This window comes from Phodopus roborovskii, unplaced genomic scaffold (genome assembly GCF_943737965.1).
Source record: "Phodopus roborovskii unplaced genomic scaffold, PHOROB, whole genome shotgun sequence".
Lineage (NCBI taxonomy): Eukaryota > Metazoa > Chordata > Mammalia > Rodentia > Cricetidae > Phodopus > Phodopus roborovskii.
In genome coordinates, this window is record NW_026126434.1 from 28,811,994 (window position 1) to 28,914,710 (window position 102,717).

Genomic DNA, 102,717 nt, shown 5'->3' on the forward strand with positions numbered 1-102,717 from the left:
GGGAGGTTTCTTGACTCTTCATAAGTGTCAAAAAACCGCAGGGCTCTTTTAAGAAGCCCTGCTAACAATTCAATGATGGTTACAAATAGCTGGCAGTGGCAGTAACCACATCTTCAAGCCAGCAGCATGCTGCTGGATGGCAGTGTAGACCAAGGCAGTGAGTTCAGCTCTCAGTTCTGGCAGTAAACATACTCCCCACCATATTGGATAGACAGTGGCTAAAACAGCTGAGGCTTTCATTTTAGCAATGCTGTTGTTTACCAGATAAAAGACTTGTGGCCAGAAAAAAAGATAAAGCTTTACAGTAAAGCCAGATTCAGATAAAGAAAAACCTCTAAAGGTTTAAAAATATACATAGGCTCAGGAGAGAAAAAAAAAAAACAAGATAAAGTGTTTTTCTTTTCTTTCTTTAAAGAAAGGAAGGAAGGAAGGAAGGAAAGTAGGAAGAAAGGAAGGAAGGAAAGAAGAAAGAAAGAGTAGCTGGGTATGGTGGCACATGCTTTTAACTCCAGCACTCAGGAGGCAGAGGCAAGCAAATCTCTGTGATTTCAGTATGAACCTGGTGTACAGAGTGAATTCCAGGGCAGCCAAAGTTACAAAGAAACCCTGTCCCAAAAAAATTAAAAAAAAAAAAAGGAGTAAAAGAAATAGAGTAATAAAAAGCCACCTAAAGATGGGAAATACACAGAGTCAGGATACTGTATGCTACTGTGTTGTTCTGGAATTGCTCAATTGCTAAGGAAGAAATAACAATTGCTAAAATACACTTGATTATTAATGCTGCTAAATTAATCCAATTTATATATTTTAAAAATGCTTTGACTTCAAAATTTATGTCTAAGGACAGGTTACTAGGGTAAAGAATTTCTATTTTTTGTTTCCACAGAAAATGAAAAGCTGTGAATTCCTTCCAGATTAACATGGTTTGATCAAGCAAGACCCCCTGAAACAGTATCTCAGGTCATTCAACATTCAAAACAGCTGGGACAAGACAGCCTTGCAGACCACTACAGCCAGAATTTCTTTGTCTTCTTATGATTCCCATGGTATTACAGCGTCCCCAACCAGCAGCAAGCAGTTTGGAAATAATGATTCCGAAATATTGTTTATAAATGTTTGTTTTCATCCAAATGGGGTTGGTTATAAATGGTTAATAACCACAACTGATCTCTTTTTAAAGGTAAAAAGGGGGTTATGGTATAGAATGAATACTTTGCTTTGGAATGGATTTTCATTTATTGGTACAAATTTAAGGTCTATTTTGTGATATGTATATTTCGCCTCTTGTTTAGGTATTGTGTTTGCATAGCTCATTTAAACAATGTAATGTATAATTTAGTACAGACTGTAAATAGTTACCTATAATAGTCAAAGCTTACAGTTATGTTAGTTAGGATTTCTAGATATACAGAGATATATTTGAGATAGATAAATATTCTTCAAACCTTTCAAAGACCTACAAAATATGGCATTTAAAATGGTTTAGGGTTTTTCTTGACAGTGAGATATAACTGCTCCTGGCAACACCATTTGCATCATAAAGGAAGATGGACATCAAAGAAACTCATTATGGAGTTTACTCCCAATATGGCAAGACCAACTATTTGGCAAGAAACTACTCTTGTCTGGACTGTTTGACTTTATGCTGTATAAACTGGACATGCAGGACGCACAGAAAAGTGACTGCTGGAACAAGATAGACATTGCTACAGGGTTCCTGCTTCATGGAAGAGTCTGCCAGACAGTCTATAGGACACAGAGAAAAGTGACTGACAAACTGCCAATACAGGTGTACAGTTTAAAGTTTCCTGCTTTGCTGGAGAGTCTGCCAGATACACTATGGCCTACAGACTGAAGATGGAACATTACAGAAGAACTTCAGGTGACTGACCAGGTAGTGAGATGTCTCTGTCAACTCTAGAGTTTATATATTATCCTTCTGTGGTCTGTGATGAAGTTGAAGACAGTTATGGTAGTTTTCCTTAGTTAGGAAAACTTTAGACTCACAAAAATAGGATGGATGACAGAATATTTTCTTTAATTCCTAATAATGTTAATGGACTAAATATTGTTAACTATAGTTCTTATTGGTAACTGTTTTATTACATATTCTACTATGTTAAAGTTAAAACCCTTCTTTTTATTTTAGACAGAAAAGATGAGATAATGGGAGATGTCATTCTGTAAATATGTTTCTTATTGGTTAATGAATAAAGTACTATTGCCCTACAAGAAAGCAAGATAGGTGGGACTAGGAAACAAGGAGGATTCTGGGAGATGTAGTGGGGAAGGGGGGAGTCAAGATGTAGGCCATGAGAGAAGAGGTCCAGATCATCTCTGGTAAGATAAGACCACATGGAAATACTTAGGTTGATAGAAATGGGTTAATATATTTAAGACAGAGCTAGCCAATAAGAAGCTCTAGCCATTGACCAACAGCTTTATAACTAATAGAGTGTCTGTGTTATTTGGGGCTGACTTGGCTGTGGGACCAGACTGAGGGGGAAAGATAATCCTAACACCTCAGGCCTCCCTGTCCTTGTGCTGAGGAAGGTGACCCTAGAAGAGCTATACAGGGAGAGGGCCCAGAGTGTACACAGGCAGCACCCCACCTGGGCCCACACAGCAGGGCTGAGTTGACTTGTTTCCATGAGCCTGTGTGTGCAAGCTCCGAATTACCAGCTGAGAGCTGCAGGGTGTGCTCTGAGTGCTAGGTGCTCAGCTCCAAGGCGTTTTACCAGGCTGCAGAGGCCCTAGGGTCTTCTCAAAAGTAAGCTGCCTGCTAATTGCTTTCTGTGGATATAAACAAAATCCCAAATTGGAAGACTGAGAGAAAATAGAGCAGGAGAATCTCTCTCCTTAAAATGGCAATTCTTCTGTAGTTTTATGCATTCTTTCTCCCATTCCATCCATTATTTAATACATTTTTATGATACATGGAAGCAATTGGCCTGATTCAAAATTAAAACTGGGGAAGACACACATGTGGACCTGACAGTGGCGTTTTCCCCACTCATATCCTTCAGGGAAGGATAGACTTGATAAACACTCAGACCTGATTCTAAGTGGAGTCTCCCAATTAGCTGATTTAACGACTTCCTTGCTGTTGCTGCTCTGCAATTAAGAGTTCTGCTTCTCTTGCATCTATTACAAAGATACTGAGGAAAGCAGAGAGGCAAGAGACATTTTAAAAACTATTTCTCCGGGCACTGGTGGTCCGGCTTTAATCCCAGCACTCGGGATCTCTGTGAGTTGAGTCCAGCCTGGTCTACAGAGTGAGTTCCAGGACAACCTCCAAAGCTACACAGACAAACCCTGTCTTGAAACACCAAAAGGAAAAAAAAAATTTATTTCTATGGATATATTTTGCCTGCGTATATATTTGTGCACCACGTGTGTATCTGGTACCAGAGTGGCCAGAAGAGGGCTGAGTTACATACAGTTGTGAGCCACCATGTGAGCAGAATGAAACCTGAAACCTCGGGAAGAATAGCTCTTAACCACTGGGCCACCTCACCAGACTGATTAAAAAAAAAAAAAAAAAAAAAAAAAAAAAAAAAGATTTAAAAAATGTATTTGTATTTAATGTGCACTGATGTTTTATCACCATGTGTGTCTGTGTGAGGGTGTCAGATCCCCTGAAACTGGAGTTATAGACAGTTGTGAGCTGCCATGTGGGTGCTGGGAATTGAACCTGGGTCCTCTGGAAGAAAAGCCAATGCTCTTACCACTGAGCCATCTCTGCAACTCTTGGGAACTTTGTAGTTTTGTTTTTTAAGACAGGGTTTTGGGGCTGGAGAGATGGCTCAGGGAGAGATAGCTGCTCTTCCAGAGATCATGAGTTCAGTTCCCAGCAACTACATCGTGGCTCACAACCATCTGTAATGAGATCTGGTACCCTCTTCTGGCCTGCAGGCATACATGGAGATAGAATACTGCATATACAATATATAATCTTAAAAAAATGATAGGGTCTCACCATGTAGTCCTGCCTGTCCTGGAATTCACTCTGTAGAGCAGGCTGGCCTCATGCTCACATTGATCCACCACGCCCAGCCTACTGAGAGTCCTTCACTTGTCTTACCTTGAATCTCACTGGTCCCTGACAAGGTTTGATGGCTTACACCTGAAGCCTCTGTGTTTGTGTTTCTTATATAACTTTGGCCTTGCTTGTCTTACTGCCAATTCCTTTCCATATGATTTTGTTTCTTTACAAACTTGACACATACTTTCATAGAAATGAATTTAACAGAACCTCAAAATTGCCTAGGAAGGTCTATCTCAAGGCAGTCAACATGAGCTCCCAACCTGAAATAAAGCACATGAAGGCACATGCCTTTAATCCTAGCACTCAGAAGGCAGTCAGGTGGATTTATTTTAACATGAGGCTAGCCTGGTCTACAGAGTGAGTTCCAGGGTAACCAGAGCTACATAGTGAAACTTTATGGTGAGGGGAGAGAAAGTACACAAGGAATTAATCCCCTATGAGTTAGAGTCACTTCAGAGTCACAAGCTACAAGAGAGGCTGGGCATGGAGACTGCACCTGTGGTCCTAGCACTCAGTTCTAGGTCATCCAGCTACAGAACAAACGTGAGTCAGGCCTGGGCCACGTGCTGCCTGCTGAGGAGAGGAGTGGAGGGTAAAGGAGCCATTCCAAAACTGTGTGCAGTGTAAGCAGGGAGAGCAGAGAGGGCATGAGAGGCAAGAGGGAAAGCACTACTCACAATTCATGCAATGACTATTTCTGGCATGGACTTGACCAGGCCCTATGCTTGATTCTTAGAACAAATGAGAGTAAGGAAGAGGCTGTGGCTGAAGATCTCCCTGAACAGATCTGGGATAAGGATTCTTTCTCAGTGTCAGGAAATAAGTCCTAAGATAGACCAAATCCTCTTTGGATACAACAGACAAACTTAATTCAAGGGTTTGGGGTGGGGCTTCTAAAAATCAGAAAGAAAACTCAGGTTTCCCACAGAGCAGCGATGCCCAGACAGATGGCAAACTTCTCAGTAACTATAGAAATCAGAGACAAGGACACACTGTCTTCATGTCTTCTGCAAGTGATGGTGTCCAGATATCAGAACATGCTAGGACATGCTTACCACTGAACTATATCCCTAGCCCTTTACAGGGAAGTATCTGACAACTCATACCACCCCAAACTAAGGAGACATTTGAGATCCAGTATAACGAGAACAAATCCCCAGCCAAACCCTAGTTAGACAATTGTAAAATAAAAGCATGGATCTAGAATGTGGTATTGTGATAAGGAGTTATTTTTAGTAATATAATATTGCAGTTAAATAAATATTCTTTAAAAAATTCTATTAATAGCTGGGCAGTGGTGGCACACACCTTTAATCCCAGCACTCGGGAGGCAGAGGCAGATGGATCTCTGTGAGTTCAAGACCAGCCTGGTCTACAGAGTGAGTTCCAGGACAGTCAGAGCTACAGAGAAACCACCACCATCCAGCTGTAAGGTGCCTCTTGAAAGGCCCACCTTACAATTGGACCCCTGCAATCATACCTGGCCTATGATAGGGGGCAGATGTCCCCTCCCCCAGGAACTATTAGGGATTGGTAAGCAGTTGTTTCATTTGAACTTTAATTCACAGGCCAGCCAATGGCACCACTTGTCCATCTGGAGTGTCACACTTTGTCAGCTTTTGGAGGATGAGGCACCAGCTCCCCTTCCCCATTCCCCTGCTAAAAGAAGATGCTCAACTTGCCTCCCTTAGTCCTTCCTTCCACAGCCATTCACTCACTTTATCACCCACGGGTGAACCATGGTGACCACAGCCTCCACAAGTCCCTTCTCATCTCTGATTTATCTTCAGCAGCCAGGCTTAAACTGGGCAAACACTATCACTCTGCTAAGTCCTGGTTCTCATACCATGGTTTTGTAAACATTTTTAAAAAGATTTATTTATTTATTAGGTATACAACATTCTGCCTCTATGCATGCCTGCACCGTAGGAGAGGGCACCAGATCTCATTACAGAGGGTTGTGAGCCACCATGTGGTTGCTGGGAATTGAACTCATGGCCTCTGGAAGAGCAGCCAGAGCTCTCAACCTCCAACATCTCTCCAGCCCGTAAACATTTTTTTGTTGTTGTTGTTTTGTTTTTTTAAATCTGGGTTACACATCTGCAACCACAACTCTCAGAAAGGTAGGAATGAGATTTCCACTTCAAGACCAGCCCGGGAGATTATGTCTCAAAAAAAAAAAAAAAAAAAAAAAAAAAAAAAAAAGAAGAATAAACACTGTGCTGTTCTTTGTGGTACATGCCTATAACTGTAGTACTAGGGGGGATGAAGCAGGAAGATCTTGGACAAGTTCAAAGACAGTCTGGGCTTCAGGGTAAGACCTTGTCTTAGGAAAAAAAATCATTTTTTAAACTATGATCCATAATGGTTATATTTTCAAAATTCTTTATTTCTATTGTTTTGTGTGCATGTGTATAACGTGTTGTGCTTACCTATGTATGTGCATAGAAGCCAGAGGCTGACACTAGGTGTCTTCCTCTAGGGCTCTCCACCTTAATATTTTTTTCTTCAAAAGGAAACTTAAAAATTTATTGATGCATATGTTTGTGTGTGCACCTACACAACATTGTATCACTTGGAAGTCAGAAGACAACTCAATTTTCTGCTGCCTCCTTGTGGATCGGGGAACCAAACAAACTCAGGTCATGAGACCTGTTTGTAAGCACTCCTACCTGCTGAGCCCTCCAATCAGAGACTCATGTTGAACCTGGAACTCACTCATCAATAGATGGTCAGGCTAGTGAGCCCTGGGAATCCTGTTTGCACCTTCCCAGTACTAGGATTAAAGGCCATGAGCAGCTTTTTGATTGCTAGGGATCTGAACTCAGGTCCTCACACACACAGCACTTTACCCACTAAGATTCTTTCCTGTGCTTATTTGTTTTTGAGACAGGTTCTTATTATGCAGCCCTCATTGGCCTGGATTTGCTATGAAGGTTGAGCTGGCTTATAACTTCCAGAGGTCCTCCCTCTCCTGCCTGAGTGCTGAGATAGATCAAAGGTGTGCAGCATCATGGCCAGCCACTAAAATTCTTTTAAATCCATCATGGCCAGCCACTAAAATTCTTTTAAATCCATCCTTTCCCCTCTTGCAAAGTACTTTTGTGTGTCAAGCTGAGCTGCCTGTCCTTAGTTTCAGCTTTGCTGGTTGACTCAACATGTTCCCTCCTGCTCTAGCCATTTTCTGTGCATCAGTTAGCTCTTAAGACTTCATTATATTCAATGTGGATATTTTTGGTTAAGACTAACTCATATGCGGTGGTGGCATTTTTCTGTAAGTGGAACATAATGTCTGCTTGTCTTTTTGTTATGTGTCAGCCACTGATGTTCAATCCCTTCATCCATTCATTCACTGGGGGATTCTTTTTTTTTATTTAATCCACCTAATTAAGTTTACCATTTTTATCCATTTTCTGTGTAGTTTTGACATTAGGCATGCTCACACTGCTGTGATATTACTACCATCCATCCACCTCCAGAACACTGTCCTCTGCCCAAACAGAAGCCACACATCTAGGAGCCAACAGCCCTCTAGTTTAAATAACCTCCACAGTTCTCCCGAATAAGTGGAGCGTCACTACGTCAGCTGCAGAAAAAAATCACCTGTGCTTCTGCATCATGAAGTGTTACAATTCCCTTCACATCTGTGACAACTTGGTAGGACTGACTGGGCATCACCTGGGAAACAAACGTACCAACTGTCTGAGGCTTTCCTTGGAGGTCCCTGACGTGCGAGAGCACCCCTGGTATGGGTGGCATCATTCTGTAGGCTGAAGTTCTGGGCTGAATGAAACAGAGAGAGCATGAGAAGTCACAGAACCATCAATCTGACTGCAATGCAAAGTCCAGCCACCTCATGAGGCCCCCAGTACAATGGACTGTTTCTCCCCAAACTGTAAGCCAAAAATCAACCTGTAGGAGGCTTCTTGCCAGGTATTTGGTTCCAGCAAAAGGACTACACCATTTGAGGCTGGGTATAAGCCAGAAGTGCCACACACTGGAAGTGGAGGTGGAGGGTTGGGAGTTCAAGGCCATCACTGGCTTGCTAAGCAGTGAGTTTGAGATCAGCTGGGACTCCAGGATCTGTCTCAGACAAACAAACCAACAAAGGCTGGCTAATTTCCACAATGTATATATGTCACAGTCATGTGCCACATAAATGCTTCGTCAACACAGGTACATTCCACAAACCTTTAAGGTTTGCATAAGCACTCTGCAATGCTCAGATAACAGCAAGATAACCATTGACACGTTTCCTTTAGTGTGTCCTCACTGAAGTAATGCATCCTGACATTGGAATGAAGGCACAATGCAGTGTGACTATGACCAACACTCCTGGGAACACAGGGAAAAAAGTACCTGTTGTACCACAGGTTGAGTTCAGTAAGATGGCTCAGTAGGCAAAGGTGCTTGCTGCTGAGGTTGACAACCTGAGTTTGGGCTCTAGAACTGCTACAGCAGAAGGAGAGAGCACATGCTGTTCTGACCTCCTTGTGTAATTAAAAAAAAAAAAAAAAAGATTAAAAAAGAAAATAGAAGCTGAATATTCTGACTTCCCTTACCACACAGGGCCAGAGGACTTTAGTGGTGCTGTAGCTTCATTCTGACTTGAGTGCAGAGCAGAGGCTAGAATGTTTCTGGACATGGCTCTTGTGAAGACTGTCACCTGGACGAAGTGTACGGTACCACGGTGTTCAGTTACACCTGACCCAGATATTACCCTGAGTCTTGAGGGTGTGGCTAACAATACAGTCAGCTGGCTTTACATACATATCATCCCCATGAAAGGGGTTATCCTGGTCTAGATAGCCAAAGGCCTTAAGAGCAAAGTGATTTCATGGAAAAGGGAGAATTCTGCTTCAAGTTGACATAAGCATCCTGCCTGCCTACCCTGCACACTGCAGGCATGCCCTTGCCACAACTTCTAGGCTCTGAGGACAGGCATACATATATCCCACTGGCTCTCTTCCTCCACAGAAACTTAACTGATGTAACTGATTATCAAATACCAGTGGCTTTAGAATTAGCCTTTGCTACAGATATGGTAATGTTTCTTGATGGCTTTAATCTAAAATTGTAAGGCGAGAGAGTGCTTATATAGAAAATTTACATTGCAAAGCTGTTTGGATCACAGGTGCCTCTTATTAATTAAAATCTTCATGGCATGCAAATGTGTGGTCAAGGTGTTCTAGCTAGAGTGTAATTATGAACCTGAGAGTCTGATTGAAATTTATTTTATTTTGTGGTCCTCAGGTCAAACTCAACCTTTGTACTTGCTAGGCGAGCATCTGCTACTAACTTACGTCCCCAGTCCTCTCCTGAGTTTATTTTCAGCTCAGTGCCACAAGAACAAGAATCAGCTGAGTCTGTCTGTAGCTCAGCGTGAGATTCTGGATTCAACTCCAACACCAAACAACACAACCACCAGAATGAGCCGTGTGGCCATGTGCCATACGATCTCAACACTAAGCCAGTAGAGAGAAGAGGGCAAGCATTAGGAAGCCCCTGTACAAACCACATTCAAGACCTCTCTAGTCCAAAACCAACATCTCCCAAAACCAACATCTCCCAGTAACAGGTTGTCACCTCAAGGTCTATGCCCAGGGACTCTTGCCCCATGAGCTCTGAGAGGGCTTGTTCTTCCAAAGACAGGTCTCCTTAGTCCCGTCCTTTCACTCCGGGCACCACTTCCCACTCTTCTATAAACTCATTTTAGTAAGGTCACCAGGAGCCAACTTCCTGTGCTTGCAACCCAAGGAACCAAGACCACAAAGCTATAGCTACGTATCTAATGTATGTCAAGTGGGTGGACAGGACCACAGTCAATCCCAGACACCTTCACTGCTTTCTTTTTCATCTCTTTTGAGAGTTTGATAAATCCAAGGTGGAGTTTACCTGCTAAGCCACAAAAATATTTTCCCCCTTTTTAAATTGTGCACACACGTGCTATGGCATAAGTTTGAGGACTAGAAGAAATTGATTCTCTCCTTCCACCATGTGAGTTAAGTGAAGCAAACTCAGGTTATTAGGCTTCTCAGTAGGCATCTACTGAACCCTTCTGTTAGCCTGACACTTGGCTTTCTCCCTGTGGCTGCTGAGATCTGAACTCAAGTTTCATGTCTGGGCAGCAAGTGCTCTGACTCACTGAGGCACTTTCCCAGTGAAGGGAAACCAGGGGTGAGCACAATGCTCTGTTCTAAGTATTTGTAGAATAAATCAAAGTACCATCGGACACTACGCATAAGATGTCAAAACAAAACATAATTTAACATTATGTGACCCAAACCCTTTCAAATAGTGGCATGGCAGTATGTGCTTGTCATCCCAGTATTCAGAGGCTGAGGTAGGAGGGTGGTGAGTCTGAGGGCGGTTTGTGCTAGATAGTAAGATGATGTCTCAAACAAATCGAGCCGGAGAACAAAGCAGTAGCGGCACAGATTCTGAAACATCACATGACTTACCTGAGATGACTTACCTGAAGTCCAGGAGAGCATTCTGAGATGTATCTGTTGGGCCATCCTATCTTCTTTTGTCAACATCACTGCTGCAAAGGAACACACTCATTGCTGTGGCCCTGCTCTCACAGCTCTTCCACGTAAATCATTCAGTCCAGTCTACTTTCAGGTTAGATTTCAGGGAAGACTTTATTAAGTAATGAATGAAGTAACTTTAAATCTCCCTCCACCTCTACAAAGATGTTTCTATCAAGTGTGGGTGGGATGGAAAAGGAGGCAGTATGGTCCCACTGTAGAATTCTGCAGTATCCACCATGTGTGGTCTCCACCCTGAGTCCTGATCAGGGAAATTTGTTCAGAGAGCAATAGTGCTACCCTGAGAGCATTTTAGGTCCGTTGCCATCTCCTGAGTTCATTGGTCACATCTGTCATTGTGATCATAAGCAAGTTGTCAGTGGTACTCTACAGTAGACAAGAGCAAAGGCTGTTGAGAGAATACCTTTTTAGGGGGCTTTGGAATTACATATGAAATGCTCTATATGTTAAAGTGCTCAAGTACTTTTTTTCTTTTTAAAAAGACCAGGTCTCACTGTGTACCTGACTGGCCTAGAATTTGTTATGCAGGATTACTATGCTACCCAGGTTGGTCTAGAGTTTACAGAGATCTGCCTACCTCTGCCTCTCTAGTGTTGGGATTAAATGTGATGAGCAACTACACTTGTTGCATGCTCAAGTACATTTTTTTTTCCCAAACAGGGTTTCTCTGTGTAGCCTTAGGGCCTGTCCTAGAATTCACTCTGTAGACCAGGCTGGCCTTGAACTCAGAGATCCACCTGCCTCTGCCTCCCAAGTGCTGGGATTAAAGGTGTGCACCAACAACACGGCTGGGCTCAACTACATTTTTAAAAGGATATTTTGGAAGATGTCTACTGGTAAGAAAGCAAAGTTCAACCTAAAAGGCCTCTAGAAAGAAACAGCAAACAGAAGTGCACTGCTGAGTGTGGGGAGGACATTTAGAGTTCGGCAATCACTTGAGCTCTGGATCAAACACATTCCTAGTTGGAAACCAGCTCCCTTACCTCCTGGTGAAGGTGAAGTAAGTTACCAGTTCATTTTGTCCCAACTCTGCTCTCACTAACCTAATCCAAAGTCAATGGTTTCCTCACTGGCTGCCAATATAAAAAGGGCCATTTAGGTGATCAAAATCATGACTTTCCTAGAGTCTGCTTAACAAATAGTTGAACTGAGAAACCTGAACTTCCACGTACACCAGGGTGAGGCCCATAGCCAAGAGTAAGGGGCTCATAACACATATGATCTCTTGGAATGACTACACGATCCAGGACTGAGGTGGTGAAGGGTAAGAATCCATGAGTAGCAGTGGCTATCTTATCCTACAAGTTAGTACAGAGCATAGCAGTCATTTGTAAGTCCAGTGGGCAGTGGCCCAGCCCTGGCCCTTGCACAAGTCCCGGTGTCGAAGGTAAAAGGCATGGACGCGAAACCGACGTCCACAGTGCGGACAGGCATGCAGAGCTCTAGCGTGGGTCTTCATGTGTTCTGTCAGATGGTGCTTCAACTTGAAGCGTTTATTACAGACCCCACATCCAAAAGGGCGCAGGCTGAAGGTCAACATGATGTGTCGATCTCGTTTTGGCTTTACTGCAAACCGTTTTCCACACAAGCAACCAAAGCATTTCCCATCTGCAGGGGGTGTCCCTCCCAGCTTCACAGGCCCATGCACAGCTTGCCCTGATCCTCCAGGTCCCCCGCCCCCTGACAGGATTTCATTCCCGTGAAGATCCACTGGCTTCCAGGATGGATCTCCTGCCCCAGATGCTTCCCCTCCTCCCGATGACAGCAAATATCTTAGTTCCCCATTTCCCTCAGAGTCCCCTTCAGAGAGTGCTTTGGTCTTCTCCTTTGTTCCTCCAGACTGATTCCCACTTCCTGAAGACTCCTCCTTAGACTCAAGGGCATCCTGATTGACATACAAGACTTGGGAAGCTCGCAGAGGAGGGGCAAGAGGCTCAGGGGTTGAATTCCCATCCTCCGGAGGCTTGCTGGGAAGAGCAGATGTAGGCAGTGGGTGGGATGAACAAACTTGGGAAAACCCTCCAGATATTCTCTGAGGCTGAGGAGACTGGAAGAGCGGGGCTACTGACCCCTGCTCATCCTCCTCTTCCTTCACCTGAATCTGTAATACTTCTTCTACTTCGCTCCCCTCTCCTCCAATGGGGCTCTCAGTAGAAACAGAGTTCTCTGTAGAAGCAGAGGACTGCGCTGCGTTCTGGAAAGGGGAGGATCGGATGCACCAGCCTCCTGGAGAGGTTGTGGAAAGAACTGTGTGGTAGGAGGCTCCTCCCCCAGCCGAATTTCCACCACCTGATGTCTCTAGTTCTCGAAGAATTTCCGAGCACTGATCTACCACTTGCCACATCTGCAGGCCACTGGCTACAAGGAGATGGGCAGGGAGGGCATCCAGCGGCAGGCGGAGGCGCCCTGAGTAAATGAGCTGAAGCAGTCCCTCGAAGGCATCCGCCTCAATGACACTCGGCAAAGTGAGTCGGGGTGCATCCCCCAAAAGCAGCTTGTCATGGAAGTAAGGAGAGGCGGCGGCTAACACCGCTTTGTGAGCCCTAAGTTCCCTGCCCTGAACCAGAAGGGACACATCACAGAACTTGCCCTCCAGCCTGTGGCGGTTCAGGGATTCCAGCAGCGAGGAGCTATGATGAGGGAACTCAATGTGGATCGTCCGATGGGCTGGGTTGCACCTCGGGGAAGAGGGTGTGGGGGGCAAAGTCGAAGCATCCATGGCCACCTCAGAAAGAAGTCCCAGGGAGTCAGGACCAGTAGGACTCTCTTCGGGACGAAGGCTGCAGAGGAAAGAGACTGGGGTCACCCAAGTTCGGGATAGGAAACCTGTTTCAAGCGGCTCCCCACCGATCTGACGAGCTTCCAGTGACAGTTTCTGCGCATTAGTTCCGCCCACCCAGAAAACCGACACAACACCAACCAGGGTGTTTACTTCCAGGCCCCGCGGGAACCGGGGAGGGGACTGTGCCCCACCTCGCCGGCTCGGGCCGCCCTCAGCTGCTGCTCGCCCCGCCTCACCGTGCTCACTCACACAGGCCGGCTCCGCCAGCTCCCGCCACGCGCCTTCCCACCGGCACGCCCCCACCGCACGCGAGACGGCCTCGCAAGTGTTCGGCCTCCGCTGCTCCTGGCCGGCCGGAAGCTACCGCCTGTTCACCGGACGCCCCTGCACCAGGCGCGGGGTGGGGCCAGGCCTGAAGCCAATGGGAGGACGGCAACCTACAAGCTCTATTCTCATTGGTTGTGCGGCCAGAGGGGCGGGGCCGTGAGCCGGGGGCGGGCCGAGCGTTGTCGGGGGAGCGGCGGAGGTCGATTTCCGCGGTGAGCTCTAGCAGTACGGGTCTTCCCTCCCGCCGCGCGAGGTAGGTGCTGCTGTGCTCAGTGTGCACGCGCGGCAAGCAGACCGGAAGTGTGAGCGTACACTCGCTAAGGACCGCGATTCTTCCCTGCATCCTGCAGAGGAACGTCCTCACGGTGGAACCTATACTCAGGGAGTTTTGCAGAGACGGTACGCTTCGGCCCATTCGCAGCCTCGCGCCTTCGGGTTGGGTCCTGCGGCGGGTGGAGAGCGGGAGTGGGCATTTGGCCAGGAAGACGCCGCGGTATTTAGCGTTCCATGCATTACTGGGTGAGACAGTGTAAGTACTGCTTGCAGGCTGACAGCTTTCTCCCCAGAAGTAGTTAGAGCCTTCAGGTGGTTCCAGCGACTTCAGACTAAAGTCAGCCCAGTGCAGGGCGAGGTGGTGTTTGCCTTTAATGCCAGCACTCGGGAGGTGGAGGCAGGAGGAGTTCGAGGCCAGCCTGGTCTACAGAGTTCTAGGACAGGCAGACACAGAGAAACCCTGTCTCGAAAAACCAAAACTAAATAAAGGTCAGTCCAGCGATAAAAGAACAATCTCCGTTTATTAAACATGAGTTTTGTTTCACCACACACTCCAGAAAAAAAGGAAATGGGGCGGGAGTGGGAGAAGGGGGGGGCGACGGGTCTGGGAGCAGGGGCGGTAAGGAGAACGAGTAAACAAACAAAAACGAGTAAGAAGAGCGGCTCCCTACTCTTAAGGTGGTGGGTGGGGAGAGGAGTGAGGGGCGGGGCTAGGAGCCAGGAAGCTCTGTACAGAGGGGTTGCCTCCCAGCCCCTACCCCGGTTATGTACAGTACAAACCCCAGATAATTACAACAGCCAAAGAGGAGGAAGGAGGTACGAGGGTAGGGCCTGAAGTGGGGTAAGCAGAAGAAAGGGCAAGGGATAAAATTTCACATATTTACAACATTTATATAAGTATAAATTTGGCCCCGGCTGGGTGGATGTGTAGAGGGATAAGACTGAAGGAGAGCTGTCCATACAAAAGGTCGAGTCTGGAGTCTGGGAGGAATTCTCAATACCAAACGCAAGAAGGGGTGAGGAGACAAGGCTGGATAGGGGACAGCAGTCAGAGAAGAGGGGGGTACCCAGGAGGGATTTCTCCCCTTCCATGGCCTACCCACCCCAAACCCCATCCATCCTACCTCCCCTGTCCCGCCAGAGAGCTATGTACAGAGAAACACCGAAAAATCATGGAGCTGGCGGGAGGGAGGGAGACTGGGTGAGGGGGGAGGGTGAGAGGGAAGCCCAGCCCTGTCCTACCTCCCCCAGGGGACAGAGTCATGGAAGGGGGCCTCCAAACACCCATCCTCCAACACAGGTCCTCCCACTCTGGGGGAGAGAGACATGGCTTTTCCTAGAGTAAGTTCCCCCCTCCCCATGGGAGTACAGACAAAAGAGGGAAGGGGCAGGGGGCTGGCTGTGTGTCAGGGTAGAGCAGATCAGCTAGTCTGTCCTCTACAACCCAATACACATGGCCTCCTAAACCCTAACGCCTCATCCGAACCTCAGTTCCACCCCACCCAACACACTGGGGGAGGGGGGGGCATAAGCCCCCTCACCCCGCTCTGGGACCAGCCAAGAGCAGATCAGGTGTGGGAAGAAGGGGAGGCAACTCCCATTCCCCCCTTGCCGCCCCCTCCCTGCCCCCGGTGGCCCCCTCCACCCCATCTGGGTTCTGGGTGGGGAGAGTAAATGTTAAGAGTGGGAAGAGGAGAAGGGGTTTGTGCGTGGTGAGCCCCCCCCAGACTCTGCTCCTGAGAAATCAAGGGGTAATAGGGCCCCCTCACCCGGGGTCCCCTCCCCATAACAAGGGGGACAGGGGAGGCCAAAATGGGATGGTGGAGGGGAGTTAAGATTGTCAGCTCTGGTTACTGCTAAAAAATCACCCTGAAGTTGAAAGTTTGGAGGTGCCACATCCCCAGTGTGGGGGTGAGGGTCTGTCCCCCAGTGCTCAGGGGAACTATGAGGCAGAGGGTGGGGATAGCACCCCGGAGTGAAGGGGTCTGTGGGGTAGGTGGTGTCCTGGGGGCGAAAGAGGGCAGCTAAGGGTCCCACTCTCCATCCTGGAAAAGGTGCAGTGGAGGAGGCAGACCCAGCCTCAAGGAGGCATTAAAGGAGGCAACCCTGCTGTCCCTCGGTGACATGATGGTCCAGTCCTGGTGGTTGGTGATGTTCCGGGGTGGGGTGCACAAGGAGGGAGGTCTGTGATGCTGGGTGGGCTAGTGGTCTGCGGTGTTTCGGAACTCGCCGTTCTCTGTGATCTGCAGCCGGGGTGGGGGGGGTGGGGCTGGGGGGGCCAGGCCGTTCCAAGGTGGGGCCAGTGTCACACGCGGGTTTGTTGGACCCAGGGGGGGAAGCTGCCTCTCCTGCAAGACACCAAAGAGGAGAGCGCGGACTTATTGAGACGCTTCGCGGGGGCAGGGATGCCAGCCCCAAGCCATGGTCTCACCCACAACCAGCCCTCTCTACAGCCATGTCTACACCTCTCCTGCTTTGTTTCTCACATCCAGGGGTTCTGGGGGATCAGAGAGATAACTCACACCAGAAAACCAGCTCAAAAGCAACTAGCTCTCACTTTGCCTCTGACAGAACTCCCACTTCTGGAACTGTGTACCCTCCCTCAGCCCCTCTCCATGGAGCCTCCTCCCAGCACCCTCCACCCCAGGCAGACTTCCCACCGAAGAACCAGGAGAGGCAGTACAGTAAAACCTCATTAATCTGAACCCCTACAGATCTGGAAGTTTGTTCATAATCTGAACAAAACCAGGGCTTGAGTTTCCATTATCTGTGAAGAAAAGGTGTGCTAAGCACCAGTGGGAATGTGTCTTTGGGAGGGACTTAACCTACCCCAGCAAGCTATGGTCCCTGGAAGCCTAGTTTAGAGTTCTACTTACTGTGATTTGAAGACAGGCATTTCACTAAATAGACACTGTCACTCAGTTTTGTCAGTTATTCAGAGTGGACCTCTCAAATATAGCATCCCACAATAGAGAGTTCAACTGTGCTGGAAATAGGGAGGGGGTCGAGGAAGTGATGTGGAGGGACATCTTGTAGGAAGGCTCCCCTCTTGATTGGTAGGAGTGACTGAAAGATTTAGACCAGTGGTTCTCAACCTTCCTAACACTGTAACACTTTAATACAGTTCCTTGTGTTGTAATGACCCCTCCAACCATAAAATTATTTCTGTTGCTACTTCATAACTGTAATTTTGCTACCATTATGAATGTTAAGTATCTGATATGTGACCCCTTTCCCAGTTGAGAACCACTGGTTTGGAGACATTGTGCCCAGGCTCCATTCCTTTCCACCCCTCCTCCTGTTCACAGCATCTCCCTCCCCAGGGTTCCAGCTTGAGCAGCAGACCCTATGGCACTCCTGTACCTATTTTCTGAACCTACTATAGCTCCGGAACCAACTTCCTGGTTCCTTCCCTCAGTCCAACCTTCTGTGCCTCTGGGGGGGGGGGAGGGGGAAGAGACCACCTGAGTCCCCACACTTCTGGACACTTACTTGGCTTTTAAAACTCTAGCCCCAAACCAATTTTTATTTTATTAGCTGGACCAAAGCCTACAAATGGTTTGGAACAAATATACAAACTACTGTCTGAGCTACAAGTAGGGCAACATGTAGGTACCTATATCTGACCCTGTCTCCAAAGAACACAAGGAATGAAGACTCCCAAGGTTAGCTTTCCCTCCATACCAGAACCAAAGACTCACCTGTTACATGGCAACCCAAAATATAGCCTTAGTCAAAGCTGCCCTCTTGGCTATCTGGGTATCTCACAGCCAGTCAGTGGGAGAGGGGATTATATGTAGTAGGATCCCTAAGTTCATGCAGCAATAAGAGAACAAGGGAAGGAACCCTCAGATTGCCTCCACTCCGCTTGTCTGCTCATGACGACATACGGGCATGCCCCATACGCCCTCATGGACCCAAATTTAGAAACTGTATAAATTAGGGTGCCATTATTCATTTTACAAAAGAATTCTCTGCTGGAGTCCTTTAAATGATGAACTTCCCTGGTGTCTTTCAGCATTTGTTTACAGATCACTAACTACTTTGACAGAGAGGCAGGGCAGGCAGAGTTAAAATTACTGTATGAGGATCCATTGCCCACCACAAATCAGCCCCATAAATATGTGTCTCAGAGCTGAGGTGTGCCCGAGAGCTTCCTGTTTACTGGGTTTTAGGTAGGATTTTGTGTCCTAAATGCTACTGGGTGGTAAATGAGTGGTATTAGCAACTCAGGAACTTGAGCTCTGACAAGAGAGGTTCTTTCACATGTTGTTCCTAGTGTCTAGTGTCCCTGCCTGGGACTAGAGATGGCTACTGAGCCCTTGAATAGTCTAGGAAGCTGCTTCTCACTTCTAAGTCACAGACCACATGAAAAGGCCCAGCCTGACATCTGTCCAAGATACCTTCTCTTGCTTGTCACATGCCACTCTGTTCACCTGTCAGCACACCTCAACAGCTTCTTTTTCAAGATCCCTTAGTGTCATCCTGAATTAACTGCCCACTTCCAACTTCCACCTAGTAGTACCTAAGGAAGCTTCAGGTCCCTTCGGCCTCACAAGTGCAAAAAAGATCAAAGGGGGAGAGAGCAGGTGGGTTAGAACTAGGGAATTAAGAGAGGCCCCCAACCTACCTGCTGGAGCCAACATAGCCCCCTAGCCTGGCCCCACACAATATCCCTCCATCCTGTTACACCCACACCCCAACTCCTAAGTACGTTCTGGTGAAATGGGGGGTGACAGACAGACACTGGATAGGTAGAGGAAAGGGAGGATGGCATCAGGAGGTGGCTGGTAGGGCCAGCTTGGAGAGAGCCGGGGAAACTAAATGTGCTTGATCTTTGTAAGGGTCCAGTTTGGTACTGCTAAAGCGTCAAAGGGTGTGGCATGTCTGCAGGTGTGCTCTGGCTGTACCTTGGGCAGGGGCCTTTCTGTGCAGGAGGTGTCAGGAGGGTGTAGTGGGCAGCAGTGAGAAGGGAAAGGCTGCAGAGAGTTGGAAGGGGTAAAGGCTGCAGAGAGTTGGAAGGGGTGGGTTTCACCACCAACCTGTAGTGGTCCGGAGTCACCTCCCCCAGTGTCCTCCGCCTGTGGGTCAAAGCGGAACCAGGAGAATTACCTGATGAGCTGCAGGGGGAGAGAGTGGGGTCATGGGGTCAGGAGGCTTGGAGGTGGGGGGCAGGGAGTCCTAGTGGTCATAGCAGAGGGAGGAGGAGTGTGGACAAGAAAGAGCAGGGGCATGGGTGCAGAGGGCCTAGAAGCTGGCCGGTGAACAGAGACGGTGGTGACTGAGCTAGATAGCAGGTTCAGGGAACACTAGAGGTCAAAGGCAAGCTGAATTTGAACTATGGGAAGAGGCCTCTGGGAGAGGCCTTAGGATCTGAAGAGCCAAGGACAAGAAACTATGTAGGACCTACCAGAGTCAGAATGGCAGTCAAGAGACCCCTGAGTCTCTAGGTACCCGGAGCTGAAGAAGCTACAGCTTAGATTATCTATGCTCCGTTCTATTCAGTAGAAACTTCAGCCTTCCTGGCTCAAGAAGAGCTGAGGAAGCAGACAAGCCTGGGCTAGTGAGAGGTGCAAGTTCAAGGGCACTGGGGATAGGAGCTGAGAGGCTGAGACTCTAGTGGAAGGTCCTGAGATGCAGACAAGAGTCAGAAGACAGGACAGGAAAGCATAGGAGTGGCAGAGAAAGGCAGACAATGGGATGCACGTGGATCACTGCAGGCTGCAAAGAGGAAGCAGCCAGTAGACAAACAGGACCATGGGAGACAGATGGTGGTGGGGCCAGGGTGGCTGGTGTGGTGAGAGCACGGAGACAGTGGGATGGATGGGGATGGGACACGGAGAAGATAAATGACATTGTAATTTCCACCTGAGCGTCGAGCAGCCTCTTCTTGGGTTCAGGCAGCGGCTCAGCCATGGCGGGGTGGTCCCGACGCAGCTCCTCCTCCACCAGCATCAGCCTGAAGGGACGGGCTTCAGTGGGGTTAGTGGCGGGCACGGGCTCAGAGCCCACCTGTAGTACTCTTGACCCTGGGGAACACTTGCAACTCTGAAAAAGCCTTGGACATTTTCTCCTCCTTGCAGAATTGTTCCTGATGCAATAGATGCTCTGTCACCCAGGAATCTTGCTTTCCACTTCCTCCTAGGGGTCCTCATGCCTGTCACACCTGCCTTCTGAAGAACTTTTAAAGACCTGTTTCTACTTACTTATTCATTTATTCATTTATTGGTTTTTCAGGACAGTCTCACTGTGTAGATAAGGCTGACCTTGGAGATCTGCCTGCTTCTGCCTCACCAGTGATAGAATTAAAGGCATGTGCCACCACACCCAGCTTATTCTACTGTTGTTGTTGTTATTATTATTATTTTATTTTATTTTATTTTTGGGGGTTTACAAGACAGGATTTTTCTGTGTAGCCCTAGCTATTCTGGAACTCACTTTGTAGACCAGGCTAGTCTCAAATCTCACAGAGATCCATCTGCTTCTGTGCTGGGATTAAAGTTGTGTGCCACCACTGCCTGACCTATTTCTATTATTTTTAACTATGTGTATCTGTGTGGGGGTGTGTGCAAAAGAATGCAAGTTTCCTGGAGCTGGAGTTATAGGTAGTCATGAGCCAACTGATGTGGGTGCTAGGAATTTAACTCAGATCCTTTGGAAGAGCCAGATTTCCTCTTGACCATTTGAGGCATTTCTCCAACCCAAAAAAAGTTGTTTTAATTTCACCCTATTTTTTTCTTTCAGACAGAATCTCACAGTGTAGCCAAGCAAGCCTAGAACGCACTATGTAGCTGAGGTTATACTCCTGCCACCGCCTCTATGTAGCCCTGGGTGTCCTAGACACCTCTGTGTAGACCAGGCTGACATCACACTAGAGATCTATCCCAGAGCTTTGATTAAAAGTGTGCAAAACTGGGCCAGGTGGTGGTAGTGCACGCCTTTAGTTCCAGTACTTGGGAGGCAGAGGCAGGTAGATCTCTGTGAGTCCAAGACCAGCTCCAGTCTACAAGAGTTAGTTCCAGGACAGCCTCCAAAGCCACAGAGAAACCCTGTCTCAAAAAAAAAAAAAAAAAAGAAGAAGAAGAAGAAAAAGTGTGCACAACTGTGCCCAACTAGATTTCTGTCTCAAAGTCTCCTGTCAGCCAGGTATCCTTAGCTCTCAGCTATCCCTCCTGGAGGTCCTGTGTGGCACATGATCTAATTTCTGTGCCCCAGGCCATAGTAATTAACCACTGTTCCTCAAGTGTCCTATCTTGTAAGATATCAGTTGGAGCAGTAGCTTCAAATGTTTGAGTAGAGAAACTATTTTCTTAGTTTCACTCAAAAACAGCATTTACAGCAGATCAGAGCAGGGCTGGCTCTGGCTATAGTGGCCCTTGTTGAGGCAGTTCCTTGGGAGCAGTGACAAGCTAAAAGCCCATTTCTCATGGAAGGCCTTCCCATGGCTGCAGAAGGGACATAGGAATGGTTAAGGGCTCCTGTGACTTGGGACTGGGGCTTAGCTTTGTGATGAACTCACAGGCGGCATTAAGAAAAACTGATAGGGAGTCCAGACAGTGATGTTAGACAGTAGCTGATATACTTCCCCTGGGCTTCAGAAGTTGGTGTATAAGCAGTGCTGGGGCTTGATAAGGGGTCATTCAATGCCTTGAGCAAGCTTTTCCCATCTCCCTCTCCCTCCAGCCTCAACCCTTCCTGCACCTCCCCGGGCCGCCCCTCACCTGCCAATGATGCTCTTGATCTGGGAGTCCTTCTCCACCTGCTGCTGCCTCAGGCGCTTCTCGCTCTGCTCTAGGCGGGCTTGATACTGCATCAGGATCTTGCTGGTCTGTTCTTCCTGAGACAGCAGCCTTCGCTCATATTCCTCCAGCTTCCGGTTGGACATGTGTAGCCTCTCCTTCAGCGAGTGAATCTCCTCCTCGTACTCCTTCACCTGCCCGCCGGGCACATGACCCCGCACTGTGAGAGGGGTGCCCTGCCCTGGCTTTTCCAGCCTATTCCCATCCCTGTCTGTTGAGTCATAGCATGACACAAAAGAAGTACCCAATCCTTTCTCTGCCTGTTGAACATACTTGATCTGCTTTAAGAAAGCCCTGATTACTGACTGAGGCTTCCTCGATATGGAGCAAGGTCAAAGTCCCACATCTTAGAAGTGTGCATGCCCTCACACATGCATGGGGAATAGAGGGCCCCATAGGGCACCCTGACAAGACTGCAACACTCCATGAGAAGCATTATCTTGAAATTAAAGACAAAGGGACCGTAGTTCCAAACCATGATTGAGTACATAATGGGGGGGATGACACTGGGTAAGGTAGGGGCAGGGACTGTCTCATGTGACTCCCTTCTTAGGCCTATCCTGCAGACAAGAGATCAAGGGGACCCCAGGATGAGAATATGACTATTAATGTGAATCTGGGATCAGTTACTTCATTTCCCTGTTGCTTAATATAGTTGTCACATGTAATTCTTTTATTTATTTTTTTTTTTTTCAGTGCTAGGGATCAAACCAGAAGCCTCACAACTAAGCTCTATTCCCAGCTTACACACATAGGTATTTAAAAGTTAAATAAGTCTAAAATTTTAGTTGCTGGATTGCAACAGTATATACGTGTCATATAGGTAGCCATAGCTGCAGGCAGTGTATGCTCCCAGCTTATTTTCACTCCTGATAGCTCTGGTGTCTAGTGCTAGGCTGGAGCCTTCTTCAACAAGGATTTCTCATCTGAAGCATGGACAAGAAAGGCAATCTGAGAAGCTTTTACCATCCTGTGAAGGTTCATACCTAAGCAACTCCATTCTAGACAGACACGAGAGGAATTCATGGCTTATGATGTTTGCCTTGGGCATGAATGTTTAACCCTCTAGTAAAACTTGCTGATACCTAGGGGCCTCATGCATTCTAGGCAAACATTCTACCACAAACTATATTCCATAGCTTTCTTTTGACTTTTTATTTTAAAACAGGGTGTCATTAAGTTGCCCAGGCTGGCCTTGAACTTGATATTTCCTGCCTTAGCCTCATGAAACAGTTTACAGGTCTGTGCTACAAAGCCTAGTTTGGGTTTGCCCTAATCCTGAAGCCATTCTTTTTCTTATAGCCTAAATAGAACAGTTCTCTCCAATCTACAGTGTATATAACCCACAAATAGAGTTGGATCAGGTTTAAATAGGTTTAAACTACCTATCTTTCCTTTTTACCCAACTATTTGAGCATGGATGTTTTTCCCCTGGAAGGACTAAGGGCCTTCCCTGGAATGAAAAAGGAGGAACAGCAGAGGGCAAGCCAGCGTACCCTGTCCAGCCGGCTCTCATCCATTGATTTTGAGTACTCCTTGAGCTTATACTCTTCCCGCTCGATGTGTGCACTTTCGATGTCAGCTGACAGGTGGGGCATATTGGAGACCCAGGCGACCGTCCGCTCTGAGGCGGGCATTGTGGGGTTCAACGTGGACGGAGTCTGGGAATGCTAAGACAAGCAAGGTGGGGCAAACAGCAGAGAGGTGGGAAAAGGAGGGTGTGTTCAGAGTAAAGAAAACAGAAATGGAACCCCAGCCTGAGCCCTTCTCCCCTCTGATCACTAGGGAAGTAACTGCTCCTGCCTCCCTTGGGAGTGAGTGCTGAGGGTAAGGGTCTTAACTATTCATATATACATCCTTGGTACCTGAACAGCTCGTGGGATATTACTGAAGGCCCTCTTCTTATATTTGTGAGTTTTCTAGTTTGCTTTTTGGGGTTTTGAGACAGGGTTTCTTTGTGTAGCTTTTGGAGGCTGTCCTGGAACTCTAGACCAAGCTGTTCTCAAACTCTCAGAGATCCACCTGCCTCTGCCTCCCAAGTGCTGTGATTAAAGGCGAGTGCCACCACTGCCTGGCCAAGTTTTTTTGTTTAGAGACAGAATATCACTATCTACCCCTGTCTGGCCTCAAACTTGCAATCATCTTGTCTTTTGAATGGTGAGAATACAGGCCAAATGTCACATATTTGTTTTATAAACTTAATAAACAAAGGAGGTAAGAATATTGTAACACCAGACTACACTGCTCCAACCCCCACTTCTTGCCCCCATGTCCTTCCCTCCCTACCCCTACCCCCACCTACCTGCTTGGTGATGGAGGGCTTGAGCCCCCCACCCCCTCCGCCACCGCTGCCCCCGCTGCCCCCAATGCTGCCCTCTTTGCTGAGGCTCTGTTGCCGTGGGCGGGCAGGACCATAACTTGGCTCCGGGGACTGCAGTAGGTTCCCGCTGGATGGCCGGGGTTTCTGGGCAGCACTCACTGTCAACTGTTGAGATTTGCCCCTCTGCAAGGGAGGTGGCTGGCCTCCACCACCCCCACCACTGCCCCCACCACTGCCCCCACCACCAGGCCCTGAGGGAGCTGGCCTCTGGGGACCGATGGTGATCTGGGGAGGGGATAGCATGTGTTGAAGGTTGTCCTGAAGTGAGAGCTGCCGACGGGTGAAATCAGTACCAGAGGGTCCAAACTCATCACTGTAGCTGTGGCTGTGAAGGATGGAGGCAGCAGGGGGCTTAGGGACCCCTGAAGAGAGGTCCTCGCTCTTGCTATAACCATGGAATGGGGCAAAGGTGTCCCCTGGGGGCTCTCCACCTCGATGGTGGTGATGGTGGTGGTGGTGGTGATGTGAGGAAGGTGGGCCATGACCACTGCCCCCTCCATGGCCCCCTGGGGGCCCTGGCCCATCAGCAGCCATGTGGAAGAGAGGGTTCTGGAAGGAAAGGGGAATGCGAAGTTGCTGGGCAGGGACACCATCCGTGGTGACGCCCATCTGGCTGAGGCGCATACCAGCTGCTGTGATGGAAGAGCCACTCCCTTGAGAGAGGCGCCCGGCAGGTGCAGGCCGCAGCCCTAAGGCTGCTGTCAGTGAGGCCTGGCTTGAGTGCAACAGGTCCCCGACAGCTGCCAGGTTGGAAACACTACTACTGTTAAGGCGGCCCCCAGGCCCATCACCCTGAAGGTCCAGCATGGATACGCTCTTGTTGACACTTAGCATCTTCTGCTCTGGCTCTGTGATGTCTGAGCTGCTTGTGCAATATGCTGGGGATGACCTGGCCAGTGGTGGCCGGCTCACATAGAACAGGTCTTTACCCCCACCGGGAGGTGGTGGTGGTGGCTTTTCCTTGGTTGGGGAGGGGAGGCGAGCCATGTCCATAGAGCTGTTGAAAGGGAAGGAGGACATACAGGCAGAAGTAAGGGGCCAGGACTGCTGGCATCTGAGCCTGTGATCTGGTTAAAAGTGGGACCCAAGGGAAGGGCTGAGTGCTGGTGGTGGCAGCCCTAAAGATGCAGGCAGGGAGGATGGGAGGGAAGGTGGAGAAGGGAAAGGACAAGGCCTAGGAAGGTTTAAGGCCTGGAAAAGGAGGTGGGGGCAGCAGAGAGGAATGAGGGCAAGTCTGGGCAGGTATGGAGGAGATGAGGTGCACTGAGGAGAGGAGCTGAGGTGGGCAGAGGCCGGTGCAGCAGGACAGGAAGGTGGGGAGGACAGAGCCCTCACCTGTTGAGGCCTCGAGCCATGAACGACTGAAGGTCGATGGAGCTGGAGAGAGATGCAAAGGGGCAAGCACAGACAGAAGAAGGAGAGGTGGACAGACGATGGGAGGAGTGGTAGGACAGGTGGTGTCACAGATGAAGACATGGGTGAGGGATGGCAGAGTAATCACAAGATGAAGGACGGGAGCTGAGGCCCCGCCCGCCCCATCAAACTGGATGCCATGCTCCAGGGCCACTCAGTTCCAGCTGCCATTTCACAGTCTAAATTCAGGGTCACAGGGAGCTCTCTGGGTGAGGTGGTAGGCTGGGGGCGGGGGTTTATTAGGTCACTTAGAGACACCTGAGTGTCTTGCAGACAAGTGTAGACTGGCAGAGGGATAAGCTCCAGCTGCATCAGAGTCCCTTGGCTTCGACTGCCTCAGCACTTCTGGGCTCTACATTTCTCCCTCTCTGGCTCTAACAAGCTCTCAGCCTCCTGCTGCCTGTACCCTTACCATTGTCCCTAAAAACTTGGAGTTTTTTCCCTTCTGAGGCCCAGCAAGAAGCATCCAGGAATCATCAGGTTCCCAGAGCACAGCTCACCTATTGAGGTCCCGCATCATGTAGCCCTGCATCTCGGCTGATGGCCCCCGCAGCACCACAGGCTGAGGCCGAGTACGTTCACTCTGGCGGCTCGGCTGCCTTTGGATGTTAGGGTTCCTCAGGGCTGTGCTGATGTCATTGAGGAGCCGGGGCAGTGGGCCCAGCTTCAGGAGGGCTTCCTGGAAGGACAAGGCTGTCACCGGATGAGTGAATGCCCAGTTCTAAAAGGGCCTCAGAGGGCAGGCAGAGGCTGTGTGAGGTGCACTGGATGTGGTGGTGTCGTCTCCAGGAATAGGAGGATGAGAATAGTTCTGTGCAGAGGTAAGTACTGGGGGGCAGGACAGAGGAGACATACACTAACCTTGCTGAGCTGGGGAAGCACCTCCCAGAGCAGGGCATGGAGTGTGGAGAGCTCTCGGCCCAAGTCTATGTAGCCCTCAAAACTGCTGCTGTTGGTCAGTGTGTCCAGGTTGGATATCTCATACAAGAACTGCTGCATGGAACCCCACTCCAGCTCCAGAAACTCATTCATGAAGCCTAGGAAGTCCTCCTTTGAGGTAAACCTGCTCAAGGGACAGATGCTCTGGTGACTCAAAGAACCCTTCCAGAAGCCCATAGCTCATTCCCACCCTTCCTGAAGTTTCCCTCACTTGGAAAAGTTGGCCAGGTTCTGAATGACCTTGGCGATGAGGGTGAGGGTACGTGAGGTCTGCTCATCTGGGTACTCCTGCATAAGCCCGAATAGACTGGGCGACATAATGGCTGGGCAGAGGAAGCGCAGGAAGAGCGAGGCGCTGATCAGCCTGTCGGCAATGTCCTCCCGGCCCCGCTCTGCGCAGCGCAACCGCCAAGATGCAAACACCTCCTTCAGCTCCCTCGGGAACACGCTGGGGGGAAGGGGTGGGGAGACAGAGAGAGAGAGAGAGAAAGAGAGACCGGGACTGAGCCCCAGAGACCCTCAGCTTCCAGGGAACATGCTGAGGGGGTGGCAGGAGGTGAGGGTGTGGAGACAGGTGAGAGAGACTGGGAGGGAGGGACTGCAGGAGAAAGACAGGAGGCTACTGAAGAAGAGGGACCACAGTAGAGAGGGGACAGTCTGCAGAGAGAAATGGAGAGGGAAAAAGGGCGAGGAGAGAGACACATGGGAGAGAGACGGGGGGGGGTGTGTGAGAGAGACAAGGAGAGGAGGAGAAGAAAAACAGACACCGGGGAAGAGACAGAGATGGGAGAGAGATGGAGGGTCACTTGAGGTACAGGGAGCTCGGACCCCCCAACTCTTCTGGATTCCAGGGAAATGGGAATGGACGTGCCCCAGGCATGATCCCCAGTCCCTGGAATGGCTCAGCTCACTCTTCCCCGCCTCCCAGTGCCACTTCAATGTCCCACTGACACCTTAAACTTGACTGTGTAAAACTGAGCTTACTGTCGCCCCCACACTGCCAGCTGGCTCCTCCTCTTGACTTCCCTGGTTCTGTCAATGAGGCTATGGGTCTCCCAAGCACTAGTCCCGTGGCCTCTTGAGTCACCCTGACTCTCCACACAAGCCCTCAGACAATCCCTGCTCCTCCTTCCTGTGGGGACCCTAAGCAGTCCACCCTGATTCACTTCTGACCCATCAGCCACAGGCACCAATGATGGATGTCTTTCTTTCCCTTCCCATATGGCTCACTTGATGCAGGGGCCAGTCTTAATCATGCTATTTCTGGTATCCACAGGATACCCCAAGACATTCTGATGACTGTAGACTACTGAATCCAAGGCTTCCCAGGTCCTCACTCTACTCCCTAAACACACCTTTTTCCTATTACCTCCCCTACAGCCACACACTTCCCTAAGCCTTTCCAGTTACCGGCCACCTCCTTGGGAAATGTCATCTACCTACTGTGTGCAAATGCCAATCTTCAAAGCCCAGCCCTGGGCACCTTTTATTAATTTCATCATAGCTTTGTCATCTCTGACTTGATTCTGCACAAGGGACCCTCCCTGAACACACATCACAGTGGCTCTGTGGCTTTTTGTATATCTTATGTCCCTTACTCATTTTCACTGGAGGCCCCGTGAGGTCGGGGACCAGGCCTCCTTCACCCTGTCTGCTCTATAACACCCCAGAATCTTTTTCCCATACTTATGTTCAGTCCTCTGAGGATGGACAGATGGATGAACAGATGAACACACAACTGCCCAACCCTGACCCCCCAGCCCAGCGTTCCCAGTCTCACCAATGGGAGTTGACCACCTTGCACAGGGCCAACTCACAGCACATCCGCAGGTTGGCCTGGTGCTCTGCCAGACTGGACGCTGTGCACTTGATGGGGTCTACTTCACAATTCTCCTCAGATTCATACAGAGCGCGGATGAACTCCCCTGGGAGAGGGGGTATAACAGGGAGCGGTCACACTTTCCAAGATCAGGGACAGGGGGCTCCCTGGGTTGGAGGAATGGCAGAATCAGATGGATGGAGGCTGGGGTCCTGGGGCTCTAAGGAAGAGTGGCTGTGGGGTCTGGGGTGGCCAGGTTTAGGGGTACTAGGGTAGGCATAAGGAGGTTTAGGAACAAGGCCTGAAGGTGGGCCATACCAATGGCATCCTTGAGGTATTTCTGACCAATCAGTCTCATATACTCTTCTATGGCTTTAGTGGCGAGCGTGTTCTCACGGAATATGAGGTGTTCCCGTTCCATGAACCGGTCTACCTCTGACATGGCCATGTCTGAAAGGAAGTCCTGGGGTCCAGGAAAGTCCCACAGTCAGCCTCTGCAGACCCCAAACTCATGGGCCTATTCTATCTTCACTGTCCCCAGACTAGCGCCCATTCTCAAGTCACCTTTCCCAAGGGCACAGTGCTCACCTTGGCCTTGCCTGTACTCTGCAGTATGTGAACCAGTGCGCTGGCAACCTCCTCCTTGCCCTTGACATTCAAGGCAGGCTCCAGTACTGCACACAGCATCCGATAGTGGTTGGTTACATACTCTGCAAACTCCTTATACAGCTCCATGGGCAGGATGCTCATTGTCTGGTAACGGGCTTTCAACCTCACAGCAGGGCAACCACCTTTCCCTTTGCCCCCCGAGCCACCCCCTGAGCCCCCTCCTCCTCCTGAGCCCATACCCCCAGAGCCCCCACTGCCCGTTGGCAAGGTCACAGGGTACCATTGCTCTGTAAAGTGGCGCCCAGCCAGCGTGGCCACCGGTACAGTCACCAGGCCAACATAGCCTGCCTTGTCCTTCTTTCGCTTTTTGTCTGAGTCACGGTACAGATGCAGCCGCAGGGCCCGGACAGCTGGCAGGTTGTTAAACTCAAAGTGCTCGCCCCAAAAGACAGTGTCTCCTGAAGCCGAGCGGGGCTTGGAGGTGGTACGTGCATACAGCATGTCATCCAGGCATAGCTCGCAGTAATACCGCTTCTTGGGGGGCAGCTCTCGAGCCTCTATGATCCATAGTTTCAGCACATTATCTACCCGGCGGCTGTTGTCCTGCCATGAGGAAGTAGTTAGGGCAGACAGAATGGAAAAGTCAAATATACCGGAAGAGAAACAGTGAGCAAGTGGGGTTGAAATAGAGCTGTAAGGCAAGAGTTCTGGTCCTCAATCATGTTCACCCCCCAAGATTCTATTTTGCCCTGCTTTGTGGTTCCTGAGATAGTCTCTCTAGATAGCTCAGGCTGGCCTCAAATAAGCATATGTACCTGAGTTCTTGTCTCTTTAGAAACAGAATGTGACTTTATTAGGATATAGGATCCTGGCAGATCCTGGCAATTAAGATGAGGGCATACTTGATAAATGTGACTGGTGACTTTATCACATGGAGAGGGCGGTGTAAAGATGAAGGGACTGAACTATCAGCCACAGAACGGACACAGACATGCTTATACCTGGACTTTAGCCCTCTAGCTTCCTGAACTGTGAGAGCATAGTTTCAGCTGGCCCTGTTCATGGTGACTTCACAGAAGCCCTGGAAGCTAACATAGAAGGGTAGCTCATACACAACAGAATTAATTAATGTTGGGAAATGCTCAAGTAACAAGTCAAAAACAAGAGGCCAAGGAGGTGGTTTACTTGGTAAAGGTTATTGCTGCCAAGCCTGATCACATGATCTTGAGCCCCAGGACCCACAACATAGTGGAAGGAGAGAAACAGCTTCAGAAAGTTGTACTATGGCATCCACGTGTGCATTGTGGCCACGCACACGCGCACACACACTATATATAAATAAATATATCTTTCATTTTATTTGTTTTTGGTTTTTTGAAACAGGATTTCTCTCCATAGCTCTGGCTGTTTTGGAACTCATTCTGTAGATCAGACTGGCCTCAAACTCAGAGGTCCACCTGCTTCTGTGCTAGGAATTAAAGGTGTATGCTACAACACTCAGCAATAGCAAAGTAAAGTAGACCTCAAAGATGGGGATGAGAAGTCCAGCAGAAACATCAGAAATTATAAAACAAAATAATACTTGAATATATATAGGACTTGACAATTGGCCTGAGAAGGGGCAAGCTCCTGGTGAGGATCATGGGAGATTGCGATATGTTGAAAGCAATGTGGTATTTTGACCCTGTGTGGCTCAGCTTGTATCTAGCATTTTAAGTGGGATTCCTTAATAAAGGTACTGGGAGACAGGAGGAAGAGGGCCACAACTGTGAGCTTGCTACAAACTGTAGTCAGAGACCAGGTAATAGGTTGGTAGCTTTTGCTCAGGGAACAAAAGTCTTGGGTTGGAGCACAAATGTCAAGGGGACCTTGAGGTCACTGAGTCCAAACATAATTGCACAGACTATAGGGAGAAGCAAAGTTCACACACACTGTCAGTGGGGCTGGGTGACCACCTGTTAGGTATGAGTGAGGCCTTCTATCTGTAGGGAAACTGGGTTGGAGGACTCGAAGGGCCCCACTGGCTCTCCTAGGTCTAGGGCTTTCACGGTAGGGAAGCAGAACATGATGTAAGGTAGGAGTACAGGAAGAAAGGGAAATAAATGGAGGTTCAGAATTATGAGAATCACCCCTGGCTGTGCAGTCCAGATCCCCTCCTCCTAAACCCCTGCCCTTTAGCCTACTAGCCCCCCAGTCTCCTGTTTGCACTTTTTTCCCAGTACCTTGTTGGGTTTCACAGCCCGCTGCAGATTCTCAATCCATTTGTCCCTTTCGGCTGCAGACCGACAGGCAAAACACTTTGTCCCAGATGATGTCGTTACCTGGAGAGAGTATGACTTGAGATGGGTCTGGAGACCCACCACCATGTCTTCCTTCCTGGTCCCAAGTTGGTTTCTTTCACATCCCCACATGTGGCATTCCAGGCCCCTCTGCCCCAGCCTCTGCCATCCCTGCCCATTGTTCTCTTCAGGCCATGAGAGCCACACCTCAAAGCAGAACTCCTGGCCCAGGATGGAGCTGTGCACCGGCTTGATGATGGAGTCCTCATCTAAGTTGAGCTCCAAGGCCTCAGCAGCACTGCTAGGACTCAGCAAAGACTCATGGGAGTGTGATTCCTTAAAGCTCTGCATCAACCGGGCCCTGGGAGGAGAGGGGGTGCAGAGAGAGATCAGGGAAGGAAAGAGGGAAGGTCTCTCCTCACCCAGGACTCCCTGCCAGAGGTTCTGGAAGGAAGGCAGCCTTAGAAAGAAGGCCTCAGGCATTCACACACACTCAGAAGGAAGCCCAGACTCCCTGGGAAGGACATGGGAGGTACATGGGAAACCAAAGCCTTTCAGACACTTCTCTACTTCAACTCATACTCAAGGAGTTGGGATACCTAGAAACAACAGAATTGCTGGGCATAATGGCCCAGACCTTTAACCACACACTCAGGAGACAGAGGCAGGTAGATCCCTGTTACATTGGAGGCCAGCCTGAACTACTAGCAAGTCCAGGCTAGCCAGGGCTGCATAGTGTGATCTTGTTTTAAAGAAAGAAACAAAGTCAGGCATGGGGGCACGCACCCTCAATCCCAGCACTCAGGCAGAGGCAGGTGGATCTTTGAGTTTGAGGCCAGCTTGGTCTACAGAGTGAGTTCCAGGACAGCCAGGGCCACACAGAGAAACCCTTCTCAAAAAAAAAAAAAAAAGAAAGAAAAAAGAAAAAAAAAGAAACAGGCAAACTATGACAGAATAAAACAAACAACAAAAGCAGAAAGGAAAAAAAAAATGTCCTGGACATGTCTAAGTGACTCCAAAAACCAGAAACTCAATATAGAAAGAGAAAAAGGAAGTAAAGAATTGAGACCAGAGAAAATACAGTATTGTCTGGTTTGGACCTGACACACAGATTCAAGCTATGAATGAACGGTTTTTAGCATAACCAGGGGAAGGAGAGAAAAGCAAGAGAGAAGGATGTGGGCAGAATGGAGCAGAATAAAGATCAGAGACAGAGAGCAGATTTGGGGAAAGGAGGCACAGCAAAAGCAGGTGGGGTGAGCCCCAGCGCGAGAGGAGCCCGAGCGCGAGAGAGGAGCGCAGAGGGCAGAGGCCAGGGTGGCAGTGCACAGAACACAAACCGGCCAGAGAGGCCAGGATGAGGGACAAAGGGCAGCCAGGCAGGGTGGAGATGGTAGGGGACGGAGAGTAGAGAGCATGGGGAGACAGGAGGAAGAGCGCAGCGCTGGTGTGGGAGCCTCCATGAAGTTATTTATAGCAGCCCCGTCATCACAGGCTCTGGCTGCCGTCAGCACCACGCTCCCCCGGCCCCCCCACCCCCGCGGCCAGGAATACCATGCCCTTACTCCCCCCCCCCACCAGCCCTAAATCCAGCACTGGTTATTTGAAAGGGGGCAGGGCAAGGTGTGACTCACCTGATCCCAACCTTCCTACCCGCCTAATCCCTGGGACAGCCAGACACCATGGGAAAAGGGCAGACTCTCTCCAGGGAGTGACTGGACTAAGGGGAAACCCAGAGAAGGACACAGGCAAGAAGCCAGGTCTCCTTCCTCAGCCCATGGATTAACCCCAGCCTTTGCCCCCATTCTGTCACCTGCGTACCAGACCAACTCCCTTCCTGCTGTTCTAGTACTTCCCTCCAGCAACTACTGGGGTTTCTGAGACCTCACCCAGCGACACCAGCTGCCCCTCACCCATTTCCAACCTGCTGCTCTTAATCCCCACCCTTCCCTCACCCCCCACCTAGGTTCTGCTGACCCCTTCTCACCACCCGTAGACCTTGTCACTACTCTGTCCTTTCCTGCCCTCAACAGGAGCCCACCTTTCCTTCCCCCCTAATTTCCCTGCTTGGCTTCACCTTCACCTCTTTCCCTTAGGTCCTCCCCATCACCTCCTCTTTCCAGCTCCTCTCTGATGTCTCTGCACCCCAACCAACATGAGCCCTGCAGCCTTTGTTCTTAGGGAGCCCCCATGCCATTCAGCACCCCCTCCACCTCAGGCCTGTACCTACCGGTCATGGTCAGCGCTTCGGAATCGAGGCAGGATCTGTCGAAAGCTGCTGGTCCGGTCAAGTTTGGGTTGTGACTTCGTCCGTTTGATAGAGCTTTTTAGCCTCCGGCTCAGGAAGCCTTGCTGGGGAGCAGATGAGGATAGGGGTGATTGGGGCAGTGCAGAGTAGATACCCCCCAGCAGGCAGAGGATCCCTGGGAGAACATGGAGTGGGGGAAGGGGATAGGAGCCCTGACATCAGTTTGTCTTCCTTGCTCCCACGGGTGCTGTATGATGCGAGCAAATACACAAACACACACACTAGCTTGGAAAAGGTGGGAGGACTGGTCTAAGTAGGGGGCAGAGCCAAGAAGGGGTAAACCAAAGACGTGGGGATACATGCACACTCTTCCTCGGTCTTCTTTTCAGATCCTGGGCCTCCATCTGGGGCTGGAAGGGATGGGGCTCAGCTGAGCCATATCGGGTAGGTACTTCATTCACTCACCGAAGGCCGGAAGGGCGCAGCGGGGGCGGCCTCCATGCTGTACTGCTTCCCCCCAGGGACACTCTTCCTCCTCGAGCGACCCAAGTGGTATTCTAGAGGAGAGGAAAAGGCCCGAAGGAAGTTGGGGAAGAGATTGGGGCACTGTAAGTCCCCATTTCTATCCTGGGTCAGTACATTCGCCACCTCCCTCAGTCCCTCAGCTTTGGCCTCACCTACCCCCCGGAAAGCAGCAAGAAGAGCAGCGGCGGCGGAGAGGCTGGCGGTGGGAGGGAGGGGGCAAGGAACCTGAGCCGGAGCCCCCTGATGGGGTCGGGGTGGGAGGCCGTAAGCCCATGACTGGGACTGACAGTCAGCAGAGGGGCATAGCCAGGAGGGTCAGTAAAACCTCCATAATGAGGAATCCCCACGACCCAGGGAGGCTCGGCCCCCCGCCCCCCACCCAAGAGAAGGGGCTTGCTTGGGAGTTGGTGGGTTAAAGGTCATTGCCCATAGATGGGCTTTCCTCTTTTCTCCGCTGGGCACATCCTCCACCTGCCCCACACCTCCCAGAGCCCCCGTCTGTCTGGAGGTCCAGGGCCGCCTCCCATGACCCCCTCCTAGGACTGGAGGGGGGTAGGTCTCAGAAAAGACCTGTGCTGAGTAGAGGGGAACAGAAAATCCGAGGAAGGGGCGGGTGAAAGTAGGGGAAAGAAGCCGGTTCCACGTGCACTGCAGCGCTAGTGAAGGGTTGAGAAGAAGAGAAGAATGCGGGGAGTGGGGAGGATGGGCAGTGGGGTTCTGGGGACTCCCAAGTAAAGGCTGGTGAGGAGGAGGGGGGAGGTGAATGCGGATGCAGCTTAGCCTGCCAAGAGTCTAGAGGAAAAAACGGGAGCTCAGAGGAAGGAAGCCGAAGGTCTGCTGCAAGGGAATTTGGAGGGGCTAAGGGGTTGAAGGAGAATGAAAGTGGGGGATGCCAGGCTCCGGCTCCAGCTCCAGAATGGCTGCCCAGGCCTGGGCTCCCCCCTCAGCCCCACAGTCACCACTGCAGCCAATGGGGGGGCCGGTGCTGCATCAGGGGCGGGGCCACCATCTCCATGGCAACAAGAAGCTACAGGCTGGGGGGGGGGCCGGAAGAACTGTCTGTTAACCCACTAGGTTCCAGAATGGAACAGTGAAAACCACACTACATATTCATTCCTGCTTCTAGATTGCACTTTGCCTCAGAGCCAGCCCTTCCCTGCTCCTTTCAAAAGCAAACTCAGGTTTGCACACACAAGTCTGGATCCTGAGACAAGAGAACCCTCTCAGTCTCCCAGGAACATGTGTAGAGCACGAAAACACACACTAAACAGTGGGAATCCTTGTATATCACAGCTGCAATATGAGAAATAACAGGGAACTATGTGCTTCAGAGACATACAGACAGCCTTGAGCATGGGGGCACTAGGGATCCACACTGAGACCCCAGGCCCGTATACCCCACATGCTTAGACATATGTGAGCACTGCAACAGGGGTATACATACTCAGACATCCACATGAGAACCGCTGGTGTGAGATATCATGTGGGTAATACACTACATAAATGGACATGTAGCTCTATGACAATTCATGCCCCAGAGACAGGAGTATGTCAGTTAAAGCCCAGAGACACATGCTTAAGTATACTGTTCCCATGTGTCATCCCTGTACCATGTATACACCATGATCTCAGATGAAGGAAGCACCATGCCCCTCCCTAAGCACTCACAATTTATGCTAACAGAAGCACCACATTCACTGTCTTTGGACAGCCCCCTCCCCAGCTTTCTTCTAGCTCTTCCATGACTCTAACCACCAGCATCTGTGATGGCTAACAGAAAAACAGAACAAACAAAACAAAAAATGAGGCGCCTTCTGTCACACAGTAAGAATGCACCATCGGAGTCCCAGTCTATCTCCTTCATCCATTCTTCCGCATTCCTCAGGTATGGCTGCCTTTACTCTCATTCCAGGGAACCCAGATCAGCCATAATTTTTACACACAAGCATCTCTAATAAAGGCATAAAAGCTGTAAATTTAAATCCACTGAAATTTTCTTTTGGAACTAAAAGCATTCACTGAGGGGGAAAGAATCTCCTAATTGCTTAGTTCCTGGAAGTAACACACATGATACTAGGAACTCAGAAATAAGTCACAGGTGCATAGAGGTCACACATATGTGCTCACAAGGACTCTAACACAAGGAAGAGAAGAATGGCAGAAACACAGAACATCCTGTTATTAGTGCTGCCTGCAGTGACATGTACATAGACTAGCACACAACCATGTACACACAGCAAACCTGAAAAGCATACATTGTCATGGCAGGTCTCCATGTCCCATCCCAGCATGATATATACACTCATGCACACACATAACAGCCACCTACACAGACCTGTAACACAGGCATTGTGCACACACCCACACAGTACACACCCTGTATACATACACAATTGCAAGCAAGCAAGCAAGCGCTTGAGCATACACACACACACACACACACACACACACACACACACACACAATGGCTCTCCACCCCTCCAATGTCTCTAATTTTGCCATTACCCACAAACATTTCTCCTACCCTCCGATCCCCCAATCCCTACCCTTCCCTGTAGTCTTTCCTCTGCACATTCAGCTGACAGCTCTAAAAGGGAGCTAGGGAGAAAGATAGTCAGAGAAATTTGAGGAGAGGGGCTGGAGAGGGAACAGAGAAATGGGGGGGGGGAGGGCATGCTCTGCAGTCTCCGTGGTGACAGGCCTCACTGGGAACCAGCTTCTATGGCTGGATGGACTCCTGCAATCCAACCAAGCCTGACCCTCCAGACCTGTACCAGCCTAGGCCCTCCTGCATCCATGTCTCTCCATCCGCCCTGCCAGACTGCTTCACAGAAAGGCCTGGCTCCTCATCTGCCTCCCCACTTCCCCACACCCCAGCGTCCTCTTTCCTCTCTTGTGAGTCCAGCTCAGCTCTCTGTTCCCATCCTCAAGCCCTTTATTCCTGCTTCCTGGCTCTTTGCTCTCCTTTCTGAGGACTCTCTTCGACTCTCTTCCCTACTTTCCCTCTTCACTCCACTCCTTCCCTTCAAGCTTTTCTGTCCCCATCTAGGGACCAGGTAGAGGCTCACAACTGCCTACCCCAAAGGTGTTTCATGTAGTCACACTACAAGGAACCACTCACACATTGTCCCCACCACTGGCACGACACCCACATCCAGACACACCCTGAACACCCATGCCGGGACTGACACAGATACTCAGGCCAGTGTTTGAATACACATGCAAAGACACACACTTGCCACCAGGGACACTGAAAATTCTGCTCATTTGACCAGCCACACATTCCTACACACCAGCTTTAACCAGGGACATGCACGCTCAGGGTCAGAGGTGACATGAATCAGTATGGCCAGAAACTGCCCCATAATCCAGTAGCTAGCCACACAGGCCCTCATGCTGTTAACTGGCAGAGGCAGGGCAAGACAGAACATACTTGCACAGTGCTGGTTACACGTGTGCAAAGAGAATTGGGCCCCATGTACACATGGCACCAACACACAGGGACACAAGTACTGTCACAATCACACACACACACACACATACACACACGCATGCAAACACCAGGGCTTTTCCAGCAGGGCTCTAAGACCCCCTCATACCTGCCACCCCCACGAGTGCTCACAACCCTGCTGACCCCACAAAGATGCCAAGACCCCCCCTCCCGACCTCTGCTGCCCCCTCCAGTTACCATAACTCCCCCCACTGGGAAGATGCAGCGAGAACATGCGGAGGGAGCAGCTGCTGCTGCCGCCGCTGCCGCCGCCACCGCGGCCTCCCCAGCCCCCTTCGGTGCCCACGCACACGCGCGCCCCCGCCCCACGCGCGCCCCCGCCCCACGCGCGCGGCCCCCACGCGCGCGCCTCGCCTGCCCGGCCCCGCCCTTACCTCGCACCGCCTCCCGGGGGTCGAGGGTGTCCCAGGTGGGGGAGGGGCCCGCTCTGCGCGGAGGAGGGGCGAGTGCGGAGGGAGAGGGGGCGGCGGCCCGGATCGCGCCGCCCGACGCGGTGGGGCGGCGACGGGGCCCGGGACGGCCTGGATGGCCGAGCGGTGACAGCCGCGGGAACGGCTCCCTCCACCGCCGCTCCCGCCGCTGCCGCCGTTGCCCGGGCCCCGCCGCCGTTGCTAGGCGACCGCTGCTGCCGTGGCCGCCTCTGTCACGAGCCCCGTCGCCCGGAGACAGCGCGAGAGAGACGGGGGAGGGGGACAGAGGGACCCCCAAAACCAACTAGGCCTCCCATCACCGCCTCCTGAACTAGACCCCCACCCCCAAAAAAGAGAGAGAGAAGCCCTTGAAGAGAGCGAGGGTTTGCAGCTCCACCCAGCAGAGGAGGAGCCCTGGATTCCAATGCCCTCAAAGGTCCGGCGACCTCTCCAGGGCTGGAGCGTCCACCGCCTCTGCAAACACCTTTGCAAACCAGAGCCCCCAAGGCCCCAAAGGTCTTTATGTCCCCTGCACAGCCTCCATGCCCTCTATTCTATTTCCCTCTGAAGATCCCAAACGTTCACCAGCCATTAACTTCTACTAAACCCTGGCCCCCAAATGTGTGTGTGTGAACCAGTGTGTCCCATTCTCTACTAAAGCCCAGCACAGTAACCTCTACAACTCCACCGGCCGCCTTAACTCCACCCAAAACACAGGAGACCCTCAACTAAAGAAAGGCCTTAGCACTCTAAGGAGACATTACTGTGTGGGCAGGACACACAACAAACACGCTCTGTAAGCATGTTACCGTTCTGGTGCACCCAGGTACACATTGCACACACACACAAATTATGCACTAGACACGGACACAGCAAACAGACATCATCCATTCTCTATACACTCCCCACCACCAACTCCTGGCTTGTCTTGGAGTGCTACCTACACCCCTGTTGTCAGTTTTCATGACAGTGACATGCATCCCTGAGCACTGGTCCAGGGTCCCAAAGCTGGTCCTCAAGGGCAGTATGGCCTAGACCTATCAGAAGGCAGCGGGCTGGAGCCAGTGGATAACACAGGCCACTGGTTCTCTAAGGAAGGGACTGGAAGCCTGGATCCCTGGACAGGAAAAGATGGTGGGATAAAGGGGTCGCCTGGGGTTGGATGGGAGTCATGGAAGGGAAATGCTGAAGAAAGGGGCAGTGGCAAGGGGGTTTCCGGGGACTGAGGGCGGCTCTCTGCACCTTGGCTGCAGATCCCTGTTCTCTGCCTTCATCTCCCCTCACTGTTCCCATGGAAACCTTTTAAGCGAACTTCTCAGAGGAAGACAAAAATCTTTTTTTAAATGACTAAAGAGGGGGGTGGGGGGCAGAAGGGAGGAGGAAGGGGAAGAGACAGATGGAGAGAGGGAGAGACCGTGAGGAGATGGGGGTCTGACAGAGTTCCAACCCAGAGCGGTAGGGAGGGACGCGGGGATCAAGAGGGGAGTGGAAAAATGAGAATGGGGAGAAACAAGAAAGCAGGGGCGATACAACTGCAGGAAACAGAAACAAGTGAGGAAGAGGGAATGGCCACAGGCCTGAAGGTCCGGAAGACGGGAGTTAGAGGGTGGTACGCAGGTCTGGTGGAGGGCGGGGACTAGGTCATTCTCTCCAAGTTTTCAGACCGAGGATGCAAGGACCATGGCCAGGAACACAGACGGGAGACTAAAGATCTAAGGAGACTATTTTTACAAGCACCAGGAAACAGTCAAACTTCGCTGCTGGAGAGGAAATGGGGAGCGAAGCAGCGTAGGGATACGCGGGGGCCGCTCACCAACAGCCCCGGTACCCCGCGCAGCCCGGACGAGGGCGCCCTGTCCTCGGTATCGGGATCACGGCAGCTCTCCGCCCCCGCCCGCTCCCAGCGACTGTCCGGGGCACGAGCCTGCTCGGCCGCCGTACCATGCTCGCCGTGGGGCCGCCCCTCCACCGGCACGGAGACCGTGCGTCTCAGCAGTTTGTTGCGGCTGGACTCGCTCCTCCGGTCGCGGATCAGAAGGGGGTGTATCTAGGGGATTGGGGAGTGTGTCAGACCCCAAGGGCCTGCCCCGCCCCTCCTCTCCACTTTCATGGAAGGCGGGACCCTTGCCAGCCCGCCTGCCCCTTCCGCCCCTGCCCACCTCACTTGGCCCTGGTAAGGGGACTTCTCATTCCCTGTTCTCCCTTTTGAACACAGTCAGGAGAACTCTCCCAACCCCACTCAGAGCTTCCCGCAACTCCACAGGAGTTAGCTACCTCCTGATTTTGGTTTCCCCTTGACCTTCAGTTCGTCCATTCTCCCTGCCTCCCTTCCACCCTACCTTCCTCACCCCCTTCTCTCCCTCAAGCTTGTCACAGCTGCATTTATAATCAGTTCCACAGCTTGTCTCCCTCCCACAGCCCGGCTTGCGGCCAGACTGGGACCCAACCTCCCCTCCTCCCAGAGGGCCTGGTCACCTCCCCCTTTCATCTCCTTTACCCTCTACCTGCATCTGAGTCCCCCAGCCCTACCTTTCCCTGGGCCTCACCTCAACTCCCCCCCCCCCCGGGAGTCGTCATCCTGACTTCCACCCCTACCAGAAGCGAGACTCCCACGAGGCCCAGCCCCACCATCCACCCAGTTCCAGCTCCCCAGGGCCTCATTATTCCAGCTCCATCTCTGCCTTCCCGCTCCCACCTTCCTACCACACAGGCTATTCCTGCGGCCTCGGACGGCTAGTGGGTCCTCTGCCTCCGTGTCTGATTCTGTCATTTTCCTTCCTGTACCAGTCCCCACCCGTGCTGTTCTCCTTTTCCCAGCCCATCCAACGGGGTTCAAGGAGGCTGATGGCCAGTGCCAAATCACTCACCTGTCTTCCGCTACCCCAAACTTAGATTTACCAGGCCACCTCACCTGCCCTCAAGGCCCCACTTCAGCCCATTAGCCAAGTCCAATTACAGTCCCAAAAGATTTTAGGCACAACTCTCATCACCTCTTCCAGGCTACCCTACCACTCTAAAAATGGCTCCCCAAGTCACTCATGTCTGACTCACACCTGAGGGCCTCCCCTTCAAATCTGGACCCTTCCTCTCTAATGAACAATCTACCATGGACCCTGTTCCTCCTTTGGAACTCATACTCCTCTGACTCAGATCTTAAGTGGCCACTCCTCTGTCCAGTCCACTTCATTCCTCAGTCCTGGCCCTACCCAAGTCCTATTCCTGTACACAACTCCCCATACTCCAGCTGCCTGCCTCCTCAGGCCTCTCCTTTTTGCATCTCTCCTTTTGAAACCTAAATAGCCCTAAGTATATGTAAATCCTGATCTCAAGCACACACACACACACACACACACCATCTTTGCTCCCATTCACACGAAGATCTGGTGACCTCTGTCATCTGTCTGTTCCTTCAGCCCCTCCCACTCTGCCCCCCCTTTTCTGGGGGCCACTCAGTCTTGATCTGTCCTGGGCAGCATGTTGAAGAACTAGGAGTGGCAGGAGATGGGGAAGCTCTTTAATTCCCCTCCCCTACTTTAACCTATCCCACAATAAGGATGGGGTGATGCTCAGACCCATCCCATAGCTCCCCCACAAAGCTGCCAATGGCATCAAAGACCTGCTAGCAAAGGCTAAAGAATGGCTACCCTCTTCATCACATCCTGATCACACCTCAGTGGCCACGCTCCTCCTATCTCTCCTTGGGACGCTTTCCCTTTCACTGACAAGGGCTCTCCACCCTTTTCCACTTTTCCCAACCTCCTGGCCCCCCGCTCACCTCATCCTCATCCAGCATGAGCAGCTGGTTCCCCGAGATGATGCAGAACCGAGGGTTCCAACCAGGACGGTCGTACGGGGAATGAACGTATTGGGTTCGGTGCATAGGGGGTCCCCGTACATCTGGGGGACAGAGACACACAAAAAGTAAGGGAGGGCCACAGAAACCTAAAGTGGAGAGAAGAGTCTGCAAGTGGGAGAAGGGAGTGCCTGCCAGCCACCTGCCTGAAGAGATCTATTGGGCATCAAGTGCCTGGCAACTTTATAGGATCTGAAGATGAGCCTTTACATTGAGGAGTCCATCATGGGAGGCTCCAGGAAACAGACGAGGATGGTTTCAAGAGTGAGAACTAGTCTCATGACAGAGAGGGACTTTACTGGAGGCAGGAGAAGATGAAAATGCTGCTCATTCACTTGTATAGGAGGAGTGGGGGAACAGACTTATTGAAACTGACAAAAGATACAGAGAGGTCAGAGGGAGGCATTAATAATCCATGTATGATAGATGTGGTCCCCATATTTAGAAGAATAACAGCTACCAGCTCGTGGGAAAGAAGATGGGTTTTTAAAGAACATTTGGGTCATGAGAGTCTGAGTGCTTGATGACCTCCCCTTTCCTATTCTCCATTCTCTCCCCTCCTTTTGTACCCTGCTCCTCCTTTGGGGGAAGTTTCCAGGAAGAAGACAGCTTTTCTTAGCCAGATCCTAAGAAGGATCCTGGTGGGAGAAGGTTGGAAATATACTGTCAGGATAACCACAGACCAGATCGGCCTTTGTCTGTAACATGCTCTGCAATCAAGAGTCAACCCTACCCTCCCTAATCTTCATGGTGAGGAGGGAAGCCAGCCCCACAGAATGAGACCTCACTGGGCACAGTAAGAGACTTAAGAAAAGAGCAAGTAAACAGATTCCTGATGACAGAGGAGCATCCCAAGATGAGATGTGAAGACAGACAATTTTCCAGGAAAAAAAAAAAAAAATGGGACCAACAGCTGTGCATGCTCAGGTGCCTGAGGGTTTTCCTCTCCACCCCACCCCCAATCTCTGCTGTCTTGCCAGTACCATTGCCACATACCATTCATAGGGACACAGTGAAGGGCCTTAAGGGGTGACATCAGAGTGCTAAAACTAGGCTAAAGATATTGGTTAGAGAATGTTCATAGGAAGAAAAGTCCAATGCTGTCACCTTTGTGGGATAATTAATTTGGCACATTATAGGAGAAAGGCCTTTGGGCTTTATTCCAGTGCCTTGAGTGACCTCTGAAAAACCCCATCCCTTATTGGTTATGGTAATACCTCTAATTTACCCAACCTGCACGTCAGAGAGAAAGATGGACCACTGAGATGGACGTATCTAAAAGTCACAATGCTTTCAAAATTTCACTGTCTTGGTGCTTTCTTGGAGACTCTACCAATATTCTCTAGATACAAAGATCACTGACAGGGCTGGGGGTTATAGCTCAGTGGCAAAGAACACTAGAATTCAAAGCCCCAGCACTATAACCTCAGTCACCCATCACTTAGACCACAGATACTGAAGGCAACAAGCCTATTGCACCTCAACACATGGTGCACCCAAAGGAAAAATCTGTTGCTACATATAACCATAACCGAACACAGGAGCTGCTCCAGACTGCAGCTGGGACAAGCAGGGTAGATCTCAGGGGACAGGAAAGGGACACAGAGAACCTTAGCTTAGGAACAACTCTACACACACACACACACACACACACACACAGAGAGAGAGAGAGAGAGAGAGAGAGAGAGAGAGAGAGAGAGAGTCTAGACTTAAAGATAATGACCCTGGGAGGCAAAGGAACATGGCAGAGGAAGGGGAAATGTATGTGAAATTTTTACTGGAATGAGAAGTTCCACAAGGGTTCAAGACAGGGATTCCTTAGAGTCCCTGATCCAACCATCAAAAACCTGTGTTTTGGTACCCCCCAAATCTCCATCACCCCAGGAAGCAGAGGGGATGGAAAAAAAGAGGAATGGCGATGAAGGCTGGGCAATAAAAGGAAAATAAGTAGGCACAGACTGTGGTGAAGAGATGGGATGTGGGGTAAGAAACACAAGATGGGTTGAGGGACACGTAACGGGGTAGATCTAAAAGAAAAGGAAAGAAAGATGATGGTAAATGCCTAGGGACAAGGGAACAGACCAGAAGGTTTCAACCAGCAAACACGGGGCAGAGGGAATGAGGAAGACCTATCGGGCAGAAACATGGGGGCCAGGAATAGTAATGGTGTAATAGGTAGTTATTAGAAGAGAGGGAGAGAGAATAGATATTAGATAGGGGACTAGTACAGGGGAAGGACAGAAGGGGGACTCATATAAGAAACGGACATCATATGGGGGGAAAGATATAAGTGATGGACAGCAGAGGAAGGGAGGGGGAATGGAAATAAGAGGTGGGGTGGGGGAAGGGGTCAAAGTGATTAAGTGAGATGAGACCCCAGGGGTTCCATTTCACTTATCAAGAAACCTAATGAGGCTCAGTCACTGGTGGGATTTTAACCTAGCCCTCATTCCCACCACTTAATCTTGCATCTCCCCCAACCCAACCAAAAAACCACTTGGTCCTCCCCCTTCTCTGGCATCCCCTCCCCCAACCCTTTCTCCCTCCTCTCTTCCCTCCATCTGGACCCCCACCCCCCCACTGCCACCCTCTTTCTCCATCTGGCCCCTTCCCTCCCTCCATCCTCTTCTCTTTTCCTACCCCTACTATACTGAGCCCCTCACCAAATTCCCTCCCCATCTTCCTGGTCTCTCTTTCCACCCGTTTTCATTTTCCCCTTCTCCCCTCTCCTAAGACCGTGCCTTTATTTCCTTGATATTTTCCTCCTCACTCTATTCCCAAACTAGACTCAATCCTCCCTTCTCACGCCTTTCTGACGCTCCGCTCCTTCCCCTCCATCATCTACCCTGAAGCCCCCTTCAAGGCCTGTGTCCCGGCCCCTCCATCCCTTACATACCCTAAGCCTCTAACCTCCAATCCCTCCTTTCCCACTGTTCGCACCTCTGCCGTCTCAGCCCTCCCCTCTCCCTCCATTTCAGCCGCTCCCTCCCCTCGGTGGCCCTGGCTCTCCCCCGCCCCCTGCCCCTCCCCCTCTTGCCCCCCCATCTGGCCCTACCCCTACCCCTACCACCACCGTACCTCTGAAGGGGGCATAGGACATCGCGGGGATGCTCCCCCGATGGATGGAGGCTCGAGACCTGCTCATCAGGCCTGAGGGGGAGGGGGCGGGGGGACGGGGGGAGAAAAAAAAGAGAGAAAGAGGGGGAGAGAGAGGGGGAGAAGGAGGAGGTGGAGGAGGAGGAGAGAGGAGGAGAGAGGAGCGGAGAGGAGCAGAGAGGAGGAGAGAGGAGGAGGAGGAGAATAAGAGCCAACGGCAGCAGCGGCAGCAGAGAGAGAGGGGGGCGGGGGAAGCGAGCTAGTGAAGAGAGAGCGGGAGGAGGAGGGAGAGACTCTGCAGCCCCCACCCCTACTCGGGGAGACCCGGAACAAGAGAGCGCGAGAGACCCCTGACTCATACACACCAGAGACAGCAGTCCTGAAGAAGTTGACCCCAGACCCAGAGACAGACCCCAGACCCAGAGAAAGGTATCTCACCTCTCACTCCACACTCAACAAATTAATCTCACAGGCCCAAATCTAGAAGGAAAGAGACCCTGACCTCAAAAGAAGAAAAAATAAAAGCCCCCCCCCTCCGTAAAAAGGAGCCATCGATCAGAATCTGAGAACCCATTCTCAAGAAGGTTCTCCAGACCCACATTAGTCTCAGACTTCAGACCCTGGATCGGTAGTTTGGGGGACTCAAAACAGAAACCTAGACTAAAAGAAAGAGATGAAACCATACTAGAAAGAGCCCCAGGCTAGAATTAGATCTTAGGACCTAGCTAGGGATGAGAAACCCCAATTCATATCTCAGAGAAAACAAACTGCAAACTTGGGGGTGAGAGGGCATTCAGGGGATCCAAAGATGGAGAAAGGGGGCCACAAGAGATTGAAATTCATTAAATCTGAGAAAAATTAGTGGGCGATCACTGGACTCAATTCCCTGAAACAACTCCAAAGATAACTAAGACCCCATAAAAATCCCAAATATTGGACTCCCTGCCTACACATACACAAGGATCTCTGAGACAGAGAGAGACCACCCCTAACTCAAGAGGGAAACGTGACAGCCTGAACTTCAGCCTGGGGAAATCCCAGCCACCCACGCCAGGGACCCCAGACTGGGGACTAATACAGGGGTAACATTTGAGTGGCAGAGCGTCCCCCCTCCCTTCTCTGACTTCTCACTGGCCCCCCACTCCATTTTTGGGTCACTGGATGTGTTTGGGCCCCAGGGAGGTTATGTAGGGCAGGTCCTTCCTGGTTCCTAGGGGCGGGGGATGGATGAGAGTAAGGAGCCCCAAGACTGAGAGGTGAGCCAGTGCTGGAGACAAGAATCAGCGGGGGGCGGGGAGGGGAAGGGACAGTCTGCAAACTGTCATTTCTTCTTTGCTCTCATTGGCCAGTCTGCCCTAAGCCTTGGGCACCTTCCATCTCTCTAGCCCATTTACAGGTGTCACTCCTCACCCAGCCATGGCCGAGCCATGTCTGAGCCGGCCTGGCCACTGCCCCCTACCCGGGGACAGCTGGCTTCTAGGCCCGGTGCTAACGCAGGGGAGGGGAGGTGGCGGCGCTGTCGACACCCACCCAGAGCTGTCTGCTCAGGCCCTGTCGCGGGCACGGGGAGGAGGGGACTGTTACTAGGCACATTCCGGGGCTCAGGGCGACAACCCGGCCCCGGCCTGACGCAGCCTGGGCGCCCGTCGCCAGGTCCCGCATCACGTGGCCCGCCAGGCTGGCCGGCGATTGGCCTGCGCCCGCCGCTCCTGAGGAGGCGCCGCGTGAGAGGACGGGAGCCGTCACGTGATGGCGGCCTCCGCAGCGGCGTCCCCGCCCCCTCCCAGCCAGCCACGGGTTAGGGCTTCACGGAAATGGGCGCACCACTTCCGCACCCGTCCTCAGTTCTAGCTGCCGATTGGCCAGAGGGACCTCCGTCCCGCCCCTTCAGGAGCAGGGCCGGGATTGGCCAGATCCGGAGGCCCTAGGAAGGCCAGGCCGCTGCCGTCACGTGGCTGCCGCCTAGGTAAGAGCCGGCTGCCTCCTCCGGGGCTCCGGGTCCTTCCCCAGTGCAGCGCGCGGGCCGCCTTAGATCCGTCTCCCTTATTCCACCAGCTTGGGCTGCATGAGCTGGGGGCGGGCACCAGTCGTCCTGCTCGGCGGAGGGGTGAGTCTGGCCCCGCCCCTTCCGGTCTCCAAGTTTCACGGGGCTTCAGCACCCCGGACCTCCCGGGGAGCGGGAGGGCCGAAGAGGTGTTTCAGGTTTAAGTTCTAGGGGCTTTCCTTCCTGGTGCAGAAAAGGCAGGGCAGAGGCTGGGTGTCTGCCCCAGCCGAGGCGCCCCGAGGTGCATTTTCTTGGGGCAGTTGTGGGGACGCTGAACCCGCCCCCTACTCCCAGGCCACGCTGCTCTTGTCGTTTCTCTGGATGCCCGCGCTCCTGCCGGTGGCTTCCCGCCTTCTGTTGCTGCCCCGAGCCTTGCTGTCCATGGCTTCTGGAAGCCCTCCGACCCAGCACTCTTCGGCCTCTGGCTCCGGCTACGTTCCAGGATCTGTTTCTGCAGCCTTTGTCACTTGTCCCAACGAAAAAGTCGCCAAGGAGATCGCCAGGTGGGGGCCTCGGCAAAATGACCAACAGGGGAGAGCTGGGGCTAGGGGAAGGGTGCTGCCTCTGCAGGTGGCGCTGGCAGCCTGTCTCTGGGCTGCCAGCACACCTCCAGGACGGGCGCCCTCTCAATGGGCTCTCCATTCACCCTCAGGGCGGTGGTAGAGAAGCGCCTAGCAGCCTGCGTCAACCTCATCCCGCAGATCTCTTCCATGTAAGTCCTCAGACAGAAACTTAATTTAACTGGAGGGGCTGAAAGCTTTTTCGGGGGGGGGGGGATCTTTCCTTCCTAAGACATTGTTCCCTCCTTTCTCTGATCTCTTCAGCTATGAATGGAAAGGAAAGATCGAGGAAGACAGTGAGGTGCTGATGGTGAGAAAATACCCCTCCTGTCTGGCTCCTTGAATAACTCTTGGCCCTCACCTGACATCAGTTCCACCCCTTGATTGAACGATGTCTTGTCTTTGCCCTTTAGATGATTAAAACCCAAAGCTCCCTGGTCCCTGCGCTGACAGAGTTCGTTCGGTAAGAGCTTTAAGGTTTTCTTTTGTGGTGACGCTGGGGAACGAATCAGGGCCTCGAGCATTTCAGGCAAACACCGAGTGATATCCTCAGTTCATTAAAAGAGCTCTGAGACGGACACTGTGGGGTGGACCTTGCTGGGGCAGTCCAGGACTGTTGTCTGAGGGGGTGTGCCCTTGGATGACTGAATAACCCCGGCCCTGTCACCTCCGCAGATCTGTGCACCCTTATGAAGTTGCCGAGGTGATTGCATTGCCTGTTGAGCAGGGAAATGCCCCATACCTGCATTGGGTGCACCAGGCCACAGCATCAGTTTCACATTCTGGCACAGCCCCCTCCTCTGCTTAATGCCCTCTGGTTCCAGGTGATGATGACTGAGCCCCAATAAATCCTCTTCTCTCCGTTATTCCCTTGTGACATAGATGTGGTTGGTGAAGACCCTTATATTCTGTTCATCTTAAAGAATGACCGATGTGTACTAGGTTTGTTTACTTCTCTTTATTACAGTCATACAGAGTCTGGAATCCTGAACCACCACCCCCATCTCTATACCCAGGGGTTAATAGTTTTTAAAAACATTTTAAAAGCTGTAACAAAATAACATCAAAGGAAATGAGAAGGATGAGGGGTCAGGGGTCATGATGGGGCAGAGAAGAGGACTTCCCCACTCCCCTGGATTTCAGCCTGGGCAGTAGGGAGAACTACTCCCTATCTCTCCAGGTACATCCCAGCTGTAGGTGAGGTCAGAGGTCAGGGCATGAAAGTGCCAGTGTGTGAATGGGGAGGTGGGCAGAAGAAGGCTGTCAGAAGATGCCCCCTCCTCCCCACTCAACTAGGTACTGCACAGAGCCATCAGGCCGCACCCTCCGAGCAAGGACCCTGACAGGTTCCCCTCGGGACAGGTAGCCAACCCCACCTCGGACTCCTCCCCCGGTCCCTGGAGACAGACTACGGCACAAGGGAGAAGGGGGCACCGAGTGTCTGGAAAGGCCGGGAATGGGGGCTGGGACTGAGGAAGATGAGGCGGCCACTGAGTGGGGAGAACTTTTAGGGATGTCTGTGGGGAAGCCAATGTGAAATTCCAGGGGTGACCTGCAAGAGAAGACAACAGTAAGACCAGACAGGCCCAGCATGGGTGGCTGGTGCCTGTAATCTCAGCACTGGAGGCAGAAGGGCTGCCATGAGTTTGAAGTCAGTCTGGGCTACAGAGACCCTGTCTCACATGTTAGGGAGACCACATGTGGATCAGAGGAAAGGAAAACCAGTCTGAGAGACCCTAGGAGCCTAAGGCCACAAGGGAAAGGAGGGAACTGGTGTTTCTAGGGATGGACTCACCTGTCTAGGGGTTCACTGTCCCCAGAGGTCCCTGCAGTGCTAGCAGAAGGGTGGAAGGAAGCAAACATCCGGATGGGGCTGCTAAGGTGGGGGAACAGGCAAGTCAGGACCTGAAGACAGAAGCATGCCTTCCCCACAGGGGCAGAGTTCGAACACTACCTCCAGTGCACTGCACTCCCAGGAGGAAGAGGGAGAGAGCTGCAGGTGACAATGTCTGAAGAGTGGATCAGGCACTGACCTGGGCAGACAGCGGGCATCTGTGGGCCGGAAGTTGTAGCCGCTGCTGCCCTGATAGCTCTGGTTAGGGCTGGGGGGTGGTGGGGACACTGAGGCCTGTAAGAAATATCAGAGGGACTGTGATGATCCTAAATCCTTTCCCTCGCCCACCAGTTTGCCCAATAAGTCTCCCCTGCCCTGTACCTGCAGCGCCCTCTGCAGACGAGCCCGCTCCCTCTGTTCGCGGGACCCATGCCGACTGTGCACTGCTGTGGGCGGCCCCAGCTCTTCCACTTTCCCTTTCTGCCTCCTCAGGGGTTCCGGCTCCGACCTCCGTCGTTTCCCCAGGGGACGTGAGACCCCTCCCCCAGGGCCCTGCCCTGAAGGGAAGCTGTAAGAGGCCTCCTTATCCCCCCAGCCCCCTCCCAGGCACCCCAAGACCCCCCATATCTACACATGTTCCCTCCAAACTGATCCTTGAGGATTCTCCCCATCCTCCCTGGGCCAGTGACCTGGTGGGAACTCCATCTCCAGTGAGAGGTTCCACAGGAGGCGGGGTCCGCGCATGGAGACCAAAAAGACATTTCCTCTTTTTAATCTCCCTCCCTGAAATGAAACTAGGACAAGGAAAGAATCAGCAGGTCCAGGGGACTGCAGCAAAGTCCCCTCCCTCATCGGGACCCGCATGGTCCCAGACTCCCTTTTCTGGCTCACCGGTCCTTGTGGCTGTTAAGGGCAGCAAGGAGCTGGGAAGAGCGTTCTCCCTTAGGGGTGTCTGAAAGCTGGAGGAAGAGGGCAAATGGGTCGGAGAGCAGTCATTCCTCTCCGTGTACCACCTCAGCTCCCAAACTTTAGCTCCCCCCCCCATACCTCTCCCAAGAGCAGGCTGTCCCAGTTCTCAGAGGCGAAGGGGAGGATCTCTCGGTCGAAATCGAAGTATTTCTTCTTGCAGCAGACACTGAGATGGTAGAGGACAAGGTGGGCCACGTCCACCCTGGAGAGACAGGAAGGCGGCAGCAGCAGGAGTCAGGATTGGTTAGGGTCAAACTTCGGGCAACAGAAAAGAGGGCACACACAATCCATCTCACCAGCGAAGCTGTAACCTCCTGACCTTCTCGGGGCCGCCCCGGCACACACAGCATTCAAATTCATAGAATCTGGAGTGAGGAGAGAGAGCACACCTCTTTCAATTCTACAGGTGGTGGAGGGCTAAGGCTGGGTGGGCATGGGCGGGGCCATCTCCGGGCTCACCTGTCTCCGTAGAGGAGGGGCTTGCTCAGACACTGGGTGCAGGCCTCGTGGAACCACTGCAGGCAGCTCCGGCACTGCAGCATTTTCAGGTTCCACCTCAGGGGAACACAGCCTTCTTGAAGCCACCCTAGACCCTCACCCGCCTCCCATCACCACGGGGCTCGCCTCAGCCTGCTCCTTTCCCTTGGTTCCAGGGTCTACCACCACAGCGCCCACCGCATAACGTGCACCCCCATCACTCACTCCCCGGGGCCTCCACAGTAACAGTAGCTCTGCTGTCGGTTGCTCAGGTGCCCAGCGTCCCAGTCCAGCCCCTTTAGTCCATATGGCAGACAGAGTTTCATGCCCAGCATGGCCCGGGCATAGGGACCCTTCTTCAGGGCACCTCCCCTCTGCAGAGGGACAGGTGGGAACCTCAGAAACGCCAGGACAAGAGATGTCATGGGAGACTCCCACATGAAGGGGCAGAGGTGCCTTTACCTTGGTGGCAATCGCAAAGATGCACTGGCGGCAGACCCAGGATGTGCCCTCTCCTTCCCCAGGGACTGGGGCCCTGGGAACGTGACAGTCCTGGTGATAAGCTGAACAAGGACAATGTTGAGAGTAGACCACTGTGTGCATACCTGCATGGGCTTGGCACTTGCACACTGCAGCCTTCCCTTGTGCTTTTAAGTCCTGACCATGGTCCTACTGGGTGTGTGTGTGTGTGTGTGTGTGTGTGTGTGTGTGTGTGTGTGTATTAGCTTTACTTTGCAAGTGAGTAAACAGGCAGTTGAGAACCTTGTCCAGGGAAGCATGGTTAGAAAAGGATGTATAAGGGGCTGTAGCAATGGCTCAGAAATTAAGAGCACTGGCTGCTCTTCCAGGGGTCCTGAGTTCAATTCCCAGCAAATACATGGTGGCTCACAACCATGTGTAATGAGATCTGGTGCCCTCTTCTGGCCTGCAGAAATGCATGCAGACAGAACACTGTATATATAATAAATAAGCCTTTAAAAAGATGTATGTAAGCTACCCTCAACCCTGCATGGCTTATGTCACTTTCATCCTATGGTTCCCTCTCCTGTACCGAGATGAGGTGACAAGGTGAAGACTGGAGAGGACAAAAGACACAGGACCCTTGCTAGGAAGGCTACTGGTAATCCAAAAGACCCAAGCTGTACCATGAGTACCCTGCCCTCTTCTCTCACCATGGCGACACTTTTCACAGCTGATCAGCCGGTTCCCAGGGACCACAGTCTCAGAGCGACAGACACAACAGAGGAGCTCCTCCCCGGGGAGGGCAGCTGTGAAGGACACAGTGTCCATCCGGAGCTTACTTCAAGCCAGTGTCACCCACCCCCTCCAGCGTTTGCAGTTATGAAGGATCTTACCTGGGCTGATGTCCTTCCATAGAACCAGAAACTGGGAATCATCCTCAAACTGGACTAGACACACCTCCCGAGCACTGTCCACCTGCAATAAGGGAACAAAGATTATAAAGTGGGAGCAGCAATCAGGAGGAGATACATGATGAGAGACCAGAGTTGGCTCTTACCTTTTTTGTTGTTGTTGTTGTATTGTTTTGTTTTAGTTTTAGTTTTTTGAGACAGGGTTTCTCTGTATTGCTTTGGAGGTTGTCCTGGGACTTGCCCTGTTGACCAGGCTGGTCTGGAACTCACAGAGAACCACCTGCCTCTGCCTCCCAAGGGCTAGGATTAAAGGCGTGTGACACCACCACCCGGCCGGCTCTTACCTTTTTGATGGTACCTAAATACAGCAGCCCATCTGTCCATCTAGCCAGCACATCTTGACCCTCCCAAAGTCGAGGTCTGGGGCCTGAGGTGGGAGCAGGGGAAGCTGGATCCCAAAAAGAAGGTGCACCCAAACGGCTCAGCCGGGGGAGCTGCGCCATTGCATCCTGGGAGGGGCTAATGAGAAATAGGATGGAAGAGTTTATGGATATTAAAAAAGCTTTACTGCTTTTTTTTCTGCCAAGGATAAGGGACTATCTCCGAGCCCAGTCTCTTAATCCTTTCGACACCTAAGGAGGTGGGTCACCCTGGTCAGCTTCTTGACTCTACTCCTTTCCTTACTGTCCCCAGCTCCCAGGGTCCTCAGGGAAAAGGACGTTTGCAGAACCAAGGTTACCATTCAGTTTCACCTTTCCCAGCTGTTTAGAGGTATCCTAACTGGGACGCTCTGTTGCCCAGAGATATTTTGGGAGCGTCTCTGGTGATGTTTCCCTGAGTAGAGACAGCCGCCTCCCCAGGCCTGTGTGTCTCTTTTAGAACCGCTGTCCTGGTGCCAGGTTATGTTAGGTCACCCTCGAATTTGAGGTGGCTTGCCCCAGGATTAGATTAACTTCCCCGAGTGCCCCAGGAGGGGGGCGTGTCCCTGTCCAGGTCTCTACTCCCCTACACTGCCAGTCTGAGGAGGGACTCGAGTGATCCCAGCCCAGATCCTAAGCTGGTACCAAGAGGCTCTCCTGACCCTTCCTGTGCATCGACCCCCAGCTCCCTGCCCCCGCTCGTAGCCTCCCGCCTTCTTACCAGTGACAGGTGGGACAGCTGGGAGCCAGGTAGGGGCAGACCCAAGAGACCTGGGTGAGCCCCCAGTGCGGGAAGAGTGCGTGTGAACGCCGAGGGGCGGGCAGGAGGAGGCCAGGGGGTCCCCGGGCCCAGCCCCTCCGTCCTAGCGGCTCTGGGGCGTATGACGCAGCAGCCAAAGCAGCGGCAGCGGCGGGAGGAGTCGGCCGAGGGAGGGAGGAGAGTAGTGGGTGGGGAGCACCAGGGGGAGGAGAAGCCGGAGGGGCGGACAGGCAGCACCTCCCTCACCTCCGGCAGGCCCGGAGGGCACTGCAGGGTTGGGGGCGCGGCCTGTCGGGGAGGACGAGGAAATCCTTGCAACCCCCTTTTCGAGTGGGAGGCTCGCTCCAAGAGCAGCAGGAAATAACCCTCTTGGCAAGCAGCCTGCAGGTCAGGGCTGAGCCCCGCCCCATGCCACATCCGTTAGCTGTCCCGCCCCCGTGGCCACTCCAAGCTCCGCCTCCGCACACGGCACCGCCCTCCTCATTCACACTTCCTGTAGCCCCGCCCTCCCGCGCACGCGCGGCCCCGCCTGGGCGCTGCACCTGGGCAGACAGCCACACCTCCCGCCTCGAGAGCCCTGATGTGGCCGTGCTCCTCCTGGGCGGGGAAGGACAACCGGGCTAGTACACAGGCGGTGACGTGTCTGCGGCCAGCCAATGGGCAGCGGGCGGCAGGAACCGGTAGTTCAAACCGGTGGGCAGGCAAAAGGAGAGAATATGGAGTGCCCTGGCAGCACTCACACCAGACAAGGACAATCCTAAGAAACTGGTGACCCTGGGGTGGGCAGCTATGTAAGGATAAAGAGGCAACAGGATATCAAAGTGAAAGCCGAACAGAAAAGCAAAACACTTCTACATGCTTACGCATGTTTGTTTACAACACCTACAGGTACTAATGAAAGACCAAAAAAGTAGCGTTAATGATGGACTGACCTGGAAACCAATATCTGTTCCTTGGAATTTGCTAGCTTCCTCTCACAAGGCCCTGAGATAAGAAGAATTCACACTGCCCCTCCTTTCTGCCCTTCCTTTCCTGTGAGTCAACAGGTGGTAAATAGGGTCCTTAGGAAACAAAGAGATAGCTGTAACTCTGGTCTGCCCAGACAAGATTAATTAGCACACCCTGAGGCCCTAAGGTCTGCTGACCCTAATAGCAGACCATCCGGCCTCCAAGGGTCACGTACTCAATGGACAGAGGGTCCCATCCCCTCCCTAAGCTAGTGGGTTTGCCTTTAAAAACACCTGGGCCCAGGGGAGGGGGCTTCTCTCTGGAGGAGCCCGTATGCGCAAACGTTTCCTGTTCATTAAAGCCTCTTGCGTTTTGCAGCAACTGGACTGGACATTGAGTTCTTGGGGTATTGACCGAACCTGGAAGACTCCTCATTCTGAGGGTCTTACACTAATAAGACCTTTATTTAAGGGCTGGACTGCTTTTGCACAGGGCCAGGGATCTGTTCCCAGGACCCATAGTGCCGCTCACAGCCATCCAAAACAGTTCCAGAGGACCTGAAGCCCTCTTCTGAATTCAAGAAGCACTAGACATACACATGGTACACAAGTATACACACCCAAGGAAAACAATTATACGTAATAAAATATCTAAGACTAAGAAAAATGTTTTAAATCTACAACAAAATTTCTTTATTTGATAGTTGGGTACAAATGATGTCCACCCAATAAAAGTATCTCTCAACTCCCACCCCCACCCAGTACACAAACACCAAAACACACAGAGACGCAGGCACACTCGGGTGTACAGGAACCAGGCTTCTGGCTCCATCTTCATTTCTTATTAGCCTGAGCAGTACCGATAACACACTGGTTCACCTGTGGACCAATAGGATTATACAAGATCAGCATCTGCAGGGTAGCTAGAACAATGTGCCCATCCATCTCCCCCAGCTCCAATGCTGGGACACCTTCTGAAATGTTGAAATAAGGGATATTGAAAGTACAGATTAGCCTGGTCCCCCTAAGCCTGGAGGAGAGAAGGTCAGCAGTCTAGAGATGAAGCCCTATAGTGTTGGCTAGTTTTTATGTCAGCTTGACACAGACAAACTCTCATTTAAAAAGAGGGAAGCTCACCTGAAGAAATGTCCTATCAGATTGGTTTGTGGGCAAGCCACTGGGCTTTTTCTTAATTAGTGATTGATGTAGGAGGACCCACAACCCTATTGTGGGTGGAACCACCCCAGGCAGGTGGGTCTTGAGGTGTATAAGAAAGCAGGCTTGCCAAGTACTGGGCATAGTCTTAACACTTGACAGGCAGGCAGGAAGATGAGTTTAAGGCTACCTGACACTGTCTGAAACTAAAAATGAGATGATGGCGTAGTGTAGATGGTATAGGAGATGGGGCTTGGTGCCAGGGCACTTGCCTATCAGGTATTAGGCTCTGGGTCACATCTCTAATGCCACCAAAAAAGGAAAAAAAAAAAAGTTAAGCAAACAATAACAAAGGCAGATTTAGACAGTGAAGCTCCTGTCTATTATTAAATAGGCCAAGAATGTGAACTAGAATTACAAATCTAGACTACCAGACACCAAACTCTGAGGGAAGAGTGAGCAACTGCCAATCTGAATATGATGCCTTAACAGGACAAGACATTCTTCTTCAGAACACCACCACCAAGGAGGAGAGACCATTTCACATTATAGTAAACAAGTATTTCTACCAAACAGAGCCATTTTCCTACAAGTGACATGACTGGCCCTGCTAGGATCCTAATTTGAACAAACCTAACATAGCAAAGACATTTCTGAGATAGCTGGGAGAAACTTAAGTGGACATCAAAGTCACATCCGGCCTGGTGGCACACGCTTACAATCCCAGCACTTAGGAGGTGTAAGCACATCAGCTCAAGATCAGCCTTGGCTCAACACCAGTTTTACTGACATGAAATGCTGACTTAACACCCTTCGTGCCCCCACGGAGTGCTACATTAATACATAAAAATAGTTCAGGTAGCTAAGGTACTTGCCACCAAATCTGATGACAGGAACACTGAAGTTTGACCTCTAGGGTCCACTTGGAAGGAGAGGACCAATTCCTACAAGTTTCTCCTCCGGCCCCTGCCCCACCCCCACACACAGTCATTTTTTTAAATTTTAAGATGATTTTATGTGTAGGTATGTGTAGGAATGTTTTGCCTCCATCACATCCATGCCTGCAAAGGGTGTAGCAGCCCCTGAAACTAGAGTTAGGGATGGCTGTGAGCCAACACTTGAGTGCTGGGAACTGAACTGAGGACCTCTGCAAGAACAGCAAGTGCTCTTAACCACCTGTAACCACTTTAAAGCTGTCTTTTTTGTTTGTTTATTTTCTGTGACTGGCTTTCTCTGTGTAGCCCCAGTTGTCCTGGAACTCACTCTGTAGACCAGGCTGGCCTTGAACTCAAAGATCCTCCTGCCTTTGCCTCCAGAGTACTAGGACAAAAGGCATGCACCACGTGTGGCTAAACCTGCTTTATTATCTTTGAGAAATCAGGCTGGTCATACAGCTCAGAGAAGGTCATTTACTGTGACAGGATTCAACACCAAAATAAAGACAGGTGATAGACAGGCCACGCAACTGACAGAAGCTACCTCACAGAGAACGTCATGCAGGTGCTGTCATTATGACAGAAGGCAGACCCAGTCATGATGAGATCCCAAATACAGTCAGAACTCATCAGAGGAAAAGGGGAAACCAGGGGGAAGACAGTAATGAGACCCAGACCTGCCCATCCCTAGGTGGGTGAGCACACAGGCACTGCCTAGCTGTATACATCTCCTTTATTCTGGAAACTCCATTTCAAGGAGCATTTCTCTAGACATATCTAACTGGAAAATACACAAAATATGCACAAGATCAATGTGGTCTGGTTTATAATCAGAGCAAAGTAGAAACAGGGCAACTTCCAACAGTTGGAACTGGTATATAAATTTTGGTGGAGTCCTCCACAAACATAAAAACGATGTGACAGCCCCAGTGCCTGTGGGAATAATCCTGGGGGCTGTTTTGAAGAGCAAAGTAAATAAGGGACAGAAGTACACATGTATAACAGCAAAGGAATCGGAACACGGACATAGCTTGTTCTGGCAATATAGTCCAGACTATGTGGTCGTGTCTCCTAAAAATACTAATTTAAAAGCTAGTAGATAAAAATGGAATCAGTGTGCAGTACCCAAGATGCCTAGCAAGTTCGAATTCCTTTTGGATAGGTGTGCCACAGCCTAGAAAACAGTAGTCATAATGGAGACAGACTGTGGATACTGTGGGGTTTGAATGACAATGGCCCCCAGAGTCTCATACATTTGAGTATTTGGTCCCCAGTTGGTGGAACTGTCTGGGGAAGGTTAGGAGGTGTAGCCCTGTCAGAGAAGTGTATTGCGGGGTGGGGGGCTTTGAGATCTCAAAAGTTCCCTGTCTCTCTGTCCTCAATGTGAGCTCAGCTACTGTCCCAACCCCATGCTACTTGTCCACCACTGCCATAGTCCACTGCTATAAATAAAGGTCATAGACTCTAACCTCTAAAACGGTGTGCCACCAATAAACTCTCTTGTGCTACAAGTTCCTTGGTCACAGTGTCTTGTCACAAGAGTAGGAAAATAAGACAGCAGAGTAGCAGTTGTACCTTGGAAGCAAAACGTAGTGAATTGAGAGACTCGGAGACATTCTCTTCCAGAGGGGAAATATTCACAAACATGAGCCTGTGGAAAGAGAAGGGCCCAAGCCAGCATCAGTGTCTGCCAAGGCTGAGCACACACAGCTAAGACTGCAGCTCCTGCAGCCCCTTCCTTCCATCAGCTCCTTCCACTCACATCTTGGCACTACCACCCAGCGAGTTCTGCAGCAGGTAGGTAAGCTTGCTGTTTCGGTAAGGCACGTGGGACTCCTAAAGGGTAAGGGGCACAGGCAGTTAGGACAGGGCAGAGTTCTCCACAGCTCATGCCAACTGGCCCCCTTGCCTTCCCTGCCCATACACCCATCCCTACCTTATTGCTCAGGGCCATTATGACCAGTCCCAGTGTAGACAGACTGCTGTTAATGGACTGTGTTTCCCGAAGACGATCACGTTCCCCGGGGCCTAAAGTTAAACCAGGGTCTAGGCGCTCACTCCCAGCCAGGTCCACAAGGTTAAGGGGAGCCACACACTGCAGGCCCCGAGCAGCATGCTCTCCAGAAATCTGTAGCTGGAACACACTGTGACTGCGTGATGATCTCTCATTCTGGGCAGTTCGGGCCACAGCCCTGTTCTGGTGGGCCAAATGGAGCAGAGTCTCCACCTGGGGAAGGGATTAAGAAGGGGTAGAAGGAGTCAAAAGCTAGGATGTGTCGATGAAGCATGGCAGTGAGTGAGTCCACCCCTGCCCTCTTGGAGAAAAGCACAGAGTAGCAGAACCAGTGTGTATATAATATACATTTAGAGAGAACAGCCAGTCTTATCACAAAAGCCTATCCATCTAATCTATAATCTCAACTACCCGGGAGGCTGAAGCAAAAGAATCCAAAATTCAAGAACTCCTTGAAACACAGAGGGAGTTCTGAGAAGCTTAACAAGACCATGTCTCAAAATAAAAACAGACCAGGGGTGGTGGTTTAAGCCCATAATTCCCCACTACTCAGGAGGCTGAGACAGGAGGATTACCTTGAGGAGTTCAATCAAAGTCAGCCTGGGCTACAGTGCAAGATTCTCAAAAGGGCAAGGTGTTGGTGGCGCACACCTTTAATCCCAGCACTTGGGAGGCAGAGGCAGGTGGATCTCTGAGTTCAAGGCCAGCCTGGTCTATAAAGAAAGTTCCAGGACAGCCAGGGCTACACAGAGAAACCCTGTCTCAAAAAGCAACAACAACAAAAGAATCTCAAAAGTAGTAAAAGTGCAACCCAAGCAGCCTCACTGCCTGAAGACCAAGAGGGCAACCCCGAGGGCCCTGAGTGGGAACAGTCAGTCAGGAGTCACCATGGCTAATATGAACTAGCAATGGGGCAAACCCGAGGGCCTGAGTGGGAACAGTCAGTCAGGAGTCACCATGGCTAATATGAACTTCGCACAAAATGAGGCCTGAGATAGACCTGGAAAAGTCTGGTGACAATCACCCCTTCAGTGATTGTCCTTATGAAAACAAACCTGCCTTGCAGCCTTCCAGCTGAGTCCAGTGATGCCCACCCCCAGAACCCACCATCACCCCTCAGGGTGCTTTTGTCTTCACCACTCTGCCCACTTCTCTCCCTCTTCCCCCTCACCTCTCTCTCACAGGAAACAGGAACATAACGTGCATTGGTGACAGTAAGCTCCTCACTGCCTGGTCCTGCCCGACGAATCTCACACTCGCCCCCTTGACCCTTCCGGGTCCCAGTAGCTAGTAGGTCTCGGACGGTCTCATTGTAGATCTCTACGTAACTTGCCACAAAACTGTATGTCCAGCCCTGGCCACTCATCTCCTGGGCCACGGAGAATAAATGCCGCATGGCCCGAGGGATCAGCCCCTCTAATTGGGGGTCTCCCCCAGGCCCACCCTCCATAGTGAAGGTCTTGCCACTGCCTGTCTGTCCATAGGCAAAGATACACACAGGGTAGCCATCCAGTGCTGACTGGACAAGCATGGAGATCTCCTCAAACACTTCCTCCTGTTTGCTTCCTGGTGGGAACACCCGATCAAAGGAGAAATCATGGCGGGTAGTGGGTGCAGGTGCCCCGGTCAAGGTGGAACGCCGATCATCAGACCGTGAGAGGCTAAGGCGAGTTGGGAGATCAGAGGGTCCAGCAGGGCCATGGGGAAATAGGAGGAAGCCAGGGGATGGAGCAGGTTCCCCTGCAAGGACAGGGCGCACCCGGCAGAATACCCGAATATTGCCCTTAAGTTCCTGCAATTGGTTGTGGAGTCGACGGCGCTCCATCTCTAGCCCATGGAGCCGGTCTCCTTGCTCAGCCAGTAAGGTCACCTGGGCTGTAGTCTTCTGCCGCAGACATACCACCTCTGCTTCACTGCTTGATAGAGCTGCTTCTGAGGCCTGTAACCTCCTCTGCCCAGAGCAGAGGGACAGGAGGTGGGGTGCAAACAGTAATTAGAACAAGGCTTGTGCCAAAATGGGGTAGGTCTCTAGTCATGAACTTCATGGTCCACTAAAGAGGTAAGAAAGCTGGGCAATGGTGACACACACCTTTAGCCCCAGCACTCAGGAGGCAGGGGCAGGCAGATCTCTGAGTTGCTAGCTAGCCTGGTCTACAGAGCTGGTTCGAAGACAGCCAAGGTTACACAAAGAAACCCTGTCTTGAAAAACCATAAAAGAAAGCAGAAAAAAAAAAAAAAAATGGGTGTAGGGCTCCTGGGACTATGGAGATTGCTCAGTGAATAAAAGCACTTGATAAGAAAACAGGAGGCCCTGAGTTAAAAAATCCCAGCAGCCATGTAAAGCTGGGCATGGCTACATGTTACCTATAATCCCAGTGTTGGTTGGGGAGCAGAATGGGAAGGTGTGGGACCCTGCTGGCTAGCCCAGCCAGAACAGTGAGCTCTAGGTTCAGTGACCCCCCCCCTTTGCCTGCTGCCACATGAGAGGAGGGAAGGAGAGTAAGGGAGAAAGGAATGAACTCTAGGGGCTGGAGAGAAGTTAAGAGCACTGGCTGCTCTTGCTGAGGTCTTGAGTTCAATTCTCAGCATTCACATGGTGGCTCACAACTGTATGTCATGCGATCTGGTGCCCTCTTCTAGAGTGCAGGCAGACGTGTAGACAGAGCGTTCTATGCATAGTCAATAAATAAATTTTTAAAGAAAATAAAATTCTAGCACAAGGATAAGGAGTTTGAAGGGAATATCCAAGATGCTGTCCAAAGTGACACTGGAGTGGACTAAGGGAAGGGGGGACATAAGTTATTAAGGACAGTAGTGTCATCTAACAGGCGCTCACCAGAGTCCACAGACATGGAAAGAGGGAGAAATGTGGGAGGTATGAACAGAGGAAGAAAAAGGGCAAAGCAGGTAGTGTCACGAGTTGCTCAGAGCCAGTGGGTACACAGACAGACACCCTGCTGAAGACATAAGGCCTCTGCTTGGGAGGGAGGGAGGGAGCACTGTGAGACTCTGGCCCTTACCTCCTGCTCCTCCAGTCGGGTGGCCAGTGCCTTTTTGTCCTCCTGCAATCCCAGCTGTTCTTTCTGGAGCTCCTGAATCAGGCCTTCCTTGGCACCCAGACATTTCTCCAGCTCCAAGACACGGGCACACAGAGTCTCCAGTTTCTGTTGGCCCTCCTCTGCCTGGGTGCGCACACTGGCCAGCTCCCCTTCCAGGGCGTTGCGCTCTGTCCCCAGGGCCTCAGCCTGCTCCTGGGCTTTTTTAAGTTGCTCCTGCAGCCCTCGGTTCTCCTGGTCCAGCCTCTGAGTCTTCTCCCGATAACGTTTCAGATCTTCAGTGAGGTCACACACCTGACCCTTTAAGTCCCAGGCAGGGCGTTTACCAGGCCTCTTCCCTGCCACCACAGGAGCAGTCGATGCTGGCACGGATCAGGAGGCACAGGTCAGGAGCCCACCTTCTACCCTCCAGCCTCCATACCTCATGCTACCTCTGCCTCTCTCCTCTCTACACAGGAAGGCAGCGGATGCTTTCTGGGCCCTCATCACCTCCCCTCTTCCCACCCCAGCCTCGCACCCATGTTTGTATGTCACCTACTGACAGGCTTCTGGGTCGGAGCAGCAGGAACTGGCTTCTGGTTCTTCAGCACTAGAGGGTCAAGAGTCGACACAGAATTATAGGTTGACACAGAGGGACACACCTGCAACCCCCTGCCCTTGGGAGGCCAAGGCTAGAGAATTGCCAGTTCAAGGCCAACCTGAGCTGTAGTGACACACAAATCACAAAGTCTGAGCAGTTAAAGAGCACTTGCTGCTCTCAGCAGGGCGTTGATGGTGCACGCCTTTAGTCCCAGCACTTGGGAGGCAGAGGCAGGCAGAACTCTGTGAGTTCAAGGCCAGCCTGGTCTACAGATTGAGTTCCAAAACAATAACAACAACAACAACAACAAAAAGGTGCACTTGTTGCTTTCACAGAGGAGCCGGGTCGGGTCCCAGCAGCCTCATCAGGGACTCACAACCACCTATGACTCTAGCTCTTTCGGACTCAATGCCATGCCTCCCTCTGTGCACCCAGGGGCTGTGGTGTGACTTAGTGGCAGAGCACTCGCCTAACATGCCAGGCTCTGGACTGGATCCCCAACAGCCCTTCCCACCGAAAAGAGCTGTAGGACCAGAGCTCTTTGTCACCTTTCTCCCTCCCATGAACCAAATCCCTGGTCAGCCCAGTTTACACACTATTACCTGAACCAAGGCCAGTGCAACCACGAGGTCCTCCTGTCTTCTTAGCGCCTTTCTGAGCTGTCCAAGTAAGGGAGGAAAAGGTACAGCACCCATGCTTAACATGTTCTGACACATATTTTAAAGGGTCAGAAAAGACAATACACTGTAACGAGTACGGTTTTTCCGCCTGCCGCCGCCTGGTCTTGTCCTGCCGCCGCCTCGTCCTATAAGTCTCTGGAGAGCTCCTAATGGCCTTTCTAGGACCAGAGGCAACTCACTATGCCAAAATTCAGTAAGTAAAAAGAGCAAGTAGGTAGAGCTGTGCATGTAGTACCTGCTACTACCTGTTCACCAAGTAAAAAGTTATTGACTCAAAGCAGATAAAATCTGAAAGAAAAAGGAGTGAGCAGTACACCTACACCTCCCTGCCCCCTTGGTGTGGCCCACCCCTAGAACCCACCTGCAGTCGGGCCCTGTGTCTGTGACACTGTGCTGACGAGTGGTCCTCTGGGGCGAGATGTGTCAATTTTGGTCACTGCACCCAGGCCTCGTGTCCGTTTCTGGGGACAGACAAGGATGGGGCTCCAGAGTGGCCTGTCCTTGTCCCTCCCTCTCCTCTCTTTCTTACCCTTGCTCTCCAAACACATCTCACCTTTGCAGGCTCTAAGGTATCCTCCATCTGGTCTGGGCCCCTCTTGAGCCTGCTTCCAGGAAGCAGGGGCAGTCGGGAGGAGGCCTTGACCAGGGTTGTCTTCAGCTCAAAGTTCCTCTTCACTTCCAACAAAGGGGGCCTCTGTTAGAAAAAAGAGGCACTTAAAGCAGGACCAAGCTGGGCACCTGGAAGGCAGAGGCAGGCAGATCGCTGAGTTCAAGGCCAGCCTGGTCTACAGAGTGAGTTCCAGGACAGCCAAGGCTAGGCAGAGGAACTATCTCAAAAAACAGAACAACAAAAGTCCACAAACTCCCCTCTTTGCAGCTCCCCGGACCTTAATTTTCAATATTGACTCTCAACAAGCTTTACATGAGAATCATTTATGCCAAAAGTGGGCACCGTGTACCAGGTAAACAGCACAAATAGATGGAGAGAGAGCATGACAGAGGAGTGGGAACTACCTCTATCTAAGAGGGAAGCCATACCCCTGCTGTCTTTTAGGGTTGAACTCAAGCAAACAGAAACATATTCTGAAAACAACAATTCTAACACTTCTAACACACAGGACCGCTTTGAAGCCAACAGACCTTTCTAGTTAAAGCTAGGATCATACAAGAGCAGGCTGTTTACAGGGTGCCATTTTAAATGCTTGCCTCTAGGCTCCATTATTAACTAATTCTGCAAATGGGGAGGCAGACACCACCAGGTGGAATGCCTATCTGAGATCACACCTGTGCAGTCTGTGCACCATGTACACACAATACTAGTGGAGAGAGGCCAACAAGAGGTTGTCAGACTGTTGTTGCCCTCCATTTGGATTCACAACTCAGGTCCTCTGCAAGCCCGAGGTGTGCTAAGCCACTTCATTGCCCCCCCCCCAGCTTGCTTTCTTATATATCCCTACCCCACATGCCTCAGGATAGTGCCACCCATAGCACAAGGTCCTCTCACATCAATGTAAATCACAACAGTTCCCTAGCTGAAGTTCTCTCTTCTCAAGTGACTCCATTTGTGTCAAGTTGACAAGAAAAACTAAGCAGTACACTATGGGAGTCAGTTCTTCTCCCACCACACAGCTCCTATGGACCCAATTCAGGCTGCCAGGCTTGGCAGCAAGTGCCCTACATCTCACCAGCCCTTTCAGCTACTTCCAGGTGCAGTCTTGAGGATGAGTTGGTTTCATGAGCATGACTCAAGGACAAGCAGCCCAGTAAAGAAGCAAAAAGGGGCACATGCAATAACAGTAACGTCCCATGCAGATCAGCACATGGGGTACAGCAGGAATGGAGGAGACAGCAGATGAGAGGGAAGGAAGGAGCTGCTGGTGGTGCTGTAATGAGCAGTCTGAACACTCTGAGGATTCTGAGGCAGGAGAATACAACTACGTTGGTTTTGGAGAACTGAACTGTGAGCCACACATGGCAGCACACACTAATCCTAGCACTCAGGTGATTCAATAAGGTCACAAGTTTTAAGGCTGGCCTGGTTGGACTGTAAGCAAGATCTTGTGGGGGGGGGGGAACTGTGAGCATTTGAAAATGAATGCAGGTAGAAGAGAGATGAGTAATGTCATATACAGAGACTACATTATTCATCCATAAGGACTTGGCAAACATCTGCTTTGCTGCAGACATGGCGCTAGGCCAAGAGTGATGAACACCAAGTCCTTGCCTTCTCAAAGCTTATTTTCTAGGGTAACTGCCAAACTGAAGTTCTGTAAAATGAACTAAACCATAGAAAACAACCGATTTTCTCTAGAATATAAACGACTCTTACCATGTTGAGTGCCTGGGACAGAATCTAATTCACCTAATCTAGCGACTGCACAACACCAGGGCTGCACTCATGCAGCTCGATGACAACTGTTTGTTGCAGGGGCCTGAACACCAAATGCAAGTCCATCTGGGAGAAGAAGGTAAGCATTAACCAAGAAGGTGGTGGGCTTCCTGAAGCCAGTGTTGGTGTAATTAGGAACTGGCTGGGCAGGAGCTGAGGAAGTCTAAGCTGCCCAGTGTGCCTGCTATGGCTCCATTACTAATTCACAGGAAGGAGGTCTGACTTAGTTCAGTGTGTTTTTTTTTTTTTTTTTTTTTTTGGTTTTGTTTTGTTTTTTAACTATTGCTGAGAAGGGTTGGGTGTTGAGCAGAACCCTGAAGGCTATTAGAGGCAATTGCGTATATGTATTAACCAGCCCACTGGTCAGAATCTGTAGTCTGCCTCAAACCCAAGTTGCTTGTATACTGGCTGAGCCTGGGGAGCCAAGCAGATAAACAAGAATACCCAGCAACCAAGCCCTCAGCCTGGGCCCCAGCAGTGTCTGTGCCCTCTGACCAACTGTACTTTTGCACAGATCTGTTGATCCCAACACATGAGGAAGAATCTGGTGAAACTGTAATGAAGACTGGAGCAGGGCCTTGACCACCCCACGGCCACTGAGAGAGCTGGCAACAACTAGTAAGTTCACCAAAGACAAGAACTAAAACATTTAATGACACTAACAGGGTCATCCAGATGGAGTCCTGCAAGAATGGGTGTGACAAGACCAAATTCTGAACCTCCTTACAGTCCTGCACATATTACAAAGCGGAGTGAACTAAGCTGGTTTGGTCCAGCTTCAGAAAGGGGATCTCTGTTAGGCATGATGGCAGATGCCCTCAATTCCAGCTGGCCTAGGCAACTTACTTAGCATGGTTGTGTTTAACCAAAATTGAAAAAAAAGACAAAAGGCTTGGGTACAGTCTACGAGTAGAACATGCAGCAGGAGCCATTCAATCTCCAACACTAAATAAATAAATAAATAAATAAATAAATAAATAAATAAATAAATAGACTGTCAAGGTAGTTCAGGAAGTAAGGGCACTTGATGCCAAACCAGATACCTAAATTCAATGCCCAGGACTCATGACTCCAGAAAGTTGTCCTATGACCTCTGTAAGTATGCCATGGCACATGAGCCTGCACATAAAGCATAAACAAATGGCTTTGCTGGCATAAAGCTTACAAGCTGATGCTACACTACTACTCGGACTGTATGACAATGAACACAGATGTGAGCCCACTCTTTTTTTGTTGTTGTTTTTCTTTGTGTAGCTTTGGAGCCTGTCCTGGAACTCGATTTGTAGATCACACTGGTCTCGAACTCACAGAGATCTGTCTGCCTCTGCCTCTGCCTCCCGAGTGCTTGGATTAAAGGCGTGAGCCACCAACACCCTGAGAGCCCACTATTTCTAGTCTCCTCAGCTACTGAGCACTTTAAATTTTGTACTCTCAGAGGCCAGCCTGGTCTACAGAGCAAGTTCAGGACAGCCAGGGCTGTTTCACAGAGAAACCCTGTCTAGAACCCCCAAAATAAATAAATAAATAAAGCTTTTTGTTCAGCTGACTTTTTGTGCAGAGATGTTAAAAGAAGCTGTCCTGGCCAGCAATCTTCAGCTACATAAAATCCCAGGTAAGCCTCAGCTACATGGACTGGGGTTTGGGGGTGGATATCCCTATAACTTGGAAAGTAACTATAGGAGGTTGTTTTGATTGGATCTCTTCCCCAATTCCTTAATTGCCACATACTTTCAATTTTGAATAGTATCTACAGGGCTGGAGAGATTGCTCAGCAGTTAAAAGCAATGGCTGCTCTTCCAGAGGGCCTGAGTTCAATTCTTAGTAACTACATGGTGGTTCACAAACATCTGTAATGAGATCTGGTGCCCTCTTGTGGTGTGCAGGCATAACAGAACAGTAAATAAATCTTAAAAGAAAAATATTATCTGCCAGGCGGTAGTAGCACATGCCTTTAGTCCCAGCACTTGGGAGGCGGAAGCAGGCAGATCTCTGTGAGTTCGAGATCAGCCTGGTTTACAGAGTGAGTGCCTGGATAGCCTCCAAAGCCACAGAGAAACCCTGTCTCGAAAAACAAAACAAAACAAAACAAAAAAATAGTATCTACAAGCCACATGCTTGTAGCTTGCTTTTCATTGCTAAACTATGAATGATGTGGATCATGTTTGTAGATGACAATGTCACACCTTTAAAAATGATGTTAACATGGTTCTCATATTTTTTTCTATAAAGAAAGTGAACCAAAAAAAGGGGGGGGGGAGCCAGGCATGGCGATCCCAACACTACCAATACTGTGGAAACAAGAGGCAGGTGACTCTGAGAGTTTGAGGCCAGTCTGATCTACATACAGAGCCAATTAGTTCTAGACCAACCAGGATAACATGGTCAGACCCTCTTTCAAACAAAACAAAAACAGAACAACTTTATTGCTGATGAATTGTGAAGTATCACCTTTTGTGTTTGCTTTTTGTCCTTCAGTGACTTATTTATCGTGGACAACTCTAACCAGTATAAATAGTATTATTTTTCTCCCTTCTTCTGTTTTATTTATTTACTGTGTTTTTTTTTTTTTTCAAGACAGGGCTTCTCTGTGTGACTTTGGAACCTGTCCTGGAACTCACTCTGTAGACCAGGCTGGCTTTGAACTCAGAGAGATATGCTTGCCTCTGCCTCCTGAGTGTCGGGATCAAAGACATCTGCCACCAACACCCACCTTCTCTCCCTTCTATAAGGGTAGACACAGTGACCAACTCTTAGAAGTGTTTATCATTCACTATAAGGAGACACACTGAACCCTTTTATCTCCAGAAGATCCTAGATGGAAGTTGCTGCTAAGGCCACCCTCCTGTGTGCTTTACATCACAGCCACCTTGACATCATCTTCACTCCACTCAGTCACTCCAGTCACCCACTTGGTGGTGGTGGCGCACACCTTTCATTCCAGCACTCAGATACACAGAGAAACAAAATAAACCCTCTCTTAAAAAACAATACTCCAATCAGTGTACAACAAACACGACAATTTCCTGCAACTCAAAAGCTCCTCCACAGTGCTCTATGGGGAGATACTGCCCTTTCATTGTACTGCATGTCAGATATTTACATTATGATTCACAACAGTAGCAAAATTACAGCTATGAAGTAGCAACAAAAATAATCATATGGTCAGGTGTCATACAGGACAAACTGTATTAAAAGGTCACAGCATTAGTAAGGTTGAGAACCACTGGTATAAGGCAGTCACTGCATTCAATTTATCTCTTAAACAAATTTCACTTCCACCATTTCAACTACCCTCCCACCCACCCCCCACCCCCCACCCCCCGCTGAGCAGTGGTGGTACACTCCTTTAATCCCAGCACTCAGGAGGCAGAGGCAGGCAAAGTTCTAGACCAGCCTGGTTTACGGAGCAAGTTCCAGGGAGCTAGGATCACAGTCCCAGTTTCACCTTACAGAATCAATTTTAAATTATGTTTCTTTTTGGGCTTGTTCTCTTCCTTTGTTGAGGCAGTGTATCACTGGCCAGAAACTCAAAACCCTCTCCCGAGCCTCTCACAGCTGATCTCAGGTTTTGTCCAGGGGATGATAGAATCAGGGGCTCTTGAATGCTTTCCCAGCACAGTACCTCCAAGCTCCTCCCTCCAGCTTTCAATCACCAAGCCTTAGCTGATGGCCCTAGTCCTTCTGACTTTCGTCACACATTTTATTTATTTCTATCTCTGCAGTGATATCATCTCACTGGTGGCTGGAACTTCTATCTCCGATGTAAGCACAACTGTGCAGGGCATACAGAAGATGCTCTACAAGCACTGTGTGCATAGGTGTGAGAAAAACTTTGACAAACTTTTACTGTCACCTGTCACAGTGCAGGTGAGTGTCCCAGAAAGTCTCTTCAACTTGAACGCTGACGGTGGGTCAATCTGAAGTGAAACACTAGTAAACAAAGAACGCAGGCTGGCTTTTCCTGGCACTAGAGGCCAGTTCATTAATTGCCACATACACACCTCAGAATGAGTGGATCAGAGCACCCACAAGCTAGTCAACCAGCCCTACTGGGCAAAAGAAAGAGATGAGAGAATAAGGAGACTTTCAGATAGATCGCCCCGTTTCTCCTCTCCCCTCCCCCCACCCAAGACACAGCAGCAACGAGAAGTCCACACAAAGAGCATCGATCCGCAGGGATGTGCTTCTCAGAAACCTCGCTTCCCTCTCAAGGCTAACTCTTAACAACTGAGAAACAGAAACGTGTCGGACCCGCTTGAAAATGCGAAATGGGAAATGCTGGAGACAGCTAAGTGACACCGGGACTGTCGCGCCAGCACGACGGGGACGGCTGGCCAACATCGCAGCAACCGTATCGGGCGGCTCGCTGTCTGTCGCCTGCACGACCTCGGCCGCCGGGGTGCAGGTCGCGAGACCGTTCGGCCGTCGCCTTGCAGCCGGGCATGCCCCCGACCTGTCCCCCGAGCCACAGGGACCCTCGCGGCGGGGACGGAGGGGCCATCTCCGCCGCACTCACCGGCGCCTGCATGTCCACTGTGGTCCGCACAGGACAGGATGCAAAGAATGCAAAGGAAGGGGACCGAGGGCCGGCGACCCGGGACCGGCGTTCTCTCACGGGATCGCGCGTTACAGCCCGAGAGCCAAAGCGGCCTGGAGTCGGGCCACCTGCCACACCCGCCACTTTTGAATTTCAACCGCCGCGCCGCAGACTCACCGCTCAGCCGGCACAGGCCAATCGGCGCCGGCGACACGGCCGCGAGCCAATCTCAGTGCCCTCAGCCTTGGGGGCCACGCCCTCTCGGCTGTGCGATCCCCGTCACCTCGGCGCGAGAGACCCGGACTCTTGGATCCTACTTCCGTATCCGCTTTTTCCTATTTTAATTTTTAACCCCGCCCTCTCCCCTCCTTTACGCGGAGCGCGCTTCACTTCCGCTCGGCTTCCAGAGGCCTCGGTTACCTCAGAAGTGCGCGTGCGTGGAGGAGCCCGGGGAGGGCAGACAACACGCATGTGCAAAGTCGCCCTGAGCAGCGCCGGAGCGGAGCGAGCGCCACCTAGCGGACTCCACAGGAAATGCATGGCTCATCGCCCGTCCTCTGGACCCAAGACGCTCTAGCGAGGTCGCTCGTGATGGGAGCTGACTTTGATGGCGTCAACCTGTCTCAAAAAAAGTGAAGGTCTGGCGACATGACAACAGGTGTAACGTTTGCCTAGCATGCTAAGGGCCCCCGAGTTCAATCGCCAGCGCAGGAAGAGAGCTAAAAGAAGGGGGCGGGGGAAGCATGAGAAGGCGAAAATTCAGAACACAAAATTCTTGCAGTGTTTCCAAGTGTCATGGAATATGGTCATAAAACTAGAGACAGGGCTGGGAAGATAGCAAAATGGTAATCCCTGAAACCCATATGAAGTGGACGGGGAGGACCTCCCTGCACTTAAAGATAAATAAATAAATAAATAAATAAATAAGTAAATATTGTTTTTCAAGACAGGGTATCTCTGTGTAGCCTGGGCTGTTCTGGAACTCGATCTGTAGGCCAGGCTAGCCTCAAACTCATAAGAGATCCGCCTGCGGGGTTGGAGAGATGGCTCAGAGATTAAGAGCTCTTCCCAGAGGTCCTGAGTTCAATTCCCAGCAACCACATGTTAACTCACAACCACTTATCATGAGATCTGGTGCCCTCTTCTGGCCTGCAGGCAGAACACTGCTTATGTAATAAAAATAAGTAAATAAATTTGCTGGACCTTGGTGGCACACGCCTGTAATCTCAGCACTCAGGAGAGGCAGGCAGATCTCTACGAGTTCGAGGCCAGCCTAGTCTACAGAGCTAGTTCCAGGACAGGCTCCAAAGCCACACAGAGAAACCCTGTCTCAAAAAACAAAAATATAGAGATATGCCTGTTTCCCTAATTCTGGGATCAAAAGGTTCGTGCCAGATTTGGAAATGGCTCAGAAGTTAAGAGCACTGGCTGCTCTTCCAGTGCTCTTGAGTTCAATCCCCAGCATGATGGCTCACAGCCATCGATCATGAGATCTGGTGCCCACTTCTGGTGTGCAGGCACACATGCAGGCAGAACACTATATACATAATAAAAAGCCCTATGGTGGTGGCACATGTCTTTAGTCCCAGCAATCGGGAGCAAGAGGTAAGCGGATCTCTGTGAGTTCGAGACCAGCCTGGTCTACAAGAACTAGTTCCAGGACAGCTTCCAAAACCACAGAGAAATCCTGTCTTGAAAAACAAAAACAAACAAACTAAAAAGGCATGTGCCACCACCACCAGATTCAATAAACAAACTTTTTAAATAATAAAAGTGTAGCAGAATCCTGTTGGCCTGGCTCCAGAGAGCTACCACCTAGCCTAATCCATTCTTTGTTGACTAGATACCTTTTGTCACCCTATGTGAACTCTGTTTGGGAGTTTCCCAGGGATCCAAAGCCTATGTAAACTTGGTTCAGGAAATCCAGAAAACTGTGGTACTTATGAATAGAGACTCTGCACATGGCATTGTGTTTTTAGAATCCTCATTCAAGTTGTTCTGAGCATATGGTAATCACCTGGCTAAAGTGTTAATACAGAAAAATAAAAATGCTCTGGGCATAGGGAAAGCACTTCAGTCCATTAAGACTGGGGACCCCTGCAGCCGCAAAAAGGTTAAATTCATTGTTAAAGTGTCTCAGTTTTCTTTCTATGACGGATCCTCATGAACCCACATTCAAGCCTTGACGTCTGAGACATAAAAGACCAGAAGCTGAGTGGTGGTGCACACCTTTAATCCCAACCCTCAGGAGGCAGAGGCAGGCTGATCCCTATGAATTCAAGGCCTGGTTTACAGATGAAGTTCTGGGACAGCCAGGGCTACACGGAAAAACCCTGTCTGGGAAAAGAAAAAAAGGTGTGTGTGGGGGGGGAGAACTGGAGACTGGAGACATGGCTCAGTGGTTAAGAGCACAGAAGCACAGAATGCTCTTCCAGAGGACCTGGGTTCAATTCTCAGCACCCACATGGCAGTTTATAAATGTCTATAACTTCAGTTCTAGGAGACCTGACACCCTCACTCACTATACATACAGGCAAAATACCAATACATAAAAAATAAAAAAGGAAACCCCAAAATAAATAAACATAACAATATAAATAACAGCTGGGGCTCTGTGGAGAGACCTGTCTCAAATAAATAAATAAATAAATAGTACATTTCTTTACAAGTTGTAAATCTACCTCTATATTCAAGATCTCACTAAAGAAGTTTCTGAGTACACAAATGGGGCACACTAGAAAGTTCCTGGTTTTAATTTCCCAAAGTTAGTGGTTTCTAGACTAGATAGTATTTCTTAATTAATGACTTCCTAGAAAAAGCAAAGTTTTAGTCATTAACAATGTTTGAGTTTGTCTTTTTTATTTTGTTTTGAAGACAAGATGTCTCTGTGTAGACCAGACTGGCCTCTCAAACTCACAGAGATCCACCTGCCTCTGCCTCCTAGCGCTGGGATTAAGGGTATGTGCCGCCCCTGTTGCCGACACCACCACCCTGGCTGAGTTTATCTTTCTTAGCATGAAGCCTGACAGCAAGGTAAAGCTGTGAAGGGACTGACCCTGCGGGCATTGCAGCCTCTGAAGAGGAGCTGGCTGAGGTTGGCTTGCTGCGGCTGCGGCTGCTGCTAAACTATCTGATGAAGCTAGAGCACCCCCATCACAGGTGTCTGAGAAGTAATAAGCAAATAGCCTCTGTATCAGTTAGAGACTTAGAGCCTGTGATCCTCCACTGTGGATGATCTCAATGACTTTGTTGGGGGCACACTGGCAGCATCTGCCTTTGGCAGCCAGACCAGGTCTCAGATTTTTTTGTGAAGAAGGAACTTGGGAAAACTGTAGAGTACTGCAGTCAACTCAACAGTGTCTTTAGTTTGGCCAGGGCCCTGGCACCATGAAAGGCGTGGGTGGGCAGTTCTTTGCCCAGTGGTCAGTGTTATTACAGTTGAAGCAAGCCCCAGGTGAAATCAGTTGCTGCCCATCTTCTTTGGAAACTGCCTCAGCTGCTTGCTACAAGAAACTGGAATTTTATCTACCCAGAGAGACCCTTTTCATTAGCCATGTTAAATGCCACGTTCAGCAGTTTTCTCTGAGGTGTTTGAAGGCCATTATCTAATTTATTAAATATACTTGACTTTTTTTTTGGAGGGGGGGTCTGAGACAGGGTTTCTCTGTAGCTTTGAGCCTGTCCTGGAACTCACTCTGCTGACCAGTCTGGCCTCCAACTCACAGAGATCCATCTGCCTCAATCTCCCATGTGCTGGATTGAAGGCATGCACTGCCACTGCTTTTATCATGCTTTTGTCCTCATGTTTCTGTTTTTGTGTGTGTGTGCTTTGCTTTTTCTTCTCAGGACAAAAATCATCATACAGTGGTGGCAAGTTCCAGGCCAGCCTGGTCTACAAAGCAAATTCCAGGACAGGCTCCAAAGCTACACAGAGAAACCCTGTCTCAAACAACAATACAAAAAAAAAAAAAAAAATACAAAAATCCACCCTAATCCAAAATATTTTGGAGTTTTACTTGGATACTTGCTGTTGTCTCCTTAGTCTAAAAAGTAGATACAATGATAAGCAGAGGACTCTGCCTTAGTTGGTTTATACTATAGCAGCAAGCCACATAGTTGCTGTTTACTCCAAGATGAGCCCACCAGGAACATACCCTTTGAAAAACCGACAGTCTATTTTCCTAACAAGAGTGAAATCCAAGTTGCATACAAGCATGCTGCTGTAGATTTTTAACTATCAACCCAACTTTTAAACTCTTTTGTTGTTACAGATTCTAACCACACCCAGTGAACTAACAAATTCTGAGATACAGAAACTTTGCACCATGGTCTCACAAACCTTGAGATAAAGTTATACTTTAGCAAAAGTTTGAGAGATATAAAAGAGGGTGTACTTTACAGAGTTATATAAAACCAAGGAAAGGAGTGTGAGACAAGCAGCTGTAATCTCTACTGGGAACACTGTTTTACCTGTTCTAAAGCACATAGTGTCTTCTCCTGGGCTGTTCTGTTTTGTTCTCCTTCTTTCTGTCACAGAGTCAGCTAACTGCCTGACCCAGGAAAGAGATTTTGGAGGAAACTTCTAAACAAGCATGCTTGCATCTGGAGAAAGCAGGCTGTAACCCAACTCCAGAGCCAGACTTTTTATAGAACATGTACAACATGAAATAATTTTTTATTTATTATTTTTTTCTTATTTTACATTTCAGAAACAATTTTTAAAAGATTTTATTATTTATACAACATTCTGCCTTCATGCATATCTGCACAGCAGAAGAGGGCACCAGATCTCATTACAGATGGTTGTGAGCCACCATGTGGTCTCTGGGAATTGAACTCAGGACCTCTGGAAGAGCAGCCAGTGCTCTTAACCTCTGAGCCATCTCTCCAGCCCATGAAACAATTTTTAATATTATCCATACCAAAAAGACATTTGAATTTTTGTAAGATCTGGCTCCAGCAATCAGAGGGAGGGACTAGAGCAAGAAGGTTTGCAGACTTGAGAGTAGAGAAAGTTTAGAGATAAGAGATGTGGAGATCATGTGTTTGTACAGTGGTAGAAGTTGTCATGGCCTTTGAGAACTTGGAAATCAAGTGTGCTGTCTTTGGCCGTTGAGCTGTGCTGAAGCCAAGTGGAGAAGCAGTGAGGCTTGAAAGAGATTTGAGTTTGAGGAGGGAAAGGGAGTAGGAGCCCATGGAGCTCAGGCTCCAGCAGGCAAGCAAGAGAGATAGAGCAAGCTCCAGGAGCAAGCTGAGGGACAGGTGAGGGGGAGCCAGGGGCGGAGTGAGGAGGAAATGGGAGAGACTTTAGGAAAGGGGGTTGCAGGTGGGTAGGGAAATTGAGGATGGAAGACAGAAGAATGTGTGTCCTGGTAGCAAGAATTTCCATCATGGGGACTGGAGAGATGGCTCGGTGGTTAGGAGCACTGACTGTTCTTCCAGAGTTCCCGAGTTCAATTCCCAGGAACCTCATGGTGGCTCACAACCATCTATATAGTGGGGATCATGTGCCCTGTAGTGGCATCTTGCCTTGTCAGTGAACTGGTGTGGTGGCCACACCCTTCGGGCATGGGTTCAGGTGCAAACATGACCCATTATAAGGTAGAGGAGGGGCTTCGAGATCTCTTGGGTTTTGGAGAGCATCGGAAGGGCAGAGACTGCATCGTCTAGTGCAGGAAGACCGTAGCAGTTATTTACTCTTATCTGTGTAAGTGCTTCGCTAATAAACATCAATTTATCATCTATCTTGGGTCATTTAAACCCTGCCCTCTTCTGGCATAAAGTTGTTCATACAGACAGAACATTCATATACATAAAATAAATAAATCATATTTTTAAAAAAGGAATTTAAATCCTAGGTGTCCCCCAAGGGGACCGAGAGACTGAGCGTGCCGAGGTTAAAACTCAGGCAGTTTATATAGGGTTGGGGTGGCAAGAAGCAGGCTTACAGAAGCAGAAGCATGGTTACAGGGATTTCATTGTTTCATCTAAATGTAGCAGTTGTAGTTAACCAAGAACAGTTGGTTATTTGGGTTGGGCACAAAGAATACAAAGAATTCAGTTATGACTCTCTCAGCATCCCAGATACCGTCCTGCTGACCTTGCTTTAGTTCAAGCTGCAGATCACAGATATCTGGTTGGTGCTGGATGAGAGCAGCACCTGGTTCCCTCCTGTACTTTTCTCATAACTTGACCTTGGCAATTAATGAGAGCAGGTCAAACAGGCAATAAGCATAGTGGGGGTCTTTCACGGTTGTCACTTTCTGTTTAGACATGGAGAGGTTGGCCGTGGCAGCTCATCTAGTATCCAGGATCTGTGTGAGATGTCACTGGATTCCCCCATCTGTTTGGGTGTATGAATGTGTGGTACCCACCTCGGTGCCCACCTTTGGTTGTCTTGTGTGTGTGTCTATGTCTGTTAGTTTTGTTTCCCTATACTGACCAGTGGCCCAAAGGATCTCTAATTTTCATAAGTCTGATTCTTTCAGAGAAACAGGTGTACAATGTCTTGAGCCTGAAAGGTCAGCTGACCATTGCCAGAGCTGAGTCAACCCGTTTTTGCTTTTAAATGGACAGACCCAGTGGGAAGTTATGGTGGGCAAAATAACCTGGACCAGATTGCCCCAAAGATTTAACAATTCTCCAACCCTGTTTGACAAGATTAGGAACTGGCCACTTGCCTTACAATCAGAGGTTTCCTGGGAAAACAGATTATAAAAGGGCCACTGGGTAATGCTGCCAGAGTTATAGACCTTGGGCTATGAATGTTGGCTAAGAAAGTCCAGCTTTGTATATCATAGGCTGCCTAAACAACTTAAGGGAGGCACTAGGAGCCTATCTCAGAGTAGGAGTTCAGATCCCAACTCCAAAGACTAAGAGTTCCTACATGCAGTGGATATTGCTGTCCCTGGATACCAGAGTTTGTGAAAACAACAAGGTCTCTACACACCAGCACAGAGGGGGTACTGACCCCCTAAAATGGACTGAGACTAAACAAAGGGCCTTTGCAGCTTTAAAAACAGCTGGCTTCAGGGTACGTCCTAGCACTTCCAGATGTCTCAAAACATTTTAGTCTGTCTGATCATGAAACAAAAGGTAAAAGGGCTATAGGTATGCCCTGTGACATACCTGTCCAAACAACTGGACCCTGTAGCCAGAGGATTGCCCACCTATCTAAGAGCTGTGGCAGCTACTGCTAATCTAATGAAAAAAATTAACTCTGGGTCAAGATCTTATACTCAGAGCACCCCATGTGTTGAGCCCCACTATAAGGAGCTCCAGAACAATGGCTGACCAGTGCCTGTGTGACCCAGTACCAGGCTCTACTCCTGGACCACCTTCAAGTCCACTTTGAGACCATTAGTCCTGCTACCATCTTGCCTGAGTATAACCTTCAGGCGCTCATCCTTGACTCTCGTGAGATGAAAGATGAAACCAGGTATGTGGGAGCTACAGTAGCTACTTTAACAATTTGGGCCTAAGCCAGGAACTTAGTCCAGAGAGCAGAACTCATCTATCTGACCTCGGCTCTCAGATGAGGAAAAGAAGGCCACCACAAGCTTCCCCTTGTGATACTGTCTGGGTCAAAGTAAGCAGGTGGCCAAAGGGGACTGAAACCAGCTTGGATGGGGGCCTACACAGTGGTTCTTTCCACTCTTACAGCTGAGAAGGTAGCTATCACACACTGGATTCACCACAACTGGGTCAAGGAAGCAGAAGCCACAGCTGCTGCCACCTAATCGATTCCTAGGCCAAGGACCATTAAATTTAAGTTTCCCTACCCCTTTACTTCCTCCTGAGTCTTTTTTTTTTTTTTTTTTTTTTTTTTTTTTTTTAGACGGGGTTTCCTGTATTGCTTTGGAATCTGTTCTGGAACTTGCTCTGAAACCAGGGTGGACTGGAAACTCACAAAGATCCACCTGCTTCTGCCTCCTGAATGCTGGAATTAAAGGCATGAACCACCAAAGCCCGGCTTCCTCCTGAGTCTTATGTTTGGTGTGAATACAGACAGGATTGTGGCCTGACACCCACCACTCTCAGGCCTGCACCTGGGAATGGAGGAAGAACAGATACAGGGGAGGTGAGAGCTAACGTGGCTACACACTAGCATCCCACATTCCATCTTTTTGTTTTTAAATTATTTATTATGTATAGATGTTCTGTCTGCATATATCCTTGCAGGCCAGAAGAGGGCACCAGACTTCACTGCAGATGGTTGTGAGCCACCATTTGGTTGCTAGGAATTGAACTCAGGACGTCTGGATGGACAGTCCCCCTGAGCCATCTCTCCAGCCCCCCATTTAAAACAAAACAAAACAAAACAAAAACAAAAAACAAGCAAAAACGAACTTTTTTATATACACTCAGGTTTTGTCTGCATATATGACTGTATGAGGAGGCTGGTCTCAACTCACAGAGATCCGCCTGCCTCTGCCTCCCACGTGCTGGGGTTAAAGGTATGTGCCACCACCCCTAGCTCATAAATGGAAACTTGTAATACCTCTAGGTCCTGACCAAGATCTAGGCATTTTGCTGGTCTGTCCTGTCACTGACAGGATGCACTCAGGCAGTACCCTGGCCAGCCCAGAGTCCTATGGCTGCTATGTTACTCGTAGTCTGCACGCAGGTGCAAAGGCCCAGTTAAGAGGAAAACTCTACCCACTTTCACTCTCTTTCCTGCTGCTACTCTGAAGGGGCAGGCAATACTTTTCCATCTCTCCTTTCCCCCTTTCCCTTCCCTTTCTCCATTTCCTTCTCTTTCCCCCCAAAAAACTTCCCATTTAAACTCTATCTGCCTGGCATGTTTGTCCCTCGCCCTCCATGAACCACACCAAGGTCCACTTCTCATGTATTATAACACTTAGTTTGAGAGGCATCAGAAGAGACACTTTTAATCAAACCATTTTAGAGCTTGCCCATCAAGCTGTTGTCCAGATGAATTAATTCACAAGGCCCAAGAGAAGCAGGCATCAAAGAAAGTTTGAAAGACCTTAGATAAATAACCCCCAGATGGACCAACACCTCCAAGAACATTTTTCTTGGAACATAAACAACCCTTACCCCAGTTTGACCTTATGCTAATGAAAGAATGTCAATATAGCCAATCTTGTTGTGCCTACTGTATCTATGCTAATTTGTGGTTTTGCTCTATAAAAGGAGCCTTGATACTTTGCTGTTCGCAGCAGCTTTCCTTGGAGAATGCTAACAACTGCGCAAAAGCTCAATAAACACCTCTTGCTGATTGCATCTCCTGGACTGGACATTGAGTCGAGGGGCTAGCCCACCTGAGTAATTAGACCACGCACTCAGGGTCTAACATCTGGGGGCTTGTCCGGTATCGGGAGGCCCCCAGACTCATTTCCAGAACCAGAAGGAGGTAAGTCAGGTCGACATTTTGAATTTGTTATATGTGTTGTCTCTGTCGTTTGGGACCTGTACAGGCTCTGTAGAGACTCAAGAGGTGGGCTAACGAGCCAGGAGACCTCTGAGTCCGACTCAGGAGGATGCTCCAAGGGTGATCTGGGTAGCCGAGGGTGAACAGGCAGCCCTCTTCCCCGGGAATGGCGGATCTTGGTCCCAGCGCCCAACTGAATTTTTAGTTTCGGTTTTGCGCGATCTGTTGCCACGTGGCTTTTGATTATAGGCCTGTTTATTTGTCTGTCTGTCTTTTCGTGTTCATTGTTTTAGAATATTACCCAGGCATGGGTCAACAACTAACTACCCCCTTCAATATGACTTTAGATCACTGGAAAGAAGTCCGAGACCAAGCCAACAACCAGTCTGTCCAAGTCAAGAAAAAGGAATGGCAGACTTTCTGTTCCTCTGAATGGCCCACTTTCAATGTGGGCTGGCCCCGGATGGGACTTTTAACCTTGATATCATCTTGCAGGTCAAGGAGCGGGTGTTCGACACTGGCCCGCATGGACACCCTGACCAGGTCCCTTACATCATTACCTGGGAAAGTCTGGCCCAGGACCCCCCTCCCTGGGTACAGCCTTTTGTCTCTCCTAGGCCACTCCCGGCGCCTAAACCGTCTCCTACCCCCCTTATCCCCGTCTCTTCTCCATCCACTTCTCCAATACAGTCCTCCTTCTTCCCGTTAGAGGAAATCAAGGACCTCCAAAAGAAAGTCCCTGTTCTCCCCGCTGACTAACAGACGGACCTCCTCACTTTCGATCCTCCCCCTCCTTACCCCCGGCGCCAGGCCCGCCACTCCGGTGTCCCCGCCACCCAGGGATCAACCCAGGGGCCCAATCTCCTCCGATTCCACTGGCTGGGAAGACATGGGGCCATCTCCATTATCCGGGATGGCTACCCGTCACCGTCTCCGAAGGGAGCGAACAAATGACACCAGGATACCACCCCTGGTCTTCCCAACTTTTCCCCCTTCGATCAGTGGGTGACCAGATGCAATGTTGGCCCTTTTCAGCATCAGACCTTTGTAACTGGAAGACCCACAACCTTCCCTTTCCCCAAGACCCTCAAGCCCTTACCAGGCACACAGAGTCCATTTTAATAACCCATCAACCCACTTGGAATGATTGTCAGCAACTTTTACAGACCCTCCTCACCACAGAAGAGAAGCAGAGAGTCATCTTGGAGCCTCAGAAGAATGTGCCTGGGCCCAATGGGGGCCCCACACAGCTTCCCAATGAGATCAATGCGGCGTTCCCCCTGAACAGACCCAACTGGGACCACAATACACCTGCCTGTAGGGAGCAACTCTGTCTTTATCGCCAGGTTCTCCCCGCGAGTCTCAAGGGTGCTGGCAAGCGACCCACTAATGTGGCCAAGGTAAGATCAGTCACCCAGGGGCCAGAAGAAACCCCTGCCAGTTTCCTAGAAAGGTTAATGGAGGCATACCATATGTATACTCCTTTCCATATCGCCAGTCCCGAGCAGCAGGGCAAAATGATGATGGCATTCATCGGGCAGTCAGCCCCTGATATTAGAAATAAATTGCAACGTTTAGAAGGGTTGCAGGATTATACTTTGCAGGATTTAATGAAAGAGGCAGAAAAGATTTTCAACAAGAGAGAGACACCAGAGGAATAGGAGAAAGGCTTAGAAAGATGCAGGAAGAAAAAGAGGAGAGGATTCGAAGAGAGCAAGAATAGAAAGAAGAAAGATGAGATAAAAAGCAATCTAAGGAACTGAGTAGAACCCTGGCCTCCATAGTGCAGACTAGGCCAGAAGCAGGGAGGCAGGATAGGAATCTGGGAGACAGAAGACGGCCCAAGGTAGATCTAGACCAATGTGCCTATTGTAAAGAAAAAGGCCATTGAGTCAGAGACTGCCCTAAAAGACCAAAGGATCCAAAGAAACAGCCGATGCAAATCTTCTCTTTAGAGGACTAGGGCAGTCAGGGCCAGGAACCCCTCCCCCACGAGCCTCAGATAACCCTTAAGATGGGGGGGGCAGCCCCTGACCTTCCTGGTTGACACCAGGGCTCAACACTCGGTGTTGACAGAATCAAAGGGGCCCATGAGCTGAAAAACCTCATGGGTGCAAGGGGCCACGGGTGGAAAGCTGTACAGGTGGATCACCAACCGTAAGGTCCAACTGGCCACTGGCAAAGTGACTCATTCCTTCTTGCATGTGCCAGATTGTCCTTTCCCCCTATTGGGAAGAGACCTCCTCTCTAAATTAGGAGCCCAAATTCAGTTCCATGCAGAAGGAGCCTCCATCACTAGACCCAATGGGGTCCCCCTCTACATCCTAACTGTGAAATTGAAGGACGAATATACACTTTTAGAAGACTTACCTGAGTCACCACAACCCAATACTCAAAAACTGGCTTGAAAAATACCCACAGGCTTGGGCTGAGACAGGAGGCATGGGGCTGGCTAAAAATCAACCACCCATCATTATTAACTTGAAGCCAACTGCCACCCCAATTTCGGTCAGGCAATACCCTATGTCAGATGAAGCATTTAAGGGGGTTTGGCCTCACATACAGAGGCTCCTTAAATTGGGCATTTTAAGACCCTGCCACTCACCATGGAACACCCCCTTACTGCCTGTGAAGAAGCCTGGCACTGGGGACTACAGGCCTGTGCAGGACCTCTGAGAAGTCAATCAGAGGGCAGAGGACATACATCCTACCATTCCCAACGCATATAACCTCCTGAGCACCTTGCCACGCACGCATATTTGGTATACAGTGCTTGATTTGAAAGATGCCTTTTTCTGTTTGAGATTAAGTTCCCAGAGCCAGCCCTTGTTTGCTTTCAAATGGAAAGACCTGGAGGCTGGACTATTGGGACAATTGACCTGGACCAGGTTGCTGCAAGGGTTTAAGAATTCTCCGACCCTCTTTGATGAGGCTTTACACCAAGACCTGGCTGAATTTCGGGTACAGCACCCTGATTTAATACTCTTGCAATATGTAGATGATCTGCTATTGGCTGCCACAACTGAACGAGACTGCGAGCGAGGTACTAGGGCCCTATTAGAAAGACTGGGGACATTGGGGTATAGATCCTCCGCCAAAAAAGTCCAAATTTGCCAACCGAAAGTAACTTACCCGGCTATTTGCTGGAAAATGGCCAACGGTGGCTGACAGAAACAAGAAAACAGGCGGTGGTGTTAATACCCCCTGCCAGATGCGGGAATTTCTGGGGACCGCTGGTTTCTGTAGACTATGGACACCAGGCTTCGCTGAGATGGCCGCCCCATTGTATCCCCTGACTAAACAAGGACCCCATTTCAAATGGGGGGGGAAGAACAGCAAGGAGCCTTCGACCAGATTAAGAAGGCCCTACTGACAGCCCCTGCCTTGGGTCTCCCTGATGTGACTAAACCCTTTGAGCTTTACGTTGATGAATGCCAAGGAATAGTGAAGGGGGTCCTAACCCAAAGGTTAGGGCCCTGGAAGAGGTCAGTAGCATATCTCTCAAAGAAATTGGACAATGTTGCAGCTCGCTGGCCGTCTTGCCTCCAAATGATGGCAGCAATAGCCATTTTAATAAAAGTCTTTAACAAACTGACTCTGGGCCAGCCTTTGACAGTGATTACCCCACATGCGGTGGAGACTATTGTCCATCAGCTCTCCAATGCTCGGATGATTCATTATCAGTCCATGCTCATGGCACCCGAAAAAGTGCTATTTGGGCCAGCAGTTTCCCTCAACCCAGCCACACTCCTCCCAGACCCGGACCCAGACTCACAGGAGAGCACACTTCATGATTGCCAGCAGAGGGCAGAGGTGCATGGGACCCACAAGGACCTATCCGACCAACCCCTGCCAGACACAGACATCACCTGGTTCACCGATGAGAGCAACTTTCTCCTGGATGGTGAGCAGAAGGCAGGGGCGGTGGTAGTGGACGGGACAACCATCATTTGGGTCAGTGCCTTACTCCTGGAACATCTGTTCAGCGAGCTCATCGCCCTCATCCAGGCATTGAAGACGGCGGCAGGTAAGAAAGCCAACATTTACACCGATAGCCACTACACTTTCGCTATAGCTCATGTGCTGTAGCGAGATATATCATAGAAGGGGATTACTAACATCTGGGGGAAAGGAGATTAAAAACAAGGCAGAGATCCTGGCTTTACTGCAAGCTTTGTCCTGCCAAAGAAACTGAGTATAATGCACTGCCCAGGCCACCAGAAAGGTGAGGGGCCCATTGCTAGAGGAATCCGCCTGGCTGATGAAACAGCCCGAGAAGCGGCCCTGGGACCCCATATATTGCCACTGCAGGCCGAAGCTGATAGCCCTGAGCCTGAGTCTCCCCAGCTTAATTATTCTGATCTGGATTAGGACAACTGGGGCCACTTATGACTCTGAGACAGGAGGATGGAAGCATCAAGGCAAATTGATTCTCCCCCAAAGGGAGGCCAAAAACCTACTAACCTCCCTCCATAAGCTGACACATTTGGGAAAGAAAAAGATGACCACCTTGCTATCATGAGAAAAATAATATTGATACATGAGAAAAAAATGATACAGAAAATTGTTAATAACTACGTCCCCTGTGCCAAGGTCAATGCTGGTAGACTCAAGCTGCCCGAAGGCACCAGTGGACATTGACCAGGCATTTACTGGGAGATAGACTTCACAGAGATCAAACCTGGCATGTACATGTACGGTAACAAGTATCTTTTAGTGCTCAAAGATACATTTTCAGGATGGGTTGAAGCCTTTCCAACCCTGACCTAGCACACCACCCTTCTCAGCGGTGGCTAGGGGCTGCAGTATGCCCGATGTTAGAAGCCTACTGGGAGGTTGGGATCTGTATGTATGCCCCCGGGATGGTAGGAGCAAAACAGAGAGCCACAGATGCAGAGACATGGACAGTTATTACTGTGCCGCTTGGGGCTGTGAAACCATGGGAGACACATATTGGAGACCCTCCTCCTGGGATTGGATCACCGTTCGTAAAAACTTTTCAACTGACTATTCGATAAAGCTAAAAACCTGTCAAGCTAATGCTACCTGTCTACCCCTTATATAACCTTCAATGACCCTGAAAGAACAAATTGGACAATTTGACAATGCGTGATCCACGCCATGAGGTGACCATTACGAGCGTTGCGGGCTGCACCTGTCAGTTTAGGACACGACTCCCTAAAGCATATATAAGCAGTGTCTTTTTCCTCCTTTGGGGTCTTCCCTCAACTTGCTGTAATGAGCCAGGCAATAAACATAGCTGCAGAAGAATCCTGTTGTTGAGTGTCGTTCTTGCAGGCAAGGCGATAGCGCTCGACAAGTGGTGCCGAAACCCGGGAACCTGACATCAACAGCACACGGGGGACCCTTCAGGAGACTGGAGAGGATTCAGAACTGTGGCACAAAGGTAACAAATAAGGTGAGTTCTGATAGTCATGCTACTGTTTGGGCTTGATCCTGCCATTGAAGGGTTGATTATTGTGCGTTTGGTTGCCTGCTTGTTTTTACTGTATTTGTTCTGTTTTGAGGAAGCACATGATGGGCAGCTAAAAGCAGGCACTAGACCATTATCAGATTTTCAAGAAGGCATGTCAGAAGCAGAAGTTGAAGAAAAGATGGGTGCACGTAAAAAGAAAAAACATAATAAAGAGAAAGTGAAAGGGCCCCGCGAGATGGATCCATCTCATGGAGGAAAGAAAAAACATCTTTATCCTTTAGAGGAATTGGAGGCTTTAGAGCTTTCCAGTCACCCCCTCGGAAGAGGAACTATCTCTGAGGAGGAAGGTTTGGAGGAGGAGGCTGCACGAGTCCCTACTGCGCCTCCTCCTTATGCAGAAAAGGAATGTAAATACTCCTTTTGCTCACCTGAAACCAGACATGAAATAACCTGGATGTTTCCTGTGTTCGAGGAAGATGGGAATCGTGCCCATCACCCTCTTGAGCATAAACAGGTTAAAGAATTGGTAGAGTCTGTTCACACTTATGGTATCAGCGTGAACTACACTCTGTCGCAAATAGAAAGACTGTCCGCGGTGGCCATGAATCCCTCGGACTGGATGTTTGTTGTGAAGGCTTGTCTCACTATGGGACAATACTTAGAGTGGAAGGCCATATGGCATGATTTGAGTCAATCACAAGCCCGCACTAATGCGGCAGCGGGGCAGCCCACTTGGACATTTGAAATGCTCACTGGACAAGGACAATGGACAAATAATCAGACAGTGTATCCTTTAGAGGTCTATGTTCAGATTAACACATGTGCTGTTAAGGCCTGGAAGGCACTACCTAATAGAGGGGGGGGTATCAGGAACCTTACAAAAGTCATTCAGGGACCAAATGAACCATTTTCAGATTTTGTAGCACGTATGATGGAGGCTGCAGGAAGGATTTTTGGAGATCAAGAACGGGCTATGCCCTTAATAGAACAACTAGTTTATGAACAATGCACCAAGGAATGTAGACAAGCCATAACTCCTTGGAAAGGAAAAGGCTTACAAGCTTGGTTTAAGACTTGTAGAGAAATAGGAGGTCCTTTGACCAATGCAGGGCTGGCGGCCGCCATTTTACAAGGACAAAGAAAGGGCAATATGGCGGACAAGAACAAGACTTGTTTTCAATGTGGCAAAATTGGACATATACAAAAGAATTGTAGGGAGTGCATGTCAGGACCTAAGAGGATGCCAGGAATCCTGATGTAAAAAAGGCAAACACTGGGCAAATGAATGTAAGTCAGTCAAAGACGTTAATGGTAAACCGTTGCCTGAGACAAAAAAACGCCCTGCGGGGGCCCCGCCCTCAGGACCCTCAAATATATGGGGCAAGGAGCTCCCCCCTGAGCCTAGAAAGGAGGAAGCCCCACGGAGAGCCACTGCAGGTTCTGCAGGATTGGACCTCCGTGCCACCACTAGAATTGTCTTGACCCCCCAAATGGGTGTACAACCTGTTCCTTCTGATTTTTCAGGCCCTCTGCCAAAAAAACACAGTAGGACTATTACTAGGAAGGTCATCTACCACCCTAAAAGGTTTAATTGTCCATCCTGGAGTTATAGATCAAGTTTATGAGGGACAACTCAAGATCATGTACTCATCGCCACGCGGGATTTTTCCCATCTCCGTGGGTGATCGCATAGCATAGTTACTTATTCTTTCTAGTTGTCATGAGGATTTTGGGGCCATTAAATGAAACAGAGGGACAGAAGGATTTGGCCACTCAGATAAATTTGATTCTGCTTATCTTGCAGTTGATCTTGATACCAGACCAACATTAACATTAAATATAGAAGGAAAGAATTTTCAGGGAATTTTGGACACAGGAGCTGATAAAAGCATCATTGCCACCTCCTGGTGGCCTTCAAAATGGCCAATAACCCAATCAGAACATTCATTGCAGGGACTAGGGTATGAAGCCACTCCTGCTATCAGCTCTAAGTCCCTAAGATGGAAGGCACCAGAAGATCAGTCAGGGTTGTTTACTCCCTATGTTCTTCCCTTGCCGGTAAATCTATGGGGAAGAGATATTTTAAAAGCTTTAGGATTAAAATTAATGAATGAATATTCCATCTCTGCACAAAATATGATGTTAGATAAGGGATATATACCAGGGCTAGGGATAGGAAAGCAGTATCAAGGCATTAAAGAACCTGTTCAAGTCATTTCAAAAAATGATCGTGCAGGATTGGGTTTTTCCTAGGGGCCGTTGGGGAAGGGATGCCCATACCATGGATAACTGAAGCGGCAATATGGGTACCTCAATGGCCAATTTCACAGGAGAAATTAGAGGCCGTTTATCAATTAGTAAAAGAGCAATTAGATTTGGGACATTTGGAAGGATCCAACTCTCCTTGGAATACTCCTATTTTTGTTATCTAGAAGAAATCTGGAAAGTGGAGATTGCTTCATGACCTCAGAGCCATTAATGCACAAATGCAACTGTTTGGCCCCATCCAATGGGGCCTTCCACTTTTATCAGCTTTACCTAAGCATTGGCAAGTCATTATAATAGATATTAAGGATTGTTTTTTCTCTATTCCATTGTTTGAGCAAGACAGAGCTAGATTTGCCTTCACTTTACCGGCCATTAATCATGAGGGACCAGATGAGAGGTTTCAATGGAAGGTGTTGCCCCAAGGCATGGTCAATAGCCCCACTATGTGTCAACTTTATGTACAACAGGCATTAGCACCAGTTAAGGAAAAATATATTTCTCTAAGAATTATTCATTATATGGATGATATTCTTCTTTGTGGGAATAATGAGAAAGAGCTTGAAAAGGCTTATTTAGATTTGGTAAAATGGTTGGAGAAATAGCTACAGAGAAAGTACAAAGGTCGGAAGTAGGACAGTTCTTAGGGGCTGTTGTGCGACCAGAGATTATACAACCTCAAAAGATGGAGATTAGAAGAGATCAACTTAAAACTTTGAATTATTTTCAAAAATTACTAGGAGATATTAATTGGCTACGGCCTTATTTAAAAATACCCACAGCAGAGTTAAAACCATTGTTTGATGTGCTTGAAGGGGATCCACAATTGACTTCATTAAGAACCCTATCTCCTGCAGCTGAGGAAGCTCTCCATAAGGTGGAGCAGGCAATCACTGCAGCACAATTAGAATCTCAGCGCAGGAGCCTTTTGATCTTTGTGTGTTACAGACCACTTTGCTGCCAACTGCAGTCTTATGGCAAAATGTTCTATTAATTTGGATACACCCTCAAGCTTCCCCAGCAAAAACTATAGAATATTATCCAACTGCAGTTGCAAAAATTGCCCTGAAGGGCTTAAAAACGGCTCTTACCCATTTTGGGGAGTTTCCTAAGCAAATTGTTACACCTTGTAATATGGAACAAATTCAGACCCTATGTGCTATGAGTGATGATTGGGCAATTCTTGCCTCTACCTTCTTGGGAACTTTTGATAACCATTATCCCAAATATCCTTTATTAACATTTGCTAGAACACATCCTTTTATTTTTCCAAAAATGGTAAGTGCCACGCCTCTCCCTGATGGGGAGATAGTGTATACAGATGGATCAAAAACAGGAATAGGGGCTTATGTACATGAAGGAGTTGTTACCACTCACAGATATGCACCAGACTCCCCACAAATGGTGGAATGTAACATAGTTTTGGAGGTATTAAAGGTGTTTCCTGGACCTTTGAATGTGGTCTCTGACTCTGTTTATGTAGTCAATGCTGTTAAAACCTTAGAATTAGCTGGATTAATTAAGCCTTCTAGTACAGTGGCTGAGATGTTTAAGGAGATTCAAAAATGTTTATTAGCAAGACAATATCCTGTTTTCATTACCCACATCCGTGCCCATTCAGGTCTGCCCGGGCCAATGGCACAAGGGAATAATCTGGCAGATTTGGCCACTCGAGCAGCAGCTTTTGCTATTTTAGATCCTATAGAAGCAGCTACTAAATTTCATTCATTATTTCATGTAACATCAGAAACCCTGCGCAAGCGTTTTTCTATTTCTAGAGCATCAGTATGGGAAATAGTCTTGCAATGCAAAAATTGTTCTGAATTTCTTCCAGCACCTCATGTGGGCATTAACCCACGAGGCCTTCAGCCTCTACAAATATGGCAAATGGATGTCACTCATGTGTCATCTTTTGGAAAAATGAAATATTTACATGTTTCTGTGGATACCTGCTCGGGTATAATCCATGCCTCCCCACTAACAGGGGAAAAGGCCTCTCATGTCATCCAGCACTGCCTCGAAGCCTGGAGTGCTTAGGGCATGCCTCAAATATTGAAGACAGATAATGGACCTGCATATACTTCTGAAAAATTTAAGCATTTTTGTCAGCAGATGGGTGTCAAACACCTCACTGGTCTACCTTATAATCCACAAGGACAAGGCATTGTGGAACATGTCAATCAGATGCTCAAAACTTATCTAATAAAACAAAAAGGGGGAATAGAGGAAATGCCCTCTCTCCCACCAAAAGCTGCCATATCTTTTTCACTCCTTACTTTAAGTTTTTTAAATTTGGATTTTAATGGTCATTCAGCGGCTGATAGACATGGCCTCTGGCCTATACCTCCAAAAGAACAAGTCACATGTAAAGATGTGCTCTCAGGTACATGGAAAGGCCCAGATCCTATCTTAATAAGATCCAGGGGAGCTATTTGTGTTTTTCCACAGGACGGAGAAAATCCAATTTGGGTACCAGAGCAATTATCTCGAAGAGTGACAACCATCCCTCAAGAAGATGCTCCTGTGGCTCCTGTGGTTGATGATACTCCTTGTGAATCCTCCGCAGAAATCAGCGGAACCCAGATGGGGAATACTGTCGGTGTTTCCTAAACCCATGCCCAGTCATCATGATGCAAGAGTATTCCAACGCCTTTTTACAACTAATGAGAGTCTAGATTTGCCTTTTCTTCCCTTTGATAATGATTGTTTGCATGCTCAGGTGGATCCCAGTTCCAGTAGAGGCTCCCAATACCTTAATCCTGTCCCGCCAAAAACGGGATTTTGGCATCACTGCAGTCCTTGTGACTGCCATATCCCTTGTAGTGATTGGAAGCCGCAACTGCTGCTGTGGCCCTGAGCCAATCAGTACAGACAGCTTATACTTTGAATAATTTGTCGTCTGTTGTGGCTCAGTCCCTTGATATACAGGCCTCCATTGATTCACGATTAAAAGGAGGATTGATGGTAGTCAATCAGAGAATTGATTTGGTGCAGGAACAAATTGACACACTCTGGCAGCTAGCCCAACTGGGCTGTCAATGGAAATATTCCAGTTTATGTGTCACCAGTGTACAATATGAAAATTATACAAGAGCTGCAAACCTTTCTAAACAACTTTTTCAGTATCTTTTAGGTGAATGGACAGGAGAATTTGATAGCCTGATGGACCAACTCCGAATGGCCATTGTCCATGTGAATTCCACCCGTGTGGACGCCTCTATCAGAAGGATCATTCTCCTGGATCTCCACCACTTTTTCCCACTTTAAGGAGTGGGCGGGTGTAATGAGGTTTGGCCTGCTGTTATGTGGTGGGGTGGTGCTCCTGCTCTGGTTGGTGTGTAAGCTACGAGCTCAACAGACACGTGACAAAGTGGTTATCGCTCAAGCCCTAGCTGCTATGGAGATAGGCTCCTCTCCCACTGTGTGGCTAAGCATGTTAAAAAATGGACATTAATTGTTCAATAGGACAGCCCTTGCACCCTGAGTCTTCTATGACATTGCGCCAGGTTAGGGTGTCCATTTTTTTTTTTAACAGAAACAGCCCTAACATTCTGCGGGTTTTTTTCCCATTGCACGCAGACAGGTGCTTCTTTAGTTTAGCCTACTGTAATAAATTCTTCACGCTCAGGTTGTTTGGCTTAGCACTGCACTCCAGGTTGACTCTGGCCATGAGCAGCTCCGAGAAGGGCAAGTCTGGTTGCATGTGGTTTGGTGTCCAAGGCCCCACCTCCAGGGAAAAGATGCCGGACGGGTATGGCACTGACTTGGCTGACTACCAGGATTCAGGGTCATTACAATGTCCATCTCGTTACTGGAGATCAGACCACTACCCTTGCCTGTTGCGTTTATAAAACAAAAAAAAGGGGGAGATGTAGAGAGCCACCGGTGCCATTCCCGAAGATGGCGCCGGTTTCCTGTCCATAAGCCAGCAAGGCGCGGTTGTTTTTGACAATGCACATGTGGGATCCACGTCATGGGGTGACCGTTTCGAGCGTTGCGGGCTGCACCTGTCAGTTTAGGACACGACTCCCTAAAGCATATATAAGCAGTGCCTTTTTCCTCCTTCGGAGACTTCCCTCAACTTGCTGTAATGAGCTGCGCAATAAACATAGCTGCAGAAGAATCCTGTTGTTGAGCATCTTTCTTGCAGGCAAGGCGATAGCGCTCGACATCCTACCTAGTCCCTGAGCCTGGCCACTGGTGGGAATGTCGCACCGGGTTGACTCCCTGTGTTTACACCCAGACTCTCAACCTTACTCAGGACTTTTGTGTACTAATCCACCTGCTGCCCCGAGTCTTCTACCACCCTGCTAATTATCTGAAGCAGGTCTACGAGGGACATCCCAGCCGGTTCCATAGAGAGCCACTATCACTCACCCTAGCCATTCTGGTGGGAATGGGGGTGGCGGCAGGGGTGGGCACAGGGACAGAAGACTTAAAGGCCATAGAAGGGTCTATCACTAGGCTTGAACACTCCCTAGCCTCTCTAGCTGAAGTAGCCCTGTAGCCCTTCAGAATCGTAGGGGCTTGACCTCCTCTTCCTAAAGGAAGGAGGACTATGTGCAGCCCTAAAAGAAGAATGTTGTTTCTGTGTCAATCATTTCGGGGTCATCAGGGACCCCATGGCCAAGCTTAGAGAGAGGCTCAGCCAGCCAGAGAGAGAGAGAAAGAGGCCCAACAGGGTTGGTTCGAAGGATGGTTTAACAAGTCCCCCTGGATGACGACCCTTGTGTCCACTATATCAGGACCCCTGATTATTCTCCTACTTGTGCTCACCTTTGGACCTTGCCTTCTCAACCGCTTGCTCCAGTTTATTAAGGATCGCTTATTCATCACCCAAGCCCTGATCCTCACCCAGCAATATCAAGCCCTCAAGTAGCAAGCGGGATCTTAAGTTTTAAGATTAAAACTAGAAAAGAAATGGGGGAATGAAAGACCTTAGATAAATAACCCCCAGATGGACCAACTCCTGTCCAAGAACATTTTGTGGTTTTTCTTGGAACATAAACAACCCTTACCCCAGTTTGACCTTATGCTAATGAAAGAATGTCAATATAGCCAATCGTGTTATGCCTAATGTATCTATGCTAATTTGTGCTTTTGCCCTATAAAAGGAGCCTTGATACTTTGCTGTACGCAGCAGCTTTCCTTGGAGAATGCTAACAGCTGCACAAATGCTCAATAAACACCTCTTGCTGATTGCATCTCCTGGACTGGTCTTTAAGTCATTTCGTCGAAGGGCTAGCCCACCTGAGCAATTAGACCCTGAACTGAAGTGCCTAGGTTAAAGTTTTGGAATATTAGACAAGTCCTAGCCCCTTGTGTAAGTCCTCTAATGTTAATTTGGGCTGCCCCCCCAGTCAGAATGACTTTTGTCAGTCAATGGGTTGACAGTCTGGTTAGTTCCTATCCCTATGTAGTACAGGAGCAAGGGGCGGGGGTCTAAGTGTGATCAGAAATTCTGGCCGATTTCTGGCTGGGAATGATTAACTCTATCTCCAGGTTCCCTTCCTATGGCATGGCATCTGATGTTTCATGTTTCCCCGGCTTTTCAAAGAGTCTTGCTGAATTCTTCAGGAAGCCTCAGTCTTAGTGCCCTGACTTTTGCAATGGTGTAGCGCCTGCACTATCATCTGCTCCACAAACGGGCGAAGGCCTAGAGATTGAAATAAAGAGACAAGAAATAAAGAGATCATTCGTTCAATGGCAATGTCGGAATGCTGCCATTTATTGAGGGAATGAATGGGCTTATATACTGACTAACAAGCCCAGTGGAAAACAACACAGTTTTCATGCTTAGCTCCTCCCCAGCAGATGTGTGTTAGCAAAACTGGAAGAGTACCAATAACAACTGGGGTCAGGAGGAGGGGGATGGGCAAGAGGTTCCAACCAATAGCTTCAGGCTTGCTCAATGTTGGGGGGGGGGATGTCCACGCAGGACCCTACAGAATGGCAATTAGGAGGACCAGCCAGCATGCATAAGAAAGATAAGTTTCCACATCTTTTCTTTTTCCTTTTTTCCCATACAACCAAATACTCAAAATGGGCACCTGGTAAGCAAAGGTCAGGTTGAGTGGGGGCTAGAGAGGTGGCTCAGCAGTTAAGAGCACTCACTGAGCTGTCAAAGGACCTGGGTTCAATTCCCAGCACCCACATTGCAGCTCACAACTGTCTGTGACTACAGTTCCAAGGGATCTGGCATTCTCATACAGTCATATTGTGAGCTCAAGGCCAGTCTAGTCTACAGAGTTCCAGGACAGCCAGGGCTACACAGAGAAACCATGTCTCAAAAACAAAACAAAGTTTCTGTTTCTGAATTAAAACAAGAGAATTCCTTGTAGACATGGCCCTACAAAACTAGAGAGGCTCAGACTTATCTCTTATGAGATAAAGGAAACTATGTCTGACTTTGGGGAAAATCTGTTGTTTCTACGATAATCAATCAGGAATAACTAAGAGAAAAATCTTGATGTGGTTTGGGAAAACCTCAACACGGAAAAGCCAGTCACATATATAACTAATTGGTGCCAGTCTCTGTTCTCTGTTCTCCTGGTGCGATGGCTACTCTGCCATTAGCACTGCCTGGGCCTTTAATTCTCATTCTGGCTGGATTAACAGTGGGGCTCTGCATCTTAACATATAGAGCCAGTTCAGTAAACTTAATGGTTCTTAGGACCACTATGTTCTTCAGAGCAGAACTAGTCCAGGATCTGACTCATTCATAGGGGGTGGGGATGGTACAGGCCCCAGACCTTAGCACAGCTGACTCCATAGTGAAGTACCATTCAGACTGTAGCATGCCTGTAGACAGGACCCCTGCCAAAATGAAAACAAAGACCTGATCCTGTAAGACCCTCAGAATGAGGGGTCTTCCAGGTTCGGTCCATACCCCAAGAACTCAATGTCCAGTCCAGTTGCTGCAAAACGCAAAAGGCTTTAATGAACAGGAAACGTTTGCGAATACGGGCTCCTCCAGCACACAGGCTAGAGAGAAGCCCCCTCCCCTGGGCCCAGGTGTTTTTAAAGGCAAACCCACAAGCTTAGGGAGGGGGTGGGACCCTTGGAGGCCGGATGGTCTGCTATTAGGGTCAGCAGACCTTAGGGCCTCAGGTGTGCTAATTAATCTTGTCTGGGCAGACCAGAGTTTCAGCTATCTCTTTGTTTCCTAAGGACCCTATTTACCACCTGCTGACTAACAGGAAAGGAAGGGCAGAAAGGAGGGGCAGTGTGAATTCTTATCTCAGGGCCTTGTGAGAGGAAGCTAGCAAATTCCAAGGAACAGATATTGGTTTCCAGGTTAGTCCATCATTAACATTACTTTTTAGATCTTTCATTCCCCCCTTTTTCTCTTGTCAATAGTTCTAATCTTATAACTATGGAAATTAAGAAGCAGCCTCCTCTTGGCTCTGGAGGCTCCTGTACTGCTATCTAAGCACCATAATCTGGACAGCACTCATAACAAAAGTAACAATTTTTCCAATAGTAAGCAACAAGAGAGAAATAAAAATGGGCAGTTGTAAGAGGCTGTCCGTGGGTCCTATAACCTGGAGTGGTGTGGGGGTGGGTCCAGAGGAGGGGGACATATTCTGGACCAGCCACAAAGTGAGCCTTTTCACCGAGTCTCAAGGTTTCCTGTGCGGTGACAGCTAACGTAATCTAGATCTCCAACTTGGAAGTGATGTGAAACTTCCAAGTCTCCTGCCGCATATGTCTCCTGGAGCTGCTTCCACGCTCGCTGTCTCACCCACTCTTTAAGCCTAGCAAACAGAGGCTTAAGAAAACAGCACATCAGCACTATGTACAGAGGTAATTTCCACCAGTGGAGGGCCCCCCACATAGAGCCATTTATAGGGGTTCAACCTAATTGGTCCAGGGGTGTTTCTAACCCTGAAAAGCATAAAGGGTAGGAGAGCTATCCGATCATTAACGCCAGTCTCCGCGGTCAATTTAGTGAAGGTCTCCTCAATGGTTTTATTTATGCTTTCTACCTGAGCTTTGGGGTCTGCATGCACAATGCAATTTTAATCAATCCCCAATATCTTGACCAGTGACTGAGTTACCTGGGCAACAAAAAATCTGGACCATTGTCTGATTTTACTACCTAAGGTATTTTAAATCTTCAGAAAATTTTCTTCAGTAATTTTTTTTACCCACATGGTTGAGACAGTCCCAAGCATGTCTCATGACATGAACAGATGAAAAAACATACCTGCTGCCTGTTAATGTTTATGGACTTCTCTTTGTCTAGCAGTACCATCCCCAGCCCTTTTTTTTTTTTTTTACCTTTTACAATGTAACTGTTCCCAGCAGTGAACAGGTCAACATCTCCCCAGCCAACAGGATGTCCTTAAGATCTTTGCAAACTCCAGTCTCTTTAACCAACAGTTGATGGCAGTCAGGAGTCCCTGGTTCACCAGTCTCCTCAGGCAGAAGAGTGGCGGGATGAGGCTGGCTGGTGGAGCGAACACAATCCTCTCAGTCTCTCAGTGAGAAGCAGGCTTTGGTGGTGAGTCACGCAGGCGTTGGTCATCATCAGTCAGCGGCTGCTGGACAATGCTCTCCAATGCATGGGGGCTATTATAGTTGCTTTATGCCCCAAAGTCAACTTGTCAGCAGCGATAGCTTTTAGACAGCCAGGCCCTCCCCTGGCTACAGGATCAAGCTTCTTTGGCAGATAAGCAACTGGTCTGTTCCACGGCCCTAGGGATTTGTTCAAAACTCCCCAGGCAACCCCTTTACGCTTGTCCACATAAAGGGTAGGTTAGTTAATCAAAAGGCTTAGAGCGGGTGCTTTCACCTGGGCCTTCTTAATGGCATCAAGTGTCTCCTGATGCTCTGGGGTCCAGGAAAAATTTTTCCTTAGTCAGCCTGCAAAACCCAGATGTCCCCAGAAATTCTCTTACTTGCCTGGCCATCGTTGGGGAATTTTAAACCCTTGGGGCAGTCGAGTCCAGATGAGCTGCCCAGTTCTGCACGTGTCAGGGTCCTTCCATTCAAAGGCAAAAAGCAGTTGGCTGGTGGGATGTAACCTCGAACGAGTGGGGTACCCAGCCCACGCCAAGGTCCACTGTTCTTCGGGTAGTCCATGAATTACCTTGGGCTCGGGGAGGGGGTCCAAACCCCGTCTCCCTTTAATTTTATCCCTTTTAGGGCTAGGACCTTCTAGACCTTGTCTTCTTGGGACAGTCATTTGCCAAGTGTCCTTTTTCTTTACAATATGCACACTGGTCCTCCTTGTCGAGTGGTGTCCTGTTGCCCAGGTTCCCTAGCCTGTTTTAAATTTTCTAACTTTTTTTTCTCTCTCTCTCTATTTTTTCCTTTAACCACTGCGGCCAAGATATTTTAGTCAAATTCTTTTCTATCTTCTGTCACACTTTTTCTCTGCTCTCTGTCTCTCTACTGTCTTTTTTCCTTCTCTTCTCTGTCCCTTCAATACACTTTCTCTGTCTCTTAACCCTTCCAGTCTCTGGAGTTTTTTCCTAATATCTGGGCCCAATTTCCCCATGAAGACCAGAGCCACCGAAGCTCTCTGGGCTTCTGAAATAGGGTCAAAAAGTGCTCTCTTTACCTTAGCCAAATTGGTGGGCCGTCCCACGGCACCTCGGAGACCTGCCACCAGAGCCTGGCGATAGATTTTTAAGCTCTCCCTACCTTTAGCAGTGTTGAAGTCCCAACTGGGGTGAGTCAAAAGAAATCCAAGTCAGTCTCATTTTTTTTTTTTTTTTCAGCTGCGTTGGCCACCCATCAGCTCCAGGGATATTTTTCTAGCCTCAAGCAGAAACTGTTGATGATCATCTCAAATAGCCTAGAGAGAGAACATAAGGAACTCCAAAAAAGGGGGTGGTTAGTTTTCCAATTACAAAGATCTGGGGAGAAGGGTCAGCCCTGGAGGCTGATGTTGGGAACCAAACATGTGCGGTGGCAGGGTCATAAGTCATAACCCTGTTCCTCCATTCCGGCATGGCTCTGCCCAGGCCGCGCCCAGCCCATGGCTGTCCAGCCATTCTGCTGAAGCTCAGCCCCAGCGGCTCTGGCTGCCCTGCCACATTCCTGAGAGCGGAGGATGAGCATGCTCATTGTCTAGCTGGGTCTCTAGCCCTCGGGCCCTGCTTTTCTGCAGATCTAAAGTCAAACTTAGGTGGGGTAGTTACTTGTTCACCCATGGGGAGAGTAGAAATGGACACAAACAGTAGGAACAGAGGGACACAAAAACACAGAACAATCTGACAAAGAGGACAAATCCGCGCGGTAGACAAACGGCGCCCAAACCTAAGTTACAAAGCGGGAGGGAAGCAAGTCCAGAGGCCGGCCGGCCCCTGGAGAAGAGAAACTTCGTCTCCTTCCCTCCTCCAAACAACCTGGGACTTTCGTCCAGGGCGGGACCAAGGGTCTCAGGACACGTCTGTCTCCCCCTGTGGTCCTATACAAGTCCTGTGCAGGTCAGGCACAGATTCAAATACTCGAGTCAAAAACATGTAACATCAGACGCATCAGACATACATCAAACATATAGGTTGCGAGCTCTTTCTTACCTCCAACTGGCAATGGAATTGGGTCGGGGGGGGGGGGATCGGCCAAATCCCGGACGAGCCCCCAAAATGTAAGACCCTCAGAATGAAGTTCGGTCGATACCCCAAGAACTCAATGTCCAGTCCAGTTGCTGCAAAACGCAAAAGGCTTTAATGAACAGGAAACGTTTGCGAATACGGGCTCCTCCAGCACACAGGCTAGAGAGAAGCCCCCTCCCCTGGGCCCAGGTGTTTTTAAAGGCAAACCCACAAGCTTAGGGAGGGGGTGGGACCCTCTGTCCATTGAGTACGTGACCCTTGGAGGCCGGATGGTCTGCTATTAGGGTCAGCAGACCTTAGGGCCTCAGGTGTGCTAATTAATCTTGTCTGGGCAGACCAGAGTTACAGCTATCTCTTTGTTTCCTAAGGACCCTATTTACCACCTGTTGACTCACAGGAAAGGAAGGGCAGAAAGGAGGGGCAGTGTGAATTCTTATCTCAGGGCCTTGTGAGAGGAAGCTAGCAAATTCCAAGGAACAGATATTGGTTTCCAGGTTAGTCCATCATTAACATTACTTTTTAGATCTTTCAATCCATCAAAATCAAAACCCAGAGTTCTGGGAAAATCTTAAATGCACTAACCTTGCTTTTGGCTTTTTTGTTCTGCTTCTGGCCAACTAACTGTTCTTGTTAGCTGAAACATGTCAGCCCAGAACATGGTTGTTGTGCTTAAAAGCTCACGGAGAATGGCTCAGGGCTACAATGAGATCCCAAACACCCAGTGTAGTTGCTGGCCATCTAATAGACTTTCTATTGGCTTTAAACCTATGTCTAAGCCATCTTCCCTGGGGGGGGGAATCCACAATGGCCTGGTGCCAGCATGCATTTTGATATGCTGACAAGTGCCACAGGTAGTCATCTGTCCCTTTTGCCAGAAGTAAGAGAAAGGACTCCTTTTGGGACATGGGGGCCGCCCGGCTTCACGAGATCCTGAGGAATGGTGACTTCATGAAAATGTCAAAAATCCTTAGACAGGGGGCTGGAGAGATGGCTCAGCCAGTTAAGAGCACTAGTTGCTCTTCCAGAGGACCTAGGTTAAATTCCCAGCATGCTCATGGCAGCTCACAACTGTTTTGTAACTCGAGTTCCAAAGGATCTGCCACCTTCACACCAATGATCATAAAATAAATTTAAATAAATTATTAAAAATCCTCTGATAGTATACTTGAGCTCACTTCTGGATGTCTGGGCTGCTTTCTGGAGTTTCCTTTGGACCTGATACCCTAGAGACAAGAACTTCCATCCACAGCATCCCCAAGCAGATTGAGAAACTGGTTAGAGAGAAACATCCCAAATCACAAAGAAGAGGCGTCCCTTGCCATGTGACTAGGTGACCAGTGAGGCAAGAGAAACTTGTAGACTCACAGGGCTTTTCTGGCAGTAGTAGCCTCCAGGGACTCAGGGACAGAGCAGAGGTGGCACTTATCAGAGTAGATAAGGACAGATGAGTGGTTAGTGCAGGTGGAGAAGGAGGGGAAGAGGTGGACCCTAAAATTTAGAGTTGAACTTGGTGGGTGTCAGGAGGCAGGAGAACGAAACGGTACACACCTCTGCAGAGTCACAGCAGCAGCTCAGTTCTGCTAGGAGAGGCCAGGCTCTGGGGAAGGGCCCATTTGTCCCCTCTTGGTGTTCAGCACCAGGAGATGAATTTAAGAAACTGCACACATGGCTGCTATATTATTAGGGAAGTTTGTTTTTATTTTTGGAGACAGGATTTCTCTGGTTTTGGAGCCTGTCCTGGAACTTGCTCTGTAGACCAGACTGGTCTCAAACTCACAGAGATTTGCCTGCCTCTGCCTCCCGAGTGCTGGGACTAAAGGCATGCACCACCAATGCCAGGCTGGAAAGTTTTATTTTATTGTAGATAATTGTAGATATGAGAACAGCCAGAGGCGTCAGAAGAGTCCAGAGCAGAGGGAAACAGAAACAGGCCATAAAAGTGGAAAACAGAGAGAGAGAGAGAGAGAGAGAGAGAGAATAGAGGTTCTAAAGAGATAGAGATCTGATGAGAAGGCCCAGGGTGCTGGGTAGGGGTTTTGAAATGTACAACAGTACTTGTATGAATTGGGATGGAGGGGCCTTAAGGCCAGCATGGGCTTCAATATGCAGCCACAGGTCCGTGTCAATGGAGAGCCATATGTCCCTTCTGCCAGAGGTAGGGGAAATGTCAGTGGGCCCTGCCCTCTTAGGGCTGGGGATATGAGGTAGCCTTTGGACTTGATAGACAATCTTTAAAAATATTTTATTTATTTATTGTATATACACTATTCTTTTTTGTTTTTCGAGGCAGGGTTTCTCTGTATTGCTTTGGAGATTGTCCTGGAACTCGCTCTGTAGATCAGGCTGGCCTCGAACTCACAGAGATGTTCCTGCCTCTGCCTCCCAAGTGTTGGGATTAAAGGCATGCATATACAGTATTCCATCTGCATTTATGCCTGCGGGCCAGAAGAGGGTACTAGACCTCATTACAGATGGTTGTGAGCCACCATGCAGTTTCTGAGAATTGAACTCAGGACCTCTGTAAGAGCAGCCAGTGCTCTTAACCTCTGAGCCATCTCTCCAGCCCCAAGGACAACTTTTAAATGTTTGACTTTGCCGGGAGGTGGTGGTGCATGTCTTCAATCCCAGCACTTGGGAGGCAGAGGCAGGTGGATCTTTGAGTTTGAGACCAGCCTGGTCTAAAAAGTGAGTTCCAGGACAGCTGGGGCTACACAGAGAAACCCTCATGAAAAACCAACCCCTCCCCAAAGTTTTGATTTTAGGATACTATGTGAATAAAAAGGAAAAAAAAAAACATACTATGTAAAGGGTGGGGCATGTTGGCGATCACCTTTAATCTCAGCACTCAAGAGTTAGAAGCAGGTGGATCTCTGAGTTCAAGGCCAGCCTGATCTACAGAGTGAGTTCCAGGACAGGCTCCAAAGCTACAGAGAAACCCTGTCTTGAAACCCACCCCCCTTCAAAAAAAAAGAGTTCAAACACAGCCTGGTTTACATAATGAGTTCCAGGACAGCCAGAGCTACATAGTGAGATTCTGTCTCAAAAATAAATAAATAAAATGAAAGAAGATATCAAGTGAAGTGCCAGACTGCTTTCGTGTTGTTTTCTGATTTTATTTTATTTTTGGAGACAGGATCTCATCATGTAGCTCTGGCTGTCCTGGTAGATCCTGCATGCTGGGATTCCAGGCATGCATCACTTAGCCTGGTTAGGTTTTAGTCTCCAGTCAGAGGGCCACCCACAGAAAACCAGCAGGAGGAAATAGCCTGCTTGAATAAGAGACATTCACTCTTCCCTTCTCCTTTACCCGGATCAGGAATTACAGGGGCTTGCTCTGGCTTGCTCCCGTAGGAGAGACCACACCCACCCAGACTGTTGTCGCAGAGGGTTGCTACTTCTCCATCAGGAGAGGACATAGACTTAACCCTTGGACCTGGAGGCTGGGATGCCTCTCCACTCCAGTTTAAATGTTTGTAATGGGTCTTCTGTTTCCAAGGCAGAGTTACATATGGTAAAGTTACACAGGTGTTAGTGATTATACAGTATGACCTTTCACATCAGGTTAGGCGATTAAATAATTGTCCTGGCTAGAGACAGCTCAGCCAGGTAAGGCTGAATGAGAGAGCACACATAGTAAAACTTATTAAGAAATGAAAAAATGTCCCCAAGCTCAAAAGCCTTTCTATCCTATCTACCTGGGTTCTGGAATTAGTGTCAAATCCAGCAGGTGCAGGGTCATCACAGCCAAGCCCTTAAATCCTGGCTGTGCTGAGCCAGGCCTTCCGTTCCTGCAGTGAGCCAGCCAGCTGTCCCACAGTGGGTAAGTATGGCAGAGGAAGAGGGAGGTCTGGAGGAGGGGGATGTGTTCCTAGCATTCGCCCAGGGTCCCACTCCTCCTCGGGGACCCCTGCGGCGCACTTTGGACAAGATCTTCTTCTCCTTCTTGGTGCTCTTCCTGACACTACTGATGCTGGAGGCTGCTTACAAACTGCTGTGGCCCCTGCCATGGTCGATGTTTTGGGACTGGCTCCTGAAGACGCCTGAGGAGGAAGAGGCACTGGAACTGTGAGCCTCTGCCTAGACTCCGTCCTGGCTACCAAGGTGAGAAAGGAGACCAGAGAGATTGGGGTGGGAAGGATAGCTTAGGCCAGCACTCTAAGACTATTTCTGTTTGTGGCTATGTGCACAGGAGTGAAGGTGTGAAGGTGACCACAGATGCTGGAGGGTGTTGGATCCCTTGGGGCTGGAGTTACAGTAGGAACTGGGAACCAAACTCATATCCTCTGCAACACACACACAAATTTTCCTTTTTTTTTTTTTTGAGACAGAGTTTCCCTGTGTAGCTTTGTAACCTGTCCTGGAACTCACTTTGTAGATCAGGCTGGCCTCAAACTCACAGAGATTCGCCTTTCTCTACCTCCCAAGTGCTGGGATTAATGGCATGTGCTATCACTGCCCCGCCAACTTTTAACTTCTTATACATGCACAATGTATTTTTATCATATTCACTCCCTAGACATCCCTTCCAATGCCTCCAGGAGCCCCTTCCCTATAGGTTTAAAAAAATTAACTTTTTAGTCGGCATACAAGTTGTTTCATTGTGCCATGGTCATATTATCAATGTGTCATCTGCCTCCCACCCTTGTGCCCCCCATGTCTCTTCCTGCTTCATGCCACCTATGTTCCACTTTTCTCTGTAGTCCTCCTCTAGACTGCTTCCTCCCCTTTTGACTTTCATGTCCTACACGGGAGCTCACACACACACTACTCTGTATATATACAGTATATAAATTTAAACCCAGATCCCACATATGAGAGAATAAAAGGAATGATTTACCCTTTTGAACACATCTTACTTTGCTTAAGGGTGATTTCTGTTCCCTGTTTTCCTGCAGATGTCATGATTTAAGTTTTCTTCCCAGCTGAGTAAGGGCCTACTGTATGTGTGTGGCACACTTTCTTCGTCTGCTGATGAACATGTAGGCTGCATCCATTCTTTTGCCTATTGTAAGCACTACGGCAATAAACATGGATGTGCAACATCCCTGTGGTGTTCTGACATAGGCTTCTTCAACCATCTCTCCAGGAGTGATACAGCTGGGACATGTTTGGTCTCAGGCAGTGCATGCGCCCAGAAGTGACAATCTCGGCCCACCTCTAACTGGATGATAGAAGGGTTTCTAGCAGTTAGAGAAAAGCCAGAATTCCTCAGGAACTTGTGAAACAGGTTCCTGTCTGCAAAAAGGACTTATTTTTCCTTGCTTCTGGATGAAGGGACTTATGGCTCTCCGTTGACACGTACCTGCGATGCCTCTCAACATATCAGAGCCCATGCTGGCCTTAGTTCCCTACAGTCCCTATTCATAAGTATCTGTTAGATATCCCAGACCTGCTCCAGCTCAGGGCTCAGCCCCCCCAGCTAGTCAACCTCCTTATAACCTACTTTCTATCGTTCACAACTC

At 49.6% G+C, this 102,717-nt stretch overlaps 6 protein-coding genes across 30 annotated transcripts; 2 read left to right on the forward strand and 4 right to left on the reverse strand.

The window, feature by feature from the left end:
• Nucleotides 1-10,673: 10,673 nt before the first annotated feature.
• Nucleotides 10,674-13,706, reverse strand: Zbtb9 (zinc finger and BTB domain containing 9). 2 transcript variants are annotated; one of them, XM_051187185.1, is made up of 2 exons: nt 13,618-13,706; nt 10,674-13,379 (listed from the first exon to the last, which is right to left on the reverse strand). In XM_051187185.1, the coding sequence occupies exon 2, from the start codon at nt 13,316-13,318 to the stop codon at nt 11,924-11,926; it is 1,395 nt and encodes a 464-aa protein (XP_051043142.1). In that variant the 5' UTR covers nt 13,319-13,379; nt 13,618-13,706; the 3' UTR covers nt 10,674-11,923. The 2 variants fall into 2 exon arrangements, with proteins under 2 accessions (XP_051043142.1, XP_051043141.1); XM_051187184.1 differs by having other exon boundaries at nt 13,631-13,700.
• Nucleotides 13,707-14,483: 777 nt separating this feature from the next.
• On the reverse strand, nt 14,484-46,306 carry Syngap1 (synaptic Ras GTPase activating protein 1). 21 transcript variants are annotated; one of them, XM_051187163.1, is made up of 20 exons: nt 46,273-46,306; nt 41,689-41,810; nt 39,855-39,960; nt 33,933-34,024; nt 33,450-33,571; nt 31,427-31,580; nt 31,163-31,261; nt 28,920-29,543; nt 28,650-28,794; nt 28,293-28,437; nt 26,724-26,960; nt 26,435-26,636; nt 26,074-26,252; nt 25,496-25,537; nt 24,083-25,157; nt 23,277-23,450; nt 21,703-21,914; nt 19,850-19,940; nt 19,024-19,062; nt 14,484-16,329 (listed from the first exon to the last, which is right to left on the reverse strand). In XM_051187163.1, the coding sequence occupies exons 1-20, from the start codon at nt 46,289-46,291 to the stop codon at nt 16,183-16,185; spliced, it is 4,026 nt and encodes a 1,341-aa protein (XP_051043120.1). In that variant the 5' UTR covers nt 46,292-46,306; the 3' UTR covers nt 14,484-16,182. The 21 variants fall into 21 exon arrangements, 16 of the variants coding, with proteins under 16 accessions (XP_051043120.1, XP_051043113.1, XP_051043112.1 ...); XM_051187156.1 differs by lacking the exon at nt 46,273-46,306 and adding an exon at nt 44,845-44,991 and having other exon boundaries at nt 21,703-21,908; XM_051187155.1 differs by lacking the exon at nt 46,273-46,306 and adding an exon at nt 44,845-44,991.
• Nucleotides 46,307-46,763: 457 nt separating this feature from the next.
• Nucleotides 46,764-48,330, forward strand: Cuta (cutA divalent cation tolerance homolog). 2 transcript variants are annotated; one of them, XM_051187196.1, is made up of 6 exons: nt 46,764-46,828; nt 47,201-47,409; nt 47,559-47,618; nt 47,731-47,776; nt 47,880-47,929; nt 48,142-48,330. In XM_051187196.1, the coding sequence occupies exons 2-6, from the start codon at nt 47,228-47,230 to the stop codon at nt 48,272-48,274; spliced, it is 471 nt and encodes a 156-aa protein (XP_051043153.1). In that variant the 5' UTR covers nt 46,764-46,828; nt 47,201-47,227; the 3' UTR covers nt 48,275-48,330. The 2 variants fall into 2 exon arrangements, with proteins under 2 accessions (XP_051043153.1, XP_051043152.1); XM_051187195.1 differs by lacking the exon at nt 46,764-46,828 and adding an exon at nt 46,913-46,969.
• A 75-nt stretch (nt 48,331-48,405) lies between these two features.
• Nucleotides 48,406-53,732, reverse strand: Phf1 (PHD finger protein 1). Of its 3 annotated transcripts, none has more exons than XM_051187179.1 (15): nt 53,545-53,732; nt 52,464-52,638; nt 52,102-52,183; nt 51,919-52,014; nt 51,209-51,309; nt 50,972-51,120; nt 50,729-50,824; nt 50,566-50,634; nt 50,348-50,471; nt 50,192-50,259; nt 49,990-50,094; nt 49,682-49,868; nt 49,500-49,594; nt 49,262-49,339; nt 48,406-49,018 (listed from the first exon to the last, which is right to left on the reverse strand). In XM_051187179.1, exons 1-15 carry the CDS (start codon nt 53,706-53,708, stop codon nt 48,730-48,732), a joined length of 1,878 nt encoding a protein of 625 aa, XP_051043136.1. In that variant the 5' UTR covers nt 53,709-53,732; the 3' UTR covers nt 48,406-48,729. The 3 variants fall into 3 exon arrangements, with proteins under 3 accessions (XP_051043136.1, XP_051043135.1, XP_051043137.1); XM_051187178.1 differs by having other exon boundaries at nt 49,262-49,342; nt 53,545-53,731; XM_051187180.1 differs by having other exon boundaries at nt 49,262-49,342; nt 53,260-53,680.
• Nucleotides 53,733-54,912: 1,180 nt separating this feature from the next.
• On the reverse strand, nt 54,913-69,655 carry Kifc1 (kinesin family member C1). Its single transcript, XM_051187208.1, has 10 exons — nt 69,571-69,655; nt 63,219-63,359; nt 63,027-63,126; nt 62,588-62,644; nt 61,944-61,994; nt 61,370-61,767; nt 59,521-60,300; nt 58,272-58,562; nt 57,911-57,986; nt 54,913-55,124 (listed from the first exon to the last, which is right to left on the reverse strand). The coding sequence occupies exons 1-10, from the start codon at nt 69,580-69,582 to the stop codon at nt 55,090-55,092; spliced, it is 1,941 nt and encodes a 646-aa protein (XP_051043165.1). The 5' UTR covers nt 69,583-69,655; the 3' UTR covers nt 54,913-55,089.
• Nucleotides 69,656-101,081: 31,426 nt separating this feature from the next.
• Smim40 (small integral membrane protein 40) lies at nt 101,082-101,329 on the forward strand. Its single transcript, XM_051186561.1, has one exon. The coding sequence runs from the start codon at nt 101,082-101,084 to the stop codon at nt 101,322-101,324; it is 243 nt and encodes an 80-aa protein (XP_051042518.1). The 3' UTR covers nt 101,325-101,329.
• The last annotated feature ends 1,388 nt before the right edge of the window (nt 101,330-102,717 follow it).

Bases quoted from the DNA above. Each gene is read 5' to 3' on its own strand.
- Zbtb9 (XM_051187185.1), bottom strand. From the start codon at position 13,318: ATGGATGCTTCGACTTTGCCCCCCACACCCTCTTCCCCGAGGTGCAAC.
- Syngap1 (XM_051187155.1), bottom strand. From the start codon at position 44,911: ATGAGCAGGTCTCGAGCCTCCATCCATCGGGGGAGCATCCCCGCGATG. The intron at 31,262-31,426 runs GTGTGGCTCTCA...TACTCTCTCCAG, and splicing joins GCCAGGAGTTCTGCTTTGAG to GTAACGACATCATCTGGGAC. The intron at 28,438-28,649 runs GTATGGCCCACC...CCCCTCTCCCAG, and splicing joins ATACCTCAAGGATGCCATTG to GGGAGTTCATCCGCGCTCTG.
- Cuta (XM_051187195.1), top strand. From the start codon at position 46,928: ATGAGCTGGGGGCGGGCACCAGTCGTCCTGCTCGGCGGAGGG. The intron at 47,410-47,558 runs GTGGGGGCCTCG...ATTCACCCTCAG, and splicing joins GTCGCCAAGGAGATCGCCAG to GGCGGTGGTAGAGAAGCGCC. The intron at 47,619-47,730 runs GTAAGTCCTCAG...TGATCTCTTCAG, and splicing joins ATCCCGCAGATCTCTTCCAT to CTATGAATGGAAAGGAAAGA.
- Phf1 (XM_051187178.1), bottom strand. From the start codon at position 53,708: ATGGGGCGGGGCTCAGCCCTGACCTGCAGGCTGCTTGCCAAGAGGGTT. The intron at 50,635-50,728 runs GTGAGCCCGGAG...TCCTCACTCCAG, and splicing joins CCCCTCCTCTACGGAGACAG to ATTCTATGAATTTGAATGCT. The intron at 50,095-50,191 runs GTGAGCCAGAAA...TCCTTGTCCTAG, and splicing joins CTTAACAGCCACAAGGACCG to TTTCATTTCAGGGAGGGAGA.
- Smim40 (XM_051186561.1), top strand. From the start codon at position 101,082: ATGGCAGAGGAAGAGGGAGGTCTGGAGGAGGGGGATGTGTTCCTAGCA.
- Kifc1 (XM_051187208.1), bottom strand. The intron at 61,995-62,587 runs GTAATAGTGTGT...TTGACCCTCTAG, and splicing joins TTGCACTGGCCTTGGTTCAG to TGCTGAAGAACCAGAAGCCA. The intron at 57,987-58,271 runs GTAGGGATGGGT...CTCTTTCCACAG, and splicing joins TAATGGCCCTGAGCAATAAG to GCTCATGTTTGTGAATATTT.